At 38.2% G+C, this 123956-nt stretch overlaps 8 protein-coding genes and 1 non-coding gene across 20 annotated transcripts; 5 read left to right on the forward strand and 4 right to left on the reverse strand.

Moving 5' to 3' along the window:
* Positions 1-9647: 9647 nt before the first annotated feature.
* LOC141608723 (putative mitochondrial protein AtMg00310) lies at positions 9648-10448 on the reverse strand. Its single transcript, XM_074428067.1, has 2 exons — positions 9927-10448; positions 9648-9845 (listed from the first exon to the last, which is right to left on the reverse strand). The coding sequence occupies exons 1-2, from the start codon at positions 10446-10448 to the stop codon at positions 9648-9650; spliced, it is 720 nt and encodes a 239-aa protein (XP_074284168.1).
* A 2859-nt stretch (positions 10449-13307) lies between these two features.
* On the reverse strand, positions 13308-13970 carry LOC141608724 (uncharacterized). Its single transcript, XM_074428068.1, has one exon. It carries the CDS (start codon positions 13968-13970, stop codon positions 13308-13310), a length of 663 nt encoding a protein of 220 aa, XP_074284169.1.
* A 13569-nt stretch (positions 13971-27539) lies between these two features.
* Positions 27540-27926, forward strand: LOC141608725 (uncharacterized). The gene has a single exon (XM_074428069.1). It carries the CDS (start codon positions 27540-27542, stop codon positions 27924-27926), a length of 387 nt encoding a protein of 128 aa, XP_074284170.1.
* Positions 27927-31195: 3269 nt separating this feature from the next.
* On the forward strand, positions 31196-39321 carry LOC141608726 (uncharacterized). Its single transcript, XM_074428070.1, has 7 exons — positions 31196-31826; positions 32875-33199; positions 33653-33918; positions 34665-34767; positions 35618-36201; positions 37947-38268; positions 38962-39321. Exons 1-7 carry the CDS (start codon positions 31222-31224, stop codon positions 39205-39207), a joined length of 2451 nt encoding a protein of 816 aa, XP_074284171.1. The 5' UTR covers positions 31196-31221; the 3' UTR covers positions 39208-39321.
* Positions 39322-41223: 1902 nt separating this feature from the next.
* LOC141606544 (protein PSK SIMULATOR 1-like) lies at positions 41224-43926 on the forward strand. Its single transcript, XM_074425704.1, has one exon. The coding sequence runs from the start codon at positions 42032-42034 to the stop codon at positions 43763-43765; it is 1734 nt and encodes a 577-aa protein (XP_074281805.1). The 5' UTR covers positions 41224-42031; the 3' UTR covers positions 43766-43926.
* A 17335-nt stretch (positions 43927-61261) lies between these two features.
* Positions 61262-61348, reverse strand: TRNAM-CAU (transfer RNA methionine (anticodon CAU)). The gene is given in 2 exon segments: positions 61262-61297; positions 61311-61348. It is a non-coding gene; the product is annotated as a tRNA-Met (tRNA).
* Positions 61349-62446: 1098 nt separating this feature from the next.
* On the reverse strand, positions 62447-77281 carry LOC141606545 (uncharacterized). 10 transcript variants are annotated; one of them, XM_074425714.1, is made up of 10 exons: positions 77168-77279; positions 73021-73137; positions 71737-71806; positions 71075-71328; positions 70801-70908; positions 70213-70264; positions 69917-69996; positions 69424-69844; positions 63073-63156; positions 62447-62966 (listed from the first exon to the last, which is right to left on the reverse strand). In XM_074425714.1, the coding sequence occupies exons 2-8, from the start codon at positions 73114-73116 to the stop codon at positions 69443-69445; spliced, it is 1062 nt and encodes a 353-aa protein (XP_074281815.1). In that variant the 5' UTR covers positions 73117-73137; positions 77168-77279; the 3' UTR covers positions 62447-62966; positions 63073-63156; positions 69424-69442. The 10 variants fall into 10 exon arrangements, with proteins under 10 accessions (XP_074281815.1, XP_074281813.1, XP_074281810.1 ...); XM_074425712.1 differs by lacking the exon at positions 77168-77279 and adding an exon at positions 73697-73964 and having other exon boundaries at positions 70792-70908; XM_074425709.1 differs by having other exon boundaries at positions 69424-69996; positions 77168-77281.
* A 2126-nt stretch (positions 77282-79407) lies between these two features.
* On the forward strand, positions 79408-96489 carry LOC141606546 (F-box/LRR-repeat protein At4g14103-like). 2 transcript variants are annotated; one of them, XM_074425716.1, is made up of 4 exons: positions 79408-79673; positions 93751-94781; positions 95091-95258; positions 95656-96489. In XM_074425716.1, exons 2-4 carry the CDS (start codon positions 93759-93761, stop codon positions 96103-96105), a joined length of 1641 nt encoding a protein of 546 aa, XP_074281817.1. In that variant the 5' UTR covers positions 79408-79673; positions 93751-93758; the 3' UTR covers positions 96106-96489. The 2 variants fall into 2 exon arrangements, with proteins under 2 accessions (XP_074281817.1, XP_074281818.1); XM_074425717.1 differs by lacking the exon at positions 79408-79673 and adding an exon at positions 92833-93031.
* Positions 96490-99234: 2745 nt separating this feature from the next.
* LOC141606547 (protein FAR1-RELATED SEQUENCE 5-like) lies at positions 99235-102257 on the forward strand. 2 transcript variants are annotated; one of them, XM_074425718.1, is made up of 3 exons: positions 99252-99392; positions 99796-101849; positions 101947-102257. In XM_074425718.1, exon 2 carries the CDS (start codon positions 99815-99817, stop codon positions 101846-101848), a length of 2034 nt encoding a protein of 677 aa, XP_074281819.1. In that variant the 5' UTR covers positions 99252-99392; positions 99796-99814; the 3' UTR covers position 101849; positions 101947-102257. The 2 variants fall into 2 exon arrangements, 1 of the variants encoding a protein (XP_074281819.1); XR_012526755.1 differs by lacking the exon at positions 99796-101849 and having other exon boundaries at positions 99235-99392.
* The last annotated feature ends 21699 nt before the right edge of the window (positions 102258-123956 follow it).

Raw genomic sequence — 123956 nt, forward strand, 5'->3', positions numbered from 1 at the left:
GGTAATTTGGGAAATTACTAAGTAAATGAGTAGGTTATCGAGTAATTGAAATGCTAAATAAACTATTTAATAGGTAAATTAAGAAACTTACATATCAAAGATAACATCTGAGGTCATGGTATAGACTATTGTATAGAGTTCAGGGATACACCATAGAAATTCAAAATTGTAAAGCTATACCATAGAAAACTGAAAAACTCGAGGGTACACGGTAGAATATCCCAAAAAATAAATGTGATATGGAGTGCTCAAAATGTATGCATGGGATTAGAAGGCAAGGTTTGATTGTTAACTTTTCTATTTAAACTGAAAGTAATCAACAAATTCGGTCATTTTTTGTCTTCAAGATAATTTTTTTATTAAAAAAAATTGTCAAACAATTGGAAGAATTTTTTATTTGTATTCAAATCCTTGTAATTGGTTTCATTTACGTTTTAAGTATTTTTAAATTTACTGCATATTGCTACTTTATTAAAGAAATTTGTAATTTATTTACTTTCTTAAACTATAATTTAATTATCGATTTTTTTTCTTATTTATAAATTTGTTCTCATTAAACTACCATCTATTACGTTTTGCAGTACTTTTTCTCATGGAATAATCTACACTTATAAATTTAATTTGATTTGTAATTTGATTTTAGTTAGTTATTTTTTTTTTTTACGTTTTAGATTAATGAGTATTATTTTTTCCTCAATAAAATTGACATTACTACTCAACAAAAAATTAGTTTTAAATCATCGCTCAATAGAAGGTGAGTATTTTAGTTCTATTTTCTATCTAGTTTATAAAATACCGGAAAAAAATAAATAAAATTGCTTTTATTTTTACACTATGTAATTTATCTACTGATTATAATATCGAAAATCCTCAAGTAATTGTTTTTCATTAGCATTTCGCAAGAATTAATTGCATAATTTTAGAATAAGGGACAATGAACAATGAACTTATGTCTAATTAATTCACAAATAGAACATGGCCCTAAAAATCAGCAAACTTAAAACCGCCTTGACATATTGACTTTCAACCATAGAGCGTCACGTAGGCGCTGTGGTTGTTGCTTTATTACATAGGATTTATAATTTATATTTTCTAAAAAGAGTAAGAAAATGGCTTTAGAAACTTATTTGACCCATATTCTGACTATAATCCGTATGACGAAATATTTGACCCATGTAATACAAACACGCTATAAGAAATTGAACAACACGTATTCTTATTTAAGATGCGCATATTCGTCTTAAACTTAAGACGGATTAAGTATCACACATGAGAGCTATTGATTAAACAATGGGCCTATGAAACCAAATATATGTCAACCCATTGTAAACATACAAAGCTTGGACCAAACTTGCATTACGCCCAAACACTACCCTTAAGCATACAAAATATACAATAGGCTTGAGAAAAGAACCCTTTCCCCATTACAAACTCTTAAACTCACCATTAAACTTTATGTTGATATCCTCTCACTCCGTCACTCCTCCTCTTCCCTATATAAAGCTTTTCCCATATATTTAGCAAAATCTCTTATTATCTTTCGGAGCTCATTACATGATCTTAAAAAGGTTTAAAAAATTTCATATTTAATATTTATATCAGTAATTATGCTGCTGTTTTATTAAATTGTTCTGATTTTATATTTTTTTGTGAGTATATTTTTATTTTCAAATGACGTCATTCCATTTTTTTCCTGTATCACAATTATTTTTACGAAAGTTATTTGTAGACCAAGTGTCCAAACTCTTTGTTTTAAGGCTTGTCTGGTTTATTTTTAGAAAAAATTACTCGGTACTTTTTCAAACATTGCTCAGATTTACTTTGTTTTTGAGTATAATTTTTGTATGGATGCTAATGAGTTAATTTGTGACAACTCTTATTAATCTCTTCAGCAATGCGGTTCTATTTTAAGTATTAATTTTGCAGATGCATTATGAATAATACGATTTATCAATTTTTTTGTCAGATCAATTTATTAAAATAAGAACCAGCCTACTATTTTTATACTATTGTTGGTCTTGATTATGTTTTTAATTTAATAAAAATTATATATATTCTGGATTAGTTCAATATATTTTCTTATTTATGGAGTATGTCTTTTAAATTTACGGAGTAATTAGTAAAGTTATTCTGGTCAATTATTGAATAATTCATTGAATATTCAAGCTGATCTAATTTTATTTTGTAAAACTGAACAATTCTAAGCATTGTTGTCAGAATCGCGATTCGATCCAACGATTCTACGATTTTACGATCCAAAAATTCTTGACCGATCCTGGATCCTACGATTCTATCATAGTTGTAGAATCTTACGATCCTATTAATATGAAAATTTCTAGAGATGGGATCATAATACGATCCTACGATTTTACGATCCTACGATCCGATTCCATAATAAAAAAAAATTAATATATATTTTTATATAATGACACCGTGAAACCCAAATTTCGTGTAAGTTGTTCATACGATGATACTAAAATCATTAATTACCAATATTTTATGAATAAATATTAATAAATAAGTGTTTTGATTTCCAATTATATGTTTTTACCAAATAAAAAATTATATTTAGTGAATTTGTAGAATATTGCGATTCTACGATCCGATTCTACCGAATCGATCCTACCCTCCCCATCGATCCAAAGTAGAATCCCGATCCTGACAACATTGATTCTAAGTGAGGAAGATTGAAATCACCTCTAATTAATTAGATGCAAGAACGTGCTTCCTTAAATCATGGAAATGCAAAGGGCCCTTTGAATTATTGACTTTCAACCACAGGCTGACAACTCAGCACTGTGGTTGTTTGTTTAATAAATAGGATTTGAAACAAAATGGCTAAACGTCGCCCCTATTTTACTAAACGTCGCTCCTATTTTCATTTCATTTTGACAAGTTTGCCCTTCTCTCTCTAAAAACTATTAAACACATTTTTTTTATCTTGAGTCGAAAATGGGTGACGATAACCCATTTTTCCGATACATGTGTGAATCGTATACTAATGAAAATTAACAATTAACTAACTACGAAAATAATTTAACATAATGAATATAATTATACGAAAATACGTGAAACTAATTGAATAAATAAGTAAATTAATGACATTAAACTAATTCAATTAAAAAAATTTTAACATAATGCTTTTTTGAAGAAAAAAACTAATTCAACTAATTGAATAAACGTTTTTTTGAATAAAAAAAATTACGTTTTTTCGAAAAAAAAAAAAAAAAAATTGGCTGAAACGTGTAAAATACACGAATATGCCCAGGCACGAACATGTGGAAAACACGTTTCTGCCCAGGCACGAACATGTGGAAAACACGTTTTAGCCCAGGCACGAACATGTAAACCACACGTTTCAGCCCAGGCCCAAACGTGTAAAACACATGTTTCTGCCAGGCCATTTTCGTGTAATTCACACGTTGGGGCCAAATCGAATTTTTTTTTTCGATTTTTTTTTTCGGATACAAATCGACATTTTTCCCCCTCTAATCTCGTAGATCTATACAAATTTGGCTCTAATCTCGTCGCATATTACCTATCCTAAGTCACCCTATAAACTAATCTACATGTTTAGTTGTCTCGTTTTTCTGTCCTTTTTTTTTCCGATTTTTGTTGTTACTTTTCAAGCGGATTTGAATTTCTTGTTTTTTTTGAAGCGGGTTTTGAAGCGGAAATAGTTTGAACACGGAAATGAAAATAAAGGAAGTGATGGTGTATAAAGTAGCAAAGGACAAAATAGTAAAATTAGGGGCGACGTTTAGCAAACCCCATTTGAAAACACACCATTAACCCCTAATTTAAACAATTTGTTATCAATGTACCGTCACTTTTTCAATTTCTCTCCTTCTCTCTAAAAATTTGTCCTTCTCTCTCAATCTCTCCTTTTTCTCTCAATCTTTCCTTCTCCCATTTCAAAATCATCATACAAATCAACCCAAATCCAAAACAATATTATAAAATATTTGTAAGATGGAATGAAACAGGCTTCAAGACGGAAATCAGTGAAGAAGAATACTAGTAAATGATGTCGGAGGAGGTTATCTTTTTTTCATAGATTTTATTTTTAGTTTATTTGTTTTTGGTTTTGGTTTTGTTTGTTGTTTTTCAGTGAAGAAGAATACTAGTGATCTATGTCGACATATTATGGATCGATTGGTTTTGGTTTTGTTTGTTGTTTTTCAATCTCTTTGTATATGCTTTTGTTTAGGGTTTAATAATGTATACATGCAACTGATATTGGTGGTTTCCGTCTATTTTATTGTTTTTTTTTTGGTTTTAAAACAGTTTTTTTGACATTTATAATGTGTTATTTGTAACCAGTTTATGATTCAATATTATCTAAATGAATTGGTCACATTTGAGTTAAGGATAATGGATACATGCAACTGATAAATTAATATGTCTTGGCTTTGATTAAAAATGTAGGTAGGTAAGTTAAAAATACAGGTAGGTAACATTGTTTGTTAAATTAGGTACTTTTTATGTATTTGGGCAATATTTAAATATAACCACTTTAAACTTCATTGTTGTATAGTTGAATTGGTTACAAACTGACTTAAAATATTTGCAGTTTTTGTATGTATTTGGGTGATATGTAGTTTGCAACCATTTTAGATATCATTGTTATGTAGTTGAAATAGTCACAAACTGACTTAAATTGTAAACATTTTCTGTGACTTAAACTATCGTATTTTAATGTTATTAAATTGGTTTATTCATTTTGGTGTTATTAGACGTTGAAGAAGTTGTGGCAAATGAACCGTTTAAGCCGTTAAAGGCTAAAGGAAAGAAGAAAGTTGTGGCCAATACCCGCACCAGGAGAAAAGGACCACTGCCAAGAAATCGGAATGTTCTGTTGTACATAGTTGTTTATATTTCTAAATATGGTAACATATTATTAAAAAATGTGAACACAGTGGATATTTATACTGGTAATTACAAATATAGTGTTACCATGTTTGAAAAAAATTTACATATTCATTGAATATGTTAGCAGAAATGTTGTTCACATTTTTATCAATAAATGTAATGTGTTCATATTGTTATCAATAATGTTTACATTTTTAACAAAAAAGTGATATTAATGCATCATAGGTTACCAAAGAAAGGATGACAACATTCTCAGTAAGAATGTGAACATAAATCGGAAGAAGTTGGGAATGTTATCACACACTACCATAAACTGTAAAAACATAATTTACATAATTGTAAACATTACACGTTTTAAACACTACATGTTTACCAAACTAAAAGCATTATAGTAACATAAACTGTTACACAAGTTCTGATCACATGTCCCAATGATATTAATATAAGTTTGTATTAATTTATATAAAGGACATAAACACCGTATGTTCATGTTCACATATAAAAAAAACATGTTTATATTAATGAATCATATGTTACCAAACAACGAACGGTAACATTCTGAATATAAATGTGAACATAAATCGAAAACAACTGAGAATGTTGCTACGCTCTAGCATAAACTGTAAACATAATTAACATAATTGTAAACATAAAGTCTACGCCCTGGCCCGTGAGTGTTTTTTATACATCGTCCATATGAGTTCCCACTTCTTCGCGGTCAATCCAACAAGGGATCCTTAGTAGTTTGTACCCGTGGAGATTGAAATGACGACAAAAGAATAAAAAAAAGTAGACATTCAGAAGACAGATACCAACATATTAAGTAGAATTAAATTCAAAATAGGAACATATAAATAAAAATGATCTGAAACACAATAAAAAAACACAGGAGATGCACTAGCCAACAAAGGCAATGAAGACAGATTGACAAGGCAACAAAAAGTTCAAAATTACACACGTTCAGATGATAATTACCTACATATTCAGATGATAATTAACTACGTACATATTGATTCATCATAAAACACTGACTAAGTAATACCTGTCAAGGTTGCCAGAGTAACAAAAGGATCAAATATACAGACATTATAATGATATATGGTTACAGAATAACCAGTTACGATAAACATCTTCTGAACATTCAATATGTCACCATTTTTGCTTTACATGTTAGCATTTCATTTAAGCATAACAGTTATGTATATGTCCTTACTTCATTTTAACATAGTAAATTATACGTAGTCATTTCAATCTAATATGTTTACATCTGAGTAATGCATTTTACCACATCAATAGATTTTTGGCAAAAAAACATACTCTATCTAATATCATTCAATTTAATTATTTTAGCATTGCACTAAAATATGTGACTACATCAGTGTATCTTGTTACCACATAAATACAATATTGTAGAAATCAATTTTTTTTTTTTTATATCTAAACTATTTCAAATCACCATGTTATTATTTTAGTATATGATGTCACCATTCTAGAGGTATATAATATCATTTTTCAATCACTAATTATCAACATAAAATAATGTAAAAAATATGTTATCATTCAATCAAAACAGTGTTACCATTCACAAAATAAATGAGAAATTAAATTTAATGGAACGAAGACAACCACAAAAACATGTTTTCATACCTTCAACAAGAGTTTTTCAATTTTTTTTCATACTTTCAACAAATGTAATTCTTTTATGTATGGATCTGAATAATAATGAATGAATCTATATCAAATTTGATGGACAAAAAAAAAATAAGATTTTTTTTGTATTGATTTTTTCTTACCTTCAAAAAATGTAAACAAAATAAATTATGATTCTTCTTTTGTATTGAATTTTTCATACCTTCAATAAATGTAATATTTTGAGGTATGGATTTTAATAATAATGTTAACAATAAAAATAAGAATACCTTTTGGGTGGGGGTAAAGTATCCATCGTCTTCCTTGCCATAGGAATGTTGATTTTTGACAGAAAATTAGATGAAGATGATGATTAGTTGAAGATGAAAGGGAAGTTATTTGTGTTTTCAAGAACGGTTATTTGTGTTTTTGGAAAAAAAAAAAGTTAAAAAGAGGAATTTGGGAGGGTGATGAGAATTAGCTGATGAACAAAGGATGAAAAATTGTAGAAAGAAATTGATGAGAATTAGCCGATGAGAATATATGATTGTGAACAATAGAGAGGAAATTAATGAGATTTGGTGTTTTTTGCCTTCTTACAAATGCAACAATAGAAAACCCACACACTGCATGCATTTATGAGAAAGCTATGGCATTTAATGCCCTTCACGTTTATTGCAAATAATTGATAATAAATAATGGGCCAAGTACATGTACAAAACACTCAATAAATGCGCACAGTTGTTTGTCCCCAGCTTGTTTCCCTGACCCGACTTTAATATGGTATGAAATTGACCCATCGCCAGCTTGCGATAGGTATCTCCGTCACAAGCAAGAATTTGATTTCTTTAAGGGCCTCTGGGCTTTTACATGTTGGACCCGATGGATCATCCAATAAAATTGTGGCATTGAATCTTAGTACAATGTACTATACTACCATGAGCTTTTAAATTAGGTCGATTCAGATCAAAATTAACTAGTACATATGTAGCACTTTGAGATGGAAAAGAAAAACATGCATCTGACGTATTATATTATAGCATTTAACAATTTATTATTTTGTGATAGTTTCGATATTTGGCGGGAATTTGTTTTTGTAAGTTTAACGCATAAATCTATTAACCCTTGGAGGTAATTCTTCTCATGTATAATATGTTTATAGCCTTGCAATACTTTGTCGATTGTATTTGGACGATGGAAATAAAACAACACATATATTTCCACTATTCATTTCATGTCCATACATTTGATTATAAAATTGTTCATACAATTGATAAGATCAAGGCATAATAGATCAAAGGTAAGAAATGATAAATCTTATCAAAATGCTCATTAGTGACTTTGAAGAGAACCACCGTACTACTCCATTCGCCAGCAATAGATAGAGCATCATGCTTAAGACCATAAAATAAACCGTTAGTGCACAAATTATAATCATTACATTTTAGCTAGTATGTATAATTCTATTTATATGCATGTGATATCTTTTTAGAATGTTACGCAAGATTATAAATTTGTAACTTAAAAAATTTATATTAAGAAAATTTTTTGATTTTAATAAACCAAATCATATATTCGAATATATTCTTTATTACGGAGTATAAGTTTGTCGCCGATCCAGACCCATAGCCTTTATTATTTTACTAATGCCCTCATTACGTGCACGTGAGATCTGATCGTCACTAACATCCCTTATGTTCATCAATTTACCTCTTAGAGGAAGAACACCATACAAATCTACTCCCATTTTTGTGCACCCCGACATTGTAAGATATTTAGCGGACTTAGTAGATGGTCCCTAAAGTAAACTCTTGATTTTTTTTGGAAATTAGAAAGCTAAGAATTCGTAGTAGCCCTTTTAACGTTCGAATCATTGGTTCCCGGTAATTTGAAAATAATCGATTTTTCTTTTAACGTTCTCATCCGAAAGGATATTATAGATTGATTTCAATCATTCTAGTTTTTTTACCTTATCAAAAAAAATAATATTCGGGTATATTTCTTAAATTATCGATGTTATGAAAAACCCGCAAAATAAAATTATGATCTTAATAAATCAAAATTTAGACAATAATTAATTTCTCTACTTTTCTACAATTTTTAAAAGTTATAATATTCTTATTAAAACCAAATAACAGAATACCAAATAATTTCTTAAAACAATCGAAATATTTTCGAAATTTTATATTTGAATTTATTTTCATATGGAGCACTATCTATATTTTTTTTTTGAAGGTAAAGCCCAAAGACTCTAATATATTGAATGAGAATCGAAATTAACAGCATTGTTTGCAATCGGAGGTAACACATCCGACCACTCTACCCGACCAACTACACTATCTAAAGAATGAGCTAACGAATGTGCGACCATATTGTTGTCACGCCTAGTGTACGACCATAAAACCGACGTAAAAGAATTACATAAGTAAAAAATATCATCTAAAATTAAGGAAAACATGCTCCTGCCAGTAGCTTTCTTCTTAAGGGCTTGCTTCGATCACAGCTAAACAATCGCTCTCCACCCCGATCCTTGTGTGTCCACGTCTCCCTGCTTCACAGACACCTTCAAATATGGCACTTGCTTCCGCAATATGAACTTCCCATGCGATATCCTGCACCATCGAAACACCCCATAGCACTCTACCCCCCTCATCACGACAAACCACACCCACACTCACCCCGACTCCCTCTTTCACACCGGCGTCCACGTTAATTTTGACAAAGCCCACCTGAGGTGCCTCTCATCCCGTCCTTACCTCCTCAGCCGTATCCTCCTTGTCCCTGCTCCCACGCCGTGTCACCAAGAAACCACCCCCTTCCATTTAATCCACCACATCCTCGACCCTCTTACACACCGACTGCGGGTCAACCTCTCGAGCATCGAAGATCACTTTATTACGGTGCTCCCATAACGCCCAACAACCCACCATGAATACGACTTGTTCCCTACATCTCATCTCCCTCCACCTCCCTTCGACCCAATCACGCACCCCCGTCCCCTCGCCCTCTCCCACATTCAGACCCAGACCCTCCCAAACCCGGTTAGCAATAGCACAATCACGAAAAAGATGCAAACTCGTTTCGTTAAAAGAATTACATAAAGAACAAAAGTCAGACTCACCTCGAACTCGATTTGCTATATTCGCTCATGTCGCCAATGCCTCGCTGCACAGTTGCCAGAAAAAGAGCTTCACTCGGGGCCAAACCGGAACTTTCCATAGCCTATTCCACAACCACCTTTCCTTCTCCCAGTTCGACACCCCTCCAAGCTCCAACGCATCCCTGTCCCCCGTCAGTCTTCTATAAGCCGACCGAACACTATACTCGCCATCCTTCTCCGCCACCTAGTACCACTCATCCACCGGTTTATACACACTCAGGCGTATGTTCTTGACGCGGGACTGTTCGAAAGGTAAGAGCAGCACCGAGAGCAAGGTATCATTCCAGCCGCTCCCATGTTCCTCCATGAGCTCCGCCACCAGCATATTCTCGTAACCAGGCACCTGTAGTGATAATATACGCCCCGTTTGGGTCTCTGGCAGCCACGCATCCCCCCATACTCTAGTCGAAAGCCCATCTTCAATTCGACGTCGCCATCCACCACACAACAAATCCCGTGCCTCCAAAAAACCACGCCATGTATAACTCGAATTATGGCCTAAACTCGCAGACATTATGAAACCCGTGGGATAGTACTTAGCTCTTATTAACCTCGCCCATAGGCTTTCAGGCTCAGTTAACAAGCGCCACACCTGCTTACCCAAAAGAGCAATATTGAAAAGTCGAAAGTCGCGAAATCCCATACCTCCTAGACTCTTCGACTGGCACAGTTTTCTCCAAGCAACCCAATTTATGCCCCTCTTATTTTCCTCAATGCCCCACCAAAAACGAGATATCAAAGCTCTAAGCTCGTCGCAAAAATTAACGGGAATTTTAAAAATACTCATAACATAGGTAGGGAGTGAATTGGCCACAGCCTTTATAAGAACCTCCTTACCAGCCCTAGACAAAAGTTTCCCGCGCTAACCAGACAAACGTTTGCTAAGCTTATCTCGCAAGATATCCGTAATGGCCTTCTTGGACCGCCCCACTACAGTGGGCAGACCCAAATACCTCTCGTGCTCCATAACTTCCATAATGCCCAACCTAGTAGCCAGATTATTCCTCTTCTGTAAGGGTATCCCTTTGCTGAAAGAGATGGTTGTCTTGTCAAGGCTAACAAGTTGACCCGATGCATTTTTATACCTACGAAGAATGTCCGACACTACATCAGCTTCCCTATCATTGGCCTTCACAAAGAATATACTATCGTCCGCAAAAAGAAGGTGAGAAATGGCAGGTGCATTTGTCGCTATTCGGACACCATGTAGGCTGCCAATTTCGACCGCCCGTCGCATCAGACTAGACAACACTTCGGCACATAGAATGAAAAAATAAGGGGATAGTGGGTCACCTTGTCGAAGCCCCCTTGATGGAACAAATGAATCAGATGGCTGCCCATTTATAAGGACCGAAAAGGAGACCGTCGTAACGCACTCCATTACCCGCGACACCCAATCTCTATCGAACCCCATTCTGCGAAGTACACATTCTTAAAAATGTCATTCGACTCTATCGTATGCCTTTGCCATATCGAGCTTCACTGCCATAAAACCCTCCGTGCTCTTCGAGTTCATCATGTAGTGGAAAATCTCAAAAGCAATTAGAATATTGTCCGCAATAGCCCTCCCCGGTGTGAAGGCACTTTGGTTCTCCGACACTATATCATTAAGAAAAAGCTTCAACCGATTTGCCAACACCTTTGAGACCAATTTGTACGCCACATTACACAAGCTAATCGGCCTGAAATCACGAATTTTGTCCGGGGCTTTTTTCTTTGGTATAAGAACAATATTTGTTTTGTTTATTTCCCTTGGCGAAGACACTCCTCGTAAAAATATCAAGAACCGTGCTAACCACCTCCATCCCAATATGACTCCAATAAGTCTGGTAAAAAAGTCCATTCATACCATCCGAACCCGGAGCTTTAAGAGGGTGCATCTGGTGTAAGGCATCGACCACTTCCTCTTCACAATATTCCCGCCTCAAAATACCATTCATATCATCTGTCACGCGCTGCTCAATACCATGTAGAATGTCATCAGGGACCGCGGGATTTGATGACGTAAATAAATCCTGGAAATAAGTATTAGCAACCAAAGCCACTGCTTCATCGTCGGACCGCGTAACTCCCTGGTCATCAACTAATTTAGCTAAGAAATTTTTTTGTTTTCTTTCTCCGGCCCTCGTGTGGAAGAATTTCGTGTTTTTGTCCCCGTCCTTCAACCACAAGGCGCGTGATCGTTGTCTCCAGTAAAGCTCCTCTTGTCGTCTAAAGCTAGCCAATTCCGCGATAATTTTACGTCTCTTGTGAACATTTACCTCAGTCCTCTCACTCTCGTTAAGACGACTCAATTGCTGATATTTCACCTCAATGTCGCGGGTCAGCTACTTTATGTTGACTCCCTTCAACCTACGCAGTTCCACCGTGCACTCAGGAAGGCCCCGAACCAAGTCCCCCTTCCCTCGCATCACCCCCCGCTCAATCGCCTCCTCACAACCCTCCTCTCCAACCCACATTTGTTCAAACTTGAAAGCTTTTTGACGAAAGGAAAGAGGACGAACACATCGCTCGATCAAGCATACATTGTCGATTCGCGTCACCAACCTGCCCATTATCATAAAAAAATCGGTTCCCCACCCACGCTACATCTCTAAGACCGCATTCATCCACCGCTGCCCGAAAATTATTCATTTGCCATTGAGGCCGACTTCCCCCTTTCATCTCCGTTGAGAGAAGGACCTCAATGAAATCCCCAATACAAACCCAAGGTAGCTGAGATTGTCTACTTAAAAGTCGAAGCAGCTCCCAAGAGAGATGACGGTCGGACACAGCTGGCCATCCATAGAAACCTGTAAGCCTCCACTCCCCTCCCTCACATCGAATAGAAAAATCGATGTGATGCACCGAAGACGAAAGAAAATTACAGTCAATATCCTTCTTCCACATCATAGCAAGACCACCCGATCTCCCCATGCTATCCACTTCAATACCAAAGTAACCATCCACCCGCTCTCGCACCCTCCGTAACTCACGACCACTGAGCTTTGTTTCGCATAAAAACACAATGGCCGGGCCTCCCTCCGTATAAGAGCACGGAGAGCTGAATCTGTGTCGGGGTTGCCCAAGCCCCGACAGTTGATGCTTAGAATATTCATTGGGCCGGGCGGGGTTGACCACCGTCAACCACCTCCGCCTCAGGTATTAGGACGCCCCCGTCTAGAATCAGTCTTTGCTTCTTCGAAACCCCATCCTCCGCACTCTTCTCTCTTCTCCTCTTTGCAAAATCATCTTTTTTATCCCCACCACTCCTGCCACCCCCCTCACCCTTCTCGCCTAGCCTCGGCAAGCGTGTCCAGCACCTCTGACCAGTCCCTGAACCCCCACCCCGAACACCCTCGCCATAGTTCACTGCTGACCCCTCCTCCCTCCCACTCGTAACTCCATTCAAACACCCAGTAAATTGACGAACTCCTTCCTCCATAGCTATATCCACATCACCTGCCTCCCGAGCCCTATCCCCTCTCCCATCAGTGGCAGGTTCCTTTACAGCATCCCCCTCAGTCACCTCAACCATATTCCTAACCACACTGCCTCCCGCAATCTTCTCCCTCCTTGGAACATTCCCTTTATCAACCTTCTCCCCCTCCTCATATGCCGCCTGTTTCTTGGTACGTAGTCCAAGAGCAATACTCTTGAGCATCAATCATCTTAGAAATTGTCTCTTCTGTTTCCTTTGCACTAACTTCATCATTGCTCGAACATCCCTCGCCGCCTTCCCCGATCTCTCGTTCTCCGTTTTCACCACCTTCCATGGTGAGGTTCTTAACCATTCCCCAAATTTCAGGTTCTCATCTTCATACGGTCCATGATCACAATCTTTTTCCCCGTGTCCAATTATCCCACAACCATAGTAAAACGTCGGAAATCGCTCATATTTAACGGGGAAGCTGATAGTTTGGCCATCACGCACTCGAATAGGAATAGCAGCTTTAAGTGGTTCCCTAATATCGAATAAAATCCTTACCCTAATCGCCCTATCATGCTCCGGATTAGGGCCATGTTCAAAATGCATAAACGTACCTAGCGAATTCCCCAAACGTGTTGCATTCGATAAACTCGTACGACCCGAAATTGGTAGATCATAGATTCGTGCCCAAATTGGGAAGAAATTTAAGGATGAATCAGTAAGTTTACCCGATTGATTAGGCTCGTCGAAACACCACATAAACTTGTCGAAGTGCCATGGATGCCCTTCCAGAACTCTCGCCTTATCCCTTTCCGAGTGAAAACGAAAGATAAAAGTCTTGTCCTTCGCATCGATGACATTCCCTACAATAGGATTCGTGGGATTCCATAGCTTAATCATGGTTTCGATAGCCGCTTTAACATTGATAGCCCTAGATGCCCAAAGCTTCCCCACCAGAAGGAACTTCTCCTGCTCCTTTCCTCAAACCACTTCTTCATCCCATTCGAACAACCCTTCCTCCGACCCCATAGGCTGCTTCCCATCCCGGTGTTGGCCCGTTGCTGCACTCTCCATCTGATCCTGCACACGAAAACAAAAGCAAAAAGCAAAACGAAAAAGCCGACCAAACTCACAATCAAAGATAGTGAGTCAAGCCTCGAGTAGAGGAAGAACAAAGAAAATCTGACGAGAATAAGGAGGGCTAGACGGAAACCCTAGGTTGCCCTAGACCCGTAATGAATACTAGATATTTTTTAATTATTTTTCATTCTCCATCTTCATACTCCTTTACTTTTTAACTTGAAAGTAATAGCATTATCTATATTTGATTAAATTTCATTCAACTTTGTAATTTTTTTTATAAGATTTTCTTTGCATTTACCATAACATGAACATATCTTTATGCAATTCTAAAAAGTTATTACGCAGAGAACAAATTTGTGGCAAAACACTTTTTTGCCACGGGAATGACATTATTCGTGGCAAGAATATGATTATTAACCAATTTAATTGTGTTTAAGATTTCAAGACTTTTTTATAAGATTCAAGAAAAAATATAAGGGATGTTAGGGTAAGATATTTAAGAAGTCGGTGTTTTAAAAGACGGTCTAATATAAGATCACAGTTATACATGATTCGGGTGCTTATGTTATTTAAAATATTTTTTTAAGAAGTGTCTAATAAAAAAGGTTGTATACTAAGAAAAAAATAAGATTAAAGGATGCAAATTAAAACATGCAGAAAAATGTTATTATGAGACTGTTTAACTTATCTTTTATCACAATTTTAAGTACAGAAGGAAGAAAAAATTGAACAAGGTGCAAGATAGAGTTAAGACATTTGTCTCATTTTAATGTTTAACTAGTATAGAATCATTGTAATTTAAATTGAATTGAATTCAAATTGAATTCATGATATGCCAAGAAGGGAAAATAGTAAGACAATTGATGAGATATAAAATAAGAGTTTTTCTAAAATGTGTCCAATAGACACATGTTAAAATGCTAAGAAAGGAAATATTTACATCAATATATCATGAAAAATGGTAATAATGAGTTTGGATTTCAATTTCTCATGATATATTGATGTAAATCTTTCCTTTCTTAGCATGTTAACATGTACTTATTAGGCACATTTTAGAAAAATCCATAAAATAATAAGATAAAGGATTAAAGATCTTCCCTTATATCATTTTGTTCTTTGCGGTTTAAACAATACTCGAACTAATGATGTATAACGAGGAGAGAAATTACCTTACGACCTTATATTAACGTTTAGACTTACTGTTCTTAAAAGCGATTTTACTTTAAATCGGTTTAACAAAGTAATTGTGTGTATTAAACCATGCACAAAAGCAATATCCAAATGCCATTTTTCTCAAAATGTAATGTTTAACCCGTCTACCTAACCCATGGGCTCAGTTTGTTCGGTCGTTTGATCAGTTCTTATTCTGTAAACCTCTGTTCTTTTCGGCTGATAGGAGCTAAACTGAATTGAGATGAATTGAATGAAAATGAACTAAATGGAGCTGAGGTGAACTGAACTTAACTGAATTGAGCTGAATTAAGAGTTACTCTCTCCGTGCCAGTCAATAATTTACACTTTCCTTTTTTTTGGGTGTTTCAATCAATAGTTTACACTTTCCTTAATTTCCTAGTAAATAAAAACAATTCACATGGGTGGGGATCATTACATTTCCTCCTCGTTTCAGGTTACTTTTGGGTGTTTCAAGTCACATTGGTGGGGATCATTACCTTTATAATGTATATAAAGCAACTATAAACTACTCGTATTTGAAAGGAACGGAGGGAGTAATTATGAAAAGATGAGCTGAACTGAACTGAATGAAACTACACTAAACTGAGTTGAATTGAATAGAGTTGAACTGAATTGAAATAAACTTAAATTAAGCCAAAGGGACGGCTGGTGAGAATATGGTTGTTGCGGAGCTCATTAATGGAAGAGAGGATGGCTGGAATTCACATCTAATTCGGCAACTTTTTCTTCCATTTGAACAAGAACAAATTATGAATATTTGAATTAGTGAGTCTAGACCGATGTATTGTTGGTGTTGGGATTCGGAGAAGGACGGCTGCTATTAAGTTAAATCAGCTTATAAGGTGCTTGCGAAGGATGGGGTTGATATGGCTACGGCTTCAGCACGGTATGAAGAGCGTCGTTTGTGGAATAAATTATGGAGTGTGCCGGTAATTCCGATAATTATGTTTTTCGTGTGGCAGCTTCGTAACGAGTCCTTGGCAACGAACAACAATCTTGCAAGATTGATATGAGGTACACATAGCTTGTGCCCATTGTGTATGACGGATTATGAAACTCAGCTACATCTTTTACGGGGTTGGGGGGGGGGGGGGGGTTGTGGGACGGGTTAGAGTTAGGGTGTGTCATGAAAGGGGATTTTGAGCGGGTGTGTTGACATGATAGTGGGTCCCTCCATTTTGGAGTGAAGTAAGTTTGTCAACAAGTTTGCAGTAACTTACGGAAAGCAATATGAAATGAAGAAATGTATGTGTGCATGCATTTATTGTTGTGAGCAAAGTAAAATATGGTGGCTCACGTATGAGGTTCATTTGCCTATAAAAGGAGATGGACGAAGCTCAGTATAAGCATCCCTCAAATCCTCATAAGTGAGTTATAAGTGTAATAATAAGAGCAGTCTTAAGTCTCTTGTGTATATTACTCTTATTGTAATCTCTGAGTGTGATCAATAAAATCCTAGTGCAACCGCAGTGAGGACGTAGCCAATTTGGTGAACCTCGTTATATTTGTGTCCCTGTTATTCTTGTCTTTATTATTGTGTGTGTGGTCAAATATATTACCCTACGAAAATCCCCTACAAACTGGTATCAGAGCCCGGTTGGGCGAGTAAGGGTGAGGGAGAGTGAACCACAAAAAAATTCGCAATAATGGAAGGAGGTAAAATCATGTTCGATAAATTCGACGGGAAAGATTTTGTTTTCTGGAAAATGCAAATAACTGATTATTTGTATTCGAAGAATATGCATCTCCCATTGGAAGGCTCTAAGCCGGATTCCATGGAGAAGGCTGAGTGGGAAAAATTGGATAGGCAGGCGCTAGGTGTGGTCCGGTTGACGCTGGCCAGAAACGTTGCTTTCAATGTGATGAATGCGACGACGACGGTTGACCTGATGAATGCCCTGGAGAACATGTATGAGAAACCATCTACTACAAATAAGGTATTCCTTATGCGTAGACTGTTTGGTTTACAGATGCATGAAGGAACCACAATGGCTGATCATATTAATGATTATAATGTGATCACGAGGCAACTTAGTTCGGTAAAAATAGATTTTGATGACGAGATAAAAGCCTTAATTTTGTTATCCTCGTTACCTAGTAGTTGGGATACTACTGTCACTGCAATTAGTAGTTCGCAAGGACAAGAGAAGCTCAAGTTTGACGAGGTACGAGATCTAATTCTGAGCGAAAGTATTCGCAAGAAGGAATTAGGCGAAACATCGGGAGTCAATGATGGGAGTGGTTTAGTTGCAGAGGGTAGAGGGAGGAAAAGTTACAGAGGTGGTCATCATGGGAGATCTAAGTCACGAGTGAAAGGTGGCCCGACTTGTTGGGATTGTGGTGAGAGTGGACATGTCAGGAGGGATTGTGTGAATCCTAGGAAAAACCGAGAGCAGCGTAGTTATGAGGATGGTAGTACGGCGATAGCTGTTGAGAGTGAGGGTGATCTTTTGGCTGTGAGTGTCGAAGATCCGATGGTGTGACACCCCTCGATGAGGCATCAAAAGAACTATTTAAATCTAAGCGGAAAATACGAGATTTTTAAAACCTTTAAAAGTTTAAAGTGCAAAATCCATCATAGGTTATCAAACGACAACGAAAAGTAAGATAATTAAGTTTTACAGTTAAAAACAAAGTTCGTTGGGGAAAAGATATCCCACGAATAAACACAAGTCCAACGATAGGTGAGTCTAAGCAAACTATAACTAAGGTCCAAGGGTCAACGTTCTCGCTAGCTCACACGGTCTTCCCCACTTAAGCTTCATCACAAACCTGTCATTCATAATAAATATGAAAGCCACGGTCGGTGGGGAGTAACTCAGGTTCTCCCCCACAATATGTCAAAATACAAGTAATTAGGAATTTAATTAAATAAACAAGCATGAGAGTAAATACTTACGGCATTACGAAAATCATGATTAGTGGGCATAAGAAAATAGGAATGGTAAAGCACAAATGAGAGAGGAATTATTAGGTCAAACTGTCACACATCAACTCGACTCAAATGTAAGACAATTACAAAGTATAGACTCAAGCAAGACAACCCTCTAGACTCCAACCTCTTGGTAGGACGACGATCATAATACGGTCCTAGTCTAAACCTGGCCAGACTCTCGGGATGGACGACACCCGATTCGACAAACGATACCAAATCGTATCCAAGACTCAAAATATGGTACACCTAACCGTGCCCGAAAGTCAAGTAACCTCAAGCGGAACCTTGTCACCTAACCGTGACCCCCGGTCCGAAGAGGCGGAAGGAAAAATAGCCCAACTCGGAGGCAATGGCACCTAACCGTGACCCAATGTCCGAGGGCAAATAAATAGGGAATGTCGAGTAGTCTCACAATGTAAAATGTCACACTCGGGTCCGAACAAGAACCATAACCATTTTGCATGTTCATAACATTAATGAGTCTTAAAGTAACTAATTATCGATAGGAAAGAAGATACATGCATAACTCAATCGTTATCGAAGTCACAAGTGAAATAGAGCAAACAGGGACTCCCGGTAGGGGGTGGTGTACCGGCCGCCGGGCCACCGGCTGGGACAACATGCCAAAATCGAAATTTAATAAAACTTACAGTGCACTCCCAGGCCGGTCGGTGGCCAAGAGACTCCGCTGTCCCACCTACTGGGAATACGGCCAAATTTCAAAAACACATAAAACCTTCACAGACTCCCACCGGTCAAGAGACCGATGACCGCCACACCCTACTGAATACGCCCAAACTCAAAATCACCTAAAACCTCGGTGTACTCCCAGTGGGTCAAGAGACCGCCGCCACACCCTACTGGGACTACAGGCTTACTAAAATATGTCCAAAACTTACAGGAATCTCCCAGCCGGGCAGACCACCGGCTGCCGGTCGACCGGCCGGGAGTACATACACACGGTTTCAATGCAAATCGACTTCCAAACCATTTGAAACCAACACAAATCGTTTCCCATCAATTGTTTACGTATCCTAGCATGATTCTAACTCGGAAAAACAACATATTTGAGAAGGAAATCCAACAACTACGGATTTAAAGCAATAAAGATTGAAACTTTAAATCAAACATGTGAGAAATTCATATGAGGATACAATCCAACCAAAATTCAAGTAGAACATAACAAAAATCAGATTTCAACATTTGAAGGGTTAAATTAACAAACAAAGCACACAAACTTTAACATAAAAGTCGAGTAACCCATCACCGTTACCTTTTTGCACTTAAATCCACAAAAGACCCGTCTACCTTTCAAGAATCCACTTCCGGGTCAACTAAAACTTCTCCTAAACATAAGAAAACACAAAATAAGACTAAGAATCAAAACTAGAAAAAGGGTACCATGTAGAGAATGGCTCGACAGCCCCATGAATGGATGAAAGTCGGTATATTTCTTACCTAGAAAGGAGGAGGGCGATGAGAGGAAGAGATAGACGCGAAAATCGTTGAAAACCGATGAGAAATGAAGGTTTTATGGCCAATTTAGTGAAGGAGGTGGAAGTTGTGTAACAATGGTGTTGTAGTTGTGTGTTTGTTGGAAAATTTCAGAATTTAGGAGTGAGGGAGATGGAGTTGTGAGGGTTTAGTTGGGGGTTTTGTGAAGGGAAAAGAGAAGGGAAAAGCCCATGAGTTATAAAAAGCCCAACAACTCAAATTGAGTCGGTTTCTACTAGAAATGATGTCTCAAGCCCACTACAACTCAAGACGGGAAATATTATTATTATTATCATTATCATCCGACCAAAATATTTATTTTGTATAACTTAAGCTTTAAAATATAATATTTATAAAATTCATATTTAATAATGAAATTAATGAAATTAAATAATTTAAAATATAAATAAGACAATAGAATGGTTAATTAAATTATAAATGTCAAAATGGAAAATTCGCGGGTGTTACAATCACCCCATCTTTTAAAAAGTTTCGTCCTCGAAACTTGAAAATAGAAATGAAAAGTCATATAACAATAAAACCGGAATTTTGAAATCGGTAACCAAAACATTAAAAGGTTACTTATAGTAAGAATCGAAATCCCTTTCAAAAGTTTCAAATAAAATTTTCCGACAGAACCAGATTCTCATCAAAGGAACGGAAGTGCTCTCGTTGCGCATTCAAGAACATCACATTCCAAATCGAGGATAAGGTCAAAAGCAAATCATTTGTATAAATCGAAAATCAAAATACTTTCAAAAACATTAATGAAGAGTTTTCAAAAGTATAAGTCTCATTCATGGAACGAAATTGCTCTTGTCGTGCACACAAGAACGCTAACTTTCCAAGTCAAAGACAAATCTAAGACAAAAGTCACTCGTCGACAAGCGTAGAACAAGTTATTAAACGTTTCAAATAACGAGTTCTAACATCCGATCAACGTCAAAATCAAAAGAAAAGGCAATTCACTCAAATTTTCTTTTGCAAAGGTCAAAATAGAAACAAAGGTTTCATTTCTAAATTCAAAAAGGAAGTCAAATTCCTGAAAATAGAATATTAAACTCTGATAAAGAAATCATAAATAGATCAAAGTTAGTTAGGAATTGAGCAAAGTTAAAAGTAGCTCGGGTTTAGCAATTAAAAATTAATAAAAAGAAGTTATACTCGTAGGACAAAAGGAGAACTAAATCAAATTCTCATTTTCAACCTTTAAAATAAGTAGGATTTTGTAAAAGTAACATAAACTTTTAACAATGGATCAAAAGTGGTAGCTTGAAATGTTTAGAAATAGCACGAAATGAATAGAACTTAGATATCATGAAAACAAAGTACGCTAAGAGGGTTTAAACTTAACCAACAAAAGAGCTATGATGAACTTCCTAGGAGAAGAGTTGAAATCGAATCTACAAGGATATCAAAGATTGAATTCCATAGGCTAACATCAAATTCTAAAGGAGGAGCAAGCAGAAACGAGGAAGAGAGGTATGAACGGTAACACTTATGGTCAAAGAGGACGGGAAATTAGGCAACAAGGAAACGCCAGATACTTAAATCTCGAACAACAAAGTCATCCCCAACGGTTCCGAAAACTTCCTAACCACGAAACTCATAACCACATAACTCCCAATAATTTCCTCAAAATACTCACACTTTACTCCTATGCTACCCCGTGGGTCAAGTCACTCCGCCACAATTGTGATTCTATAACTCTCAAATATAAATCATCTATAAACGATTTCCACGAAAGATCAAAAATACCTAAAGAGTTACACACATAACCAACTATCTACTATTAGGAGTTCTCACTATGGTAAAATCCTTAATCAAAGGTCAAAATCCCAAGGTCTTTATACTTTCTAACACTCCAAACCAAAATCTTATTCACACCCGCATTCACAAGCATAGATGATCACGTTCCCCAAATCATAAAGACCACCAACCAAAAGTAAATAGGTTTGTCATACAATCTTTCCTACCCAACTCAGCTCAAGTTCCACTAATCCAATATTGACGAAATCAAGGTTTTACAAAGAATCCTCAAAGAGCATCTCACTCACTCTACAATGTAGCCATCAATGCCATCACTCCACTAAGGAAACAAAGGGTAATAACTAGGTCAAGAAATGATAGGAAATTTCAAGGGAATACATGAACATGACGAGGTGTGAGATTAAAGGAGTCAATATTAAAGGTAACTAGTTAACACCAGTAAGAGACATCAGAATTGGAGAGGTATTCAAGGCAAGGAAACAACAAGTAACTTTTATACTTAAGAAATAAATCTAATCAAGGTATGAACGGAGGGAAGGAAGATGATTAATGGTACGAAGGAGGATTTCAAGGTTTAAACCACACGCTTCCTAGGACTTAAGGTTCTCTCTAACAAGGATATTGTACCTCCATAGTAAAATAACCAAATTCCTAAACGAGGGTCAAGGTAAAATAAACACTCGCTCAAGGGTTGATAAACTAGTTAGATTCATTGTTCACCTATCCTATCACATATTAGGATTTCCCTAAAGCAAATCTACCACTCAGGTATAAAAGCATCTCTTTATCTCAAGCACTCGACACAACCTCAATGTTTTAAAAACCAAAGAATGAATTGACAAAGACTTCTCAACAAAGTTCTCAAGGAACAATTATCATCAAATCACATCACCAATCTATACGGAATCATTAACATCTAAAAATGGGTTTTCTTCCAAATTCATATCCTAAACTTATCTCATGTTTACTCCTAAGGTGACGACGCTCAACCTACTAAGCTTTCAAATCCCAAACATAAACAACAAAGCCAAGTTCTATAACTTTTAATCACATAGGCAACTCATTCCTAACACAAAGAATCCACCAATCAATTATACTCACTTGGTCAAGGCACTAGGTATAAGAATCACTAAGTATTTATCACCACATTACCTAAGTCTTTCCAACATCACGACCTCTCAAAACCGGGGTTAAGGGTCAAACACAAACAAACTCCACAAAAGTTAAATTACTCGACCAAAAGTTAACATTCCATAAGGCAAAGATGAAGGTGTACAAGAGGGCTCTTATAAGGGGAAAAGGTACAAAGACAACTCCCAAGATATGGAATCAGAGTTGCGAAAGGCATAGAGGCACAAAGATAAGGGAATATGACAAGGTGCTCAAAGAGAGGGAGGTATCTTCAAGACGGTGAAGACATTCTTCAAGAGAAAGAGATCCATATGAAAGATGTTATGGAAGAAGAAACAAAAACGAAGAATAGGCCGGGTGGGTACCAAACAAGCTCTCCAAGGTAAAGCAAAAGAGAGTTTAGAAAGGAAGGATGAGCATCACGGGATAAAAGTAATGAAAGGTGGGTCAAGGATAGAAAACACACCCATAACGGTGTCGGGAGGAACAACAGCTCCGACTTGATTCTCGACAAGAATGACTCTTCTTGGCTCGGCTTCTGGAGCATGAGGGAGAGGAGGAGGGGTAGTCTTCTTCTCGGGGCAATTCTTCATGAGATGTCCGGGCTCCTTGCAATGGTAACACTTCAAGGGCACATCATAGCATCCAATCCCGGGGTGATAAGTGTAGCTTAAAGTAAAACAGAAGAGAGTTTCGAAAGAGGATAAGCACCAAGAGATAAAGAATGAGGCAAGATACACAAAGAACGAGAAACATTTTCAAGGAAGTAGAAGCATTCTTTAAAGGTTGAACAAATCTTCAATCCTCAGCAATAGGCACCAAATCTTGATCTTCGTATAGATAAGCTCACGGTCATTGATTCAAGAACACAACAATTATTAAATGACAATCAACAAACATGTTAGTACCTAACAAAGAGCAAACACACTACAGACTACCACCTTAGGTCCTTAAGTCTACCCATCTCTCATTCATTATTCAAGGTCAAGTTCAAGGTTAAATTCGGGGTACACGTGCGTGCGTCGGGAGCAACATATGCTCTGATACCAACTGTGACACCCCTCGATGAGGCATCAAAATAACTATTTAAATCTAAGCGGAAAATACGAGATTTTTAAAACCTTTAAAAGTTTAAAGTGCAAAATCCATCATAGGTTATCAAACGACAACGAAAAGTAAGTTAATTAAGTTTTACAGTTAAAAACAAAGTTCGTTGGGGAAAAGATATCCCACGAATAAACACAAGTCCAACGATAGGTGAGTCTAAGCAAACTATAACTAAGGTCCAAGGGTCAACGTTCTCGCTAGCTCACACGGTCTTCCCCACTTAAGCTTCATCACAAACCTGTCATTCATAATAAATATGAAAGTCACAGTCAGTGGGGAGTAACTCAGGGTTCTCCCAGCCACAATATGTCAAGATACAAGTAATTAGGAATTTAATTAAATAAACAAGCATGAGAGTAAATACTTACGGCATTACGAAAATCATGATTAGTGGGCATAAGAAAATAGGAATGGTAAAGCACAAATGAGAGAGGAATTATTAGGTCAAACTGTCACACATCAACTCGACTCAAATGTAAGACAATTACAAAGTATAGACTCAAACAAGACAACCCTCTAGACTCCAACCTCTTGGTAGGACGACGATCATAATACGGTCCTAGTCTAAACCTGGCCAGACTCTCGGGATGGACGACACCCGATTTGACAAACGATACCAAATCGTATCCAAGACTCGAAATATGGTACACCTAACCGTGCCCGAAAGTCGAGTAACCTCAAGCGGAACCTTGTCACCTAACCGTGACCCCCGGTCCGAAGAGGCGGAAGGAAAAATAGCCCAACTCGGAGGCAATGGCACCTAACCGTGACCCAATGTCCGAGGGCAAATAAATAGGGAATGTCGAGTAGTCTCACAATGTAAAATGTCACACTCGGGTCCGAACAAGAACCATAACCATTTTGCATGTTCATAACATTAATGAGTCTTAAAGTAACTAATTATCGATAGGAAAGAAGATACATGCATAACTCAATCGTTATCGAAGTCACAAGTGAAATAGAGCAAACATGGGACTCCCAAATGGGGTGGTGTACCGGCCGCACCGGGCCGGGGACAACATGCCAAAATCGAAATTTAATAAAACTTACAAGTGACTCCCCCAAATGGTCAAGAGACCGATTGGCCCCACCTACCGAATACGGCCAAATTTCAAATACACATAAAACCTTCATGACTCCCAGCCGCGTCAGTAGACCGGCCGCCGGTCACCCCGGCTGGGAATACGCCCAAACTCAAAATCACCTAAAACCCTCAGTGTACTCCCACTCGGTCAAGAGACCGGGCGCCATCACCCACCCTACTGGGACTACAGCTTACTAAAATATGTCCAAAACTTACAGGAATCTCCCAGCCGGGCAGACCACCGGTTGCCGGTCGACCGGCCGGGAGTACATACACACGGTTTCAATGCAAATCGACTTCCAAACCATTTGAAACCAACACAAATCATTTCCCATCAATTGTTTACGTATCCTAGCATGATTCTAACTCGGAAAAACAACATATTTGAGAAGGAAATCCAACAACTACGGATTTAAAGCAATAAAGATTGAAACTTTAAATCAAACATGTGAGAAATTCATATGAGGATACAATCCAACCAAAATTCAAGTAGAACATAACAAAAATCAGATTTCAACATTTGAAGGGTTAAATTAACAAACAAAGCACACAAACTTTAACATAAAAGTCGAGTAACCCATCACCGTTACCTTTTTGCACTTAAATCCACAAAAGACTCGTCTACCTTTCAAGAATCCACTTCCGTGTCCACTAAAACTTCTCCTAAACATAAGAAAACACAAAATAAGACTAAGAATCAAAACTAGAAAAAGGGTACCATGTAGAGAATGGCTCGACAGCCCCATGAATGGATGAAAGTCGGTATATTTCTTACCTAGAAAGGAGGAGGGCGATGAGAGGAAGAGATAGACGCGAAAATCGTTGAAAACCGATGAGAAATGAAGGTTTTATGGCCAATTTAGTGAAGGAGGTGGAAGTTGTGTAACAATGGTGTTGTAGTTGTGTGTTTGTTGGAAAATTTCAGAATTTAGGAGTGAGGGAGATGGAGTTGTGAGGGTTTAGTTGGGGGTTTTGTGAATGGAAAAGAGAAGGGAAAAGCCCATGAGTTATAAAAAGCCCAACAACTCAAATTGAGTCGGTTTCTACTAGAAATGACGTCTCAAGCCCACTACAACTCAAGACGGGAAATATTATTATTATTATCATTATCATCCGACCAAAATATTTATTTTGTATAACTTAAGCTTTAAAATATAATATTTATAAAATTCATATTTAATAATGAAATTAATGAAATTAAATAATTTAAAATATAAATAAGACAATAGAATGGTTAATTAAATTATAAATGTCAAAATGGAAAATTCGCGGGTGTTACAGATGGAGTCTTGGGTGTTAGACTCTGGTGTGTCATTTCACGCTACCCCATGTAAAAATTCCTTTCATAAATTTGTTGGTGGAAGGTGTGGTACCGCTTACCTGGCGAATGGTAAGGCAATGCCAATTATGGGAAAAGGTGATGTGAAAATCCGGACCCCGACTGGGGGTAGGTGGGAGCTTACAGATGTCATGTTCATCCCGAACTTGAAAAAGAAATTGATATCTATTGGAAAGCTTGATGAAGCAGGCTACAAGGTTGTCTTTGAGGGGAGTTCCTGGAAAATAGTCAAGGAAGCTATGGTAGTAGCTCGTGGGACTAAGAGTGGAACTTTGTACAGCACTGCAGGGTGTTGTGACATGAGTAGAGTAGCTGCTGGAGGGATGAAGTCTGAAATTGTTTCACGAGACTTGTCGCGGGATCCGAAAACTATGCATAGTGGGCCTTACACTAAGCACCGTGTGAGTAAAGTCGGTGGCTTGAAGGCGGAAGGTGGTCCGAGAACGCACAAGGTGAAACTGGCACGCTGGGATGTGTGCGGAAATTCAAGGAGTTCCAAGGAGGCACGAAAGGGTGTTTCGTTTAGGTGGGAGTGCACGCCCCGAGGAACGATGGGTGAAACCCGACATGTATGGTTGCCGTTGGGAACAGACTTGGATGATAATGGGTCGAGGTTGGACAGTACCTCGATTGGGCTTTTGCAGTTGGCATGAGCGAAGACGCGGTTGTATTAGGTGGATCGGGTGAATGAGGTGTTTTCGTGGTACCTCCAAAAGTGTCGGGAGGTGGGAGATTTGTTGACATGATAGTGGGTCCCTCCATTTTGGAGTGAAGTAAGTTTGTCAACAAGTTTGCAGTAACTTACGGAAAGCAATATGAAATGAAGAAATGTATGTGTGCATGCATTTATTGTTGTGAGCAAAGTAAAATATGGTGGCTCACGTATGAGGTTCATTTGCCTATAAAAGGAGATGGACGAAGCTCAGTATAAGCATCCCTCAAATCCTCATAAGTGAGTTATAAGTGTAATAATAAGAGCAGTCTTAAGTCTCTTGTGTATATTACTCTTATTGTAATCTCTGAGTGTGATCAATAAAATCCTAGTGCAACCGCAGTGAGGACGTAGCCAATTTGGTGAACCTCGTTATATTTGTGTCCCTGTTATTCTTGTCTTTATTATTGTGTGTGTGGTCAAATATATTACCCTACGAAAATCCCCTACAGGGTGAGAGAGTGGGTAAGTGAGGTGGTGAGGGAGCTTGATGCGAGAGAGTTGGTTACTTTTATGACGGGTTGCTGAGAGTTATGGGAAAGAAGAAACGACTGGGTGTTCAAGGAGGTTTCTAAGGGACTCGATGTGTGATTAGAAGGGTGGAGGAGTTGTGAAATGAGATGGAGGAAGGCGAGGCTGTGGGAGGTGGGAGGGATGAGCAGGAACGACGTGGTGAGGGGAGAAATGAGGGTTGGGCAAAGCCGTGCTTAGGGGAGGTAAAGCTGAACGTGGATGTGTGTGTAAGGGATGAGGAGGGATTGGGGTTGGGGGTTGTATGTCGGAATGACAGGGGGATGATTCGGTGGGCCATTACGGTGCAAAGGAGGGAGTGGTTGGAACCTAGAGAAGTGGAATCGAAAGCCATGTTGATGGGGTTGAAAGAAACTGCACGAAGAGGTCATATGAGGATTGTTATGGAGAGCGATTGTCAAGTCTTGGTCGAAGCAGTGAAGCATCGTTCGTTTGGTGGAAGTGATTTTCATTTGATTTTAGACGATATGCCATGACAAGTTGGTAAACGGGATTGGTCGAGTAGCGTTCCATTGAACATTGTTAACGTTGCTTCACATGATCCTCTATTTACTAAATGAATAGATGAAACTAGGAATTTTTCCGCTCAATCACCACCAACTACAAATTGGGCATTAATAGTAAATATGTTTGGTTATTTTCAAATATTGGGCTTTTTGTTTATTCTATACAAAAATATTAGTCTACTTTATAATTCTTATTTCTCAATATATACTTAAATACGAAGTATATTTTAAACTACCATATTTTTTACGCATGTTATATTCTATGATATATGTCACATTGTAAGATTACTATATATTTACTCATATCATTATTATCACAGTTTAACCATAAATATATTTTAATTATTATATTAAAGAATTTTCTTCATCACAATTATCTTCATCTCTTATTTGAAAAATACATCGTTGAAATACTAATTAATGTAATTTTATAAAATACGAAATCTCTCTAAAATACATCACCAAAAACACAATATTTATTAAAATTAGTCAATGTAATGATATTTTGATTTTCGTATGTAAAATTGTACTCAAGTTTTCACTTTTCTATCTTAATAATTAATAAAACACATCAATATTTTAGACTTTAATAATAAATTTAAAGTGTAATTATTAATAATGCTAATTTCTCATTATATTACAATCTAAAATACCGTGTGAATGCACGAGATCTAAACTAGTTTATTAGTAAATGGTTAACCTCTTCGAGAGATTTTTCTTAAAAAAAAAAAAAAAAAAAGGAGCATGCCCTATGTTAACTTATGTCTCTTTCATATGGATTGGCCCGATTATATGTTACGAGTGCAATGCATTATAAAGCCTCACTACTTTTTTCATGGGCTTGGACTCTAATTAATATATCTGTTCAGTTGCAATTATATCTATATGTGGTAAGATTCAAAAGATATTTTTATTTATTATGTTAAAAATTAAGGGGCGTTTGGTTAGAGAAAGGGAAAGAGAAAGGAAATTAGAAAGGGTAAAGGGGGAAAAGTTAAGAAATTACCTAAAACTTAATTAGTTGTTTGGTTACATCAAGAAAATGAAGTGTAGTGGATTGTGGTTTTTTTTTTTTGTGAGCGGGTGGTGGTTTAGTGAGGTGGATGTGGTGGTGGCGTGGTGGTGGTGGCAGTTGGGTGGCGTAGTGGTGATGGTGATGGTGGTGGTGGCATCATGGTAGTTGTGGCGGTGGTGTTGTGGTGGTGGTTTATGTGGGGTGGCTGCGGTGATGGTTTTGGTGGCGGCGGCGATGGCGTCTTGATGGTGACTTGTGTGGTGGGAGTCGCAAGTGTGGTGGTAGGTAAATAAGGTGGTTGAAGGGTAACAAAGGTGATAGGCTATCGCACACCTATGCAAAGATAATTACCTTAGACACAAATTAATGTAGTAATAGGGGTCGAACATAAGGAGACGGGAATTGCATTTATGAAATGCTATGGAAAGATTTCTATCAAGGTCGATTTTGTTTGGGTTTGTTTGTTGTTTGATTTGATGACTAACAATTATGAAGATGTAAACTATATGATAAAAGGGAGTCTAGGGGAGTCGGGTCACACATGCAAAGGTAAATATATGTTCATATTAACCTTGATATTAATAACATTGTCAATTGTATAGACTTAGAGATACCCACCTTACGATATTAGGTCAACCATAGACCGGGTCCTAGAGAAACTCCCGTTTATGATTAGGTCGTCCTACTACACATGCTTAGTCTAATCCGATTCAATGCCTCTCGACTTTTTGAACGAATTAACAAACTTAATCAATGAATAAGGCCTTTAAACAAAGATTAAACGTGACGATACAAACATGTGATAGAAACAATTAGACAATATTATATCAACCTAATTTATCATTTTACATATTTGATTTTACATGGCTTCCCTAACCCCTAGACTAAGGAATTTAGCTACTCACGACGAAATGTAAACTATAAACTTTGTTGTAAGAAATGCTAGACATGATTGTAGAAATGATGTAAACTAAACGGTGAAACATAAAATAAGAATAATACTAATGTGATATAATAAAAGTGCTAATGGTAAACTATGTGATAACTAAAATAGAAATGTAAAATAGTAAGCTAGAATTAAGAATACCGTAATGGAAATGGAACTTGAATTGCAAAGAAGAACAAAGTAGAACCAAATGCTTGAATAAATAACCAAATGTTTAACAATCAAATGCTTAACAATATTGAAACTAAATATGAAAACTAATGAGAGAATTTTGCTTAAGGCTATTATAGTGTATGAAGACGTAAGAAAAAGATATCCCTAATGATGACGGATTAAGGCCCCTATTTATAACAAAATAGGGGCATAACGTAAAATTCCAAGAGGGTTTCAACCCCGATCGGGGGCGTGGTTATCCGGGTTCTTTCTCTTCAATTCTTGGTTTAATGCTCAAGGAATCCAATGTTCATGTTTTAATGCTCCTTTAATCACCCGATAATGCTTCTTAATCTTAGCATCCAAAGCTCTTTAGCATCCAAAGCTTCCACCTCATTTTGGACTTTCATTTTGGGCTTGACTTTGCATTTGACTTCATTTGTAATTCTTACTTCAATCCATTAAATCTTCATGGAAAAACTCATGCAACTTCATACACTTAGTCGAATACTTGCTCTTGCTTAGCTTTTGCACTCTAGCTTGCATCTTTGTTGGATTTTAGCTCTTAAAAGCTTAAATTCCTACAAAACATGTGGAAAAAAGCAATTGCAACTAGAATAATAAATATTATCTCAAAACACTATGATAAGTGCTAAATGACATGTAAAACGGAGCTAATCTAAGGGGTAAAACTATGTAAATTATACACTTATCAAAAGGTAATGAAATCTCATACTTTGGGGGGTAAGGAATTAGATGGATTGAGGGGTAAGGAAGAGAATTTCATTCTCTTTGTTTATGTCAAACGAACACCAACAAGAGAAATCAATAACTTTGTTTCCCTTTCCCTTTCTTATATCATGTCAATCTGAGCACATCTAGCTGGCTAGGTTATTAAAAATATGCTCTAGAACACACGTTAGAATAACCGATCGTGATACTCAGTACTAATTTGGGGGACGGTGAATTCATGTGTTTAGTTTCCCTAGACTACATCTTACTATATAAAGTATTTCCTAATACAATGAATAGTTTACATTTGCTATAAAAGTAAAGGGAAAATAAAACAAATATACGTAAACTATTGACAGGGACGGAGCGATACTTCCAAAGAAAAGTAAGGCCAATTAATGTTGAAATGAGAGGAGCTAATGGACACACGTACGCTAACTTGTAAGGTATTAATCCTAAGAATAATATGGTTATACTTCAAGAAATTCCTTCTTCAAAAAATGGGAACAATTAATGGCTTACTCTCAAATTATGATAGAGTAAAAGAACTTAAGGCCTTCGATGAAACAAAGTTGGGTGTTAAAGGAGTGGCCGACTCGGGTTCGAAAACCCTTCCAAAGATGTTCATTAGACCCGAAGATGAGCTTTCTGAAGAACATGAAACTCCATGTGTTAATCTCCAAGTTCCGGTAATAAGTTTACAAGGTATCGAAAGTAAAGATGTTCGTGACGAGATTGTTAAACAAGTTTTACATGCATCGGAGAAATGGGGATTTTTTCAAGTAGTTAATCATGGAATTCCACTTGAAGTTCTTGAGAAAACATTGCAAGGGAATAAAATGTTTCATGAGCAAGATAATGAGGTTAAGAAATTGTTTTATACTCGCGATAGGACGAAACCAGTTTTGTATGTAAGTAACTATGATCTTTACCTTTCGAGGGCTGCTAATTGGAGGGATACTTTGGCGATTGTTAATCCTTATCCTGGTTTTCTCGACACCAATGAAATACCCGAAATTTGCAGGTATTCAATGTAGTTTTCGACACAATTTTCATAATGTATTTCTGAGAAAGCCTCGTATTGCACCCCTTTATCAGCTAAACTGCTAGCTCATATATGTTTGGATCGATCTTGTTAACTTAAACGAAGATTTTGTGTTGCAGGGTATTAGAGAATCCCTCCTACTACTAAGAGAATAAAAATTCTCTTAGTTTTCCCACCTAAAGAGACTTCTTCTTAATTGGGTCTATTTTTCTGGATACTACTAACACAACAAGATTTGATAGATTGTAAATTGTGAACCTTATAACCCACTTTTTCTATCTCATCTATCAAAGTAAAAGTTATTAATAGCCCATAATTTTGGACTCTATATGTCATATTATTAGATAGATGAGTGAACTTGATTTCATATAAATTTAAATTTATATTATACTCGTATTTATATGTTACCTCTTTTGTAAGAAATCATCAGTTATTTATTATGTAAATTTTTGTCTTAGTAATATGGACTATTTTTTGAAGGATGTAAAAACACTTATGTATTTTCTATTAGAAAAAAAAAAAAGTGAAAACATTATTTTAATAATTCGTAAATCGTCTTTTTCAACGCGAGGAATAGTTTTTACTGCTTTTCGTTTTAAGGTCAATACGCGTTTTAATAAAATTATACAACTAACTTAATAATTGTACTATTAATGTCATAAATTAGTTGCATGTAATGGTATAAAATTATTGTTATTTTTAATAGAAAAAAATAACTTAACTTAAAAGGTCTTCTTATGGTAGTAAACTTTTTTTTCAACCTCTTATTAATATTATATTTAGTAGATTATAACATTAAATTAAAAGTATACTTCATTTATGCAAGTAATTTAATTATTAATATCTCTTTATAAAATAAATCTAAAAAGTACCGTGCTATAGCACGGGAACTACACTAGTATTATATTAGAGATATTTTTATTAGAAAAATATATTATCATTAGATAATATATTATAGTTAAGATTTTATATTGAGGAATATTCTTAGAGTATTTCACAAGATAGTGTCCTAATCAATAATACACAGGGATGTGATGGTGGACTACATCAACCAAGTAATGAAACTAGGTGACACTTTACTAGAGTTACTATCTATGGGACTTGGACTCAAACCAAGTTTTCTAAAAGAAGAAATGGAATGCAACCAAGGATGGTCCTTGGGTAACCAATACTACCCTCCTTGCCCGGCTCCTGAACTAACATTGGGAACGAGCAAACATTCCGACCCTTCATTTCTCACCATTCTTCTGCAAGACCACATTGGCGGTCTCCAAGTTCTCCATCAAAATCAATGGGTTAATGTTGAACCGATTCCTGGCACACTTGTTGTCAACATTGGAGACATTCTCCAGGTATCTTTCGTCATCTAATGCTATAATTTTATACTTCCTTCATTCCAATGAATTCTATACATTTGCTTTTTGGGCATTATTCATAAGTGCGGAGAATCTTCGATACAACTTCTAATATATAGCATAAAAGATAATCATGTGAGAACGTGTTTAAATTGTATTGCCGAGTACATTCTGAATATCAAATTTTTATAATTTTGACTAATATGTAATTAAAGATATGAACAAAAGAAAATGAGCATTGATATACGTGTATAAAACAAATGTATAGAATTCATTGGAATGAGGAAGTATGCAATAGCGAATCCAGGATTTGCAGTCCGGGGGGGGGGGGTAATGTGAACAAGCCCATTAACATTGTTGTGTAGATTGGCTTCCATATATCAGACCGTCTTATACAAAACTCGCTACTTGTTGTGTATCTTATACTTAACGTTGTAAATTTTGATGCAGATAATATCGAATGATAAGCTTAAGAGTGTTTTCCATAGAGTGACTGCAAATCTTGTTGGACCGAGGGTTTCAACAGCAGTATTCCTCAAAGGTTCTCATTCATCTACGAAGTTATATGGACCTATTAAAGAGTTATTGTCTCAAGATCACCCGCCTGTGTATAAAGAGTTTACTCTTCGCGAGTTTCACACCCACTTCTTCAACCGCCCTCTCAATGGGTCTAGGTTTGAACACGTTAAGGCGGAGAGTCATGCAGATGTCAACTAGCTGGTTGGTTGATGCTCATGATCTGGGTTATAACATTCGACATTGAGAATATTATAAAATCTAATGAACTATTGATAAGGTTATTCAATTCCACATGCATAAACAGGACAAGTTTTTTTTTATTATCTAAACATTCTGCTTTGTTTTATCTATGTTATTAACTCGTTTTATTTTTAAAACTGACTTCCGTCCTAAACAAGAGTTTATATTTTACTATTTTTATAGACAAAACGTCAAATGTCCACCAATTTGCGTCGTGGGACTCAAAGTTCCACACACCATAATCTTTTCCGTCAAATAACACTACACATAACTTATCCTCCCCTCCCATTCTCCAAAATAATCCATCTTTTTTTTTTTTTTTGATGACGAGGGTTTAATCCCCCGGACACATGCAGTACCCTGCAAACCACGTGTGCCAGGTAAGACATCATTTAGGGTGACAGGTAACCGCAGCACTCCCGTGTAGGGAGTCGAACCCGGGACCTCTCAATTCGTTGCCAATTACAACGCTTTGAGGCACTCCCGCGTTCCACTACACCCAAGCCACTTCGGTTAAAATAAAAAATAATCCATCTTATCTGTACATTAATTTTGTGATCCCGGTACGCCCGACTAGACGGGTTATATGAGTACAATAATATTTGAAAGACTTGACACGAAGAACCAACGTACAAATCTTCAATCGCGATTCGCGAGAATGCATTGTAAATGGGCTTGGACTCTAATTAATTTATCGGTTCAGTTGCATTTGTATTAAGGCCCGACACAATAGATTTGTCTCCGGTCTAGGCAGGTTTGTTAGCTTAATCGGTAAAACTAGTATGGATCCCGCACATGCATGCGCAGTATTTATATTTATAGATTACATAGTTTATAATGTATTATTTATAGATTTAAAATTGACATATTAAAAAATTTTCATATTTTAATATGAGGATAAAAAATTGAAATCGAATTGAGTAAAGTAATGAAATGTGTATTTTAATAAAAAAATTTAACATAAAACTAATATTTTTAATTTATAATTTTTCTCAAATAATTTTAAAGAAATTTTTTGTCACGAAATTAATAATATCAGCTCATAATTTTTTTAATACGAATTAAGAACGAATATCAATTTATCGGTTTTTCATACACAATTTTTTAGTTTATACCAGTTTTGTTTTATTTTAATTAGAAGATTATAATGATTAATGATTATATATTAATTAAATATAATAATTTAATAAAAATATAGTATTGTTCCTTATTTAATCAGATTCCTTTTGGAGAGAAAATTATTGAGAACTTTTATTCTTTTAGTAGTAAGGAGGATTATTGAGAATTATAAACGGGAATGGAAAAATGACAAAAATTATCGGGTGTAATACCAAGTTACTCCGGGTTTGGTATTGGTAACTCTTGTATAGAACGTGATAGCCTGCAATTCACGTATACCAGATAAGTCACCCAAGAGTAACAAGCTCGAAGTCTAGAATATTAATTTGTTACCATTAAGAAATCCCATGAATCCCATCAATAAATAATACATACTCGTACTCATCTGTTTTAGTAAATATTTTACGTTTACTTTATTTTGTGAGGTGAAAATAAAGCAATCGAGTAGTACTTCCTTGACTATATGCCGACATACGTGATTATATTCCCTTTCATATTTTAATAAAACCTTGACCACACGAAGAACTAGTCAAGTAGCTCAACTCCATCTCCATTACCAAACAAAAAAAAAAAAAAAATTGTAAATATTCAAAAATGAGTAACCAACTTAGCTATGATCGAACCAATGATCTTAAGGCTTTCGACGAGCGAAAAACCGGTGTTAAAGGGCTACTAGATGAACCACCAACAGGGGAAATTCAAGTTCCAAGCATCTTTATTCGACCACTCGAAGATCGTTCAAAAGATTTAACTACTTGTCCCGAAAACATAACGATTCCGATCATAGACCTTACTCACGTCAACCAAGACGGTTATTCATCAAAACCCGAAATTGTGAAAGAAATGCTCTCGGCATCCGAAACATGGGGATTTTTCCAAGTAGTGAATCATGGGATTCCTATAGAAGTTTTGAATAATATGATTGACGGTACGAGGATGTTTCATGAACAAGATGACGAGGTTAAGAAACAGTTTTATAGTCGCGATCGGACTAAGGTTGTCACGTATAATACGAACTATGATTTTTATAAATCGAAAGCTGCGAATTGGAGGGATTCTTTGTCTGTTAATACTTCGATTACTGGGGAGTTTGATTCTCAAGATTTGCCATCAATTTGCAGGTTTGTGTTTAAATTTTAATAGAGCGTTATCTGGTGGTATCGAGTTTTGTTACATTTGTGTTGCTTGCAATTTTGTAGACTTTGATCATTAAATTTCTCCTAATTTAAACATAATCACAATTTATCTCGTTTATCAAATTAGAGTTTTTTTTTTTTTTTTGGTGAAATGTAAGAATTATCAAATTGGAGTTTTTTTAGACAAAGGTATCAAATTGGAGTTGTTTATGAATTATCTCGTCAATTAAAGTTGACCGTCAAAATAGGCGACACAAATATTGGATTGTGGAAAATTTATAAAGGCATGGCCTACTAATTTGTCACATACCACTTTAGCCTAGTATGTGGCCCAAATCAAATTTTAATCACCCCTAGTTAAACTCGGTAAGTAGAGTATATAATCAGTTGTATTAGTTGTATAGAAAATAATTTGTGCTTTATAATAAATTATTTGAGCTTAGACTTATACATTACGAGCTTAATTTGAAAGAATCTGAGCTCCCTTATAAAATTATCGGTTTTAAAAAATTATAATGAAACTCAATTAGATTTTATTTTGACATTAAAAAAATTAAATATAAATCAAAAATTATAAAAGGTCGAAAAATACATTCGGTTAGATTTGTTATGATTGTACAATGTTCTTGTACAACAGGTTGAATAGCCGTATTTGTGAGTTAAACTGAGTTTTAAATCATGCAAACGAGTCTGAATAACACACAAATAAAGGAGAAAATGTCTGCTTTTATATGAGACATATTATGGGTAAATTTTTTTTACTTAATATCTTTCTTTTTCCTTATTCATTTGTTTTTGCTGTATTTTATATTGCATTACAGATTAATTTAATGTGAGACAATCTCAGATACAAAACGTCTTGTGACGGGTACATTTTGTCACAAGCTGAAGACGGGGTAAAATGTGACCCATTTAAGACGAAAATGTAACCATTTTACCTAAAAAGCTACCAGAACAATCAGTGGCGGACCTAGAAGTTTAAGGGTGGGAGTGCACAATTGAAAGAAAAAAAAATTTCGAACGACATTGCAAAATAATTAGAGATACAATTTCATAATCGTCATTACATAATCAAATTTCACAACACAAAATCATAAATAGACAACAATAAATCAAAACAAAAAGAAAAAAAAAATGTTCATAGAAAATTTTATCTAAGAGAGCTGAAAATTAACATCTAAATTACAAAATTGGTGAAGGAGGAGTTTCAATACTACGGTTTTTTTGAAAAAAATATTAAGGTTTTAAGATTTGGATAACTTACGCAAAATGCAGTACAAGTCGTTGGCAAAAAAAACGAAATAAGTATGGTCAGAGTAGCAAAGAGCCAAAAAATAAAATAAAAGAGTGCTTCAGGGGGATCGAACCCCTGTGATCTTGCTTAGAATTAGAAGTTTTATCCGCTGAGCCACTACTTGGTTGTTGTTTATGCTTACACGGAAATAGTATAGATTCTTGTTATACGTTTCAGTTTAAAAAAAAAAATTATTCCGCCAACCAAGGGTGCGCACGTGGGGTGCTGTGCGCACCCCTGGGTCCGCCACTAAGAACAATGTCCTAAGCTATAATAATTTGTCATTAAAATGGTTACATTTTATCGTTAAAATAGCGACATATGACCCGTTTTCAGCTTGTGACGAAAAATGTCCGTCTTCAATGAGAATTTTATTCTCAGATAACACTAAATTGTATGTCAAACTAACTAATACGGAGTATTTTGTTACATCAAGGGAATCAATATTGGAGTACCTCAAGCATACCATAAAGCTAGGAGACCTCATACTAGAGTTACTATCACTATCTCTTGGACTAAAACAAGACTATCTTTCAAACTTAGAAAGTAACCAAGCATGGAACTTTGCATGCCATTACTACCCTTCATGCCCGGAGCCAGAGTTAACCTTAGGAACAAGCAAACACACCGATGCCTCAATCATCACCCTACTTTTGCAAGATCATATCGGCGGCCTCCAAGTTCTTCATGACGATCAATGGGTTAATGTTACGCCTCATCCCGGTGCCTTGATTGTTAACATCGGTGACTTGCTCCAGGTTTTGTTTACCCTCCTCTTCTACAAATTAATTTACAAATAGACCTGGCAAAATTGACCGACCTGAATGACCCGACCCATACCAGACTCGACACCAAAATCAAGACCTGAGGCTTGAACCGAGCCTGAGTTGACAAGACCCGGTATAACATGACCCGATTGTTTAGTATTGCACATGGATTGTTATCATAATAGCTGACCTGAACGCAAAATGGACCTGATCCGACCTGGCCTAACCTGAACTCTTGCAAACCCGAAATTGACCCGACCTGAGTTCTGCCCGATTGACCCATTTGTCAAGTCTAATGTCTACAATTACAAACTAGTGTAACACTATTTCAAAACGATCTTATTTTCATATAGAGGTGTTCAAATGCGGGCTTGAGTCGTGTATGGTCCGGGCTAACGTTTAATTTTTTGCCCACAGACAAGCGGGTTAGCGGGTTTGGGACGGGTTAGTAGACTGGGTCTTTGTAGTTTTCTTTAAATGCCTTGTCCGTATCCGTATTTTTTGCGCGCAGAATGGGCCGGGTTCAATGGACGGGACGACCCATGAAAAGCTCTATTTTCATACTATGACATTTCACAATGACAAATCATTAAATCAACTTACCTCATAGTTCGTCCGTCTCGGATATTTATTTACTTAAAATATAAGTTAATGATTTACTTATGCAAACGTTAATTTGTACAGATAATTTCCAATGACAAGCTTAAAAGTGTGAGCCACAGAGTGATTGCACAAACTATTGGACCAAGGGTTTCCATTGCATTATTTTTCAAAGGCTTGTTCTCATCTCCAGAAAAATATGGGCCCATTAAGGAACTATTATCCGAAGAAAATCAGCCCATTTACAAAGACTTTACTCTTGAAGAGTTCTACACACATTTCTTCTCTAGGCCTGTTGATCAAAATGGGCTTGAATATTTCAAGTTATGACATTATTCAAGTGTCGGATTATAAGTGTATGAGACGGTTTTATAAGCAAGAAGCTGAATTGTAACCATTTATATTTATCATAGTTTAATGACATGTTGGTAATTTGAAATAAAATTATTCTCGATTGTTGAAGTCATTTCACTACATTTTCAAAAATTTCGCTAATATATTTAAGGATATATTGAACACAAAACTCCAGAAAGACGGTCTCTTAATAGCGTTATTGAGAGACCTCTTACATGATAGAGTGAGGGACCTACTGGAGTGATCTGAAGAGGGTAGATAACATATTTGTGTTTAAATTTGTCATCAGGTGGTTCTACCGTTTTTTTTTGTGTGTATGAAATGAGCCCAAGGACAATACAATGCAAGTAGTAGAAGTATATTTGATTTGTCTTCATTTTAACCGATAATGTCGTTTTAAAAGAGACTTATCATTGAAACTTGTTATGACGGTGGTACTCCGTAAGGCCTTGTTATTTTCGGTTGGAAAGAACTTAACTGAATTGAATGAATCTGAACTAAACAGAACTGAATTGAACGAAGCTAAACTAAAGTAAAATTAATTAAAAAAAAAAGGGGCTACTGTAAGAAATTGACAAAGAATATAAGGCCAAAATTATTAGGCAAATCAAAGTAGGAAGGTTTATCATAGTTTTTCTAATCTTTGGCTGCTAATCCATATCAAACATTAAAACATTCTACGTTTGGTCGTTTATGAGTCGATGAGGTTTACGTAATCGTTCAATTTTAATTCCATCTTTTTGTTTTGTAGCTCACTTAAGTCAAGTCTCATGCATGTATTAGAATTTTTAAACAAGATTTTGAGAATTAGATTCACCTACTCCACTAATTACTTTAGCTTTTTAAAGAAATCACCTTTTTAATTTTGAACTTTGGTCATTAGCAATTTATTAATTTGCACTTTTTGTAAACTACAAAACAATTTCTTGTTTATTTATCTACCCTTCATTTCATTTTATTGGTGGTAGGTATTAGTTACAAGTAATTTAGCTTATATTTATAAATTTATTTTATTTGAATAATTAATTGTTTATATTACATAAATGTTCTATTGCCCCATATGTAATATTCGAGACCATTTTACTCTGAAACTTATAAGTTATAATTAATACTCCCCTCTGTCCCGATGAATTGTTATCTATTACATTATGCACAAAACCGATGAAAGAATATAATATGTGAATTTGCTGTTTGACTTATAAAGTAGGGAAGAGCCCGGCTATATAATATAAGGGCAGCACACCCCCCACTTCAAGCGCACTCTATTCCATGATAATCAAATAAAGACAATTTAAGTGAGTGAAGTACAAAATAAAATTTGTACTATTCAAAATTCAAAGTGAGGAAGTTGAAATAGTTCATGTTAATTTAAATAATTTATGATTCATAATTTAGAACAAACAAATGCTTATGATAATTGTAGTTGACAATTAAGAACCCTACGTTGACCTCCCAACTCCATTTACGCTCCACCTCCAATTTGCTTACCTAATTTTTTTACTAAAAAAACCAAAATTAAAGACAATTGACATAATTCCCTTTTTATTAAAAAAAAAAGTCAACTCTAAAGATTAATAAGAGCATTTTTTAACTTAATACTCATATTTAACTAAAGAAATCATTTTTATTAGTCGAAAACTAGAAATATTACGTAGTTTGAAGTATTAAGAAAAGTTATAGACTTTATCGAGTTATACTGAGATTCAAGACCACCTCACAAATTAAAAACTACACGTAGATAAAAGGTTTAAAATCCATTTGAGAATCTGATTTCGAAACGCAGTATAACTCGATAACATATCGATGGAGCTAGACTGCTAGAGGGTATAAGTCGTATAACAAAGGTGATTTCGCCCAAACAACAACAAAAAAATGGCGAATTTTTTAGTTTAAATTTCTAATTTTTCTCTAATCACTGATTCCATGTAAATAATTCATTCTCCAAGTTATTCATTAAGGACAAATTCTGATTCCGCCACTTAATGACATTATTTCATTCTACTCCCTTTTGCCCCACTCCATAATACACTCCATAATGCCCATCAAAGTGCCTATTTAAACGTCATTATTTGAGTTTCACCTTAACTACACTACCCACAAACTGCATCAAAAACAATCCCTCCATTGTCAAAAAAATTATTCTCAATTTTCTATCTTTCCTCCATTAATAATAGCTTTCACTGCTGTTATCTCATATGGGTTGTCGATGAAGTGTTCGACCTATTGCCTACAAGAACAATTCCCCAATAATTTCATCTGGGTACCTCTCTTTTTAACTTAATTCATCTTATTTTAAAGTTTAATTGTTGTTTTTTCACTTAATTGTCATTAATTTAGTATAAAGTTATGATCTTTGTGAAAAAAATTGTTTTTTTTTTGAGTTTGAAGTGGAATAATTTCATCCTTTTAACTTAATTTATCTTTTTTCATGGTTTAATTGTTGTTTTATCATTTAATTGTCATTAATTTGGTATAAAGTTATGATCTTTGTGAAAAAATTTGAATTTTTTTGAGTTCAATAGGAATAATTTCATCTGGGTACCTCTCTTTTTACCTTAATTTATCTAATTTGATGGTTTAATTGTTGTTTTTACACTTAATTCTCATTAATTTGGTATAAATTCACGATCTTTGTGAAAAAAATTGAATTTTTTTGGTGTTTGAAGGATAATAATCTCAAGAATTCATCTTATTTCATGGTTTAATTGTTATTGTTTCACTTATTTATCACAAATTTGGTATAAAGTTATGATCTTTGTGAAAAAGATTGAATTTTTTTTGAGTTTGAAATAGTAAAGAAATGGTTGTTGAGCCTTGGTTAATTAAAATGGGGAATCAAGTAAGTAATAATCTCAAGAATTCACTAATTTTACACCAAAAAAGTAGTAAAAAAAATTACCCATCTACCAAAAATGTGAAAAAATGTATTGGTATATTGTCATTTGAGGTAGCAAATGTTATGTCAAAATTGGTGCATTTACATAAATCAATTTGTGATGAACAAATTTCTAGGCTTGTTAATGAGATAATTAAGTTAGAAGGGGTAAAAAAGTTGGTATCTTGTGATGAATCTTACCTTATAGAGCTTGCTTATGGTGAAAGATTAGATGATTTGAATAGGATTGCTGAGGTTGTTTCTAGGTTAGGGAAGAAGTGTAATACCGCGGCGTTACAAGGGTTTGAGCATGTTTATGGTGATATAATTAGTGGGAAGATTGAGGTGAAGGAATTAGGGTTTTTGGTTAAGGATATGGAGGGTATGATTAGGAAGATGGAGAGGTATGTCGGTTCCACGTCGAATTTGTATAGTGAATTGGAGGTGTTGAATGAGTTAGAACAGGCGGTTAAGAAGTTTCCTTTGAATTCGAATGTTGAGAGTCGACACGCTTTTGAGCAGAAGGTGGTGTGGCATAGGCAGGATGTGAAGCATTTGAAGGATGTTTCGTTGTGGAATCAAGGGTATGATAAGGTTGTTGAGTTGTTGGCTAGGACGGTTTGCACGCTTTATGCGAGGATATGTCTTGTCTTTGGCAATGCTGGTATGGGTTTGAAACGGAGTTGTAGTAGGAGTGTTGTTGCAGTTTCTCGTATCTTGGTTGAAGAGGATTATCCCGGTGGTTTAGTGAAGGCGAAAAGTTATAAGAGTAATGGGAAGGTTGAGCATATGTCATCTGTAAGGCCACTAAATCGATTAAAATCATTGCCTAATGAGAGAACGGAAAATAAATCCCCGAATTTAAGGACAAGGACTCAACTTGGTCTGCAAAAAGAAGAAGTCGACTTTGTTTTACCTTGTGCGCTTAGTCCGGGGAGGATCTTTAAGGAGTGCCTTACTTTTAGTAGTTCAGCTTCAAAAATTGACAAGGAAGACGACTGCTCTAGTTTCAGTGATCAGAAGAGTTATGTCTCGGGAAGTTTTAGCGTGCCAAATGGCTTAAACCTCCCGCAAATTGGTGTTCCATACAATGCACCTCGTTTTGGTACTAAAAGTCGGCTGGCAACTCGTGCTACTCCATCTACTATCGGGGGATCTGCTCTCGCACTTCATTATGCAAACGTCATTATAGTAATAGAGAAGTTTCTTTGCTACCCACATTTGGTGGGCGAGGAAGCTCGAGATGATTTATACCAAATGTTGCCTAATAGCTTAAGGAAGACGTTGCGTATCAGTCTCAAGTCACATTGCAACAACTTCGCAATATACGATGGTGCATTAGCTCATGATTGGAAAGAGAACCTTGATGGGATTCTAAACTGGTTAGCTCCTCTGGCACATAACATGATCAGATGGCAAAGTGAACGCAACGTTGAACAACAACAAATGGTTACGAGAACAAACGTTCTTCTTCTCCAAACTCTTTATTTTGCCGATAGGGTGAAGACAGAATCAGCCATGTGTCAGCTTCTTGTTGGTCTAAATTTTATCTGTCGTTACGAACAACAGCAGAATGCTCTTTTGGACTGTGCTAGTAGTTTCGACTTTGGCGATTGGATGGAGTGGCAATTGCAGTGCCAGAATTCTTACCTCAATTGATAGGTATACTAAGCATGTTTCAGCTCATGACCTATTATATTTTTTGACTTCTGAAGTACAAATATCTCTGTCATTACTGAGGAAGCATTCTTTTCTTCTGGAAAATGTTCTTGTACATGATAAATAATTTTTTTCTTACATTTATCCCAAATGTCTCCATTTATCGGTGTGCGCACATCAACAACAACATCATCAGAGCCTTAATCCCAAAATGCGGCGTCTGTTAAAAGCAAGCTTTTGGCCTGTTTCCATTACTTCAGTGTAAAAGAAGCCAGGCAGGGAAATTTTATGCTGACAGGATTGGAACGAACATTCACGTCTTGTGACTTTACCAACTAAACTAGTCGACATCTACATTCATGATGACGGGATTGGAACCCAAGTATTGTTGCTCAACTCTATAAATAGAATTTTCTATTGAACATTCTTGTGGTTTTTTATTAGTGGTTTTGTTGATGCAGTTCAACCTGCTCCATATGCTGTCAGCATGTCTTCTTCTGACTTGTAATGTACTTCATGAAATCTGTCGACGGTGGTATATGCAGTGGCGGAGCCAGGATTTGAGGTTAGCGGGGGCGAAAGGGTGATTGTATAAGGGGGCCTCGAAAAAATTCAAATTTTTTAACTAAAAATTTCGAAATTTTTAAACGCCAGCGAGAGCGAGCCCCCTCTGTCCAACCACTATTACACCATAATCGAGAGTTTTTTAGGCATTTCAACCGTGTTTTTATTGTATGTTGAACATTTGAATTCGATAAATTCCTCCGTCGAAAAAGTTCTCTTTAGGATAATATAACACAAAATTAAATACTATGTAGTGTGTTTTTACAGAGATTAGTCGATGTTAAAGGCAAGAACGTGCAACTTTTTAAGTACAATTAAATTCCATGTTCTGGGCATTACAAATGATTTAAATAGTAAAATAGTGGGAATTTGTGGTAATCAAATCTGCATGTTCTGTATTTTTATTACATGAGTTACACTTAATCTAGTTGAATTATTATGATATCGAGACCCGTCACGCCGGTTGGGACCTTGGGGGGTGACGTTAAGACGAGTAGTAAAAACGAGGGAGTAATTCGTGAGAGATTGTCTCACACTAATTTTGTGTTAATACACTGAATAGTGAAATCTATAATAATAAGAGAATAAAAAACAAGAAACATTAAATATTATCTACACATATACTATTTGAGAGGTCTCGCATTAACTTGTTGAAAAAACCGTCTCATATGAGAATTAGTGTAACGGAAAATCCTGACATTAAGCCCAATAGGCAATTGTTCTATTTGGGCCAAACAACACTAATTGCACAAGGACGGTCATGCTGCTTAGGCCTTGGGCTCCATGAACGAAACGGGCCGAACTTCAGCCTATTTAATTATTATTTTTATATTCATGGCAAAATTAATAAATTGAAAAATATATTTATAATCATATATTCAGAGTATTTTCTAAATGAAATTACTAAGTATTTATAGATTGATCTTACCAATACGACCATCTTACATAAGAAATCGTCAGAAACAAAAATTACACGGTAAAATGGGTCATCAAAGATTTAATGTAAAGTATCATTATACGAGTTACCTATGAACATTTAGATCATTTATGTGAAGGGATCCACAAATATTTATTGGAACTTAGAAAGTATTAAGTTTGAGTGAAAAACTTTTATATTACGTGATCGTTCTATTTAAGTAAGTAAAAAGTATGCAAGTATAGCCCTTTATATCTCAAAAATGACTCTTATGACCTTATACAATTGCAAAGCATCCCAAATCAATTAGATTTTTTTTAATCATATATTTTTGACAATTTAAGGAAATCAAGAATGTCCTCAATCTCTATTAAATAAAATTCACATCTCAATTTATCAAAAAAAAAAATCACATCTCAACGAATATTGATCGATCACACATATGGACAATATGTTAATACAAGACGTTACTTCTATATAATTAGATAAAAATGCAAAATACATGATTCAATCAAAGCAACAAGAAAGATGTGATCTTGATTGGCAATTTAATTAATTTGACGATTTAAACCGCATTAATCAACTTAAATTAAGAAAAATGAGTAAGCATCACCGAGTATATAAACTACCTATGCGGGCTATGCATCATAAACAAGGTTACAAAACCTTAAATTATCAAATTCAACCCTCGCTAATCGACTTAAATTAAGAAAAATGAGTTAGCATCACCGAGTATATAAAACTACCTATGCATCATAAATAAGGTTGCGAAACCATAAATTATAAAATTCAAAACTAAAACCCTAATAATATGGCATCTATCAACACACCATATAATTAATTAATCTCCTTACATACCTAAGAAACATTATTAATTATAAAATTATTAACATATGAAAATAAATCATGGATCGTACCCTAGCCTTAGCTCCAAATCAATTGAACCATACTTGTCTTCATGAGTCTTGTTTTCTTCACCTTGATGAAAATGGTTAACAATCGATGATGAATTCGTCCTTAAACTCAAATCCGTCCCCAAATGCTCATCATACCTTCCAAACAACCGACTTCTTCCACTCGAAAAATCTCGAGTATTACCATAATTAAATGAAGTTTGTGTTGACATGGTATTAACAAAAGGGTAAGTATAATTATTATTATTATTACTATTATATGATTGATAATATAAATTATTCGGACCATAATAACTCATTTGTTGAGAGAAATTAGGATTAGGGTAGCATGATAATCCTTCATTAATATTTATATTATTATTATTATTGTATGGAATTTTAGGTAATGATGAAGAAGTGTAATAATTTTGTTGTTGTTGTTGTTTGGCTTTGGCTTTGTCTTTCCTATGGATGTTCATATGGCCTCCTAGGGCTTGAGCATTAGTGAACCCTCTCTTGCAATAGCTACACTCATATGTTCGTCCAACACCGGTGTTGTCGTCTTCATCGGTTTTTGCCATTGTTGAATCACTAAGCTCGTTGATCACTTTGCTTGAGGTTTCTAGGATCTCATGGTACTTCTCCATTTCCATGTTCATAATTTAAGCAAGTGTGATTTTTTTAGTGGGTTTTCTTATTATAATTATAGGCATAAAAAGGAAGAAGTTGAGGAAGATAATTATAAAACACAAAAAAAGTAGAAATTAAATTAAGTAAAATATGTAAAGAGTATGAAATTAGGGAGTTGGTTGTGAACTTATATATAGCCTTTATTATTTTTATCATGCAACTCTAAGTTGCATTTTTAATTAAGCATATAGTTTTTAAGTTGGTTAACTTTCATTATACTAGGTCATGGTCCATGCAAAATGGACTATAGCTAACTAGGTTGTTATTTATAGGAAATGTATAATAATAATAATACAGCGATTATATACTTTCTCCGTACTAGTCGTTTGTTTAGTTTTAATTAAAATACATCTGATAAATAATACGGAGTATAAAAGATAAACAAATGGATAAAACATTGAGACGGATGGAATATGTTAGGAGTAATAAGTTGAAAAGAGCAAAGTACAATATTTTCTCGTGATTATACTTGGATGATAAGTCGATTATATACTCAGCAATCTCTCTATTCTAGTCATTTGTTCACCTTTTATTAAAACACGACTGGCAAATAATATCTAAGGTAAGCAAATGAATGAGACTAATGGAGTATATTATCGAGTGATAAGTTAAAACGAGTAAAGTAAACATTTTCTTGTGATTACACTTGGATGATGACTCTAAATCAACTCCTAAGGATGACAATATAGTACATTTATACGTAGATTATATTGTTTGTCCCGTAAAAGAAGTGACATAGTCAATTTGATATACTATCATGATACAAAAGATTAAGTTTGTTATACAATTCTAACGATGCATCTTAGTTGTTGATTTTTACGGTAACAAAAAAATGCAAATACATAATGTTAGAACTTTTAGAGTTGTCATTGTTACATCTTTTTTGAAATAGAATTAATGTCCATTTAAATGAAATTAGAACTACAAAAAGATGACAATGTCGAATATTAGATACATGCTGGTGGAATACGGTAGTTTGAGCACAAGCTTCATCATTCACTGTATTTGCTAAATTAATAGCTTTCAAAAACCATTGAACATTTGAGTTAGGATATACTCAGTACTGAGGCTCTGTTTATTCAGCTCACTTCAGTTCAATTCTGCTTATTTCAGCTTTATTTATCTCGGCAAATGTCAATTCAGTTTAACTTCATTCAGATAACTTCAGTTTAATTCAGTTCAGATCAACTCAATTCAGTTTTGTTCAGCATAACAGAACAGAGCTTAATATTCCGTAATACTGTATGTTGTTTTAGGACTTTACATACATGCAAATACGTATAACATGAGAAATTATGTTGTTTTAGAACTTCAAATACATACGAGTACGTATAAAATGAGTTATGTATAAGCTCGTGGACTAGTATAATTACGAGCAATTGGTTTTGGAATTATCTTGTGTGTAGTGTCTATTTCTCTCTAGTTGATGACGATTTGCTTCGTAGGCTAGCTAAGTACACGCAACTTTTTCCCAAATTAAGCTTCTCTTTTGGCTTTTTTATAAGTCAAAACTTTATAACTATGCATTACAACCATATACCAGTAACGGAGTCAGGATTCACGGTTAGTGGGCTGGAAATTTTCAACAGAAGCAAACAAGTAGTGGACGAGCACTCTTGCTAGCCCCTTCCCTAATTCCGCCGCTGATATGTATCAAGAAATATTTTAAGGGGTCGTTTGGTTGCATATAGGAATTTGTATTGCCTAGGAAGTCATAAAACACGTGAATTTGGAATTCATGTGAATTGCAAAAAATTGTTTGGTTGTCATAGAGGAAGTGCAATTCATGTAGGCATTCTAACTTACCTAGGGGGGCCTAGGTAAGCAACTTCCTCCATTGTGGAGGAATTGGAATTCATGGGAACTTCCAATTCATGTGAATTGGGGTAACCAAACAACATACCCATTTTGCAATTCACATGAATTTAAGTTCCCGCATTGTTTAGTGGGTAACCAAACAACCCCTAAATTTTTTGCATAATATTAAAATATTTCTCAAATGTCTAAATTGAAAAAGATAACTCACAAGCTAAGTTCATATTTTTCCGTAAGTAATTAATCAAAAATTCAGATAAAATCGTTGTACTCGTAAAATGATCAGATCTCATCACCCATATCATGCAACTTATTTGATAATCAACAATATTAATAAACATGTTGACATGTTGTATTATACAACGATATTGGCGTTTTAAAGATCGTGTAAAGTCAAATAAGAAAACGAGACTAGGCTATATGTAAGAAACAATAGGAATATGACACTAAACATGATGATACAGAATTCACACTTGGTAATTAAAAAAATTTCCATAAAGAGGCAAGAATAAAGTGAAGAGTTGGAATATAATGAGATGTGATGGATAGAAAGTGAAATGAAGAATATGTATGAAAATATGATTATTAGTAAAAGCGTGAAGTAGTTTAATTTCTAGTCATTTTTTGTCTATAAATGAGTTACTGATGGGTATGTTAAACTGAACTAAGTAAACTAAGTAACTTCAAATTAAGAGAATTTGTCGGTTTTCCTTAAGACTGTTTTAATTTAAGACAAGAATAATAAACTGAACTAAACTAATATGAATTGAACTGATCTGAACGAACTGAAATCATAATTGTAATAATGTTGAACTAAACTAAACTGAACTGATCAGAAATGAACTGAATCGAACTTAATGGACCTGAACTGAACTGAACTTATAAAAACTGAAATAAATTTCAAACAAGAGGGCCTAACAACAAACTGGTACTAACTTTTTATCAAAAAATGTTCATATTTTGTCCTAGATTGGTCACATTTTATTCATTTTAATTTCAGACGGATACCATCCATCTAAAGTGAGAATTTACGTGTGAAACAATTAAAGTTATAAGTGTGAAGTGTGAACATGAAGATTTGAAATAATGACATATGGCATGTAAATAGTAAAAATGTTGTTTGTTTTAATTGTATAGCATTAGCATGTGACTAACATCCTATGTTATTCTAGCCCTAGCTTAGGAGTTCTATTTTGACATATGTACATATATATTTATAGGACTTAATTAAAGATTGATATTGAAGGAGGATTGTTGCATCTACATTACTAATTTACTACATTAATGAATTTGCATAGATTGGTGGATGATATGATGTTATGATGTCAGAAATGATGCATTTGTTGATGATTTATGTTTAAATTAAAGTGATGGATTTCATGTTTTAATCGGTTTCGAATTTTTTACTAGTTAAGTTTTTCTCGTAATTATTATAACAGTTAGTTTTGTATGAACGATATATCGTGACACCGGTCATTATAAAAACTTATGCGTTCGGCTTATTTTCACTATTCATTAACTCTTATTAGTTGTTTGTATAAGAAAATGATAAACGAAAGCAATGGAGACTATATTAAACCGGACTAATCATAATTAGACTCTTGTATCTAATTTACATCGACTCATAGAGTCATTGACCTAATTTACACTTAAAACTACCCTTGCTATTGAATTATATAGCTAACTTGTTATATTATGTTAATTATTTATTTATCAATTAGTCTCTCCTAAGACAGATATAAATCATTTTAATATTAAAATTGACTAATTAATAGCATCTCACTTGCATAAATAGGACAAGTTTTTTGTTAATATCTTGATATTTTGCTTTCATCTTATTTATAATAGTTGAACCTTGTAAGTTTAAGAAGGATACTTCCATTTTAAACAAAAAATTGTGTTTATTTTATAAAGAGTTATATGTACTCTTCGTACCAATCAATACTTTATATTTTTTTCCAGCAACTTTCTTATAGGACCGTCCTATAGCATAGGACTGAGTACTGACTGACCCAAAAGGAGAGAAGCTCAAAGAAAACAATTATATTTATTTATATTTTAATTTTATTTTAACCACTCGACATTTTATGATAAAAACTAACATATCTAAATATACAATTTATCAATATAAAATTTTAGGTAATCAAAATAAAATAATTTTTTACAAATTTATTAATTAATTTATTTGGGCTTTTAGTTAGTGGACTAGTTTTATGGATAAAGTGGTCTTACACAATAATTTTTTTTTTTCTCATAAAATAAAATAAGTGTAAACTATTTGTTAGGACAGATGGAGTATGCATTTAGAGAGTAAATATTGCATGTGTGATAATCTTGTCCCAAGAAAAGTGTTGAATAGAAAAAAACAAATAAAGGCAGAAAGGTATCAATCGAGTGGACTAGCCCAATGAAAGCGGGGTTTGGTAAATCGAATTTTTACTATTTGGGCTTGCTCACTTAAAGTAGTTAAGAGCCCATGTGTTTCTGTAGTTGACCAATAACTTGAGAAGTATGTTCTCCTTAGGGCTGGTCAAAGCTAAGGGCCGACCCGGCCCACCTGTGACTGGCCGGACACTCAGGTCAATCTTGGCCCAGCCCAGATGACCCGTGTGCATGCCAGGTCCGACCCGACCCAACCCCTACCTCGGGTCGTGTTTGCGTCAAGGAAATCCTGCCTGACCCGCCTCTGCCCGCCTCAACCCCCATTGGGCCAGTCCAGGCCGAGTTGAGCTTGAATTGACCGATCCTGGCCGGTCGCGTCGAAACCCAAGGCAGAACCTTGGGAGCTCACCAGAGTGGGAATTAATAACGAATCCTCAAAAAGACCCTCTACCGGTGGCATAATTTGGGCCTAGTTTCAAATTCGGAACTTAGATGAAACCTTGGGCTCTGATACCATGTTAGAACATGCAAGCGGTCAGGCCACACCACACCCAAACGGAGGAGAGACGAACCACTCGTCAAATACAGGGAGGTTCCATCTTAAAACCAATTGTCAATAGGATGAGTAACTCCCTTGGTTATAAAATGTACGGAGTACAATCTTTCGTTTTTCTCAAAACAATATGGAACACTAACATGTGAATTTTAGATTATTCCAACAATTATTAACTTCAAATATCAATGAATTACTTATCTTATAGTCAAATGATCATAATTAAGATAATTTTTGTTGATTTGTTAAGTCAATAATCTCCTTTGATTTCTGACTATCGTGCGCATAAACCTGGCAAATTGACTCGACCCAACCCAAATGATTTGATGACTTAATAAGGTTGATGATCCGAGATTTCAAAGTGACCCGAAAAGTGTGATACGAACTTGACCTTGTCCGAAACGACCCGATTTAAAATGACCTGATAATTATTAATCCAACCCGAATGACCCATTTGTTAGGACTAGATGTGCACATGGTAAACTTCCAAAAGAGGACATAAATAGCTTCAAACATCAATGAAGTACATATCTTATTGTGAACTGAGCATAAATGCATAATTAAGATAATTCTTTTGGACTTGTTATTAAGTCGACAACCTCAATTGATTTCCTACTAATTCTAGTAGGAAACTTAATTGCATGCTTATAAATTGCAACTTTGTAGTCTCAACTCCCTTTACAAATATGGTGCTAATAGGCTAATAGATAGCCTCGTAGCCTATCAATAACTAGCCATGCATAACAAAGTGAGTGAATGAGCTCTATAATTACACAAATTCTCATTTAAAACGTTTTAAGTTTAAGATGAGTCAAATAACTATTATTTTTATAAATAAGACAAAAATCAAATGTCCAGATATTAGCAAAAGACTTGTTTTTATTTATGCAAGTGACATATATTTGATCTATTTTAATTTTAAGACGAATATATCCGTTTTAAAAGAGATTTATTATTGCTATAATTAAATGTCACTTGCTCACTATAAGCTGCAAAAGCTACATCTAATAACTACTCGTACGTGAATGAACCCGAGTGCCTAACTTGATTAATTTAGCCTAATAAAATAGGACATTATTACTAATGACTTATGAATAACTTCTTTTCTATAAGCAATAAATTAATTAAAGTACGTACTATCCTAATAAACAAGGGACTTCTTAAGTAGAGCATGCATGTCAATCTTTAGAAAATTACCGCGTTATTGTACACTAAACCAATGAAAATATTAATTGATATTGATAATAAAATTTGTAAAAACGTAAAATTAGATAGAATACTCTCTCTATTTCAGTTAATTATATATATTTTCTAAATTTTCCCTCGCATATTATGTATATCGTCTCTGACTCTCTGTAAATCTCAATTAACTATCACGAACTATTTTGTTAACAACGTTTTTATGCCGGTACTTGACCATTGTGTTACCTCGACTCATATAATGTTGTGTCGGAGTGTCAGTTACGGTTATTTTGTTCAAATTTTATAATTTCTTTGTCTAAATTGAAGTGTTGCAGTGTCAAACACGCACCGTAACAACTAAGTGAAGTGTCGGAGTAACGTAATTTTATAAGAAGTCAAATATACACAAACTCGATCAATGTGCTTCAACTTGATATGATTGTATCCAATAATCCATTCTATGACATATTTTTGACAAAATGTTCAGAAAAAGCATGTGAACAAAGAATCAAAGAATCATGAAGGAACAGTTTACATTTGCATGAATGATTAAAATGAAAAAACACAATTTTTTTTATATATTGCATAATATATGATGTTTTAAGCAAAGAATTGTAAGGTAGTAAATTCTCCTGAAATTACATCAATTTCTATATCCTCTTTTAGGAAATGTCATCATTGTTCCTACACATATTCTTACTGTTCTCCATTTAATTACATATATTTTTTATATATTTACCCTTCTGTCATTTGAAAATTCCCTTCAAATTTACCTGTTATATTTTTTGGGAACATGCATGAAAATTTGTTGTTATACTCTTACAATGATGTTTCGAATATGAAAGGGATTGATAGTTTGATTCATACATGCTTCAACCATCAATCAATAATAATTGCCTCAACTCCTCAAGTGTTTGCTCTTATTGGTATGTTTTTGACTATTATATGTTCTTTTTTTTAAACCGAGACGGATCTTGGAGTAAATGATAGAGGGGGCCGAGATTTAACCTATTACTCGTAATATAAATGAACATATTTAAGACTCAATCACTGAGTAAAGGGGTTTCGATTGATAATTTTACACTGAAATATGAAAAATTAACTGGGGTTTAGCCCGCTCTCGACATAACTAAAGTCCTCCACTGTCCACGACAGCAACAGTGAGTAATCTTATTGTCACGGGTGCTCTTTAATTAAAAAGATAAAAACGGTTGAGTAAGAAATTTATTTCATTTCCAGTAATTAGTATTGAACCTTTACCTAATCGTTAAGGTATAAGATGAGCAACATTCAAACCAAACCTACTTAATTTCTCGTCTACAAGCAATCACAGAGTCCTGATTTTCCGTTTAAGGGGCGAATTTTTTTTAGCAAGAACAGCAAGCGAGTGATTAATGTAAAAAAGTAGACCTGAAAAAGTTTAGAATTTAACTAAAAGCTTTGCATTTTTCATTTTTTAACAGAGGATAGTGCTCTACTAGCCCCCTCGCCCCACCACTACCTAGATATTATTAGGGCAATACCAGATGATGAAAGTATCTTAATCCGAAATTACTTAACCAATATGACGATTATATATATACATATATGTATGTATGTATTCTCATTTGTGAAAAGCTTTATAAATAAATTGAGTATCAGATAGAACCATGTTTAAAAACTAGGAATAAAATTTACGTATATTTCTCATTTTATTTCATAAGATTATAATTTGTTTTGGTGTATTCATCCTATTTAATTAAGTCGGATTTGAGACGGATATGACTAATTTATATTCTATTTAGGTCAGATTCGAGTCGAGTATGACTGATAAATGAAAAGTGTATACTTGTAGTCGACTAATTTTCACTTTATTAGTTTAATAAAGTGGATAAAACGAGTACTCGTGAGGAAGGATATTAATTTATTCAATGGCTTTTTCAAGGGTTTATGAAACAATTAAGAACACCAAATCTAGTGTATCAATCGGTCAAATAATCTGAGATTGTACTTTGATCATTATTACCGTTCTGAATCCAAATCATGCAACGTCACCTGCCGTCATAAAAGATGGTCAATTTGTCAATTTTGTAAAACTTACATAGAATCACATTATATATACTTTACACGTGTTAAACTCAAAGTGGTTAATTTTTATTACAATGTTTCAACGTATATGTCAGAAAATATTAGAAATAAAATATGGCATTTATGTATTTATATTACTTCATCAAAAGATGACTTATTATAAAATATTAATACTAAAATATGTATGTATATAAATAGAGAAAAATGTAGTCAAATTAGCGTAGTATCTTGAAAGCCATGCAAAAGTTAAGTTCTTAATTCAGTAGCTAGTCTTTGCTCAATTAGGATCTTCTCTATTAGCTTTTCTCTCAATTTCCTTTAGCGATTAGATTCAATCTTTGAACGAATTATGAGTTAGAATTTCAAATAACGAAGAGGATAAGGTGAAGGTAACATAATAGTATATTAAATGAATTGTTTAAAGAAAATTGATAGGAAATAAAGAGAAAAGAAATGGAGACTATCATGACTCGTTCTTAGCTTGATTGCGAAAAGTTTAAGCTAATTAACGTAGTCAAACCATTTCGAATTGACTAAAAATCGATTACGAATAAAATCCAATGGGTTAGTTTGAGCAGGATTTTTTATGGGGGTCGTAGTCAATAGTCACAATGACACAAATAGGATTATACATCCAGTTGTATATAGAGCATTGTACAACCAAGGTATAAGAATCCGAGCTTATATGTATTTTTTTTTAGCTAATTTATAGTTCATATTTTTAATGTGTAAATGGATGAGTTCAGATACTTTCTAATAAAGCTCATATTTTTTAACATAAAGCTCGGATACTTTATTACAAAGCTCAGATTCTATACCGTACAACTGGTACAACTGGTTGTATAATCCATGAATTGTCACAATGAACTAGTTTGATACTGAGTACTTTCTCTATTATTTTATATATGTCATTCTTACATTTTAAGACAGTCACTTTTCTCCTCAATATCTCTCAAAATACATGAGCTAATAATATGAAATGTATACTCTTATGAAAGCAAATTTCATGACGAATCTAACGATATGATTTTTATAATTTTTTCTAGAGTATTTTTTCATAAAAATCAAAGTCAAAGGCTTACCTCATAAAACGAAAACGTCATATATAAAATAATGGAGGGAGTATTATTTTTTATCTGTAGTTACCTTGGTATAATCATATCATCATTAATTTTTGTATGAGTAGTTTTTATACAAAAGACGGTTCCTTATAAATTCGGGCCCCCGTTTTAACATTTAGAACATGGCCTCCGGACCCATTAGACGACCCAGACTCCTACATACACTAATACAAAAAACATGTAAAATTTAAAAAAAGTGTTTTTGCCCTATAAAGTGTTCAAGTGAATGTATATATAATTGAAAGTGTGACTAATTTAAAATTCGGTACATCACGTATATCTAAAATACAATGTATAATAATCATCATAACAGTATACGAGTAATTAAGATAACGATTTAACATGAATATGATCATATTCCTAACTTAATACATTCGATGATGCCCTAACATTTTCCGTTCACTTAAATGGAATTTGCATGCATGAATTATATATGCATGGTGGTATCTAACACCATCAAAATGTACAAGTGCCAAGGACAAATTAACAAAAGTGAATCATATAAAAGAGTGAGTACAAATGTGTAAGTATATGGATGTCCTCAATCTCAAGTTGTGTAAATAACTAAACACCAATATGTTGCATGTTCAGGCAAGTAATATTTCTAAACAACATATATAGTCGATACTGACCAAAGCAACTTAAAACTCTTTTAAGGAAATCACATCATCATGCATTATTAACATGCTTCACATTTTACTCTTCATATATACCTCAAGATTTTGGGAACCTCACTCAAAACTTTTAAAGAATATATGGAAATATTTACACCGTTGTGTCATCAACATTTTATTATTACCCCTTGTCTTTTGAAAAATATCAGCAATATGCTTAAACTTAATGAAAACTGAATAAAATACCCAAAATACTCTATTTCACCGTTTTGAAATTTGTAGCTTTGCACTTACTATTGATTTTTTTACTATAATTTATCAAACTATTATTATAAACTCCGTTTACTCATTGTATTAAATATATTTCTTTATTAAATTTAACTGTTAGAAAACTTGAATTTTATTATTTTGGGTATTTTATGAACAATTTATAAAGTTCAGGGATATCAATGGTGGTTTTTAAAAATCGAGGGGTATCACGTAAAAATCAAATATGCTGGTACTATATATAAAAATTACATTTTTTTTTTGAAAAGAGGAATGATTGCAATAACATTTACTCGTATAAAGCATTATATCCTCTATATTCAATATTCATGCAAAGTTTGCTTAAAAAGTTAAAATACTCAAAATCTTCTTTCTTTCACCCAAACAGCCAATACTCGCTACTACTATGTTATGCCTTTATTACCCACCTTAGGGCTCAGCTCAGGCAATGATAGGGCCTCACTCGATGATACCTTGGATTCGAAGGATCCGAGTACCAAGTCTCAATACCATACAATCAGTCAATCACCTATAACATGTAGGGTAGAGTTTATTAAAATAATGAATTCTGCATGTGAGACGGTTGTACAGAGACTAGATAATATTCCACAACAATATCTCATTTTCTTAATTTATTACTCGTCCGTGCCGGTCATTTGTTTACCATCTTCCTTTTTTGCATTCTTTATTTTTAGGCTTGTCCTTTCAAGTTTTCAACAACAATATGAGTAGATTATCATTATTATATTACTATCAATTTATTGCTAGCCTACCTTGGTCAACAATATAACATTATACGAATTTTAACGTACAGAAAAAAAAAAAATTTAAAAATTGGTGTGCTTTACAAATTAAAGACTACTCGAGACGCGTTATGCCAATGCTTAAACTCTAACCATGCACTAAAAAAAATATGGCTAGCAAACTCGTTGTACCCGTGTAAGACCGTTGTATGATATGTCAGCCTCGTGTTCCAAGACGTTATATATTGTAAACAAACACTATCGGTTAAGGTTATTGTACGTCATACAACGGTCTTATTTGGCAAACATATTCGACGACAACTATAAATAAACATAATTAATCCAGTAGTAGCATATTAATTAATTAGCTAATTTCACAATTAGCTTGCAAGAAATACATAGTTCGAGAAACTAAATAAAAATTAAAATTAAAAAGAAAACACTTAATTAATTAATCATACATAAAGCTCTTGATCATTAGTTGTAACCTAGACGAAGCTCCAAGTCTAAACCCTCCTTAACAACACCAACACTAACATTAAACTCGATATCGGCCGCCTTCTTCGAAATACCCTTCAAATTTTGCTTCTTATTATTAAAACACTCAAAATGTGTTTTCTTAACACTAGCTCTAGGTTTCTTCATGGCAAAGGAAGCATGTTTTTGTGAAGATGATAATGATAATTGTGTAGGTAATATCACATTACTAATACTAGGGTTTGGAGGAAGATTAAGGTTTAAATTAAGATTATTATTATTATTATTATTATAATTATTATTAATTTTATTAGTATTTATAAAATGATAATTAGAGTTTGAAGTAGTAGAGATTAGAGAAAGGTGCCTTAATTGAGCTCTATCTCTTCTATGAACATTCATATGACCTCCAAGAGCTTGAGCTGACCTAAACTCTCTTTTACAAAAACTACATGTGTATGATCTTGGTGGCCATGCCATCATCACCATACTCTCATGATTTGCATAACATAAATCATCATCATCATCATCATCGTCGTCGCGATTATTATATTTAAGATTAAGATTATGAGCTTGATCATCACATTCTTCATTACATGAGTCCCATACTTGTTTTAATTTGTTGTTCTTGCATGAATATTGCAATAATAATTTATTTTTGTTATTATTATTATTATTATTATTATTGCCATTTTTCTTTTCCATAGGACTTATAATTAGAGAGAAATAATGTAATTTTTGTGAGAGAAGTGTTGATTTTTTGTGGGGTGAAATGGATACTAAAAGAAGGGGTATTTATCAATTATGTTTTGAGGGTGATATGCACATGTTACTAAAATGGAAACCATGGGATTTCTCACTTTCCAAGGTTACAAAACTCTGCCATTTCTGGCAATGGATCTAGTGGATGTTATTAGTGTTCTTTTCTCGTTTCAATTAAGAGTTTTAAGACTTTTAACTTGTAAATAAGTGGCAAAACTAGAATTTTAAAGTCGATATAATGCATTGGGAAATTCACGCAATATTTTTGAGGGTTGATATATATATATATAGCACATTTCATGACTTTATCACTTAAATAATAAAGTCACGAAATGTGTTATATGTCATTGGTTTCAACTTCAGGCTTCAACATCAAACTTACCCTCGAACACCCTTTACACACAAAAAAATAAATCTATAACAAACTATTAGATTCGCGTGTGAATATTTAAAACTTAATTAATTATTGAGTCAAGAGGATCAGATGATCGTTTTGCACTAAAATATGAAAACCAACCGAGGCCGAATCCCCTTCCAATATAATTATAGACCCCCAATAATAATTAATGATACATGCATGTAGAGCAAGACAATCAAACTACTAAATTGTACAAGGGAGTACAAACACAAGTACACAACTACCAGCATGACAAAATATTAAATGATATGGAGTATCAAGGTTTAAGCTATTAATTTTTTGTGTGTATTTAAAACTCAATTATTGATTAAAAGAGATCAGATAATAATTTTACATTAAAATATAAAATATCAGCGGAAGTCGACCCGCTTTCAATAGTCCTCTATATAGTGGTGGAGCGAGGGGGGTTAGTAGGGGCGGTCGCCCCCGCTGAAGGTGAAAAAACCCAAAGTTTTTAGTTAAATTTTCGAGCTTTTTTCAGTTTTGTGTTATGAAATTACTCGTTTCTCCATACTGAGATTTTTCGCCCCTAACTGGAAATTCTGGCTCCGTCACTAAAGATGGCAAGAGAATCAATGCATGCATGTAGAGCAAGACAAAATCAAAAAATGAAGTTGGGAGTATAAACACAACTAACTAAAAGCGCCGAATACTTGTTCAATTCATAGAGTAGAGTGCATAAGTTAGGACGACTAGTTGATAAACATTGACAACCCAAAACAAACTTATAACGAAAGGACATATAAACAAAACTTGATCTTATGACACACTTCTTACCCTAAACTAAATAAAACTAAAGAAACTCTACCAAATAAATTGGGATAGAGAAAAGATCCTATCCCAACTTAGAATATTTAATTAAAATTAAAATTAAAATTAAAAATATAAAGATTTCAGTCTAAAATCTAGTGGAAATTTGGTTGAACCCATATAGCAAACCTATAAATGGGCCTTCATTTTATATGGCTCGTATGTCAAAACTACAGGAATTACCCTTAGTATAATATGGTGCCGTCTGATTTTAAATCAAGTTGATACTTCGTATAAAATAAAGTTTGGTCAGTCAATATAATTAAAGCATTAGTAAGATCGATGGTATCCGTCTTAAGTCAAGACAGATAAATGTAACTATTTTACGATAAAAAATGAGTATTTTTTGATAAAAAAATTATTATTGGTTAGATGGTTAATTTTTATTATAATGAATTAATGATTAACGTTTTTCTCGTCTTAAGTTAAGACGGTCTAAAATGAGATTTGCATAAAAGTATATGCTAAAAATTGAGTTGATTTATAATAAAAGAGGTTGGTCTGACTAAGAAGTAAGAAGTGGTGTGGGTATGATACTAAGTTTGTATATGCAAAAGGGTCAGTCAGAAAAATATTAGGGTTTTGAATTGAATTTTTGATTGTCAATCAATCCAATAGGGTGGCTATTATGACTATGGGAATCAACCATGGGGTTTTTGGTTGCATCATATATTTATTTTAAGTCGCTTTTAGAACGATCGTATATGTTAAGAAGAAAACGGCTTAAATATGCTCTCATTAATTGGTAATGTATGGGTCAACCGTGTTGAATCATTCCGGATCAGGTGATTCTCGGGTTTGTAAGACTTCCAGTGAGATTAGGTTGTGTCAGCGTCATTTCAGATTCGTGTCATTTTCGGATCTATTATTATAAAGTTTTTAAGGATAAAAATCAGTTTGCAACATTAAACATTCGGGTTGTGAATTATGCTCGGGTCGGATCAATTTTGCCCGGTTTACATTTGCATATATTGGACAACATTTTGTTAGTTCTTAGGCATTCCCATTTTGTTGCATCTATCATACCCGCCCCGTTTTAAATTTAAGAAAGGCATTATCGTCATAAATAAGAATCCGTGATACGAGTATTAAATAATACCGATTACGAGATAAAAAAAAAAAATGAAACCTACATACGTCGTAGAGATGCCATTTGTTAATTGTTATCATATTCTTTTAGTTTCATGAACATATCATGGATAATTATAGATAAGCTAAAAAATGGGGTGAGAGAGGCTCGAACTCTCGACCTCAGGATCACTCAACAAAGCTATGAGACCTACGCGCTAGCCAACTGCGCCACCACCCCATTTGTCTTTTAAGGGCTCCATTTTATATATTAATCTACAATATTGTAAATTGTAATGCGTGGGATTGTGGAATCTTCTTATTCAAGTGCTAGTGAGTCAGATAAGTTAGTTTCTGTTACAAGAACTTGTCTAGTTGTCTTAAGCTCGGGGCTATTTGTTAAAATGTAGTGAGGTTCGGTTATCTTTTCGTTATATGTAGATTTCGGTAGAAGTTCGACTTGATTAGGATTTGAGCGGGTTTTGGGTACACTTTAGGTTTATATCAAGTCTTCCATCTCATATGAGTTCACATTTTTCAATTGATATTTAGATTACAGTTGATTTTTGGATTCGAGTTTAATTATTTTACGAGGTTGAGGTTCAATTACTAAGTTGCGCTGTTACAAGATGTCATCGCTTACCCAAGATGTGTGAGTCTAGTGGAATTCCAGGGTGACCTCAAAGCCTCCTAAGGAGGAATTGCGAGGTCCTGGGTTCGATTCCCTAGATGAACACTTTCCTGGGGACCTGACGCCCGGAGAGGGAATAATCCCATGAAATGAACTCACACGTAGTACAGGGCGCTAGCGGGTGGGGTCTCGTGATCCGGGAGGATCCAACCTCCTCGTCACCAAAAAAAAAAAAAAAAAAAAAGATGTCATCGCTTATTATTCTTAAGATAAATGTCTTTGAGGTTAGTACACAAATAGGTATCACAGAAATTACAACAATATTCTCTCAATGTCTCTTAAGGCTCCCATTTTAGGATGCATATTTGCTTGGATTGGGACAGAGGGAGTACATTTTAGGATAAACAGATGATTACGACTAGAAATTCGATTCAAACCGTGTGAAACTTACCTTTTAGTCGTTTTATAGATTGGAAAATTCCCAATCCAAGCAGATACGCATCCTAAAATGTACTTCCTCCGTCGTAAATTTACGACGGAGGAAGATATGCATCCTAAATATATTTCCTCCATCGTAATGTCATAAATTACGACGGAGAAAGTACATTTTAAGATGCATATCTGCTTGGATTGGGAATTATCCAATCTATAAAACGACTAAAAGGTAAGTTTCACACGGTTTGAATCGAATTTCCGCACAACTTTTAACCAACCTAAAATCTTTATAGTCAAAATCAATCAAAACTGGAGCCATATTTGTTTTTCCTGTACAGGATAAAATGAAGTGCGTAACTGAAATCATCGCTATTACTAGCGAGATTTTACAAGGCAAGCCATTCCCCATCTAAAAACCGCTTCAACAAAGTTCCGAGAATGCAACTACCTGCTAATCTTCGGCTCTTTACAAGGATTATGCCTTGCTGACCAATATGGCATGTAAAAATTTCTAAGCCACTACCACAAAACTCTTGAAAACTGGTCAAGCCAGCGTCGAGCTCACCTCTCGACCCAGGGGCTCTTCCCATACACAGTGTTTAAATGTATTCCCACGCTTACAGTACCTATACAGTATACACATACAGCGCTAAAATCGTTAGCCTAAATCTATGCTCGAGTAGAGTAGCTCTAAACATATACAGCGCTAAAATCGTTGGAGGCCAGCCACGAATCTTCTAGAGAAGATGCAAAAAGTGCCGCCCAAAAAGTGAAGGATCCTGAAGAGGAGCATCTGGGAACACAGTAATAATTGGCATTAGTTTCATCTCCAGAAGATATCAAAGGCCAAATTCGCAACTACGGAGTAAACAGTAAAGATGAAGAGAAGAAATGAGTACCTCGTGGTAAACCGCCTAGCCAGTTGATATATACATCTGAGAAGCGGATTTTAAGTTGATCAGAAGCAATGAGCAATCCTGTTTCTGCCAGATTAAAGTTTCATTTAGTACTTTAGGGGTCCAAAAGCATGGAAATCCCCGCTAGTGAAATACAAATTCGGCATTATTGACAGTGTGTAGTGTGTACCAACAACTAGCCGCCGACCAGACTAACATCGGTCGCTCGTGAATTAATGCTCTAGTCCTAGCTTGGATTTTAGTATCAGTGAATCTGAACATCGTCCAGTATCTCATACCGATATGCAACTCGACTTTCGTTTCACAATTGTAAGATGGATACAAATCTTGTTTTGAAATTCACTAATAATATTCGTTCTAACAAGGACGGTGATTAGTGAAATGAGGTCACCGGCAATCCACGCATCGCATCGCATCGCAAATTGAGACACATCCTCTAAGACCACGAGAGTAATTCATTGAGAATTCAGAAGATATTAATGCTTAAATGTATTAAGAATACTACTTATACCAACAAAATGCATTTTCTTCTGTCAAATCCCATGTGAAGTTTGGGAATAGCCTTAAGATAGGTGACCGCTTGTAAAGGCCAAAGTGTGCGGAAAAGAATCGTGTTTTGTGCTGCCTCCATCATCTTGGACCCGTAACCGTAATGACCTACCTGGAACTGAAAGCAGGCTTAGGAATACCAACAATCAACCTTGAGAATCTGATGATAATTGAATTTCAAACCGAACTTCGAGAATATGCTAGCACCCTTCAACCAACGTTACCGGATTCGTTTAAGTACCATACGAATCCTGAATGGTTAAGAGCGAATTATATCATATCGCTTACTTAAAATACATATAAAACACATTTTATAAGAGTGAATTGCGAATCAGTAAGGGCGTACGCATAGCGAATCCGGTTATCCATGCCTTCAACAAGTCAAACAAATCCTCGATCCAAAAAAAATATGAGGTTAATTTGTCCGACATCAGAAATTTGAGGAGCTTATGAGAGGTTTATGACTTTACTCATCACATTAGTAACAAGAGCTTGTACTTTTGAGCTTAAGTGAGGACAAAATGGCCCACAACAACAATATCAGAGCCTTAATCCCAAAATGATTTGGGGTGGGCTAACATGAATCATCGTTTAGAATCGTCCATGGGTGAACGCACACCTCAAAATGCGAAAAAAATAGAAAAAGGAAAAATGAAAAACAAAAGGGAGAGTGAAACATAATACAAAGTCAAGGTAAACTTATAGGTTTTAAAATCGAAGTCTGGGTTTCTTTTATAAAAACTTGAAATTTATTTGTTCTTCTCTCTTTTATTACACCTTTTGTACCAACCACTTTCTTATATATTTCGATTTTAAGACGGGTGTGTCGTCTAGAGGTTTAATGAGACGAGAAAGCTCGCGAGTGCACTAGTCGAGCTCTCGGAGGAGGCTCCAAGAGCTGACAAACGTCGCTCGACTCAAAAAGCTCGCGAGTGGCTCGAACTTGTGTAATTAGCCAAGACATTGCTTATATGTGATAGAAATATTCTATGATGATTATATATTTGTATCACACATATCAAATATCTCACAAATTTACCATATATTTTTACATATAACCTTCGAGGCTTCTTATTGAAAATATCGGAAGAAAAAAAATCAAAAAATTAGCAATCATATGTAGGCTTGATCCCGAGGCAAGCGATGCTCGAGCTCGCATTAAAGCTCACAAGTTTGATAACAAGCACATTTTTTTCAAGCTCGGGTAAGCTCGAGATCAGAGCTCGAGTTTTGGTTCTTGAGCACAAGCGGAGCAACGCCACGCTCGGGCTCCATTCGTTAACACCTCTAGCTACGACATTGATGAGTCACATTGTTATAGAGGTAATTATTTTATCCAAAATATTGAAATCGGTCAAAGGGAAACGAACAAGTGAAAAACCTTCATATGATGTCATTAAGAATACTCCCAACAAGCGCATTTAGCAAAAGCACATTCGAGTCATGAGTACTTTAGGTACTCATTACAACAATGCGTACTTTATGTTTTATTAGCTACGCAAGTATGGTTATCCAAGGAACTATAACAACACTCGAATGTGCTTTGCTAAACGCGCTTATTGGGAGTAATCTTAATGACCTCATATGAAGGTTTTTTAGAATGCGACTTTGTTGGAATGAGTTACTTGGTAGTACAAGAGGTGTTATTAAGACGAGACAACTGACGAGCAATTTGAGATCGGCTCAGTCAAAGATCAGCTTGTGTGAGATCGGCTCGAGAGGTTAAAGAGCTCGAGAAGTTAACGAAGGCTCCGCTCGAAAAGATCGTGAGCCGCTCGAACTTATGTGATTATATAAGATATTGGTCATATTTTATAAAAATATTTTATCATGACTATATCTTTGTATCACATATATCAAATGGTTCACCGATTCCCAAATATTTTACATTTAACCTTCGAGCTTTGTTATTGAAAATATCGAAAACAAACAAAATCAAAAATTAACCATTATAGGCTCGATTTGAACTTGAGTGAGCCCGAGCTCGCGTTAAAGCTCGCAAGCTTGATAGCGTGCACATTTTTTACAAGCTCGGAAAAGCCGTAGATCTAGATCTAGATCTGGAGATCGAGTTTTGGTTCTTGAGCACAAGCCGAGCACCCTTAAGTATCATAAATTCGTATAAGCACTCGTATGAGCTTCTTTATGCATAACCAATAACATAAACATATAAACATAGGGTATTAGAGGTCGGATAAACTAAATTCAAGCGAGGGAGATAATTTGGGATCGGTGCTAAGAATAGGAAATGGTGGCTATGAAGATAGAAAGAGACGTTGATGGAAGAGTATTGGCAACGAAGAACATAAGTGCTACAATTTATAAGATACACGTAAACTTAAACTTGTCTAGTATCCGATCTTTTAAGTGTTTACATTTAACATCACATACTTAACGTCCTAGCTTCAAAGAGTTAAAGAAGATATTAGACTATTCTTGCCTTGGTTCCCGTGGTTTTCTTCGCATAAACGGATTTCCATGTGAAGATTCTTCGTCTCACTTTCTTCACTTGTTTATTTTTCCTTCATGTTGATTCATCATCAAGCCTGCGTCATCAAATCTAAAATGCATTAGGATAATACTAGTGTTTAACCCATTAAATCGTTCTTCGGCCACCCAGATGGAGGAGAGAGAGCCACTTCACAAGTCCAAGAGAGTTACATCCAAAACCAATTGGTCCCTTCGAAAACCAAGTCAAAACCATGGGAGCGCAGCGGAGTAGGAATTATGAGTCTCCATAGAGGCTCCCCTCCGACACCATAATTTAGGCAACCTTAAACTCATTGTTAGAACATGCAAATTAACCTTGGCCTTAACGTACCATATAACAATCACGAGGGTTGTAACACCTCCATCAAAAACCAATTGGCAATAGAAGGGGAAAAACCTTGTTTATAAAGTGTTACAATCTCTCTTCTCCAAGCAAAGCAATGTGGGACACTCACATGTGAGTTTTTTATTCCTACACGATGAAGTCCCTTCAAAACCGAAGTGCGCTCCCATGAGATGCGCTCTATTAAACCGTCCAAGAGGCCCTCCCCCAATGGCATAAGTGGCATAATTTGGGCAAGGTTTAACCTCATCAAACCCCCCCTTATTAGAACGGCAAATGGGACTAGGCCTTACCTAAACAAAGGAGAGATGTACCACTTCACAAACGCAAAGGAAGTTTCATAAACTAAAATCAATTGTCAATAGGAGAAGTATGACCGTCTTGGTTTATAAAGTGATACAATCACATAAGTGTTTTAACCCAGAGCGTAGGCTACGCCTTGATGCCATGTTAAACCATGAAAATGAGTCTAAGCCACCCCCACAAGGAAGAAAGAGAGTCCACTTCATAAGCCACGACAATTAGTGAAAGAAATAGCTCCTTAATTTACAAAGTAGCAAACGCTCTCGCTCTTTTACCATTGTGAGACACTTAGATGTGGTTTAGGAGGTCTCCCCAACTGGGTTAAACGAGAAATTAAGTTATACGATAAATGGGTTGTGTATAGGCCAAAGATTATGAATGTTCCTACATGAAATACTACTATTCATGATCCCGCCTTGCCACAATCATCCATTCCAACATGGTCTTCAAATACACCATCCCGCATGTCACATTACGTGCATTATGATAAATTTTGACTTTTGACTAGCCATTTTATTTCACTAGATGCTCTCTTCGTAAATGAAGGGCCTAAAAGCATTGACAATGCTATAGGAGATCCAAAATGGCGTAAACAATACATGACGAAATAATTGCCTTCAAAGTGCAGTAAACGTGGACCGTTTCCACATCGCCACCTATGAACAAGGTAATTCGGTCTAGTGGGTTTGAACTTTGAACATATGGCCCATAAATAGCGACTTGTTCTCCGTAAACACCAAGGGCATGAAATACACTGAAAGTGATATGGATAATTGAAGAATCAAACATTTCTCCCTTTGCACGTAACTAGTTCTTGTTCCTTCACGATATCCAAGATGAGGAAGTCCAAATAAAGTTCCTCTTGAATTATGGGAGTTTTTCAATTTTTGAAGAAGAATATAGCACAAGGAATACTTCCGAGCTCAAAATCATTATGATGCCAATTGGTTAAGTTGTCCATTGAGTCGTCGTCATTAACGACTTACTTGATAACTCTTCTATAAGATAAAGATATAGTCCACTTTGTCTTGGTCATCTTCATCTTGTTCACACCGAATACGTCTCCATAACATACCACATACGAGCTCAAATGGCTCATGACTATTCTCAATAATCTTTGTATTGAAAGTTGGCGTCTAATTCCTTTATTGTGGTAGTCATAGGGCTTCACACCGTGTCGGAGTGGTTGTGGGTTCCGACTTCCCAATCATTGCCCCGGCCGTATACACAAAGCCTTGTTTTTTTTCATGACTTTTTCACTGAGACGGACGGGCCGGGATATAGGGGGTGGTTAGGTGGACCTCTCTTAGGGTGGGGATTTAGGGTTGTGTGTGCCTTCACACAACTTAGTTCGCGTAGTCACACGTATCATTGTAAAAAGGTTTTTGAGGATCGAATCAAGTACATGACATCGAGGAGGCCTACTATCACTTACTGTAGACGAAATTCTATGCAAAAAAAATCAGTCCTACATATGTGCGCTCTTAAGAGAAAGTAGAGATATATCGTGTATCTTGGTATTATGGCTATTTGTGTTAGGAGCTACGAAAACGACCTTTAAAGAACTTGCCTAGATTTTGGTTCTTATAAAATAATAATGATGTTCCACTTCGCTTTTTATGTTTATGTTTTGTGGTTCTTAAGACTTCTGACCTCACATTTCATCCACATATTATTATGCTCCTTAATTTTGGTGCAAAGAGAAAGTGGAACATCTTTAAGAAGCAGGAGTACTTCTTTAGTTAACCTCCCCCACCTACCCTACCCAGGCGCCTTCATGTCCCTTCCTACCCAACCTTAAGGCCAACATACCACCAATCTCTAGACCACCGCATCTCTCACCACCGACAAAAAGGTTCTCTAGAAGATCAGCGCTCCGGCCGTGCCATAGGTGGAGATTGGTTGTGAGGTGGGTGGTGGTGGATCGTGGAGAATAGGAGTTTGGTGGAGGTGATCATGAGATAGGTGCTTCTAGAGCCTGCGAGGTGGAGCTGAAGGTAGGTGGAAAATTGATAGTGGTAGGATTTACAGAAATCCGACATAAATGGTAGGTCTAAAAAAAGCAAAAGAGGATATTATAGCAAGATAAGTTTGGAATTTTACAAGCTCAAAACATGCCACAAAAGGGAAAAAAATTAAGCCATACACAATCAATTGGGAAAGGTCCAAAATGTAACAGATATAATAAAAAGGATTTTTTAAATGAAAAAAAGAAAACATGTAAAGGATGCATATTGAGTACTACTTTGGCTTGATTTTATATTTTTTAAAATTAATAGTAAAAAAGGATTTGTGAATAGGATCGGGATCTAGACAAAAGAATTCAAATTCATCAATCAATGAACTTTTCCCAAACACTCTTATCCTACGGTCCCCTTGAACTATCTAGTTGAGATTAAGCATGGAGTGAGATATTTTCCCTTAAATCCTTTCGGCATTAGAAAGGTTTTTGGAAGGATAATGCTCCATTTTCACTCCACCCCAATTTACTGATTAAACAAGGGAATTATCTTTTCCTTTTCTACCACATCTCTCTATCCAAATAAGATATTAGTCAGAAGTTACTTTATTAGGTAGCAATATCAAATATAGACAGACAACCAATAATTTAATATATCACAATTCACACATAAGGGATAGATTCTTACCAAATTTCTCTTTCTCAGCTTAGTTAGGTTCGGAAACTGCAGGATATTCCAGAAATTCCCATTTATTGTCCATGGAGGTTGAAAGGCTTCCGTACTTCAAAATTTGTTTCAGCCATTTGACTCTGCATACAAGCTCCTCTAAATCCATAATTGTAGATTCTGTGCTATCACAGTATGTGGAGTTAAGAGGAATTGGCTCATTCACTCTCAGTCTTTTTGCAGATATATTTTCCGCATCCTGCTTTTTAGCAGAACTGACTACTGGAGCTTCAGTTAACGCACCATTGATGTATGCACTGGAAACACTATCTGAGCAACTAGGCTTTCGAGTAGCAGAATCCCGTGGATCCATCTCCATACTTTCTCCATGAACCCGCGCTCTATCTTTACCAGAAATATCTTCGCCCGGCTTAGGAGAACACTTGGAGCGCATCAATTTGTTTAGTAGAGGCAATGAGCTGGCTGACGTATGAGAAGAGATTGAATCACTTACATCCAGTAAGGACCTAGGTGTGGCCTTAGGATTTGGATTGCCCTCTAACACCACATCATCCAGAGATTTTTGAAGCAGAGCTGCCAAAAAAAAAATGAGAAAATAACAATGATGGGGGCTAACTTTAATTTTAAAGATAAATCATTTCAATCGGATAAAAGCATGATAAATCATGCACTATGGGTCTGACAAAAGATCAGACATTAATATCAGTCAGAGCAGAAGAATGTCACGTTAGATATAGGGCCTCAGACTTGACCTGAAACATTGATGTACAAAATAAATCACTGCCGTACCTTGTTTCGCAGGTTGAATCAAACGAGCATGAGAATGACCACTTGTACTATCCTGTGATCATGATGAATAGGTTATAATAAGTGTACACTTTATTAATTAACTATAACTTAAAAAAATAAGCAAAGAATTTAGCACTGCAGCAGCAGAAACAAACACCGCAACACAACTGCCTATTTTATTTATACGGAAGATCATGATCACTCTCAACTAAAGTGTAATCGTTGTTCAAAGGTAAGCGTTAGTTACTTTGTTGAGCATATTCAAGCTAAAGAAAGATCATGTGTCTCTCGTGGATGAGCCTAGTTTTCTTTCCTTATCAAAAAACAATGATTTAAGAATGATTATGCAGAAAAATAATACCATGGAGTTTAACCTATGTTTACATTAGAGTCGCAACACTTTTCTTCCAATTTTCAAGTCCTCAAGCACAGATTTCTCGGAGCATAATATTATTGTGAAGTTATCTTTCTTCCATCATCACTTGCAGAAGTGACTAGAGATTGCTCAAGCCAATTTTCAGAATTAAAGTATAAACACAGCCCAAAACATAGATCATGAATCAGTAAAATAACATATACCATACGTACAGGAAACGTCCAACCAGAATCAGGACGCCATTTCAGAGTTGGGCGAAGATCCTTGAAGCTGGCATCGCAAATCATTCCTTCGCCTACTGGTGGGTCTGGAAATTTAACCTATAACAGGTTGCATTTGTAAGAACAAAACAGGATGTAACTGTGGTGACAAAACATAAAGGCCTAGCAAGCTTAGGCCTATAGTTTAATTGAGCTCAATCTGGGACAGCCAAAACAAATAACAAGCTAGTTGAGTTGGCAATTGAGAAACTCGCTAAATTTTTACCTGAACAGTATCATCATCCAGAATTTCAGTTATTGTTCCACACCAATAACATCCGTCCTTCAACCAGTCAACCATGTCCCCGACACTCCAGCCACCATCCACCACAATTGCAACATCCGAACTAGCATTAATGTGAGGCAATTCACTTTCATGATAGATTGGAGGAAATTGTGGTCGCAACATCAACTCTCTTTTTGCCTTCTTAGAGCCATTGATGCTCCTGGGTATCTGATACAAATCTAACCACTCTAGATCTGTAGATAGATGCGGTGATGTTAATAGAACGTAAAATCAAGGAAAAAAAAGATTTGGATTCTTTAAAAAACTTTTCATAAGAAATTATCATCCCCGCCTCCCCGACTCCGGTTTCACTAAATCTACACTCCAAATATGCAGTTTGACATTTACTTAATCTAAACCAATTTACCTAATCTAAACCGACGTGCTTCGAAAGTATTTCTCAAAGTTCGAACTTCCTCTGACCACACTCCTTAGTTTCATTAATTAACACAATGAAATGTATACTCAACACTAAAATGCTCGCTTATTCTAGGTTTCAGGACTTGTGTCATTGCAGTTCTTCACATCTGAACTTTGCAAGTGAATGTAAACTTTGTAAGTGAACATATGTTCGTAACTTAGGTTAGGAAGAGAAATCTCACCATCATCATCGTAATCATAGTATCGAACATGACACCTAATTCGCCATTTGCCCGTTACAACTTCCTTGATCTAAACAAACAACAAATAATCCATTTAGAGCAAAATATGTGTTAGTACAGACAGCGTACTCTAAGATGAAACTTTTGAAACTAACATACCAGTACAAAATACAGTTTGGCACAACTGGTACCAGAGATAAAAAAAGAAGGGATATTCTACGGTGTACCCTCGAGTTTTTCGATTTTCTACGGTGTACCCCTACAATTTTGAAATTCTATGGTGTACCCCTGAACTCTATACAATAGTCTATACCATGACCTTATTTTTTGTCTTTAATATGCAAGTTTCTTAATTAACTTACTAAATTGTTTATTTAACATTCCAATTACTCGATAACCTAATCATCTACTTTTTAATTCGTTGGTTACCCATTAACCCACCAAACAGTATACGAATTTAACTGGAAATTCTTCAAATCTCCATTATCATTTCATCAATCATAACTAAGGTTCTTAATAGTAGTTTGTGCTTATTAAAAGTGATTTGTGATACTTTTCACATAGGATGGTGATACAACATTCACGAGTTAGAATAAAGGTCAAAATACGGTTGTTTGAAAGTGATAAAGTTAACGGAGAGTTAAATAAGGTCATGATAGAGAAATAAGTAAGAAATTTAGGGGTACACCATAGAATTTCAAAATTATAGGGGTACACCGTAGAAAACCAAAAAACTCGAGGGTACATGGTAGAATATCCCAAAAAAGAAATATATCCGAATTAAAAGTCGTGTGCTTAAGGAGTTCCCAAGATTTCATGGTCGAAACAGAACAAACAAACTCGCTCTAGTTTTAAGTAAAATGTAAAACGAAGGATTCATAAAAGTAGTTTTCTAATATAGAAACTTGGCAGTCAAGACCTTCCATATCAAGCTATATCCTCATAGCTTTGCTTATTAGCTGTTATAGAACATATCCAAGCAGTGGACTTATGAGATCATGTCATCACTCATCAGTCATCATGATAACGTGAAACCATAATGTTATACTGAAAATAACAACTCGGTACTGATAAAAAATCTCTAAATGGAGATAGAAGAACAACAAGAAGACAACACTACAAAAGTCCAGCTCATCCATGAATGAGTTAATCTAGACGTTAAGTGTGAAAACGTTGTAAAATACGCCTATACCAGTCATTATCTCAACTATAAAGATGAGTAACATAACACAATATAGGACCTGTTTTACGCAAAAAGAACAGTCACATATTAGTCATAAATACCTCACACCGAAACCATGCACCACGGAACCCCTCGATTAAGGACCTCGACTCCGCCAGCTGCCCGGCCTGACAAAGTGATGACAGCTGCTTTGACATTGCTATTCTTAAAATCAACAGCTGCATGATAAATTACAACTTCCGTCAAATTTTCGAGAATACTAAACCAATGAATCTCAAAATCTTCTCAAACCATCGCCTCAACCAAGATAATTCACAAATAATCCATCGAATTAGATGGCAAGTACTCAACCTCAAAAGTATATCAAATCACACACCAGTTATTGAATCCTAATCTGTAACATTAACACGATGTTTAACTACAGAAGACGAGCAATTAAGCAGGAAACGAAGTAAGTCAATAACCTAAATTCACAATTCCAGCGATACACACAACAATCGCAATCCAATCCTTCCAATTTAAAACACATGAATCTTCGCTCATCAGCAAAATATCTCCTAAATTACTCTAAACTCAACGCACACAGCTCAATTACGACATTAGGAGAATCATAATCATAATCTATACTATTAACGCAAATATCAAGCAAAAAACGCAATAAATAACCGATACAATGTCGAAACCCTAAATTCGAAGTGTTAATTGAAATATAACAAATTAAAGTTACGCGATAATGAATTCATCAATTATTGAAGTTAAAATGAGGAAGATTGTCACCTAGAGTACTGAGAAATCATCGATGGCGAAGTTGCGAACGACGAAGTTTGAGATCGCACCACCGTAAAACTACACTTTACCGTGTTTACTATCTACTATTTACTGCTTTAGTTGAGTTACTGTGTACTGTGTTACTGCTCTAATGAAGTGTCGAGCATTTTGGAGGGTTATTTTTTGAATTTTATTTACTGATTTTTGTGATTTTGAAGTTTATGAAAACTGTGATTTTGACGTTTGTGACTCCATCGACATGACAGGTCAGTGGTGACTGGCGAGACTTGGGTTAACAGACGGTAGTTTTATACTCCGTAGATTCTTGTTGACCTTCACGGACTATAAAACGGTTTTGGATTGAGTGTAAAATGAAGAAATAAATAGAGAGATATGTATAATACATTTGTATTAGAATAATTATTCCTCTTCCGAATCTATAACTTGATGAAGGGTAATATACATTACCCACCATGTCCTCTTCGTGAGTAATGATTATAGGATTAAAATATTTTCTCACTAATCATTACTTTTGTATGCTAAATCTATCATCGAGTAATTATCACCTGATTAAAATTTACCAGCTAATTATTCCATGAATTCCAGGGAAAGACCGTAAGATTATGACTCAACAAAGTCTTGACTCTGTTACATGAGTTTTCCACTAACTTTTACTTCCTACATTCAACTCCACCCTACCACTTTCTTTTTTCACGTTTGTCAACGCGTGTTTTACGCGTTAAATATCGTTAGCTACGTATTTGCAAAAATTATAAAAGTTAGATATTTTTAATGTACTCGTAAAAACGAATCAAATAAGATCTCACATGAATATATTTCCACTTAAGTATCGAGAGAAAATCGAAATTGAATACACAGTTGTGAATAGTGTACAAAAGTGAAATAGGTATAGTGGAGTTGAATGGAGGAAGTATTATTTTTACATTATTCACTCACCTCAAACTTCATACATTATTAGTCAGACTCACCTCAAGCTCTACTTTTTCATTTCACTTCTCTTTTTTACATACTTTTAAAAAAATAACACATAGGATCCACTAATTGGATAATTTTTTTCGATGGTGGGGTCAAGACTCACCAAAATCTTTAAGTTAAGTCTTGCATGACTCAACTTATGACTTTGTTAAGACTTTGGTAGATTATTGATAGTTTTGAGTGAATCTTGTCTCAAAACTACCAATAATCTTACCCTAAGGGCTTGCTTGGGATGAGAGTAATGATTAAGGTAGTAATAGAGCTAAAATGAACTAAAAAATAGAGGGAAGGGATGGGGGTTGGAAATAGAAATGGATATAAATGGGGAAATATAGTTCAATAATCCCTCCATTAAAGGAGTAATTGTTACCTATCTCCACCTCCGAGTAATAATTACTTTCATACAGAGGTAATAATTCCTCCCTCATCCTCTTTCCACCCTCCACAAAAACCACAAAGCACCAATCTTCTCTCATTTTTTTTTTATTTAAGTTCTCATTACTCCCTTAAGAATTATTCTCATCCCAAGTAAGCCCTAAGACATAACTTTCTTTTTTCCTTAGAAAGTCCGAAAAGGCAAACTTTTACCTCCTCATATGCCTTTTCTTTCATTATATGGAGCATCCCATTATTGCATCAACCTCCCTACGAGATTCCTCTACTTTTAAATGAGGTTCCCAAAAAAAGTAAGGCATTTTTGGTGTTCATTTGGGGAGGCTCCCATAATGTTTTGGGTAAATCGAAATTGTAGGGGAGCCCCATTGTTAAATAGATGTAGATAAAAATTGTGGGATGATAGATGGAAAAATTAGTGAAAAATGAGGTTGACGAATAAGATAAGATATATGGAGCGTCACCATTGCGGATCCTCTTAACTCCACTTCCCCGTTTCTTTATCCTATTCTTCTTTTTTTTTTTCCTACATTAAATAAGATCCTCATTTCTCTCATTTTTCACCTATTAGGTATACCTAACTCTTTTTCTTTCTTATTTGGCAGTTAGTCTATGGATGATGCTTTCACCTTCTTTTTCAAGATGTACAAGTATTTTCTCGCAATATATAAAACCTCGTATATTCTTACAAAAAAAGTAAAAATAACTATTTATTTAAATCAAATAATCTCTCATCCAAATAAAATGTAACATTTGCTTTTTGTCACTATTCATGGTCATGAGAAATCTTTGGTATTATTCTTTACACAAAATATAGTCATGTGAGATCTTATTTGATTTATCATAATGAATGCTATAAGAAAATCAAAATTTTTATAATTTTTAATAATGTGTAACTAAAGATATAAGAATATCAAATTTTCATAATCTTTCATAATGTGTAACTAAAGATATTCACGTTGCAAAACGTGAATCAACAAGCGTGATAAAACAACTATTACATTTGGTTAAAGATGAGATGTAGTATAACAAGTCTAACATCAAACAAGTGGGTTTACATATATTTAGAAAAATTAATAATCAAGATGAATTGAAAAGGTAAGATAAAACAAATACCCTCTTTTTTGTTCCAAATCATTTATTTACTTTTTTTTACAAGTATATAAATTAAGTAAAATAATAAATATAACTCTTACGATGTATTTAAGAAGCTAAAAGAGAAATCAAGTATTCAATATATGCATTAATTGCATTGACAAATGTGTAATTTGATTCTTAATTTCAAAATTAATACCAAATTTAGAATGTATTTTAATGCTTAAATACAACCATAATACTGTATTTATCATTACTCTTAAACTAAAGATAAATAAATAATCAATAATTCTTGTATAAAACTGTTTTTCACATGTATTATTCTAACTAAAATAACTTTAATCAACCCCCACTTTTTTCATGATAAGGCATCAAAGGTTTTAGGATACTTTATCGTAAAACCGTTTTACATAAGATTTACTCATAAATAATCGAAACAAATAATCGGATGAAATGGAAAAAATATATACTCTCTCTCATTCACTATTTTCTTCCCTATTTTCTAAAACGGATTATTCAAGTTTTCTTCTTTTTTCTTTTTGAGAAAGTTTTTATTAATATTATACTCCTACCCCTCTCTCCACTCATCAAACCTCGCCATATTCTTTATTAATATTTAATTTTAATTATTCATACATTTCCAATAACCAAACCCTACTCATCTCTTTTATTAATATTTAATCTTAATTATTTATACATCTCTCCAATTATCAAAACTCACTCATATCGTTATCAATATTATACTTCCACCCTTAATCCCCATGCCTACTTCAAAGAGGAGGAAAAAAGTTGATGGGGAAGAAAAGAGTTTATGAGAGGAAGTATATTCTTATTCTTAACATATGAGAAGCTTATATCTATATCTATATATATTATAATTATAATAAAATCAAACTAAATAATTAATCAATACAATAACCCAAATTGAAAATTATTCAAATAATTGATGTTAAAAACCAACATAAACAACCAAAAATTTAATTGATGATCACATACCTGGGAAAGATCAACAATCTCTGTGGAAGTTGGAGGATCTCAAAAGGGTAGATCTGGTTTTTTTGTCCAATTTAGATCTTAATGCAAATTGCAAAAGAAAAAGGGGCATGACACATCCCTCATCAAATAATTGCACTATTTATAGCAAACCCTAGGTGCAAATTCATCAATTGACAAAATTTGTTACACGTGTAAGCCCAACTACTCAAATCACGGCCCATGGCCCATTTACATCACGTCATGCACTCTTAGCAATTACTCCGTATCAATGAGTCTATCGTCGCCTCGTCGCTAACAACGTGGATAAGATTATAAGAACATCCGAGTCTGACTAACTTTCTTGGATGTTATAATTCTTCGGTATTGATTAGATAGCATTAAAATGGACACGGACACGATACGAACACGTCACACGACATCCCTGTCATCCCATGAATTTTAGGATACGGGTTACGCTATTTAAATTTAATAAAATATATTCCCTCTGTCTCGGTCATTTGTTGTCCTTTTCCATTTTGGATGTATCAGTCATTTGTTGTCCTTTCTATTTTAAGAATGAACTTGATGAGCAATTTGATCGCTCATTCCAAATTTGTTCCACTTATCATTTAGTATTTGACTCATTCCTCTTTCATTGGTCTTTGTGCCGAAATCAAAGAACAACAATTGACCGGGACGGAGGGAGTATATTTTATGGTTATAAATAACGTATAAAAACTTATGATCTTATTTTTGTAATGTATTTGATATTAAATGTAAATAAATGAAGGTAAAATTTAACCTTGACTATAACTAATTATCATTTCGCACCTAAACTCATCTTCTAATTAATCTCTTTTAACATTTTATTCATTTTCTAAACTATAACATGTTTAGGCGTATGTCCAACGAGTGTCGTGTGTCTGATACGGCATCGAACACGGGACGTCAATCAACAACCTATATCACCCCAATCAACGAACCCAATTCAGAAACACGCACCACACATTCACCCTGATGTAAAAAAAAAAAATATTTTTGTTTTCTACTCACCTGTCCGAAGCACAAATTCTTGTTTGTGACGGCACATATCCGTCATTCTTGAGTGACGGATACCATTTTAGCTCACAAAGTACCCACTTTTTCTCTCTCTGCAACACTATTCATGTGGTCCCCTTTTTTCATTAACCCATTTTGTTACCATTTTATCTCACAAAATATCCGCCACAAATGATAACCCGTCACAAAAGAGACCAATTGTGTCCGAAGTTGATGAACAACACGCAAGTTGTTCCTCAATAACCTAAATTCACCATTCCACAAACACATAACTACATATAACTTTTCAAAATCGACAAATTTCACATACGAATATAAATTTCCTCGCAAAAGAAATATGTGATCAGAACTCGTGACTATCTGCTGCTGTTTTGAGATCCCTAGTTTATAAAAAAATTATTTTTCTTTGGTTTCCATTAGATTTGTTTTCGATTATAATTATTCTTTGTAAGTGCCGTATGGCATTCTATTAATGAATTGTTCTTTTCTCTCGAAAAAAAAAGAACTCGTGACTATCTGCTGATCAATGTCTGAAACATACAAAGTTCGCCGAATTATCTTTTCCCGTTGAGCCATATAACTCCTGCAATTCATCTTCTTCTCTACATTAGCTTGATTATTCTTCCTCTACACACCCAAACCATCACAAACACAATCAAAACAAAAACTTTATTTCAATTAAATAACAGAATTACTTTTTTACATACAAACTTTACCCTTTCACATACAATTTTTATTAATTTTCCCTTAAATAAAAATTAAATGAATGAGGAAGGGAAAAATGACAAGGGTAAACTTGTAAAAAACGTAGATAAAAGAGTAAAATGCGTATGTGAAAAAGCACGTCCCTTAAATAACTACTCCGACTCATCTGATTCTTTACGTTTTTATTCATCCGTGCCGAGTATTTTAATCAAACGTAAAGAATCAATTGAGACGAACGAATTAATAAAAATCAATTACTAAGCAATCAATCAAATTGCCCTTCTCCCACCAATATACTGATAATCCAAAAAATCTCATTTGTGACGGCATGTATCTGTCAGTTTGGAGTGACGGATACCATTTTCCCTCACAAATGACCCAAATAGAGGAGAGAGGGAAGCACATGGGGTACCCCACCTTGTCCCCCCTATCCGTTTTGTAAGTGGCATTATCCGTCACTTGCTCCGACCCGTCTTCAGCAAGACTAATTGCTGATAATCGAACAAACTCCTTAGCCATAGGGTTTAACTTTGATAACTTTTCCTCCAATTCCTCCTCTCATGATCATCACTCTTAACATTACTTTCATCATTCACCTCCTTAACAGTAATCTTCTCCTCCACGACGTCGTTTTGCACACACTGGTTTCAAAGTATTGATCATCTCATTTCCGTTTGATCGCTCAAGATCAGTCGTTTCGTAGTGTTGTTCACTCGAAACGACGCCGTTTTCAGCTACGGCCATTATCGCCATTGACGAAAAAGTAATCAATATATATATATAAAAGAGGCTTTTTTCAGGCAATTCTAGAGACTCCAACTTTTTTAAAACACGATTTTTATTTTTAATAATAAACTCAACTGAAGATAATTACGATTTTTATTTTTAATAATAAACTCAGTTGAAGATAATTATTTTGAGCTAATCAAATAAGAGATAAGTAAATTACAAAAAAGATAAAGATTGAGTTTTGCAAGGCGGCTTTAATGCTAAATTTTAGTATCAATAGGATACTAGGTGCTCATATCGCCATCTTATATAAGTACCATTGGCCAAACTTTTTCATATGAAAATTTCCATGAATCTATCCCTCCCATCCCATAATGCTCCTCTCCTTCCATGTCATATAGATCCCCTCCTGGTGATTAATCATATGCATACGGGGTGTAAATTAATATAAGTACCATTGAAAGGATGTCGATGGTTGATTAGAGATAGGGAGAAGGTTCGGTTCTGGGCGATCAATGGACGATGCCAGCTCCTTCGTCCTTTCCGGTCGGTCACCGTGTACGCAAAGGATGCGATTGTGGCAGAATGGAATAACGGGGTCTATGGGGATGTCAGAAAAATAAATCGGACTTTAATCGAACCTATCAGTCCAGATTCGGGAGAGGACGAGATTACATGGCATTATGCGAAAGATGGCGAGTATTCGGTCAAGATGAGATATAACTTTATCCGCTGGCATATGAACTTTCATGTGGCGGGTGTGTAGATGCGATTCCAAATGGTGGAAACTTTCATACACGAGTTACTGGAATTAATCCGACGTGTGGCAAGTGTAATAGAGCGATTGAAACTGACCTCCATGCTCTGGATCAATGCCCATATGCACAGCGCAGCGGGTGTGGAACAAAATGAGTATCTATGTGGATGAGTGTTGATGGGGCATATTCTGCACCGCTGACCAAGTCAACATATTGAACGAGGTCAAAGATATCCACAGCAAGCCAATGACTTAGACATCCCAGTCGATGCGACCTTTCGGCCCCGCCCTGGTCTCGGCATGGCAACCTACCAGCCGGGCACATACCCGCGTACTCATATCCAAGAACCCTCGGATGGAGTCAACCAGGCTCGCCGGCCGCCATAGGTCCCTCGACCGAGGGTAGATCGGTCTTTCCACCTGCCGGGCCACTTGGCCCACTTGGCTACCACGTGACAAAAGGTGAAAGTCTATAAATACTCCTCAATCCTCATTGAGGAAGGGATCCAGAATCTAACCTAAGAACCACTTAAATTGGTATTATCTCTCTCATCTCTCTACAATACACGTAATCAAGTTACATACTACTTAATCACAAGAAGTTCACCGACTTGAGCGTCGGAGTGAGTACGCTTGGCACAAAGCCAAGCCCTCGCTTTGCTCATTGTCGCAGGAGAGGCCGAGGAGAGCAATTAAGGCTAGAAGAGGCATTATTCGACAAAGCTAGCGTGGTAAACAAACCCGCTTCGAATTCATACCCGGAACAATTGGCGCCGTCTCGTGGGAATACGAGATACTAGAAGCTAGTCATTCCCAAACACAAAAAAAAAAAAAAAAAAAAAAAAAAAAAAAAAAAGAAACCCACCCAAAAAGCTAAGAAGATGTCAAAAGAACAAGAGGTGTTCAGAATCAAGAGCCCCTCCACCCGCAGGATACCGTCCACACTTCAGGTTGTGCGCCCTCCACCACCGGATAATTCAACCGGAGTTCGGGATGCCAATAATGCCGATACGCCACGCCCGCCGACCAGGTCACCGTCATGGGGCGTGTGGTTGATGCAAAGAAAGCCGGCGCTCCCGACTCGATTGTCGTCAGCCAAGGCTGCCACACTGTCACACCGACAAGAGCGGCGGGACCCGTCCAGGAAGCTAGGGCCCAAAAGGTGACTCCGAGAAACCTGAACGAAGCGCTAAGAGAGGCTGAACCTACCAAGACGCCGGGAGCCTGTGTGTGTCGTGGTAGAACTAAGCCCTTCCCGCACTCGCGGAAGGACGATGTCGCCGCGACGCCCACGAGGCATGCCCCGCACGGCGAGAGGAGTCCGACTCACCGTAGTCGGAGAAGGAGTCCGACTCACCGAGTCGAAGAAGGAGTCCGACTCACCGTAGTCGAAGAAGGAGTCCGACTCACCAGAGTCGGAGAAGAAGCCCTTCCCGCCACGGGGAGAGGGACCGGACTAGGGATGCGAGGAGCCGATCGCCGCGTGTCATTAGACACGTGGTCAGACAGCCCCTCAGTGCCTACGTCCTAGAGACCCAGGTGCCACCGAAGCTAAAGCTACCGTCTATATCATACAAAGGAGAGGGCGACCCAACCGATCATGCCGAGGCTTTCGAGTCTCACATGTCGGTGTGGGAGCAACCTGACGAGGTCTGGTGCCGAATTTTCCCAACGACCTTGGTTGGAATGGCGCAAAGCTGGTACAAGGGGCTACCCGATGGGTCGGTATACTCCTATTCCGACCTAAGAGACGCGTTTGGCCCAGTACTCTACCAATAAAAGGAGAGCCGTTGAGACATCGGATCTCCCGACCATCAGCAGAGGGGAGGCGAGTCACTCCGAAGCTACGTGAAGAGGTTCGATGCCGGGGTTCAGCAGATTAGGAGCCGAACAAATGCGAACTAGCGGCCTTCGCGCCGATGAAAGGCCTCCCGCAGGGGACTTGAAAAACGAGCTCATCAAGTGCGGTGGCTCGAGCCTTGAGTCCGCCAGAAATTGGCCGACTGTGCCATTAAGGTCGAAGACTATCACAAAATATGGATAGGCCACGGCGAGGCCGGCACTCGAAAGAAAGAGCCACCGGGAGGACAACCCGGACGAAGGGCGCCGTGACAATAATAGGTCACGAACCGACAGCCCGCCGAAGCGTAACCCGCGGACGCCGGGGAGTTCAGTCCGTACTACCATAAGAAGTACAAAGATCACACCCCCCGGTCGTATCGGCCGCCGAGGTCTTCTCCCCGAGCGTAAAACGAGGGGCGAAATGGGAAAGGCCCCCAAACCTAGGGGGACGGTGACACGAGCCCGCATCTTGTGAGTACCACGCCACACCGGTCACTTAACCAACGATCGCGCATTTGAAGAATGCCATTGAAGAGCTGATCCGAAAAGGGAGCCTCGGCAAGTATATTGCCGGAGGCCAAAAGACTAACACCGGTGGCTCGATAAAAATCCGTCTTTGAACGGATAGGGACAATTCATGTTGTCATCGGGGAAACGAGAACGGCGGATCCGCTCGCGACACAAACGGACTCGAACGGATCGTATCAAAGCCACAACTTCGTGCCCACTACAAATGCCCCCGGCTTCCAACATCCCGAACATAACTATTGGGAAGGAGGACTACGAAGGAATCATCGCCCCACATAGCGACCCACTCGTAGTCCACTTAGACATAGCTAACCACCTGGTCATGAGATGCCCGATTGACACGGGTGCTTACACGAACATCATGTTCGGGGAGTGCTTTCGGGGCTCGGCCGAAAATTGCGGACCTTAGCCCATGCACCAACCCATTGTACACTTCTCCGGGCAGCTTGGTCCCCCGGGGTCTATCAAGTTACCAGTGATGTTCGGCCAATCCGACGCGGCCAAGAATGTGATGTCCGAGTTCGTGGTCATCGACGGCTCATCCGCATACAACGTTCTCATCGGTCGTATCACCCCGAGTGAGGTCGATGCTTTGTAATGTCCATCCGGCCCCGACACCGATGTATATCTCGGACCGCGGGGAGGTTCATAAACTCGTCTCAAAGAACGAAAAAGACGAGGTGGTCAACGTCCAAATATCGGCCAGAGGATGCAACATGCAATCCTTCAAAGTGGCAAAGAAAGAGGAAAAAGGGAAGAACCCATCCTTAAGACAGAGGACGAACCGATGAGCACCAACCACGCGCCATGGTCGAAGGGGTTGAGACAGCAGATAGAGATTGATCCAGGACGCACCGTGATCGCTTGTCGGCCGGAACCAAAATTCAGGGCCGATCTCCTGACCTGGCCGAGAAGGAACAAAGACGTCTTTGCGTACTCAGCCGCCGAGATGCCAGGTGTAAGCCGAGAAGTCATCGTTCACAAGCTGAACGTACTCCCCAGCGCTCGCCCTGTGAAGCAGAGGATGAGAAACTCCTCGGCCGAAAAGGAAGATGCCATCAAGGCCGAGGTTGATAAGTTGTTAGATGCAGGCTTTATCATCCCTTGTACATACCCCGAATGGCTAGCTAATGTTGTAATGGTTAAAAAGTCATCAGGGGGGTGGAGGATGTGTGTTGATTTTACGCAACTTAATAAAGCATGCCCGAAAGATTGCTACCCCTTGCCTCGGATAGATAGTTTAATAGACGCAACGGCAGGCTACACAATGCTGAGCCTGCTCGACGCCTTTTCAGGATACCATCAGGTATTCATGGCAGAGGAAGACATGCCTAAATGCGCATTCATCACCATACACGGCACCTACATGTACAAGATGATGCCGTTTGGTTTGAAAACGCCGCGCGACTTACACAAGACTGGTGGACAAAGTGTTCCAAAATCAAAAAGGGCGAAACATTGAGGCTTACGTCGACGATGCTATTGTCAAGAGCAAGTCCGACGGCGAGCACCTAGCCGATTTACACGAGACATTTTGTTCACTAAGGAAATACAAGATGAAGCTTAACCCTACAAAGTGCAACTTCGGTGTCCGGGCCGGCAAATTCCTCGGCGTACTTGTTAGCGCCAGGGGAATTGATGCCAATCCAGAGAAAGTCCAAGCAATTCTAGACCTGCCGGAGCCGAGGAATCGCAAAGAGGTTATGATCTCGACCGGGAGGATGGCGGCCCTTGCCCGTTTTATCTCTCGGTCAGCCGACAAGAGCACCCCATTCTTCAAAGTGCTAAAAGGGAATAAAGACTTCACTGGGGAGGAACAGAGCACGGCTTTCAAACAACTCAAGGCCCACCCGCAAACTCTCCCGACCCCGTCCGGACCGACGCCGGGGAAACGCTATATCTATATTTAGCAAGAACCTCGCCACGGTCGCTCCGTAATCGTCGGGAAGAAAACAAGCAAAGAAGACTCAATATACTTTATCACCATACACTCATGTTGCCCGCCGAGAGAAACTACCCGCTGATTGAAAAAGCGGCCTTTGCCGTGGTTGTTGCCGCAAGGAAGTTGAAACCCTACTTCGACGCACATCCCATGACGGTCTTAACCGACGACCAGTTGGAAAAAGCATTGAAAAATTCGAACAATCAGCAGACTTATCAAATGGGCAAGGAGCTATCCGGCTTCGCATTCAATACAAACCGAGGCCTTCGATAAAGGGGCAAAGGCCGCGACTTCTTGGCCGAGTGCACGTATCAGGAAGAGTCGTGTCCCGGCATGTGGGAGGTATATACCGATGGATCCTCCACAACGAACGGCTCGGGAGCCAGCATCCTTATCATCAGCCCAAACGGGGACGAGTTCGAGTACGCTTTGAAGTTTACCTTCTCGACCTCAAACAACGAATCCGAATATGAGGCGGTGATAACCGGAGTTGAGTTAGCCGTAGCCGCCGGCGTAACACATCATTTTGAAAACAGACTCTCTCTTGGTAACTAACCAATACGAAGGAGAGTACGAGGCTCGGGACGATGGGATGGTAAGATACCTGGAAAAGGTAAAAGCCGAGACCTCAAAATTGAAGTCATTCAAAATGCGACACATCCCTGTGTCCGAGAACAACCGGGCCGACGCTCTCTCAAAGCTGGCCAGTTCAACCATAAAGAATATCACCAACCGTCTTTGGTGGACATCGAACGCTAAAAGCATTGACGAAACCATCGGCATGGTGTGCGACGTGGAAGCCGAGACGACATGGATGACTCCGATAAAGAGGTATAAACTGTCAAACGAATTACCAGGGGACCGCAACCTCTCGCAAAAGATAAAGAGGATCGCAAAGAAGGTACTTGGTGTTTGAAGGAGAGTTATACAAGAGGTCCGTGACAAGGCCACTCCTGAAATGTGTCGGTCCAGCCGATGCAGAGCTAATCTTGTGAGATACACGAAGGCATCTGTGGTCATCACATGGGGGCAAGAACACTAGCCCACAAAGCTCTCCGAGCCGGCTACTTCGGCCCACCATGCTTGAAGATTCCGAAACAAAACCGAAAATGCAACAAATGCGGATGCACGCTCCGGTGATACACGCACCTTCCCGAGACTCGCAACCAAAGTGCTTAATCCCCTTCCCTTTGCACAGTGGGGAATGGATCTACTAGGGCCATTTCCAACGGCATCCGGAGGAAGAAAGTTCCTAATCGTCGCCGTCGACTACTTCACCAAATGGGTTGAGGCCGAGGCCGTGGCGTGTCTGCAAAAATCTGCGCGGCCGTAAGAAAAAGGTGATCCGGGAAAATGTCATAACTCGCTTTGGGTTACCCCAAGTCATGGTGTTCGACCATGGCCGAGAATTTTGGAGTGACACAATAATGAGCTGGTTGGAAGAACTCGGCATCAAATTTGCATACTCCTCCGTCTCACCACCCCCCCCGAAACGGGGACAAAGTGAGGCGACCAATAAAACGATCCTCAACGGCTTGAAGAAGACAGTTGAAGACCTCAAGGGAAGATGGGCCGATGAGCTACCCGGCGTACTATGGTCCCTCCGGACCACGGAGAAAGAAGCAACGGGTGCAGTCCTTTTCACCTAGTCTACGGTCCGGCGATCCCCGCCGATTGAAGCAACGGTGCCAACATTCAGAACGGCCACTTTTAACCCGGATGAAAACGAGGAAGGCCTAAGAACCTCCCCGGACCTGGTCGAAGAAAGCCGAGATACAAAGACGCCTTAACTTAGCAAAGATATCGAGCCGAATGAAAAGGGCCTACAACCGAAGAGTCCACAAAAGGGACTTAAAAGTAGGAGATCTGGTCCTAAGGAAGTCAGCCGCCACCAACAAAGGAAACATCCATGGCAAGTTGACGGCCAATCGGGAGGGTCCCTACAAGGTAGTTGAAGAAATGAGGCCGGGTACATACCGGCTGACGGACATGGGAGATATACCTTTGATGAGCCATTGGAACACCGACAATCTCGAAATACTTTGTATAACAAATGAGTTGCCCAAAACAAATTGTTGGCACCCCAATGCATATTCATATCTAATGAGGAATCATCCAAGTTTTTCATCGAAGTGTTAATCCACCCCAATCGAAGGCATACTAACATATGTACACAAAGCAGACAGAGCCAAAACCTCGATCATCCCTACCTTTAACGGGAGTGACGAGGGGACGAGCCGTTATGCTAACATACGTTCAACGGCGGTCAAAACGTAAACTCCGTTGCCCCGTGAATCGGCCGGGAAGAGACGAGTGAAACGCGACTGCCCTCGGCAAATTAAGACCGAGCTTAAAGACGTTAAACACAGTTGAGATACGCATTCTAACTGCCTCGGCCAAGCCGAAGGTAAAAACGAAAAAGCGCTCAATTAATTAACGCAACTGCTCTCGGCAAATTAAGACCGAGCTTAAAGACGTTAAACACAGTTGAGATACGCATTCTAACTGCCTCGGCTAAAGCCAAAGGTAAAAACGAAAAGCGCTCAATTAATTAACGCAAGAAGACAAGTGAAGGAATAAATCAAAAGGCCTCGGCCAAGCCAGAGGCAAAGCAAGCAAAATCTCATTAAGGAAAAGATAACGAAGTTACAAGAAGGAGAAATACAGACGACGGCCGTCCCCTTTGGGATAAGCCAAGACTCTACCTACCAAGGTCTTACAAAATACAAAGAAAAGTAAAGCAAAAGGTTACGGATCGGTTCTTTGAAGCGCCAAAAGGATGGCAGGGAGAAAAGGCTTAATAGTTGGCCCCGAATAGCTGAAGCTATCCGAGACGCCGGTGAGCCTCGGTGACGACCGCCCGTCTCCCTATGCCTCGTTCTTTGCTTGCCCTTACCGCCATCGCCATCGCGTTACCCTCGGTGAGCGACTTAGATGCAATCTGGGCAGCCTTAGCATCCTCGGCTTTCTTGGCAACCTTAGCATCCTCAGCTGCCTTATCCGCCGCAGCTTTCTTAGCTGCCTTAGCATCCTCAGCTGCCTTATCCGCCGCAGCTTTCTTAGCTGCCTTAGCATCCTCAGCTGCCTTATCCGCCGCAGCTTTCTTAGCTGCCTTAGCATCCTCAGCTGCCTTCTCTGCAAGGGCCGCCTTTGCAGCGGTCGCCTCCTCCTCCTTCTTGGCCCTCGCATCCTCGGCAGCCTTATCCGCCGCAGCCTTCTCTTTAGCCTCGAGCCTATCGTCGAACAGCTCGTCAAATTTTGTCCACGAAAGGAGCCATCCTGGATAGACCTCATCTATCACCTCCCCGAAAGCTTCTTCGGTCAGTCCCTATATCGAGCACACATGCGAGGGAGAATCGTGCTTTGAAGTGTCTCAATATCCTTCTCCCTTTGGGCAAGGATAGCACTAGTCTCCCTATGCGACTCGCTGAGCCGATACGCCCTTTTCGACTCCTCCCTTTGGGCGACAACAACGTCGTAGCCGCCCTTGTACTGTCCCGTTCCTCCTTCGACCTTGGCGGCGGCGGAATCGCACCTCTACCTTGGCCTTCTCGGCCGACAGCGACTTCTCAATTTCCTCGACCCGCCAGTGCGGCAAGGAGGTCATTCTTAGCCTTCCCGCCACCCCTTTGCGGCAACAACATCGAGCCTCACCGCTCTATCAACGGTCCCGTCTCGGCCAAAGCCTTTTCTTGCTCCCTAATACGAGAGCCGACCGCCTGCGGACCAAATCCCAACCTTCTTGCTCGACTTTGTACCCTCCGCTATGAGCCGGTCGTTGGATATCGACGCGAGTACGGAGTCGGCATTTTTCCCGCCGTCCGTACGGGCCTCTTCTCAACTCGCCGCTCGAATTGGGACGGATCGCGCCGTTGATCTACAAAAATTCAACCAAAGAGTCCACGTCAACGTTCATGGACATACCAGAGAGCCGGTCATCGGTATATCTAATGAGCCGCTAACTGAGCCGCAAGTTAGATCTGTCGGAGGGCTTGCTCTTCTTGGCCGGTTGACCCCGTTTCCTCGGCTACTGCCGCATTAACATGAGCGACGGAAGCAGACGCATCGGCGGCATGGGGAGATCTTTTCCTCTTACGCCTAAGCGGAGACCCCTCAGCATCGGAATCCTCTCCATCGACAATGTCAACGACCTCCACCTCTGGTTGAGGCGTAACTGAGGTTGACACCGTCGCCGCCGTAGACTTGGATTTTCGGACCCGGCGAGGCAAGGCAGCAGCTACCTTGGCCTGGGCCGCCGTCTCGTCCAAGCCCTTCAGGAGGTCAGTAGGCGACGGACGGCGGTCATGCACATCGACCTTCGGATTCTTCTCCTTAACGTTTCCGTCTTTGTCCAGCCCCATCTTCTCGAGGAGTTGCTCAGACAGTTCGGGACCAAAGTGCTCTGTAAAAGAAACAAAGTAAAACTTAGACAAAGGGACATGTCAAGATACAAACAACGAAAAACATTAAAGCAGAAATGGGCCTCACACCGACCCCACTCACCCTGTGCTAGGGCCGGTATGAGGCCGACATAGCAAAGCGGCTCGTCCATCAAGATGATTTGCGTCGGGGGCAACCAAACCTTCGGCACCCCATCATCATCGACCTCGAAAAGCTTCGATGCACCTTTCTCGTCCTCATTAAGATAGACATTCCCGGCGTCCATCTTATTCTTGCCCTTGGGGATCATCTTCTCACGCTCCCCTTTGCTCTCGCACCGCAAGTTGACGCGATGCTCAAAAGACCGAGGCAACGGATAATCATCTGGGACCTCGACATACACCCACCGTTCCTTCCAGCCCTTGCAAGAGGTGAGCTTAGGCACGGTGAGAAAGCCTGGCTCAGTCTGGACGCTATACCACCCCCGGCCACCTTGAACATTCATTCGAAGAAAATGAATTCGGCGGAATAAGTTCACCGTTGGGATCACCCCCCTGAAGCGACACAGCCACACGAAGCCGACTATAGTCCTAACGGCAAACGGGTGAAGCTGCGCCACCGCAACGTTCATCGCTTTGTATTATGGTAGAGACGTAAATATTGAGAGGAAACCGGAGACCATACTCCAGGTGTCTCATATATACGCCGATGTGACCCGAGGAGGGCAACAGACGGCCCGATCCTCTCTAGGGATGACAATGTTGTACCCCTTGCCAAAAAAGAAGTGCTCTTCGAAAAATTCAGAGCCAGAGCAGCGGGCGAGCCCATCGGTCCAAGCACGATTGGGGCCGATGGTACAGGCATCGTAATGATGCAAGACTGTCGCCCTCTCCGCACCGGAAGGATTCCTTTCCTCATCATCGTCATCATCCTCCCACCGCTGCTCCGAACTCGCGGTCAACTTCGGGGAAGGAGACCTAGGGCCCCTCGACCTTAACGGAATTGCGGCTACCGCCTCCTCCTCATCAAAACGCGACGGGGAACCCCGGCGCACGGGTACTGGGACCGGCGTCAGTAGAAGACATGGTTCACAACAATTACTTAAACAAAACAAAAAGTTGAAAAGGTTTTTTGGTTTACCTTGAAGAAAAGTGCTACGCCGACGTAAAAATTCTGAAGATCGGAAGAGAGGGAAAGACTTGGAGTTTTGGAAAGAAGAAAATTTTTAGAATGAATGAAATTGTTAACCAATTTCACTTCAAAGATCTGGTATTTATAGGCAAAGGCCCATAAAGGAGGACCAATCAAAACGCAGCCCATGAAGCGTCAGCCAATCAACGAAGAGACACATGTCAGGCATGCGTACACGGAATGTCAATCGACGCAACAGTTGAATGTCAATCAAAGCAACAGTAACCAAGCGTCTTCAACACGCCCCTTCATATCCCTTTGCCTATTCATCTTCCTCAGCAAAACTCCTAAAGTATCTATTCTCCGCCGGCAACACGACTAACCAAGCTAGGCAGCACCGGCCGGGGCAATCAAAAATACACCGGCACTCTCAACCTTGGGTCCGCCGGCCAAAGATCACCTTCTCTTCCACATTTTGATGTCCATTACACATCCATGTGGAGGGGGGATACGGTACGGCCTGTACAGAAGTAAGCCGAAGGAGAAAAAGCCGGGGCAGAAAATTTTCACTTGCACAGAATATACACTCAGCATACATCGGAGCCCATACCACGGCATAGACTACGCTGGGGGCAAATTGATGGGGCATATTCTGCACCGCTGACCAAGTCAACATATTGAACGAGGTCAAAGATATCCACAGCAAGCCAATGACTTAGACATCCCAGCCGATGCAGCCTTTCGGCCTGCCCGACTGGTCTCGGCATGGCAACCTACCAGGCCGGGCACATACCCGCGTACTCATATCCAAGAACCCTCGGCATGGAGTCAACCAGTGCTCGCCGCCTGCCATAGGTCCCTCGGCCGAGGGTAGATCGATCTTTCCACCTGCTGGGCCACTTGGCCCACTTGGCTACCTACGTGACAAAAGGTGAAAGTCTATAAATACTCCTCAATCCTCATTGAGGAAGGGATCCAGAATCTAACCTAAGAACCACTTAAATTGGTATTATCTCTCTCTCATCTCTCTACAATACACGTAATCAAGTTACATACTACTTAATCACAAATAAGTTCACCGACTTGAGCGTCGGAGTGAGTACGCTTGGCACAAAGCCAAGCCCTCAGTTTGCTCATTGTCGCAGGAGAGGCCGAGGAGAGCAGTCAAGGCTAGAAGAGGCATTATTCGACAAAGCTAGCGTGGTAAACAAACCTGCTTCGGAATTCATACCCGGAACAAGTGTAAAAAGTTGAATGATTTGATGATTGTATTGATGATTAGGAAGTTTACATAAGATACATATATATTACATATATATATACTAAAGCTAGATAACTGGAAGCGTAGAGTTAAGTCAACAGAAGCTAATAACAAGGAAACTAACCTATAAACAAGGAATATACAATTGATTCAAGTAAACACAAACTCTAATAACAGAGGAGAAATAATAGGAGAAGACTAAGGGTGTTGTTGACTTGAGTTTATTGAGATGATGCGTGGACTTGGATTTTGCTTGGACTCCACCTTGCGGAGGCCAAGGCTACCGCTTTAAGCTTGAAATTGGCAAGGCAAATTGGCAAGCTGGTTAACTTGCTGAAGTCAAGCACAAGTCCGTTAAAACATGCGGGCCATTTGTGAAGGAAATTATTGAGTTAGGAAGTCAGTTTGATAGTTTGTCTATTTTGTTACGCGTTCGGGTAGATATGGCGTCCGGAAGCTATCATATATCGATGCCATAAATGTTAAACTCGAATACGGGTCAGACTACAAAATTTAGATAATTACCACACGACTAGACCACTCAAACGGGCTGGATGGGTCGGCTGGTGAGGCGGTTCATACATGTTAAACTCGAATATGGGTCAGACTAAATATGGGTGGGCTTATACGGGTCACGGGTCGAGGTAGAATCAGAATACATGTCAAAATATAGATTGGTATGGTATATTTTATTTGTCAAAAGCAATCATATTCAATAACAATAATATTATAATTAATATTACTTACCATACTTATAGTGAAGAATTTATAAAAATTATATTAATTTAATAAAATATATAAACTTGATTTTTCAATTATTTTTGTAATTTAAAATATTTAAAATAATAATAATTTCAAATTATTCTTCAAATATAACATATAACATACTCCGTATAATATATAAGTATTAATATTGAATTAGTCAAGGCCTTTATTTAACTCATTAGTTATTTATTCTACGAAGAAAAACTTAAATTTTTCAGATGCAAAAAAAACTACATTTGTACAAGCTCACTTACAAACAGAATTCTATTTAGTTACTCGTGCATGGCGATTATAACTTTTATATACGCAAATCATAAAAAAAAAATGTTAATTTATTTGTATATACTCATACTCACATTCTCACAAGAAAACTAATGTTAAGAAAGTAAACATAGCTTCTCAATTGCGAAGATACAATTAGAGACGAATCAATATTATAACCCGTACAACGTACGGGCACAAAATCTAGTCTCTATTACTTACTTCACTTTTAACACAAAGAATAATCAATTGTTTACCTTTAAATTTTAGGAATAATTTTGTAACTTATCATTAAATTAAATTAAAATAAATCAAATAATTGGTTTGATTAATTCCCCCTTTCCTTAATATTTGCCCTAAAACTTGCCTTTTTGCTTGTTTATCATCAAATTTTATTCCTTTATTCCTGTAATCATCGTTATCGTTCATCCATAAGGACTTGATTGCTTCTAATCATCAACTTCTTCTTCTTCTTCTTCTTAATCTGATTTGTTTTTAGCAATTGATTTTCTTCACTTGATTTATGTAAGTCATACTTTATTGTTTTAACTAAATTAAATTTGCCCTTTTGCTGAATCTGGTTAAAGTTGCTTCTTGTTGATTCACAACCTAGGTAGCACCAAAACGGTCACGACACGGACACGTGACACGACATACCATGAAATTTAGGACACGGGACACGTTATTTAAATTTAATAAAATATATAATGTCATGTACACGCGCCGGGGACGGCCCAAATACCATGAACACGCGCCAGAATAAATGTAGAAAGTTAGATACGGCTTTATAGGTGTCCGATACGTTTCGGCGTGTGTCCAAGAGTGTCGGTGTCCGACACGGTGTCGGACACGGGACGGCTGATTAGGAGAAGTGTCTGTGCTACCTAAATCACAACAACATGCTGTTTTTTATTTTTATTTTTATTTTGAGAGATTTATGTAATTGCACTTATTTTTCCATAAAGTTATCATCTTTCATGCGAATGATGTTATTTCCAGTGCTGCTTGGTTGTTATCTAGTACTAGTTGTGTATTTTGTTAGCATGTCATTATCAAATTCAATTGCAGATTGATTTGGAGGATTTCTTCTCTATGATTGTTTAATTTCTTCATCTTAATCTGCTTTGTTATTAGCAATTGATTTGATACTCCCTCCGTCTTTTAATTGATTGCCTTTCTCAGTATGAATCAACAAATTCAATTGGATGTTTATTTTCTTCTTGATTTTTTATTTTTTAAATTAGGAGTCAGGATGGCGAGTATGGACCGAAAACTGAAATGCCAACGTTCTGCGGATAGATTAACCAGTTTACCTGATGAGGTATTGGCTCAAATTTTGTCGTGGCTCCCAACCAAGGATGCTGCTGCGTCCCAAGTACTGTCCAAGAGAATGCCACGAGCTTTCTGTTGGATAACTAGTGTGGACTTGGATGATTCTCCTGTATCACATTGTGTAAAACATCCCCATCTGGTTGAGCGCTCCTCTCTTTTTGAGTCATTTGTCGAGAATGTCCTGCATAAATTTTCTCAGTCTCAGCAGCCTCTTATCAGGTTTAGACTTCGTTCTGGTGGGGACAAAACCACTTTCCTTCGATCCTGGAATAGTTGTCAGCACGGATGTCGGGCAACTTGTTTCCCCAACCTTGAACCCGACCGTCTTTATGCATGGATCTCTTATCCGTTAGCCCATTGTGGCCTTAGGGAACTTGACCTCTCCTTTCATGTACCCAACCCTGCTGAATTTAAGCTTCCCCCCGGACTTTTTGCCCGCCAATCGTTAGAGGTGTTGACGCTTGATTCCAATCTTGAGATTAACAGTAGCACTATAATCCCACCCATTTGTCTCCCTAACTTGAAAATCCTTAACCTCCATTCCTTTGTTTTTAATGACCACAACTTTGTCACTAGGCTAGTTTCAAACTGCCCTGCTCTGGAAGATCTCACTATCACTTATTGTTTCTGGGAGAAGCCGGATCGTCTCGTCATTTCCTCACATTCGCTTCAGAGTATCTCTTACAGTGTTTTCAGAAAAGATGCAGAACAAGAGAAATGCAATGACCTCGTGCATATTGACACCCCTAACTTGCAGTATTTTATGTATACCGACAATTTAGCAATTAAATATAATATAAATATGAATGCGCTGGTCGAAGCTTCCCTCTTGGTGCGCGATCCGGTATTTCCCAATTTCGAGGCTACTTTGATGACCCAGCTTAGTCTTGCAAGACCTTTGTCTAATGTTAAATATTTATCTCTGTGGGGATGGTTTCCTAAGGTTTGTCTCTCCACCTTTTTCATCCTCGCTGGTTTATATGTTACTATCTTTGTGCCACTTTTATTTTCTTCACGACATATTTTCTAATTTATCTGAGAGACACGTAAAATTGGTCTGAAAAACTTGTACCGTAAGTAGTTGTGGGGAAATGTTGATGTGTTGTTGACATTGTTTTGCCACCAAAATCAAATGGGACAACAGAAGTGAGATACAGAGTGTAGAGACAAGATGATGTGGTACATGTTCCGCCTCAAGGTACCGGATCGAAACTGTCTTAAAATGCCTAATCACTACGTTTTTGTTTTGAAGGGTTTTTATTATGCTGCCAAGTTGAAGGATCCACTACCTATGTTTTGTAATCTAAAAACTTTGAAGCTGGATACATTATGTGATTCATATTGCTTTGGAAGATGGGATATTGTGCTGTTGTTGATCCTTCATCGTACACCTTTGTTAGAAGAACTTGTTTTTATGGAGGTTAGTCCGTATTTTCTTCTCCGTGCTTCTCCCTCCGATTCTTTGGAAATGTGCCATTTACTTTATGCACAAGGATTAAGGCTGTGAGTGAGGCGGTGGGCCTTACCGATAAAGTAGGAGAATAATATCAACAAAAACATAATCAAAATGGAAATGTGCAATCCTAAAGAATAGGCCGAAAATGGAATATGGAGCAATTCCTAAGAATCACGGCATTATTATTTAGGAGATTGACAAAACGTTGACAATTTTGTGTCTTAAGAAAAAATGACATTAAAGGAAAAATATGACTGTATTACAAAATGGCGTGTTGTTTGCAGGGTTTCTTTGGTCGTGATTTCCCTACATGTTATTCGCATAAACCTAACTCTGATGCAAAATGGTGTGTTGTTTGCAGGGTTTTTTTGACTATGCCCATAACTTGAGCGATGACACTCCATGTGGTTTGCATAAACAAGACAGTTCTGATGCAGCTGCACTGGAAGCTCTTAGCTGGGGACTAACTCAAACGATTCCTTTATGTTGCAATTCTCATCTCAAACGAATCAGGATTTACCATTGCCGCTGTCATGACCAAGAACTGAATATGATCAGATTTCTTCTTGGTAAAGCCTTTGTTTTGAAGGAGTTGGTTATATCCATGTTAAAAGGACCTGACGGAATCATAATTGACGCACCTGAGTTGGATCAATTTAAGAACGCACTCAAAGAGATACGGAGGGCATCCAGCTCATGTTCTATTATCTATTCCGATGCTGAACCAGAATACAAGGACAAGGACGCCATTGCCCCAGCGCCTCGATGGCGCCCACAAATTGCGGCTAAGGGGGCCTTACCCTTGTGTTAGCAACACAAAGTGGCTGTTTCCGAATGACCCAATATAAAAATTGGGTCGAGAACTGCATCGAAGGACTGCTACTTCACAAAAGAAGTGCAGCCAGTTTAGTGAGCCATTTTTCCATCATAATGCCGAACCAAAGAGTAGCGAGTCTTTGGTTCCATTGGAAATATGGAAACAGGTGATGAACCAGACTACAATTGATATTTGCATTATTTAAATTAGGTACTCTGTCTTTTGACTATTTATTGATACATAGAGCCATTTATTGTGTTGTAGATTTGTAGATGAATTTTAGGCACATTTCATTGTTATGTTAGTTTTGTGTAGTACAGGAATGTTGTATGATCTGATGTTGGCCTTGTGTGTAATTCTAATTTTAGTTCTGAATTTCTCTGGTTCTCAACAAATGTATCGATTTTGATCTAAATTTGTGAATCATGTGAAGCTTTGTGATGAGTAAAAGCTTAAGCAATGCCAATACGGGAGACGGTTCTTTGGATTTCCTAGATAACTCTATTTTAAAAGGTTATTGAGTTATGCAGGAGATGGCTCTTAGGACCTCTTCCCTTTTTTTTTACATTTTCTGCCTTTTGTGCTTCTGACCGTCTCTGTCTCTTTTACAGCTTGCTGATGACTCTTATCAGCTCAAAAGATGTTGCATGGTATGTTTTTTTTCAACCTTGTGTTTGACATTTCATTCTTTGTTGACGCCTATTAGCGGTATGTCTTTCACCGTTTCCAACAGAAAAAGGTCACCTTTTTGACTCGTGCGTGATTGCTTACTCGTATACACTAATACACAGGACTGCAGAATGAATGACAATGTTGTCCCTTTGGTTCAAGCCTAAGCGAATTTTGAAATTGCTTTGATATGGCTGGCTGTAAACTGCATATTCGGAATGTCATTTTACAAGCTCAAAGTCTTCATTTTGGACCACAACGGAGTCAATGAATTTCCGAAAGCCAGCTCCCTCCCTATTACAACAATTCAAGCTGCTGATAACTGGCTTCGGCATCATAGTTTACGACTTTCCCATCACCTTGATCCTCAAATGTGCACCATAGTTTTTGCATTATCATTAGGTTGATTTTGCAAGGAACTTGCTAATACCTGCTAGAGGTATAACTTGCAAGCTCATTTGGTAAAAGAAGAATGTAGTTTACGTTGTGTAATTTCATACATAACTCGGATTTTGTCGGAACTATTTTGATGTAAATTCGTGTTTATGAAGGGGATTCCTGTGAAATAAGAATCCACAAGCCTGTGGGAATGCCTGATCTGCCACAGTTTTCTTTTGAAATAAGCAAAGACAGTAATATATGAGAAAAAGGATTACGCATCTGAGGTAGTACCACATACCTTGTAGTTTTTGAGCATATACACATTTTTTCTGAGCATATTACCATTTATAAATATAAATTTTGAGCAATATTATATTTTTGTAGTGTAATGTTTTAGTAAATGTGCTCAAAAACTTTATACTAAAGCAGAACTGGTAATATACAAGGGCAATGTTTGAAAATTGTTATTTTATTTACTGCACTGGTTTGCCCCGACTGGGACTAAATCGATTGTGTTAAGAGACTCTCTCTCCGATTTTTTTTTTTTTTTTATATGGTAAAGAAACTAGATTGATCGAAGATCAACCTATATCATCATTGCGGATGAGAACAACAACAACAACATCAAAGCAATTATCATTATCATTAGGTTGATTTTGCATCACCTTGATCCTCAAATGTGCACCATACTCTAGTTTTTGCATTATCATTATCATTAGGTTGATTTTGCAAGGAACTTGCTAATACCTGCTAGAGGTATAACTTGCAATCTCATTTGGTAAAGGAGGATGTAGTTTACATTGTGTAATTTCATACATAACTCGGATTTTGTCGGAACTATTTTGATGTAAATTCGTGTTTATGAAGGGGATTCCGGTGAAATATGAATCCACAAGCCTGTGGGAATGCGGAATGCCTGATCTGCCACAGTTTTCTTGAAATAAGCAAAGACAGTAATATATAATACACCAATTTCCGTTGAAGACAGACACTTTTCGTCACAAGCTGAAGACCGGCCAAATGTCGCCATTTTAACGACAAAATGTAACTATTTTAATGAAAAATTATTATAGCTTAGGAAATTGTTCTGGTAACTTTTTTAGATAAAATGGTTACATTTTTGTCTTAAATGAGGTACATTTTACCCTGTCTTTAGCTTGTGATGAAGTGTACCCGTCACAAGCAAGACGCTTTGTATATAATAAGGGCAATGTTTGAAAATTGTTATTTAATTTACGGCATTGGTTTGCCCCGACTACGACTAAATCGAACTTTGCCAAGAGACTCTCTCTCCGATATTTTGTTGTTTCTTTATATGGTAAAAAAAACTAGATTGGTCGAAGATCAACCTATATCATCATTACGGATGAGAACGGTAAAAGAAAATCAAATATTTTTCAAATTATCCGGTACCAAGCATAAATGAAAGGGCCAAAACATGAAACTCTCATTAAATGAATGTCACTAAAATACCCCCAAAAAGAATCAAGAACAAAAAAAATTCTTCTTAAATTGGGCGGAGTAACAGTAAAAAGATCGTAGCGGAAGAGACTCAATGGATAAAGTGTTCGAAAACAAATCAGATTTCAACGAAAACAATTGAAAGCAGCCCAACCAATTTTCCCTATTTTCAAGCATATAATCACAGTGATTTTCTTCAAGACCAATTAACAAATACAAACAAATGATGCACAAAACTCTCAAATTACTAATTCTACTTGCTAATATTACTGACTCATCGATTTGCAAGGACGCAAATTACTGCTCGTGCAAATTACTGCCTCGTCAATTTGTAAGGACTCGGCAAATCGAACATACACGTTGCTTCTAGAAACAATATATTTATATTCTAATATCAACAATGATTTGGTAATAAATTAATAAATTTGAATATAAATTCTTCAAATTTTTTTCTTTAATTCTTGATTTAAACTTTTACTCCTCCATTATTTTAGGGCGCACATAAAGACGCGGAGTGAATCAACTAAGAGGCGGGATTTAAGTTGCCACTGACCAAATTGCCCTTACCCACTTGCTGAGAGTATAAGACTTTAAAAAACAATAAACCACTCCAATTTTCTAGGCAATTCTACAACAACTCAACAAGTACACTAACTTTACCTTTCTCACAAAACCTAAGTTCTTGCTGCATCAATTTTGGGAGGAAAAATTAATCTTATGGCATAATTCATTTTGGGAGGAAAAATTAATCTTATGGCATAATTCATCAGGTATTATTCTCTCTCATTTTTTTTTACTAATTCATATCTTAAAAATTGTTGTGATTTGAATAACCTAAATATTTACTTTAATTATTAATGTATTGATAATCTTTGGATGACAAATTTTTATTGTAATCAATCATCTATTTCTATTCCATACAATGTTAATTAGGTGATTGATTTTGATTTGTTTATATCCAAATTCTTGAAAATAGTATGCCTTTAATTTCCTTGTTCGTTGTTCACAAATCATTATTGTTCTTGGCATCCACTTTCTTTCCTTTGTTATTTTAGTCACTTTGTTTGTTTTTATGGTAGAATACATTTTATGTGGCTTAATTAACAGAGGTTTAAAGTAGTTTTCTTACAATTTTTATGTGGATTTTGGCAACTTCGTATTCTTATCGGTTAGGAAATTGTCAGTCCGAGTCATGGATATGCATAGTAGCACTGATATAGAAGTCGATGTCCACGATTTACATGGTAAAAGGTTTCATACCCGTGAAGAACTTTTCGAGGATGTGAAATCTTGTTTTGTGTCAAAAGGGTATGCTATTTCTATTAAAAATTCAAAGAAGGATGAGTATGTAACTATTGGTTGTGATAGAGGTGGTGTTTATCGTAGTAAAAGTAAGAATCCGCTTGAAAGTCTTAAAAAAGAAACAAGTACTCGTCTTATCAACTGCCCCTTTAAAATTCAAGGCAAGAGAAAAAGCGATGGGCTTTGGACACTTGACTTGATAGACATTTCTCACAATCATGATCCGTCTAAAGACATGGCTGGGCATCCTTCTTGTCGGCGATTGACAAAATCAGAAACTTCAGAGGTGGAAAGATTGAGTATTGCTGGTATTCAACCCCGAAACATTCTTTCTTCTCTTCGATTAAAAAATCCAAACATTCAAGCAGTGTCTAGGACATTGTATAATGTCAAGACAAAAATCCGTAATGAAAAGTTAGATGGGAGATCAATGATTCAAGCACTTTTTGAAGAATTTGGTCGCTCAAAGTTTCTTTATAATTATAAGTCTGATGAGAAAGGCCATTTAACCCATGTATTTCTTGCTCACCCTAAGTCGGTTATGCTAAGTAAACTCTATCGGAAGGTATATGTGTTGGATTGCACATATAAGACTAATGTGTACAAGATGCCCTTACTTGATGTTATAGGAGTATCAAGCTCTAATAAGTCATTTTACTCTTGCTTTGTCTTCTTAAAGAAAGAAAAAGTAGAAGACTATATTTGGGCTTTACAAATGTTTCGAGAGATGATAGATTCTTCATTTGAGCCTATGGTTATTGTTTCTGATAATGATAAGGCATTGACAAAGGCAATATCAATTGTTTTTCCTCGAACCACTCATCTCCTCTGCATTTGGCACATACAAAAGAACATTGTTGCTAAGTGTAAAAAACAGTTTATCGAAGATGAGGATTGGGACATGTTCATGTCAACTTGGAATGCAGTAATGTATGCTGAAACAGAGAGTTCTTTTGAAGAATCTTGGGTTTTACTAGAACTTCTATACAAAGAGAAGAAAAGTGTTATTTTATACCTAAATGAAACATGGATGCCTCACAAGCAAAAATTTGTAAGTGCATGGTCTGATACCCATCCTCATTTAGGTAATCGTGCATCTTCGCGGGCTGAAGGTGCCCACGCAAAGCTAAAGGGGTACCTCCAAGTCTCAACTGGTGACTTTGCCCAAGTAGTGAGTAAAATTTGTTTGGCCATTGAAAATGAATTTCAAGAAATAAACACAATGCTTGAGAGTGAACGTATTCGAGTTCCCCATAGGTGCCGTATTTCTCAATTTAAATTTTTACTCAATTGTGTCTCTCATTTTGCTCTAGGCCATTTATTTAAACAATATGAGATGGCAAAATTTGGTACACTTAAACCAAACTGTAGTGGTCACTTCACTGCTACTATGGGTTTACCTTGTGCTCACTTGATGAATCAAGCGAAAGAAAGCAGTTTGGTATTGGACTCCATTGATCCACAGTGGAGAATTGATACTACTTTCTTAAGTACTCTTGATGTTAAGGTGCAAAATGAAGATGATGGAATAAGTGGGCTCTGTAGTAAGTTGCTGGATAAGTATGAGCTCGTTTCTATGGATGAAAAGAAGGAGATAGAAGAGAAGCTTATGCTAATGTTACATGCATCAGAGCCAATATTATTGGAACCAGATATCCAAACCCCTAAAGGTCGTCCACCTGGTGCACTTAATAAGAGGAAGGAACCGATAAGGTCTACAAAGAGACGGCCATCGGAGTTTGAAATAGTTGAAACGTCGATGACGAGAACAAGCAAACAAAAAAGTACACACCTAAGTGATGAAACTCAATCAGTTTTTGGTGTATCAGATTCACTTGAGCTAAATCAAGGAAGTCAGTTGTTCGGAATTGACTTGAACTCATATATTTCTCCATTGGATCCGTTTTCGCTGGATTCACTTTAATGTACGTTTTTTGTGTTTGTTCTTTTGATATATTTGAACAATTGTGTAAATTAGTGTTGATTATGGCTTACTATTAATGTTATGGTAAATGTTCGCAGGTTTGCTGTGATGAGAGGTGTGACGCTGCTCTGCCTCAGTTTGATTTTGTCAAGATTTTTGGGTTCGTGTCTTGCTGGCGTCATTTTTTGGAAGATTACAGTGGAAGACATGTTGTTTCATGCTAGGGCGATTGGCTAATGTAATAGGAATTTACCTAAGTCATTTGTATTAGAATTTTGCGGAAAACTCGATTTTTTGTGCAGTGCTTTTGGCATTTGGGGAGTGAATTGGTTGTATATGATTCAACAAACAAGTCTATTGTAAGTGTTATTTTGGTTAGTGGTAATTAATTACTCCGTATCATTTTCTCAAATTAGTGTTTTATTATTGTCATGAAGAAACAATAACATTTGTCCAAAAGCTTTAAAGTGTTTAGTAATTAAAATTATAGTAGTTATTGGATGAGACGGTCTCTTAATGTAAGACGACTCATTTGTATAAAAAATCACTATTTTATTGATAGTAATAAATGAATCGGTTTTTCTAGGAAAGGTCCGTAAAGCCGTCTTATTCTAAAATTTGTGTTAAAACTAAGTCAAAATTAAGTTAATTAATAAAATTTGTACTAATTAAAAATAATACTAGCATCTTCAGATCTTCAATGAAAAAAGAAAAGAAGTTATGGTATTATAACACGTGAGTCTGCTTTTTACAATACCAATGACATGAGTATGGAAAAGTCAAAGGTGTAAAGTGTCACTGAACAATTAAATCCCGCGGCTTAGTTCAAATAGCCCGTGGAAATATGCCAACCCTTATTTTATATATGACGTTTTCGTTTTACGAGTAAGCCTTTGACTTTCAATTATATAAAAATATACTCTAGAAAAAATTATGAAAATTATATCATTAGATTCGTCATAAAATTTGCTTTCAAAAGAGTATACATTTCATAGTATTAACTTATATATTTTAAGAGATATTGAAGAGAGAAGTGAGTGTCTCGAACTGTGAGAATGACATATATAAAATAATGGAGGGAGTATTAACTAAGACAAGTGATTAAAAAAAAACTCTTCTAGGCTAAAATGGAGAGTAAATTAAAATGTAATTTTTTAGAAAGTGAAAATCAAGAAAGAAAATGAAAATATTTTCAATTAAAGGATTAAAAAATGAAAAATCTATATAATCATGGATTTGAGAAAGATATTATGAAGAATAGAGTGCTAGAGAAAGAGGTGAAGGTAAAATATTTTTTCAAATCTCATCCAAATTCGAGAAGAGAACGGGAGAGAGAGAGAGAGAGAGAGAGTGTTCCCCTCTCCTCTTTCTTCACTTTAAAATTTTTCTTTTTCGTTCTCTCTCTCTAATTTGGTGCGAACTATTCTTACCCGACCAAGTTTCAGGCCTTCAACAATACACACTACAACAACTAGTGTTCTTTTTTAGGTGCTGTTTGGCCTAGTTTTAGAAGTGCTTTTATAAATAAAAAAGTAGAATTTAGGTCAAACACTATTATTTAGGGAGTTCAAAACTATTTTAAAAAGCCATATTAGAAAGAAGCAAATGAAAACTATAATTTTACACACCCGGTACGAGGAAATAAACAAATATTGTACATAGAAGAGAAAAAGTGGAGGTACAACATAAGTGCGGATTCTCTATCCCATTTTGTGTCCCATCTCGTGTCCCGTTGTGCTCTTCTTGTGACACATCATTAACTTAAGAGAAATTCCATTTTTTTATTATGTGAATGATGATGTGTCGTAAGATAAAAACATTGGGACAAGAGATGGGACACAATTATGGGACAGGTGATCTCAACTCGGTACAACATATATAAAGAAGTAATGGTTTTTCGGAGAGAAAAAAACGCAAAAGTAATGAAATTTTGGCACTTTAAGGGGTCGTTTGGTTACCAATTCTAAAACATATGAATTACAATTCATGGGATTTGCACAGTGGGAGAGTTGTTTGTTTGCCCCAAATCACATGAATTGAAGTTCCATAGGAACTTCGATTCCTCCATGATGTGGGAAGTTGTTTACCTAGGCTCCCGTAGGTAAGTGTGAATTCCTGTGGAATTAACTTCCCACATTCCAACCAAACAACTTTCTTCCATTTCATGGGATTTACAAAATAATGGGAACTCTTATTTCTTTGGAACTTCAATTCCCTTAGCGAACCAAACGACCCCTAATTATGTGAAAAAGTAGAAGTAGAAGTAGAAAATACCTACTTCTACTTTTGGGGGTAATTTATTAGTTTTTAACTTTTTTTTTAAATAGTTTTAAAACTCCATAATTTAGGGTGTTTGACCTAACTATTACTTTTTCAATTACAAAAGCACTTTTAAAACTTGACCAAACAACACCAAAAATAGCAAATTGGTGCTTCTACTTCTACTCCTAATTTCCTTTGTATTCATAAGATTTTATTACATGCTAAGGTGCTGTTTGGCCTTACTTGTATAAAATATATTTTCCTTCTTAAAAGGGATTTATTCACAAGTTACTTTTTGGAAAAAAATTTGGTTGTTTGGCAATGCTTTTGTAAAAGCAGTTTATATAAAATGTTAGTTTTAAAACTCGTAATTTCGGGTGTTTGGCCAAACTACTACTTTTTCAGTTAAAAAAACACTTTTAAAGCTTGGCCAAATAGAACTCAGAAATAATATCTGGGGACTATTCATAATATTTCCAAATTTCGTCAATATAAATTTCGTTCAAATGATAATAATGATAATATTTGGGATAGATGTAATATTTTTAAAACGCAAAACAAAATAAATCCCCTATCTATTAAATGAATATGCATCCTCACAAATTTTCCCTCCAAAAAGCATCTTTCTAAATAAGATAGCTAATAACAACTATGTATATTGTATACGTAACTAAGTAAGGAAGCTAATAACTATAATAATTTATTTCATTAGATTATTATCTTTATATTAAAATTAATCTTTTCATCAAATTTTCTTTTGAATAACTCTAATCAATAATCTTTTTATTTAAATATTAAAATACCAAACTATGAATTGCTAAATATTTGACTTATGCTATTATTTGAGAATAATTTGACTCATACTAGGTATAATACGAAATTATAAACCATTTTAATTACTTTCGAGGCAAAAATTTAGAACATTTATAAATTGGAATCTTAGCTTTGCGGTATAAAAAATATTTTTTTTCAAAATACATTTTAACATGCTACTCAGTTCTCTTAATTAGTTTTCATTTTCGAGTATTTATTTCTCAAAGCAAAATGCATTGACGAGAAAAATGAACAACTAATGAGATACCACTATTATATATGTAATTTAGTAGAAATAAAAATAACTCTATAAGACGTGCATTTAATGCACATGGTCTAACCTAGTTGTTCACTAATTGACCAAACATATCAAACAATGAAAAAACTACTTTTTTAAAAATGTTGGCCAAACGAAAAGACTTCCTCTCTCTAAAACATTTCTCCTTCCTTCTCTCTAAAAAACAAAAAAACTCTACCCTAATCTCTTTGCTCCGCCGTCTCCTCTGACCACATACTGCTTCCGCGTATCCCTTACCCAATCGCCGGAGATGGGGTCATCCCAAGGCCTTTCTCCGACGACTTATCGCATCTCTTCTATTGATTCTTCCCTTCTGATTTGACCTCACATTAGTGTACATCCTGCTCCAATGAGCACGGTTCGTTCTGGGTGCAGCTTATCCAGGTTGATTTGATCCAGCTCTTCTGCTGGCGGTTCGATGTATTCGTCCTGGAGAGGCTGCTTCTGTAATTGCTATGCGGGGGCCTGGCAGTGCACTTGAGTGCCTTCTTATAGCAGCCCCTAGCTTCCTCCTGGTCTCCTCTTACTGTTTCTACTCCCCATGGTGTGGGGAACTTTATGCACTGATGGTATGTTGAGGGGACTGCCTTCATTTGGTGCAACCACAGTCTTCCCAAGATGACGTTGTAAGTAGAGGGGCCATCTATAACCAGGTATCTGACTTGCTTGTTGACTCCTCCCACGTAGGTGGGGATTACTATCTCACCTAGCGAGCTGGCTGTTTCTCCACTGAAGCCTACTAGCGGAATAGTCTTCTTCTGTAAATCCTTCTCGCTGAATCCCATATTTTCTATAGTTTTTAGCATGATCAAGTTTACCGAGCTTCTTGTATCTACCAAGACCTTTCTAACTGTGCAATGAGCCATTGATAAGGTGATAATAAGTGTGTCGTGATGTTCTCGTTCATCGTATGCATCTCCTTCATCAAAGCTGACTGGTGGCAAGTCACAGTGAGAAATTCTGCACGAGTTGGTTGGCCTATCTCCTCTGGTCTCTGTAGCGTGTCTCTTGGCTGCTGAATATGTCAGCCCGCTTAAGTTTGAGCCGCCGGTTATCACGTTTATAATTTTGGTGCATGTGGGTGGGTCTGCCGGTTTGGCGGAGCCTACCTTATCTTGCTGCTTGCCCCCACGTGGTAATAGGTGGCTCAGCTTTCCTTGTTCGTACAGGCGCTTGATCTCTTTTCGTAATGTATAGCAATCCTCAGTGTTGTGTCCGATATCACGATGGAACTCACATTTCTTCTTGCTATCCTTTCTCCAAGCTTGGTCTCCTACTGGTGGATTGGGCCACCTGACTCCGTCTCCCATCTCTCTGAGTGCCTTCAAGATTCCTCCGATTCCTGTGGTGAATCCGTATTCCGCTAGAGTGGGAAGTAACTGATTTTCTTCGATTCTGTTGACTCCCCTCCCGTATGGTCTGTACCTCTCATCCTTCTTGCTGGTGGTTTGCTTTCTTCCTGACTTCTCTACGGCTGAGGTACTGGAGATGCTAGGTGTGCTCAGCAAGCTGGCTCTGGCTAAGACATCTTCCTCCAACCTGATTGCGGCAGCTGCCTTCTCCTGTACTGCCTCGAAACTATGGCATGGATGCATGGTTAACTGCTTATATAGGTCGGAGTCGTGGTGGAGGCCTCTCCTGAAGGCTTCTACTGCTGTTGAGATATCACATTCCCGTACCACTACCTTCTCATTGTTGAACCTAGTATTGTATTCTCCAATGCTCTCTCCTGCCCCCTGGACGATTCTGTACAGGTCTCCTGCGTGCTTTTGTGGCTTTCTGCTGCTTGCGAACTGTTGAGTGAATGCGTTCACAAATTCAGCAAATGTAGATATCGACCTGTTGGGCAGGCTCACAAACCATCGAAGTGTCGGTCCTGCTAGGGTGGACCCGAATCCTTTACACATGCAGGCTTCCTTAACCTGCCCTATAGCTGTTACCGTCATCATTTTCTGCTTATACTGGCTGATATGATCAAAGGGATCTGCTGTGCCGTCGAAGAGAGGCATATTTGGGTTCGTGAATCCTTTTGGCATGGCTGTGATGGATATGGTGTCCACGAATGGTGAGTCGGCGTAACTGTCTAGAGCTGCTTTCTCGAGTGGAGGTGGTAGGCCTGGAACCCTGCTCAGCATCTCCTTTAATTCCAGGTACTGCTGATTAGTTATGTTGGCTGAATCTGAGGTTCGTCTGTCAGCTGTCTGCATATTTCCTCCTGATCCGGGCTCTTGAAGGTTCTGATAGGCTCCGGTAGCCAGGGGGTTGTAGTAACGACTGTCCCCTGCTGCTAGTTTATCTGCTGGTTTGACTCGGATCCTGGTACAAGTGTTTGATCGACTGCTACGGGACTGATGATGGGGAGGCCACTAGTTTGTATCCCTACGCAGTTAGCCGGCTGCCAGCTAGCTGTCTGGTGTGAGGTATCCTAACCCTCGTGGGGTTATTCTTCCATCTGATGGTATCGTAGCCAAATCCAATCTTGTTATTATTTCAGCTGGTATCTGCAAGCTGCCCGATGCTCCTTGTGTCAGATCTACCAAGGGAGATCTTCCTTCACCTATCTTGCTCGCTGGAGTGTCGGACTGGTGCTTTAGGAAATCAATCTATGCCCAGAGCTCTCTGTCTCTCCTTCTTGCCTTAGTATCTGCTCTCCTTTGGTCTTCCCTCATGTTTTCCATGGCTTTCTGAAGATTCTCTACGCCAGTGAGTAAGATTTGTGTGGGACTAGGTGGCGGAGTGGCGCCTGAGCTTGATATTCCTTTGTCTGATCTGGTCTGAGGTGAGACAGCAGGGGTCTTAGGAGGTAAAGAGGCTTTTGTTGTCGGTATGATTCTTGAGGAATGTTCGGGAGCCTGCGTGGCCACTGCTGATGTTGGATTTTGAGTAGATGGCGGTGGTGGCGACGGATGCCTGCTCCCTGACACGGCTTCAGATGCTTGCTTATACATTGTGTATCTAGAATATCAACGATTGACGACCACAATGCCCCACGGTGGGCGCCAAACTGTTTAGGTATTTTTACCCAAGTCGATTAATTAGGGTCAATGTAGTCTATATTCGTTGGTCGATTTTATAATGGTTCGTATGTCGATAATTGAATAGGAAATAAAGTGCGTAATGTAAATTGACACGTGAGTTTTGGTGACGCGGAAAACCCAATGTGGGAAACAACCGCGGGAGGGACGGTACCCTGCCAAGTATTGCACTATATGAATAGGAGGATGATTACAATAGTAACGTTATGCTAATCTCGCTGGTGCTAGGTATCAGACCTGCAAGATCTAGAATGGACGTAAATTATTTGCCGAGATATGATCTTGAATGTTGATGTATGAATGCGGGTGTTCAATGAATATCATGTGTTGAATGTCTTTCTTGATTCGCTTCCTTGGCTATTTATAGCGTAAGAACCCTAGATATGTTCTACCTTGAGTATGGAAAGGGAATATTATTTCCATAAGGACTCTTTCCAAACCCGGACTCCCTTGCCAATTCTCCTCGATCTCCCTAACTTCTCCCTAACTTCTTCTTAACGCTTCTTTCCTTAATGCGGACGCCTTCTTTGATGGGCTCCTAATCTTCCTGAAGCCCGTTTCCCTTTTCCCCAACCGCGGGCTTCCTTCCTCCTCATCACCTCTTTCATAGTCTTTATTTTATTAAGTGGGTCTTCTTTATTATGCTATTTTTAGCCCAAACAGCCTCATGGAAAGAAGCAGCCAAGGCCTTTACAGGAGTATACTCAACCCCTTTGTGTGACATGAATAAAATTTCTGGGGGAGCAACCACCTCCACCACTTCATCCTCAGGGATGATATCTCAACCTCATCAGGAACCTTCTCAACTTCAGCAGGAGCCTTAGAAGCAGCTATCTTTCTTCTCCCTCCATCCATTTTTTATTAAATTTGTTGAAGATTATTTTTTGCAGAAAAGAATTCTAGAAAGAGAAAGAAGAATTTTGAAGATTGGAATGTGGAAGCAAGACAAAACAGAGTAAGGTATTTATAGCCGCAAAATCAAATAGGCAAGAAAACAAGTGGTTGAGCTTAATCATGACTCTCATAGGGTTTTGTGAATCTACCCCATTTATGGCAATATAGCCGTTACAGAAGCTGAACCAAACACAACTTCTAATCCGTTAAAGATTCCTACATAATTTTTTCCTGGCCCAAATTTTTATCTCCTCATTCCTGACCAGATCCAATAAGGGAATAAGCAGATAAGAGGCAATTGTTGGGCCCAGAATTATCCTGCCTGACCTGACAAAGGTCAGGCAATGTTCAAAGCCAAGACTCGAGCAGGAAATACTTAAGGTCAGGCACTAAGAGTATCTAGACAGGCACCAAGCAGGAGAAAAATACAAGACAGACAATTACTAAGCCTGGCCTGAAAAGAAACCACATCAGGCACAAGAGGAACATCATCCAAGCTGGGCAGGCGACAAGAAAGACACGAACAGGCCAGAATAACAGAGTCCCTATAAATAAGGACGACCTATTCAAAGGAAGAAAGTGGAAGAAAGAATTAATCACAACGGCTGGAATGAAGAACAAGTCAGCTAACCATTTCCGGGTAAATAGGGCACGAGTCCTATTTACCAGGAAAACTTAAACAAACTTAAGGAAGCTACTTTTAAGGCTATTATAAATAGAAGAGAAGACAAAAACAAAAGACACACTAGCATACTCGTACTATCACTCTCATTCTTGTATTCAGAATATAATTAAGCAATACCTTTAGCCTGTCACGCCTGACATGCATATACCCTGTTAGGCTACATCAAATTATAGTAACAATCTCTCCTGGCTTGGTGCCCGTGGTTTTTTCCCTTATTCCCAGGGTTTTTCCACGTAGAAAATCTTTGTGTCTTTACTTTTTATTCATTTATTTATTCAACAATATCAGTCAGGCAAAATACTTGAGTTAGATCACCCCTTCTTAATTCCCCTGGCAGGACGTTTCTGTTCAGTAAAATCCCTGCTAAAACAAATTGGACACGTAAAGAAAACTTTGAAAGTATTGTCTTACATATTTTTTTCATATGACGTCTGAAAATCTTAGATAGCGTACCAAAATAAATATATTGTATAACAAAGAAAATAAAATAGAGTACCATAAAAGCTCTTCTAAAACCAAATTATTCAAGAATAAAAATAAAAAAGACCGCGATAAGAAACAAAATTAAAACAAAAAAAAGTTACATGCTACAATAAGTGAAAATAAATAAGAGCACAAAGAGACAAAAAAAAATATTGCGACAAGAGAAAAAAAAAAGAAAATCGAGAGAACCAAACATGTAATAGTCCACTGAACCGAAGACGTTATTCGGGCGGGTATTCCTTTAAAGAGGTCCATTGATAGGCTTAAAATATGACTAGTGTTTAAATGGATTTGAAGTACTACTCATACAAACAAAGTGCACTTTCTTTTCTGGTTATCCATGCAAAAGAACTTCACAGTTAAGGGAGAAGTTTTAGGATGAGTGACCTCCTGGGAAGGTTCTCGAGATGCGCATGAGGGAGGACAAAATGCACTGGAAATGAACTATGTTGATCTGTGGGTCATGCACACAGTCTGACGAGCTACCATGAATGACCGTTCCCGACCCAGGGTTTGGGTCGGACTCTTACAAAACACATTCTGTGTTGTTTAGAATTTTTTTGTTTTAAAATAACAGAAACGTACTACCCCACCAATGCGCCGGCTCATCCCAACACACCACTAACCCATCAATCCCCTCCCTGCTCATCACTAACCCGGTATTTTGATCAATAATTTCTAATGAACAAATCAAATACATGTTCTACAATCAAATTAGAATCCATAATTGGATAAAATTGATATAATTAATTGGTAATAATGTTAACATTTTAGGAATTGAGTTTATTCTTATTAAAATTACAAATATGCAAATGAAAAATGTATTATATAAATAATTATGTTTGATAATGTGAATATAGATTGTATTCGCAAATTTATATAATGATAGTCTTAAAGTCGTGGCACTAAAATTGTTAATAATACAACCTGATGGGGCATATTCTGCACCGCTGACCAAGTCAACACACTGAGCAAGGTCAAAGATATCCACAGCAAGTCAACGACTTAGACTGCCTAGCCGATGCGGCCCATCGGCCTGCTAGCCAGGGTATCGGCATGGCAACCCGCCAGCCGGGGCACATATCCGCGTACTCACATCCAAGACCCTCGGCCGGCCTGCCGTAGGTCCATCGGCCGAGGGTAGAACGGTCTTTCCACCTGATAAGCCACTTGGCCACTTGGCCACTACGTGACAAAAGGTGAAAGCCTATAAATACTCCTCAACCTTCATTGAGGAAAGGATCTCACAACTTAACCTAAATACACTATTCATCTGGTAATATCTCCCTTATCTCTCTACAATACATATCTAGCCAAGTAACACAACTTAATCCTTTGAGTTTACTGACTTGAGCGTCGGAGTGAGTACGCTTGGCACAAAGCCAAGCCCTCAGTTCGTTCATTGTTGCAGGAGAGGCCGAGAGGAACGATAAGGACAAGAAGAATCCAACCAAAGACATTACTCTACAAGCCACGGGTGGTAACGATACTTGCTGCGGAATTACACCCGAACAATTGGCGCCCGTCTGTGGAAAAGACACTAGAAGCTAGTCACATTCATTCCCAAACAAAAAAAAACCCAACAAAAACCCACCCAAAAAGCTAAGAAAATGTCGAAACAACAAGATGCAGTCGTAACCGACGAAACTGCATTTTACCAAGATGATACTTTCAACAATTCTGAGTCATACACCCTCCACCGGCGGTGTAGTCCAACCGGAGTTCGGGATGCCATCAATACCCGACACGCCGCTGCCCGCCAACCAGGTCACCATCATGGGACATGTGGTTGACATAAAGAAACCGAAAATGCTCCTAGACCTAATTAGTAGTACGCCCGCTCACACTCACACGCCGACAAGAGCAAATGGAAATCTGTCCGGGAGACCAGGGCCCAAAATGTGACTCAGAAACTTGAACGGAGCACTAGGAGAAGCCGACCCGGCCAAGTCGCCGGGGAGCCCAAAGTGGGCGCGGTAGACCTAAGTCCTTCCCGCACTCGTGGGAGGACAGCGTCCCCGCCGCACGAACGAGGCTCACCCCCGAAGGAGCCGGAGGAGTCCGACTCGGCGAGTTGGAGAAGAAGTCCGAGCCGAAGAAGGAGCCCCTCCCGCTACGGGGGGAGGAGCCAGGTTAGGGACGCAAGGAGCCGATCGCCGCGTATCGTTCGACACGTGGTCAGGCAGCCCCTTAACGCCTACGTCTTAGAAGCCCCGGTGCCAAATAAGCTCAAGCTGCCACCCCTGTCATACAAGGGGGATGGTGATCCAGTCGACCACGCTGAGGCCTTAGAGTCTTACATGTCGGTATGGGAGCAGCCCGATGAGGTCTGCAGTGCCGAATTTTCCCAACAACCTTGCATGGGATGGCTCGGAGCCGGTACAAAGGGCTTCCCGATGGCTCGGTGTACTATTACGCCGACCGAAGGGCGCCTTCCTAGCCCGAAGACTCTGCAATAAGAGAAGGGCCGTAGAGACGTCGACCTCCCGACCGTCGGACGGGGAGAGGGGGCGAGTCTCTCCGGAGCTATGTGAAGAGGTTTGATGAAAAGGTCCAGCAGATTCGAGAAATTAATCCCGAGCTGGCGGCTTTCGCGCTAATGAAGGGCCTCCCGAGGGGAGATTTAAAAAATGAGCTCATCAAGTGCGGAGGCACGAGCATGGACGCCGCCAGGCAGTTGGCCGAACAAGCCATCAAGGTAGAAGACTATCACAAGGCCTGGGTAGGCCCCAGCGAAGCCGAGCACTCAAGGGAAAAGAACGGCCCCGGGAAAGACGCCGTGGCGACAACAGTCACGGTCGACGAAAGACACCGTAAGAATGATAGGTCGCGGTCGGACAAACCCGCCCGGAAGCAAAGTCCGCGGATACGGGGAGCTCGGGAACGTACTACAAAAACGGTGACGAAGATCGCACCCCCCTGGTCGCATCGGCCGCCGAGGTTTTCGCTTTGAGTAAGAACGAGGGCCGAAATGGGAAAGACCCCTAGGCCGAGGAGTGACGGTGACACGAGCCGATCGCGAGTACCACGCCACACCGGACACCTTACCAACGATTGCCGACACCTGAAGGATGCCATTGAGGAACTGATCCGAAAGGGGAGCCTCGGCAAATATGTTGCCAAAGGCCAAAACCGGATGCCGGCGGATCGAACAATGAAGTCCACCGGCGAGCGGTTAGGAGTAGTCAATGTCGTCATCAGGGACAACGAGAGCAGTGGGTCCGCTCATGAGCACAAACGGCCCCGGGATGAGCCTCATCCGGCCATCAACTTTGTGCCCAACACAAAGAACCCCCGCCCCCAAAGATCCCGGACATGACCATTGGACAAGAAGACTACGATGGAGTCGTCGCTCCTCATAAGAACCCACTTACAAATTACCGGACATAGCCAACCACTTGGTGAAGCGATGCCTAATTGACACAGGCGCCTACACAAACGTTATGTACAGAGAGTGCTTTCTCGGCCTCGGACGAGGATCGAAGATCCGAATCCCCGCACCGACCCATTGTACGACTTTTCTGGGGACGGCCTGGTACCCCAGGGTCGGTCGGATTGCCGGTGAAGTTTGGCGAGGGGAATACAGCCAAGAGTGTTATGTCTGAATTCATAGTCATCGACGGCGTGTCCGCCCACAACGTCCTCGTAGGCCGAGTCACTTTGAGACGCCAATCTAGCGGTCAATATGCCTACACAGTTACGGACGCTATCGAAGCCGCAACCCCGATTACCTCGGTCAAAACCGAGAGCGACGGGGAACACGACGGCCGATACGCTAAAAGAGAGACGTATACTCGCCGCACCGAGACGCCAATCTAGCGGTCAATATGCCTACACGATTAAGGACGCTATCGAAGCCGCAACCCCGATTACCTCGGTCAAAACCGAGAGCGACTGGGAACACGACGGCCGATACGCTAAAAGAGAGACGTATACTCGCCGCACCGAGACGCCAATCTAGCGGTCAATATGCCTACACGATTCTGACGACGCTATCGAAGCCGCAACCCCGATTACCTCGGTCAAAACCGAGAGCGACTGGGAACACGACGGCCGATACGCTAAAAGAGAGACGTATACTCGCCGCATTGAGACGCCAATCTAGCGGTCAATATGCCTACACGATTCTGGACGCTATCGAAGCCGCAACCCCGATTACCTCGGTCAAAACCGAGAGCGACTGGGAACACGACGGCCGATACGCTAAAAGAGAGACGTATACTCGCCGCAATTGAGACGCCAATCTAGCGGTCAATATGCCTACACGATTCGACGCTTATCGAAGCCGCAACCCCGATTACCTCGGTCAAAACCGAGAGCGACTGGGAACACGACGGCCGATACGCTAAAAGAGAGACGTATACTCGCCGCAATTGAGACGCCAATCTAGCGGTCAATATGCCTACACGATTCGGGGACGCTATCGAAGCCGCAACCCCGATTACCTCGGTCAAAACCGAGAGCGACGGGGAACACGACGGCCGATACGCTAAAAGAGAGACGTATACTCAGCACAATTGAGACGCCAATCTAGCGGTCAATATGCCTACACAGTTACGAACGCTAAAGACGTTGAACACAATTGAGACGTGCATTCGAACTCCCTCGGTCATGCCGAGTGTGGAAACGAGCGCACTCAATCAGTAACGTGAAAAGACAAACGAAGAACTATGATCGAAGCCCCGGCCAAGCCAAAGGCCGGCAAAGATAACTTTATTACAGGTAATTGCAAGGAGAGTACAAACGACGGCCGTCCCCATGTGGGTAGCCTAAACTCTACCTACCAAAGTTTTACAAAAAGCGAAAAAACAAAAAAAAAAAGCAAAAGATTACAGACTTGGGATTTGAAGCGCCAAAAGGATGGCAGGGAGAGAAGGCTCAATAGTTGGCCCCCGAACAGCTGAAGCTATCCGAGATGCCGGGTGAGTCCGGTGACGACCGCCTGTCTCCCTATGCCCGCGTTGCCCTCCATCGGTAGCAACGGCATCTTCGGTGGCCGGCTTTGAGGAAGGCCGACCATCTCCAAGTAACTCCTTGGCCTCGGTATCGAGCGCCTTCGTCGCTTCCGCCTTCTCGCCGGCCGCGCCTCCGCAGCCTCAGCTATCTCATCCATGAACTGGTCATATTTATCCCACGGGAAGGAGCCGTCGGGGACAGACCTTCTGATTGCCTCCCTGGCCGCCTCCTCGGCCCGGTCCCGGAATTGGACGCACATTTTAGGGAGGAGATCATCTTGGAGCATTTCAATATCCTTCTCTTTTTGAGCAAGGATAGCCTGCACATTACTGAGCACCTCCGCCTGCTTGTGGAACCGACCCTCCCACTCGTCCCTCTTGGCAACCACAGCGTCGTAGGCGCCTTTATACCTATTCCGCTCCTCCATCATCTTGGCCGTGGCGCCATCAGCATCCTCAACTTTGGCCCTCTCGGCCCTCGGCGCTTTTCGACCTCCTCCGCACGCCTCACAAAGAAGACGAAGATCCAGCTTAGCCTTCCCGGCTTCCCCCTTCGCAGCGGAGAGATCAAGGCCGGAGCCTTGTGTCAGCCGGCCGGATTGGGCCGTGGCCTTTCCCGCTCTATGATAAGGGAGGCGGCGGCCGACGACTCCATCTCCCCAGCCTCTTGTATATTTTCTCGCCCTCCGCCACGAGCTCGGTGGGAGTAAACTTCGGGGTAAGGAGTCCACAACGACGTTTTGGTCACCCCCTTCTCGGCCCTTCTTCTTCTCGCCGCCTTCTCGGTCGCGGTTCGGTGAGAACGGCAGCCGCCGACGATGGATCTACAAAAAATTTACACAGAGCATCCAGGTCACCTTGCGTTGACACGTCGAAAGCCTCGTCGTCAGAATACCCAACGAGCCGGCTAAATCCGAACCACAAGTTAAATCCGTACCGTTCGAACCCTCTTAGTTGGAGTCTTTGGTGGAAGCGAGCTCCTCCCCGAACGGCGGAAGCGGACGGTGGGTCTTTCCTCTTCTTCGGAGAAGGGGCCTTAGCAACAGATCACCTCCTCCTCGAAATGTTGATCACCTCCACATGAACCTTTTCGGCCACCGGGGTCGAAGAGGGAGTTGCCATTGATGCGGCCGCCGACTTGGACGCCGCCTTCTTCGATCTCTTCGGCACACCACCAAGAACCCGTGCAGAGCCGTCTCCCGATCCAACGCCTTCGTCTGTTTGTCCATGAGTTCGTTAGGGGACACTCGGCGATCCTTCACTTCAGCCGTAGGATGACGGATGAGAACCTTCCCGTCCTTATCAAGCCCCAACCTCCCAAGTCTTTCTCTCGACGGATCCCGACCAAACCGATCTGCAAGAAACCGAACAAGAGTTACATAAAGGAAGTAAAAGCAAAGCTCAGAAAAAGGAACATAGCAAGCAAAGGTGGGCCTCACACCGACCCCACTCACCCCAGCTGAGGGCCGGTATGAGGCCGACGCGGCATAGCATCTCGTCCGAAGAATAATCCGAGTCCTGGGGCGCCATCCCTCCTCGGATCAAATAGCCGCATTGCCCGCCTCTCATCCGCAGAAAGAGGGACAAAAGTAGCGTCCATCTTAACCTTGTTACCCCGGGAGACGTATTTCTCATACTCTTCCCGGGTCTCACACCGTTGGTGAACGGGGCCCTGAAAAGACCGAGGCAACGGGTAGTCCTCCGGCACTTGGACGTACACCCATCGCTCTTGCCAGTCTTTGCAGGAAGTGAGTTTGTTTACGGAGACATATCCCGGCTCCATCTGCACGCTATACCACCCCACCCTTCGGGCGAATGACGGCCGAAGACTATGAAGTCGGCGGAATAAGTCAACCGTAGGGACCTCCCCTTTAAAGAGACAGAGCCATACAAAGCCGATTATTGTCCTCACGGCCAACGGATGCAGTTGGGCCACGGCAAGATTCATAGCTCTGATGATGGGCACGACGTGTTCGTTCAAAGGAAACCGGAGCCCGTACTCCAATTGCCTAATGTACACGCCGATATGACCCGGGGGAGGACAGCAGACCGCCTGACCCTCCTGAGGGAAAACAATTTTATACCCCTCACCAAGGAAGAAGTGATCTCCGAAAAGAGTTTCCCCGGAGCTGCTTGCGAATTTGTTTGTCCAGGCACGGTCGAGGCCAGTCGTGCAGGCCTCACCATGGTCTGGAATAGCCCTCCTCCCACCACCAACGGGAGCCCCCTCACCACGATCCGGAGTAGTAATCCTCCCACCGTCACCGGGAGCCCCCTCATCTTCATCCTCATCTTCCAACTCCTCCAGGAGGGCCATCTCAGCTACAGGGGAAGGAGACCTAGGCCCCCCAAACCTTAGCGGGATGGCCTCCAGTATCTCCTCCTCATCAAAACGCGACGGGGAACCCCCCGGCGCAGAAGTACCAATCCCGGCATCAGCAGAAGACATGATTCACAAAGATTACTAGCAAGAAAAAAATAAAAGTTTGTTTGTTTACCTTAAAGAAAAACACTCGCCGGATCAAATCTTCCGAAGATTAAGAAGACAAAGACAACCCTTGAAAGTTTGGAGAGATGAAGATTTTGGAGAGAATTTTTGAAAATAAAATGGAGGCCAAAATCACGGAATAACTACCCTATTTATAGAGAAAAGCCCATGAAGAAGGACCAATCAGGGCACAGCCCATGAAGCGTCAACCAATCAGCGAACACACACGTGTCAAGCATGCAACCGCGGAATGTCAATCGTCGCAACAGTTGAATGTCAATCAATGCAACAGTGACCAAGCGTCTTCAACACGCCTATTCACATCTTTTCGACTGTTCATCTCCTTCAAACAAATTTCTAGGTATCTAGTCTCCGCCGGCTACCGATCAACCAAGCCATGGAGTACCAGCCGGGGGCAATCAAAATCAACCGGCACTCTCAGCCCTGGTCTCGGCCAGCGTCTTGTTCTTTTCCACATCGGATACCCTTCACGCATCTATGTGGGGGGGGATATGGTATATGGTACGGCCTAGCAAGAGCCACGCCGATACACAAGAGGACACCGATACAGAAAGATTTTCGAAATTTACTCTGCAGAATATACGCTCGGCATACATCGGAGCCCATACCACGGCATAGACTACGCTGGGGGCAAATTGATGGGGCATATTCTGCACCGCTGACCAAGTCAACACACTGAGCAAGGTCAAAGATATCCACAGCAAGTCAACGACTTAGACTGCCTAGCCGATGCGGCCCATCGGCCTGCTAGCCAGGGTATCGGCATGGCAACCCGCCAGCCGGGGCACATATCCGCGTACTCACATCCAAGACCCTCGGCCGGCCTGCCGTAGGTCCATCGGCCGAGGGTAGAACGGTCTTTCCACCTGATAAGCCACTTGGCCACTTGGCCACTACGTGACAAAAGGTGAAAGCCTATAAATACTCCTCAACCTTCATTGAGGAAAGGATCTCACAACTTAACCTAAATACACTATTCATCTGGTAATATCTCCCTTATCTCTCTACAATACATATCTAGCCAAGTAACACAACTTAATCCTTTGAGTTTACTGACTTGAGCGTCGGAGTGAGTACGCTTGGCACAAAGCCAAGCCCTCAGTTCGTTCATTGTTGCAGGAGAGGCCGAGAGGAACGATAAGGACAAGAAGAATCCAACCAAAGACATTACTCTACAAGCCACGGGTGGTAACGATACTTGCTCTGGAATTACACCCGGAACACAACCATTTACTTTCATACTAAGAATGTTTAATGATGCAAATCAGCTAGACATATATCGGATATTCTATTAACACTGTTAGTTTTGTATTATAATTATCGATGTTCAATTAAGTAGTTATAATTTATATTGATATATACATCACTATATCGATCTACTTATCCGAATATAATATACTATTAATTCACTTGAAATTGGATATAAAATGTCATTTCTCCCACCAAAAGATATGAATTATAATACAAAACATAAGACAACAAAGTTGTAAATATATTCTAAAATAATGTGATTAGTTTGTGTGTGAACATATCTAATTAGTCTTACACGCACCCGTGATTTTCACGGGTATAAAACTAGTTAGAATTTAAAAGACTAGAAAATGGTGGATCTTTACTTACTAGATGAAGGAGATGAAGAGGAAAGTGAAAATATTCTAATCCAATGCTTAAATCTCAAGTAGTAGGTGTTTGTGAGGGCTTAGAGATAAGAGAGGGAGTTTGTAGATATAAGGAGAAAGATAGAAATGATTTTAAGGTTGGAGAAGGAAATGGCTAAATCCCGTATTCTGAAATAGCGTCACTCGATCGAGTGCCGAGTCCACTCGGTTGAGTGGACTCACTCTATCGAGTAGCTGCCCTACTCGGTAGAGTATACTCTTCCCTCGACCGAGTTGACCCATTCGTTCCGCTGCGGTTCCACTTGGTCTAGTCTAGGTCTAGTGTAAGGCTATCCTTCCCTCCCGAGTGATCTCTTATCGGGTCTATTGGTCTTTTCACGCGTCTCAAGGTCTAAGTATAGGCCCCACAAAAGCCAAGTATTACACGACATGACCTGAACCCAATATGACCCAACCCAAACCCAACCCGACTGACCCGGGCACCTCTGGTATCAACTACGGCAAAGCATAAAATGCTAGTTCGGATCAGATATGAGCACTACTTTGTGGGTATGGGTTCGGATGAACCTATATCTAACAACGCCTTGCCCCAATGACACGTTAAGCAACTTGATTGATTTAAAATGAGAATAATGACGCCACTAACCCGTGCGCTGACACCACTATTGGTGCCTCCCTCGCTCCACCAACCTCGCCAACCACTCATCCACCGCGCCTCCACCACGCTAGTCTCCCTTTCTCCTCCCTTTCAACACCCTATCCCACCCATTATAATCGCTGCTAGTTCACCACCCACAATCAATGAGTTGGTATTTTTGGGACATCATATCCCCTAATGCATTGGGCCATCCTAGACAAATCTCGTATCTAAGTTTTCCAATAGTGTATGGTCCACGATTAAGATGGGTTGCCGTCGATATATCAGAACGAAATATTATTTACCTTATCAAGCAAAGTCATAATAACCATCATATACAAACAACAATTAACAGTAATTTAACGACTCATATTTTAACCGACTAAACCAACAATTCCAAACAATTCTTTCCTATTTAGCCTGACCTTAACTCACCGAATGACTGACTTCCTTAATCATTCTCATCAACTTATCAAACAAAGTCATAATAGCCACCACATACAAACATCAATCAACAGTAATTTAACGACTCATATTTTAACCAACCAAACCCGCCATTTCTAAACAATACTTTCCCAATTATCCCCGCCTTTACTCACCAAATGACTTCCTTAATCAACCTCATTGAGTTATCATACAAAGACATAATAACCACCACATACAAACATCAATCAACGGTAATTTAACGACTCATATTTTAACCAACCCATTCCGAACCAATTCTTTCTCATTTTAGCCTCAACCTTAAACTCACCAAATTACTTCCTTAATCAACCTCATTGTAGATACCTCATTTCTGCACCTCCCGCAAACCACCCGGTGATGATTGGGCCGCATGTTTGGTACGCGGAATGATTTGTGACAGTTCGTAAGTTTATTGTCAAGTGATTGCTCAAACACTGATGTCTACCTCTTAGTTGTCATCTACGCGCCGATACGGTCGTTTTGACAGTAATTAGAGTACATTTGGAGTCCGGGCCTAAAACCGTCTTCATTTTCTGATAATCGCTAAATCCCGAGTCAGAATGTTCTGGAATATTCCAGATATTTCTATTCCATATTTTAGAAATATTTCACAATCTTTTAATCTTTGGTAAACAATTTCCCGTAATATTCATACAAAATATTAAGGAAAACCAAATTATCCCGTCATTCCATAACTTAAACGCGGAAATCTTTCTTCCGCAGGAGGAAACCACACGGGAACAGAGACGCGGAGGTGCTGCGCCTCTTCCAAGAGACGCAGCGATCGCTGCGCGCTCTTCCAAGAGACGCAGCGATGGCTACGCGCCTCTTCCCAGGTCCTTCTCTGCGTATTTTTCGTATCTTTTTCATATCTTTTCGAGATTCACTTCCAAAGTCTCTCCGAAAACCCTATTCCTTCACGTGATTAGTATAAATAGGAGCCTTCACTCCTCATATTTCTCACGCGAGTGTCCGCCCTTCTCTTCTCCCTTTGCATTCTAGACCACGTTCTTACTTTTTGGCGTCTACGTGCTTGAACATTCGACCACGTAAGCTCGGATCCTTCTGAGTACCAGCCTCGTTTGCATGACCGACCAATTTGACCAACTCCACAATCAATCAACTTAATTAATCTTAATCGTTTCCCTCTTACGCGGGCACTTTCGTTACATTCGAGTCGAGCATCACTAATCGTAAACTTAGTTCATCTCGTTTCGTCAAACATGTAAGTCTGAGGGTGTAAATCTCTCTTTTATTATTGTTATTTACTTTTTGTATCATTAATGTAAGATTTATGTCGAGAACACCTCTTAAAACCGATTTATAAAACCTCGTTTGAAACCCTTTTTTCGGATTACCAGAAGACAAACCGTCGAGAAAGGACGCAAAGAATCGCCGCACCTCTTGAAGGAGCGCAGCATTTCTGCTGCGCCTCTTCGTGAGGCTGTCGCAGTTCCTGCTTCCTTTCTTCTTCCTTCGTCCTCTGTAATTCATTCATTTTATTTGTTTTCGTTTGTTTTCTTTAATTCTTTGGTACAATCATAATCATCTCACATGTATATCATTCATTAACACGTTTAATTCATCATTAAATCCGACTTAAATCCCTTATAATCTCAAATTTGCGGGTTTTCATCATTAAAATCAATCCGGGTTGTAGAAATTCGATTCGTTCATATTGAGTTTCTGGAATTCGACCGTTGATATATTTTCATCTGTCTATTGTCATATTCATCGCATATTCGTCATTAATTCGTTGTGTTTAACCTAATTAATTCACCTATGTCACCAATCAATCTTTCATTCATGTAAATAATTCGTTTGTATCTGTCTCATCCATGTTTCGTTGCTTTTATGACTCATTCATATGTAATTAAATCCATTAAATCACTTCCATCCGAGTTAGTATCATAACCAATCCTTAAAATCACCAACGAACATTAACGATTTGCAGTTCCGGCTTCACAGCCAGAACTCACCCTTGGAATAGACACAGCAACTGCTGTGCCTCTTCCAAAGGGCGCAGCTTTGCTGCGCCTCTTCCAGGTTGATTTATGCCTCTGAACTTCCGTTCTGCCTTGACTTAGTTTATTAGCTTACGTATAATTAACTATTATCCGTATTATCACCTTAATTTCTGTTCGTTAATTCCTTTATTCTTTCTTTTTCCCAAATTATCCGTTTTAAAGGTATTTTCGACATAAATCGCTAAAACCATTGTAATTATTGTAATTTTCATTATTGTATTATTGCATTTCTTTTTTTTTTGATAAAATGTAAGTATTATATCAAAAGAAAGCGTAACAGCGGGGGTCGAACACAAAGACGGCGGGGGTTAGATACTTGGTCGGTTTAAATCTTAGTTTAGTCCAATAAAAATAAGGGTAAATTGATAAACACTACCAACTTTAATTCTCTTTTTCATAATTAAACAGCTTTTTAGATTTTCATTTAAATAGAGTATAAAGTAGTTTGAAAAATATGGACTCTCTATAATCGATCGAAAAAAGCTTTCTTTAAGAATATAGATAGATTTATAGATTTAATCTACCTTAAATTATTGTTCATAAATAAAAATATAAAATTTTCTATTTTGAAAATATTCTTTTAGGTTGAATTAATTACATATCTAAACAAAACTGAAGACAATAATAATAATAACAATAACAATAATCGTGACAAAACACTAATAAACGCAATAATATTTGTGGCAAAATATTAATAATCTGTGGCAAACGTTTAGTAAATTGTGGAAAATATATTTTGACGATATATTATGACAGTATAGGTATAGATTGATAAAAAAAAATTCTTACGAGTTTTTTTGTCAATAGGTGTTCAGTGCGACCGCAAATCCGAGATTGTATAACACCACAAACGTGACAATACAGTTATCCCCGTAAATTTCACGGGTAATAGAACTACTTTATTTATATAAGTGAATCTATAACGTTTTCCAATACAACATCTACCAGGTTTGGTGTCCGACTACGTCTGGTATGACAATAGATGATTGAACAGGTTTACCGGTATGACAACACCAGAATCTTTCACAAACCTCAACCAATTCCCGCGGAGATTCCTATCCTTCACCAATATTCTTGAATAATTGAGGAACCTCCTCACGTGAAAAGTCAGATTATATTGATTACCGTTTTTGAGATAAATCGAATTAAAGGAAATATCATTCCCAGCATAAAGGTCGATTTGTTCTTGTTGGGTCAATAAATGATTAAGCAGCCCCAGCATCACCGGTTCAGCTTGAGGAATCACCGGTTCATCTTGAGGAATCACCGGTTGTTCGTCGACTACATCCAAAATCAAGGTTAAGCCCTCGCCGCGAACAAACGTCACGGTCGAGTCCTTAACCGCTCCAGCATCACCAACGTTTGAGCCACTTTCCTCGTATAATCCGGTCCTTCACCATCTCATCTTTATCAAGCCTCGATTGAA

This window comes from Silene latifolia, chromosome 10 (genome assembly GCF_048544455.1).
Source record: "Silene latifolia isolate original U9 population chromosome 10, ASM4854445v1, whole genome shotgun sequence".
NCBI classification, from domain to species: Eukaryota; Viridiplantae; Streptophyta; class Magnoliopsida; order Caryophyllales; family Caryophyllaceae; genus Silene; species Silene latifolia.

Coding starts and splice junctions, on each gene's coding strand:
- LOC141608723 (XM_074428067.1), bottom strand. CDS start 10,448: ATGAGTATTTTTAAAATTCCCGTTAATTTTTGCGACGAGCTTAGAGCT. Junction 9,846..9,926: donor GGAATGATACCTTGCTCTCG/GTGCTGCTCTTA, acceptor GAGTGGTACTAG/GTGGCGGAGAAGGATGGCGA.
- LOC141608724 (XM_074428068.1), bottom strand. CDS start 13,970: ATGATTAAGCTATGGAATCCCACGAATCCTATTGTAGGGAATGTCATC.
- LOC141608725 (XM_074428069.1), top strand. CDS start 27,540: ATGGAGGAAGGCGAGGCTGTGGGAGGTGGGAGGGATGAGCAGGAACGA.
- LOC141608726 (XM_074428070.1), top strand. CDS start 31,222: ATGGACACACGTACGCTAACTTGTAAGGTATTAATCCTAAGAATAATA. Junction 33,919..34,664: donor AGTCATGCAGATGTCAACTA/GCTGGTTGGTTG, acceptor TTATCGGTTCAG/TTGCATTTGTATTAAGGCCC. Junction 36,202..37,946: donor GATTTGCCATCAATTTGCAG/GTTTGTGTTTAA, acceptor TGTTACATCAAG/GGAATCAATATTGGAGTACC.
- LOC141606544 (XM_074425704.1), top strand. CDS start 42,032: ATGGTTGTTGAGCCTTGGTTAATTAAAATGGGGAATCAAGTAAGTAAT.
- LOC141606545 (XM_074425706.1), bottom strand. CDS start 73,116: ATGTCAAAGCAGCTGTCATCACTTTGTCAGGCCGGGCAGCTGGCGGAG. Junction 71,329..71,736: donor CTATGATTACGATGATGATG/GTGAGATTTCTC, acceptor ATCTATCTACAG/ATCTAGAGTGGTTAGATTTG. Junction 69,997..70,212: donor GATTCAACCTGCGAAACAAG/GTACGGCAGTGA, acceptor TTTTTTTGGCAG/CTCTGCTTCAAAAATCTCTG.
- LOC141606546 (XM_074425716.1), top strand. CDS start 93,759: ATGGCGAGTATGGACCGAAAACTGAAATGCCAACGTTCTGCGGATAGA. Junction 94,782..95,090: donor TGTGGGGATGGTTTCCTAAG/GTTTGTCTCTCC, acceptor TTTGTTTTGAAG/GGTTTTTATTATGCTGCCAA. Junction 95,259..95,655: donor AAGAACTTGTTTTTATGGAG/GTTAGTCCGTAT, acceptor TGTTGTTTGCAG/GGTTTTTTTGACTATGCCCA.
- LOC141606547 (XM_074425718.1), top strand. CDS start 99,815: ATGGATATGCATAGTAGCACTGATATAGAAGTCGATGTCCACGATTTA.